Genomic DNA, 144,179 nt, shown 5'->3' with positions numbered 1-144,179 from the left:
GCTGTCCGCCAGCCTCTTCAGTCAGCTCTCTCGAACCTCCGTGTTCAGTTCTCACAGCAGCAGCAGCAGCAGCGGCTGGCAAAGTAGAGCAAGCTCTAGAATTTATCCTCTCGGTTCCAGAGGCCGGAAGTCCAAAACTCCGCATCCATAGGACAGCTGTACCGAGGCTCTCAGGAGGGCTCTCCTCACCGGTGCCTGGCTTCTACACTTGTGGACAATTATTTAGCAGTGTTCCTTGACCTTATACAGCCCTCTTATCTGCCTTTTATCTTTACTGGCCTCTCCCTGTGTGGCCATATTTCTATACTGACTTTCTTTTGTGTGGCTCTGCCCATATTTTCTTAAAACGTATCAGTTCCTAGACTCCTGGTCTACTATCAACTTGTCTCAACTTGATAGTATGAACAAAGACCCTGGTCCCAAATGCCGTCACGTTGCGGGTTGATGTGCGTGTGTCTTCTGGAGGATGCGATTCCGACCCACTCCAAACGCAGCAGAAAGCAGCGCAACTGCAGGAAACTGCCCAGCAATTTTCATGCATGGAGATGAAATTATTTATATCTGAGCTATGAGGAAAAGCAGGGACAGAATGCACAGGAATCCGAGAAGGCCTGTGCCTGCCCCGGGCTCAGGGACAGAGTCCAGACGGGAAGCTGGTTTGTTCTGTCACCAGACTGTCTTGTGCTTTTCCTGGCTGCTCCTTTTGCCCTGCAGTCAGCAGGAGGGAGGGCGGTGCTCGGCCGTGCTCGGAGGAAGGAGGCAGGAGAAGCTCTGCTGGCCATGTGTGCACGAGCCCCGGGTGGTCCCAGCATCGCTCTGGGCTCTGTGAGATGCTGTGGTTGTCAGGACCGCCACTGACCTCATCTTGGAGGCAGCAACTCTGTCTGCCGTGTGGGCATCCTCAGCTGGAAAGACGGGAAGGACAGGAATGTTTCTCAGAAGGAAAAGAGATATTGGAAACATTCCTGGCAAAACATAGCTTTGTCTTTTTTCTGATCCACCAACTGCCCAGTGTGGGAGGGACAGTCTCGCCACCTTAGGACTTCAGAAAGAGGCTGCATGAACCCCAGGACCTTCCTGTACTGACTAGGGCAGAGTGGCTTGACAGACAGAGCTACCCAGAGTTAGTGCCTGAGAACCAAGTCAGCTCTGTGAGACCCACAAACCCTGGCCACGGGTGCCACTTGCCCTCTTCCTATGCCAGGTCACCCTGCCTCTAGAGAAGACAGAGAGGACCCTTTGCTGTTGGCTACTCTGGCCTCCCGTGATGGTTTGGATGAGAGTGGCTCCCATAGGTTCACACTGGAGTGTTCTGTCCTGAGTTGGTGGAACTGTTTCAGAAGGGTTGGGAGGTTTGGCCCTTTTGGAAGAGGTGTGTCATTGAAAATGGGCTTTGGGGCTTCAAAAGCCCACACCATCCCCAGTTAGATCTCTCTGCCTCATTTCATGTCTCAGACTATAAGCGCTCAGCTCCTGCTCTAGCGACACACCTGCCTGCCTGTAGCCATGTTCCCCTGCCACAGTGGTCAGGCACACACACTCTGAAACCTTAAGCCCCAGTGACCCCTTTCCTCTGGAAGTTGCTTTGGTCATAGTGTCTTTCTGCAGCAATAGAAGAGTGAGACACCCCACCTCCCACATCCTGTATCAATTCTCTGTGGTGTTCACTTAAGGAAAAGGCCTTCCTTCAGTCAGTCTCTGAGATTTGGGCATGTAATGTTGGGTGAAATCTTGGATCATTGGCATGGTTCCTTCCTCTTACTACCATAGTGACTGTGTGGTGGTTTGAACTGGAATGACCCCCATAGACGCCCGTGTTTGAATACTTGGTCTGTAGCGAGTGGCACTATTAGAAGGGTGTGGTTTTCCTGGAGTGGGTGTGGCTTTGTTGGAGGAAGTGTGTCACAAGGAGGTGGGCTTTGAGGTCTCAGAAGTTCAAGCCAGTTCTTTTCTTGCCGTCTACAGATCCAGATGTAAAACTGAGTTCTTTCTTCAGTACCATGTCTTCCTGCATGCTGCCATGCTTCCTGTCACAATGGAAGTGGACTAAACCTCCGAAACTGTAAGCCTGCCTAGTTAAATGTTTTCCTTTATAAGAGTTGCCGTGGTCATGGTTTCTCTTCACAGCAATAGAAACCCTAACTAACACAGACTGGCTAAGGAACTTGAGCCAGTGGTGAAGGTATAGTTCCCACTGGCTTTAGTAGTCTGGGGGCATTAACCTGATGTGGGATGCCCTTATATATGCTGTGAATATGTTTTATTACCATTGGTTAATAAAGAAGCCGATTTGATCACTAGCCAAGCAGAATAGAGCCAGGCGGAAAATCCAAGCAAAGATAAAGGGAAAAAGAAGCCGGAGTTTGGGAAACTTAAGCAGAAGCTGGAGAAGCGAGATGTGAAGTAACAAGCCACAAGCCTCGTGGTAAAATATAAACTAATAGAAATGGATTGACATTTCATCCCCTGAAAGTGGACTTACAGGGAGTTGTGAGCTTCCTGATGTGGGCGCTAAGGGCTGAAGTGGGATCTTCCCCAAGAGCAGTAAAAGCTCTTAACCACTGAGCCATCTCTCCAGTCACCCGCTTCTCCAAAAAACTCTTACTAAAGGCTCGTTAAGGGTCTGATCCAAGCAGAAATGACCACACACACACCTGTAATCCCGGGATCTTTAGCCTCGCCCTGGCCTCCTGCTCTCAGGACTGTTCAAGTTTCTGCCTGGACTACAGTATGGAACACAGTTGTCTCTTCCAGAAGAACATGGGCCCATGTTCCACCTTCATTCTTGAGATGCCTCCTCCCTATTTTTCTTTTTTCTTTTCTCACTAAGGTACTTTGGATAGGCCAGTATTTTCTCTCTAGCACGGTCTGTTCTGAAACTTGAGATCCTCTTGCCTCTGCTGTCTGAGTGCTGAGATTACAGGCAAGTGCTATCACACCTGGCACCCCCCTTTCACACTCACCTCTGAAGTACGTCCACACAGCTGGAAAAGGGAGGGGCCAGTGGTTGGTTGCTACCTCTGCCAGGAACACGGGGCCTCTGAAGTCTTCCTGGGCAGCACCCATTTTCCAAGCTGACCCTCCATTGCCGCTTTGAGAAGTCCTCCCCAGTCATTTTCCCTAGCTGTCTCCTCGGATGGATGTCTTTCAGGGACCCTTAGTCTGTAGACTGTGCTGGCTGCTTTGCAGGCCTATCTCCCTGATAGACTGCGGGTTCCTTGAGGCCACAGGCTGCGAGTTCTTTACCTCAGCACACCTAGGGCTTAGCTGTGGATGTTTAATAGGTGGGTCTTGATGGCGTAATGACACACATCTGGAACCCCAGCTCTCAGGAAGCGGGGGAGGAGGATTGGAAATGTGAGGCTAGCCTGGGCTACATATCAAGCCCTTGTCTCAGAAAGCCAAGGGCTGGATTGTGGTTCAGTGGAAGGGCTGTGCTCTTAGCGTGCACAGGGGCTTGGGTTGTTCCAAGAGAGAAAGAGTGGATCCTTGAAGTGCAAACAAGAGAAGCAAGGAAAACCCAGGAAAGAGGAAAAGGGGGAGGGAGTATGTCAGCCAGAATGGACCCTGGGCTGGGCCGGCCAGTCCTGAGACTCATCTCGACCCCACCCCTGAGCACAGCATTACGCTCTGTTTCTGCTCATTCTGGTTCTGCTGTTGGAAATTTTATTATGAGACAGTACACATGCCTCCCTCTGCAAAATCACACGTGGACACTCGGATGAATTTTCAAAGTGGACACACTCATGTGGACAGCACTGTCCTGTGAAAGATGTTCTGAATGGGTCCCCGCATCTGTCTTCAGGCCCTGTGACATATGGGGTAAACACTGTTCAGATGCTCCACCAGTGACGCCCTTGCTCTGTGCTCCTCATACCCCGAATAACACGACACGCGCCTTGTGGAATCTAACATCTCTCGTTTAATGATGTGACCGTGGGAGTCATTCAGCTTGGGAATTATACGTTACTGCTTTGTGGAAGAATTTAAGGTTTTTCTACACATGACCTCTTTGAACCTAAGAAAATGTTTACACAGTTCTGGTACAGGGGTAGATAAAGTGGGTATTCAGATCAAACATTTACTGATAATCAATCACAGAGAGTTTAATGGCCAGCCCAGAACTGGAGCTTATTAGGAAGATTTTTGTTTTGTTTTGCTTGAGCCAGGATCTCTCTGTGTAGTCCTGACTGTCCGGAATCTCCCTATGAAGGTCAAGCTGGCGTTGAACTCACAGAGGTCTGCTGGCCTTGGTCAGTTGGTTAGGTACTTGCAGCCAAGGCTAATGACCTGAGTTCAGTCTCGGGGGCCACAAGACTGAGGGGGAGAACTGACTCCTACGGGTTGTCTTCTGACTACCACGGGGGGAAGGGGGGTTGCTATGTGCGCAGTCTCCTATGCACACACCTTAAATAAATAATTTAGAAAGAATTTGATCCTGGCTGAATATCTGATACCATGGGGCATAGATCGTCTTCAGTGATTTTCCTATTAGTCTCTTGATAGTTTGAAATTTTTAAATTAAGACACTTGATTTATTTAATGTATATGAGTGTTTTGCTCACATGTACATCTCTGTACTACATGTGTGTCCGGGAGCAGGGGGATGATACTGTCAGGGTACATGCAGGGCCATGACCCACTCAGCCCCATCTCCTGGAAAGCCTGCTTGGCTCAGGGGTAAAATATGCATGGAGGGATAGGAGCTAGAGATGTGGCAATGTCCTGTGGCTTCATGGAAGGCCAGCTGTAAAGGCCAGGAAGGGGAGGAGGGCTGGAAGAAACTTAAGAGGGACAGTTGGGGACTGATGGGGCAGGAAGTTTTGGAGGGGTATGGGGAGAGTCAAGAGAGAAGTCTTGAAAGCAGTGGGGTATTTTTTAAGTTTTGTTATCTTGGATCTGAATCCCCTGTCATCATTTCCTCAGGCTAGCATGACAAAATAAGTAAAAATAAAAATAATAAACAAATAAATAAGCAAACCTGAAAATTGTGTGGGAAAAACAAAACAAAACAAAAACCAGAGGCGTATCTTCTAGGGTTCTGGAGACCAGTCTGAATTCGAGGTGTGGTCTAGACCACACACCCCCTCAAATCTTGCCTGCTTTTCCCTGCTTCTGGTGGCTTCTGTATATAGTCCAGAGGCAGGTCCCATCTCATACCCGTGGTCCACCGCAGGACCGCAGAGCATGGGGAGCTACAGGCAACACCCGTGTCCTTTTCCTGTGAAGCACAAAGTCCCTGACGTCGCTGTCAGCCCAGTCTGCCCTCTTTGTTTCCTTTGGCGGCTTATGCTGTGGTGTCAGAACTAATATGCTTGCCGAACCCCAGGTGATTCCCCTGGGTCTTCCTCTAAAGTCTTTACAATTCTAGCACTTAGGATTTTGAGGGATTTGTTGTTTTCTTTTTGACAGTGTTTCAGGTTGGCCTTGAACTCTTAAGTACCAGAGGATGACCTTGAATTCCTGATCTCCTCCTGCCTACCTCTTATGGCTACTTTTTATGTGTACCCAATGTTTTGAGTCTGATAAGCTAAGAAGGGTCCTCAGATGGATACATAAATGACATGTTGGTCACGAGGCAGAGCTCCCTTCCATGCGCCTCCTGGCCCCCTCCCCTACCTGGGTGTCCTGTGGCCCAAGCTCTCTGGGGCTGTTATTTGAAGTGGGAGTGCTCCAAGTGGAAGAGACTTCTCACACACCGCTGGGAGGCGCCCACGGGCCCGCAGTATGGAGACACATTTAGTTAAAGACCACAGTGCGAGAGGCCGGAAGCAGAGGGGTGGGCTCTTCAGGCTCTACAAAGCAGAGCTGCTGGAGCAAGCTGCCCTGGGGATGGAACTTGTGGTCCAGAGAGAGAAATCCCCTTACAGTACAGCTGAGCAAAGCCGTCCCTGTTGCCATGGCCACCACAATCATTATCACCAGCAGCATCAATCCCCACCATCGCAGTGATGGCTAGCACATCTGGCCAAGCACCAGGGGACACAGGAAACAACCTCTCTATGGAGAGTAGCGAGGAAGAGTGGAAATTGTCAGGGCTGCTTTGGGAAATGCAGCTGTGCACGTGCCTTGCCCGCATTCAGCAGCTGCCTTCCTGGGTCACATCCCAGTGACAGTGAGCAGCTGGGTGTATTTAATCCCAGCACTCAGGAAGCAGAGGCAAGTGGATTTCTGTGAGTTCAAGACCAACCTGGTCTATATAGCAAGTCCCAGGCCAGTCAGAGCTACATGGTAAGACCCTGTTTCAACCACCACCACCACCATCAGCACACACACACACACACACACACACACACACTAAAATAAACCAATGTCAGTGAACCCATAAGCTACCTGAACACTTTCAAGAATGTTCACTATAGCTGTGTTTTTAATAGGCAAAATCTGGTGGAAACCCAGCATCCACCTACAACAGAATGAATGTGTCATGGTATATTTGCATCATAGGATGTCATCCAGCCCAACTTCTTCTTTTTTTAACAACGGATTAAGTCAATTTATTAAAATAGTTGACCAATGATTAAGTCCATTTATTAAAGTAGTTGACTTAGGCCTCTGCAATAGTGACTTCAACCTCCACCCCCGGCTCAATACTGGTTCCAGTTTAACAATCTCGGAAGGGCTGTGTAAGTCAATGAGCCAATTGTGGATTCTCATTTGGAAACAATCCCACATCTTGAAACCTTCACCACAAGGTGCTTCTCTTGTATAGTGATTCCTAGGGTCTTGGTGGGCATGCGCACCCCTTCACTTCCAGATTCTTCTCCTTTGCGCCTCTGATCAGGTCGGCACACACCTTCTCCGGCAACTTCACCTTGTGGCTGGTGAGCGTGATTTGAATCCGGTTCCATTCATCTTTTCGGTATCTTTGAAAGCCATGGCTGCGGCATGGCTTCCTGACAGACTTGTTCTGGCGGGAGTGAACAGCTGTGAGTCAGGAGGGGGAGGGGGCTGAAGAGACCTCCGCAGCACACACCACCACACCTTAGAAAGCTTATTTATTTATTTATTATGTATACAATATTCTGTCTGTGTCTGCCTGCAGGCCAGAAGAGGGCACCAGACCTCATTACAGATGATTGTAAACCACCATGTGGTTGCCAGGAATTGAACTCAGGACCTTTGGAAGAGCAGGCAATGCTCTTAACCACTGAGCCATCTCTCTAGCCCCGCTAGCCAACTTCTTGAGCTGTGGGTTTTGACCCTAAATGGGTCACATAACTGAATGTCAGTCTTGGCAATGGAGAAAGCTTTCTGAAGACACAATGGCTAAAAAGTAATTGAAAATCAAAGGAGTGACTGATCTAAGATGTTTCTGATAGTATTTATCCGTGTCACATTGCGTGACTCCGACGTAGACTTTGCTCTGAACACACAACATGCATACTTTGCACATGTATGCCTGAAGGAACGTCAGCTCGGATTTGAGATTGTAGGACCCAGCCATGACAAGCTCAATAGAGGCCTGAGTCTCAGAAGTTTACCCTTAGGCAATACCTGGTCCCCATAAAACCATAAACTGAGACACCCAGGCACCACCCAGAAGTAGACCATCCTAAAGAAATTTCAAACTTTCCAACTGTTGTAGACAGGGTCACCTGCCAGCACACACCCATAGTTTTTCACCAGGACACCCCTAGACAAATGTCAGACAATCAGGGGTCCTAAAACTTAGAAATCCCTCACTTCCACCTTTGCTACTATAAAAACCCAATCCTAACTGAGCTCCGGGCTCTCCGACCACTCCAATACGTTGGACACACGGAGAGTCTGAGTTTGCAGACCTGTGTAAGAAGAAAGGCTCTTTGCTCTGACATACGGGACTGGGTCTCCTGGTTGGTTTTAGGGGAACTCTGTGATCTGGGCATAACAAGATTACTTTATGTTATGGCTGTGTAGACTGTGCTCTGCTCTACGGAAACAAGGGTTTCATTGGGGGAAAACAGACTCAGTATTTCCCTACCGTCATTCCTCAGCATTCAGTATTGTATTGGTGTATCTTTGGCTTCTTTCATGTTTGAATGTTTTGGGTTTAAAATTTGCTATTTGAGGGTTTGGAGAGATGGCTCGGGGGTTAAGAGCACTTGCTCTTGCAGAGGACCCAGTTTTGATTCCCAGGCCCGCCTCCAGCTCTAGGGGATCTGAAACCTTCATCTGACCTCCATGAGTACCAGGTACACATGTGGTACATATGCATATATGCAGGTAAAACACCCATAAAAAAATAAAACTAAGTAAATCTTTAAAAGACATTTAAAAATTAAATGTCTTTTAAAGTCTTACCGGTTGAGGCTGCAGGAGCCATGGCAGGTTTCCAGCAGAGGAGCCAGGAGCCTGCTGTGTGGACACAGACTCTTAGGAGCTAGAGAACAGGGGATCCTTAAGGAGGCAATTAACTCTTGGTGACCAAACAAGAGATGAAGGGTGTAGCTAGATGGGGCATGGCCACAGAGCTGATGAGAAGCAAGTGGGATATATTTTGAAAGTAAAGATAGCTGGGTTGGATGTGGCACATAAAACCACCAACAACAACAACGACGAAAAGAACAAGGGTAGAGCTGATTACGGTAACGCTAAAATCCCAGCACTTGGGGAGGTGAAGGATGAAGATGGCAAGTTTAGGCTATCCTGGGCTACATACTGAGACCTGTAAAAAAAAAAAAAAAGAGGAAGAGAGGAAGTGGGGAGGAAGAGAAGGGAGGGGAATAGGAGGGAGGGCAGGAGAGAGAAGTAAATAGAAACAAACAAAGGAGAAAGAGAAGGAAGGAACGAAGGAACAAAGGAAGGAGGGAGATATTAATGATAGTGGCATTGTGGGTGTTTAGATCTGAGAAACTGAGAGGTTGGAGATGCCGCTTCCGGAGACAGGACAGAGTACTGGAAAAGGTGTGAGGAAGAGGAGGGTGCAGAAGTTTGGGGTCGGACCTGTTAGTCTGAGATGCCTCTTGGATTCCAGGTGGGGACTTTAAGGTGGCAGAGGATCACAGATTGTGTGGAGAAGCCAGGGTCTGGGAGCCTGCCCGTGAACTTGGAGAGCTTTCAGGACGACCCCTGGTCAAGCTCCCTAGGACGTTAGGACTCCAGCAACAGCCTGATGTCCTTTGGGTCAGCCAGCCTCCAAGGTGCAAGATGGTCCTACCAATGCCACCTCCTGGTATCCACACCTCACAGGGTCTCCCATCCCCCACAAACACAGAACAGAACACAGCTGAGCCGTTGCAGAAATGTTGGCTGACGACGACCAAGGAGAGGTCACAGGAGACGTCCTGATTGTCCCTTGCTCTTTGTAAGCATCCTGAAGCAGCTGTGTGCAGGCTGTAAGGGTGGTAGACACCTACCACCAGCTTTCTCCTTGCTGTAAGCAAATACCTGGCCAAAGCAACTTAGGGATGGAAGCCTTGCTTTAGCCCATGGTTGGAGAGAAGGCAAGGCAGCTGGGCTCCATCCGGGGCATCAGGAACTGTGGCAGAACTCGTTACATATATATCTGGGCAGCAGGATGCAGGCCTGCGTTACCACGCCTATCTAGTCTTCTAGTCCTCCCTTGGTACAGATGGCTTTACTGTGACCTCCTGAGAGACCCTGAGTCAGAACCACAGCCACCAGCTAAGCCACTTCCAGATTTCCGGCCCATAGAAACTGTGTGATACAGGAAACTTCGGGTGCTATAATCTGCTAGGGTTGTGGAATAATTTGTTATGCAGTAGTAGATAATGGATACGCTTTCGTTTTCAACGCTAAGGAGGCTGGGAGGCTGAGCTTCTTTGACCTCCTGGTTCCCCATATGGTCACAGGACAGCAGCCTGCCCTGTAGATTCTTTGAATTCAGCTCACCTGGGCGAGGTCTGCTTCCAGCCTCTCACCAAAATGTGCCAACTCTCTTGCAGGTCACGTGCTCCACAGAGGTCAGAGGTCACAAGAGCTACTAGAGTCTCGGGTCTCAATCTGCCCTCCTTCCCACTCCATCCTCGCCTCCCAAAGGCCAGCCCTGATGACCTACAGTTCCAGCAGAAGACGGGAGGACAGCAGTATTACCCTGTTCACACAGCTAACCAGGTCATGTGGAAGCCTGTAAGCAACAAGACAGCCTGAAGTCCTTCAGCTCCGCAAGCCTCGGCAGGCACAAGGAAGAGGTCCGGGGCCGAGGACCACCCAAGAGATTCTCCATCCATGTCGTATCATGGAGTCTGGCCTGAGTCCCAACCGGGAGCCACACCAGGCCTCACTCCGCAGTGGAATGTATCAGAGACCAGGCAGGGTCTAGTGGCTGTGGGTGAGGGCGCGCCATTCAGTAACTACTAGCTGTGTGACCTTATATTGTCATCCTCGCCCATCCAGCCTCAGTCTTCTCAGCGATCAATGGGAGTAGGAAGTATTGTAGAGACGGGCATTGTGGGTAAAATGTCTGCTGTGCAAGCACGAGGACCTGAGTTCAATACCCAGCACTTACAATAAAAACAAACGAACAGGCCAGGTGGTGGTGGTGCACCCCTTTATTCCCAGCCCCAGGAAGGCAGAGGCAGGCGGATCTCTATGAGTTCGAGGCCAGCCTGGTCCATAGAGCGAGTTCTAAGACAGGCTCCATAGCTACGCAGAGAAACACTGTCTCAAACAAACAAACAAATAAAAACAAAACAAAACAAAAAACAACAAATGAACAAACAAAAAAAGCAACAAGACAGGTTGGCCAGGCACGGTGGGACACACCTGAGGTTGACCTAGGCTTCTACATACAAGGAGCCGTAGGTGCGTTCAGGTGAAGGAGAGAAATGATTCTATAGAGTTTTCCGCTGACCTTCACATGTATGTCATGATGCCAGCATGTGCAGACGCACACGCGCCGGGAATGGCAGGCAACCTATGGATCCCTGGCACCAGATGATGTGCGGAAGCTTTGCGCTCTGTACCACCCAGGACGTCGGGTTATTATGCTGTGATGTCATGGCTGCTTGGGGATTGGATGGGGAAACCCCACACTTTCCATAGTCCTCGGTTCCTTTTTGTGAAACCCAGTGACAAAGCCTTATCTATCCTTACTACCCTTTCCAGGGCTGTTGAGAAGACAAAAATAGGAGCTTAAATGAGTAAATGTCTAAGAGACTGTGGTGTAGGAGGCTGACTGATCTGGGCCTTAGGGACCATCAACTCTTTCCATATCTTCAGCTTCTTTGTGAACAGGGATCATTTTCAGATTCCCCAAACCCCTGAATTCCCCAATATGACCAGAGGAAGTTGGGTCTTCAAGTAGGAGGTAAGAAAGTTGCTAGAGAAGTTTCTAGAAGAGTTCCATCCAATTGTTTTCTTTACAATATACATCTGTTTATTTACTGAGCTATGTTTATATATAATTAAGAGTGTCACCCCTTATTATATGCATGTGCACCACCTTTGGGCTGGGCCCCAGGAGGCTAAAGAGTGGCAGGTAGTTAGGAGCTGCCTGTGGAGCTGGGAGCAGAAGCTGGATTCAACAAGTGCTCATCCCGAGTCATCTCGCCAGTCCCGCTCTGCACTTCTCTCATTCCCTGGTTAGCGCCCGGGGAGGTGGAAACAGCCCTTTCTATGCCCCGTCCTAAGCATTTCACAAAGCCCAGTGATCATCTAGGAAGTAGCTACTGTATCTGTGTGAACACCTTGTATGGTTCCAGGTCTCCCAGCAACCTTGCAAAGCAGCTGGTGGTGTCCTCATGTGACTCCCAACAACTCAACCTAAGTGAACGGAGCAGCTAGACCTGGAAGTGGATTCTGTTGGAAGCCAAAGCCCATGGCTTCCGGCATGCAGCATGCTAGAAATCCCACCAGGGCGGAGGCTGCCGGGGACAGGAAGGCCCAGCTAATTTGGAAAACTGACACTGAGGGGTGACCTTCATTCAGCCTTTAGGACTTCCAAAGTCTCCCCACAGGTCATAAGAAGGTATCCCGGACCTCAGCAGGTGTGTGGACGCTTTTCCCTCCTTCCTTCGTGTTAATGATGAACAAACTGGAATTCAAGATGCTAAGGGATTTATTGGGGACTTCGGCTGGCTCCTTCAATACACAACATTCCTTTAGGGAACGCTTGTGTTTTACTGAGAGGCACAGCCTTGTCCTTGATCCGAAGCTAGCCAGGGAGTGTGAATATTCTCCAAGCATCCACTCTGGGCCAGGGATTGCATACATATTATCTTCTAACAACTCCAAGAACCAAATACTTTCATTTTTATTCTCAATGTATGTATGTGTGTGTGCCTTCATGTCTACATGTGTACCAGGTGCATGTGGGTGCCTGAGAAACCCAGAAGAGGGTGTTGGGTCCCCTGGTACTGCCTGATGTGGGTGCTGGAAACTAAACTTAGGCCAGTGCAAGAGCAGCAAGTGCTCTTAACCACTAAGCCATCTTTCTGGACCTTTCATTCCCATTTCTGAGCTGAAGAAATTGAGGTTCAAAGAAGGGAAAAACATTGATCAGACTGAATTTGAACTCAGATCTGCTTAACTCCAGAGTGGGCCAAGCTCCTTTGACACAATGCATTATGGTTTGGGCTGCAGTTGGGCCACTGAGGCAGGTTAAAGTCAGGTCGAAGCTGTCCTGTTCCCCAGTTGGGAACCCAGACCAAACAGGTGTGATTCTCTAGGTGCACACTAAGGAGCACACTTCCTTCCATGAGGCTCAGTTCTCAAGGCACAGAGTAGGAAGGTGTGGTCCCAGAGATGCCTCTGTTTGTGCCTTTAGCTGCAAAGCCGCAAAACTTGGGGACCATCTTACCCACGTGCCCATTCATTGGTGAGTGTCATATGCCATCCCCCTAGACAGGGTCCTGTTCAAACATCTCCCGGGACCACAAACATATTTCCTTAGGTTTTCCTTCCCAGTCTTACTTTTGATTTTGGTTTTGGTTTTTGAGACAAGGTCTCACTATGTAGCCCTGGCTGACCAGGAACTCACTATGTAATCTAGACTGGTCTCAGAGTCACAGAGATCCTCCCACCTCTGCCTCCCAAGTGCTGGGGTTGTAGGAAGAAGTCACCATTGTAATGGCCCGTCCTGTCCCTTTAAGAGACAAGCCTTGCCCACAGGCAGATCTTCCTTTTGCTTCCAGTCTAAGCTTCTTCCTTTCCATCTCTCTCCCAAAGAGGTAGCTGTTGCCATGGCTCCTCTCCTCCCCTCCCTCCCCCCTTCCCCCTCTGTCTGGTTCTCTCTCTCTCTCTCTCTCTCTCTCTCTCTCTCTCTCTCTCCCTCTCCCCTTCCCTTCCATAACCCACTAAATAAATATCCAACCTCACTCTGCATGGCATGTTTATCAGGCTGTCTCTCACCCACTGGGGCTGCCCCATCTTGGTCTCTTACCCATCATGTGGCTCCCTGCCTAGGCTCCCTGCCTAGGACCCTGGTATGGGACAATAGTCTGTATTCTGTCAATTATATTTTAAATAAATGCTGATTAGCCCATAGCCAGGCAGGAAGTATAAGTGGGACAACCAGACAGGAAGTAGAGACAGGTCAATGAGAACAGGAGAATTCTGGGAAGAGGATGCAGTCCTGATCCAGCCACAGAAGAAGCAAGGTGTGACTGCCTCGCTGAAAAAGGTACCGAGACACATGGCTAACATAGACAAGAATAATGGGCCAATATAAGTCATAAGAGTTAATAAGAAGCCTGAGCTAATGGGCCAATCAATTTATAACTAATGTAGACCTCTGTGTGATTTCTTTGAGACTTAATGATTGTGGGAACCACCAGGACAGAAACCCTGACAACAGTGACCCTCATGGCCCATGGGCCACTATGCGGCTCTCTGCATGGGACTTGCTGCTCCTCACGGAGCAGCCTGCTGCCCACTGCTGCCACTTGGGGACCTGCAGCATTTTATTTTTACCATAACAACCATGCCTCTATACAATTGTCATCACACGTTTGATTTTCATGTGTATAATAGACCCCCAAACCTTTTTTATCTATCTGTCTGTTTTGAGACCAGAGTCTCAGGCAACCCAGCATGGCCCTAAGCTTGCTACCCTTCCAGGGTCACTTTGAACTTCTGAGCCTCTGGCCTGTACTTCCTGAAGTCTGAGATTACAGAGGCATGTGTCAGCCCCCACTTCACACAGTGCTGGTGGTCAGTCCCAGGGCTTTGTGCGAGTTAGCTGTCCTGTTTGGTTTTGTGAACTCGACACAAACCTAGCTCTATCTGGGAGGAGGGAATCTTGATTAAGAAAATGCCTCAAATGCCTCCTTAAAATCGACCTGTAGGCAGCAGGTGGTGGCAGTACACACCTAATCCTAGCACTCAGGAGGCAGGGGCAGGCAGATCTCTGTGAGTTTGAGGTCAGCCTGGTCTACAGAGTGAGTTCTGGGACAGCCAGGGCTATCACACAGAGAAGCTCTGTTTAAAAAAGAAAAGAAAAAAGAGATTGGCCTATAGGTAAGTCATTGTCTTTTAATTAATGATTGATGTGGAATTCCCTCCCCCGCTGTGAGCAACGCCATCCTTTAGTAGGTATAAGAAGTAGTCTGAGTAAGCCATGAGGAGCAAGCTGGTAGGCAGCATTCCTTTATACCCTCTGCTTTAGTTCCTGTCTTGAGTCCCTTCACTGACTTCTCTTGATGATGTCTTGAGAGGTATAAGATAGATTGTATCTTTTCTTCCCTGTGGTAGTTTGAACTAGAATGGCCCCTACATAGGCTCATATGTTTGAACACTTGGTTCCCAGTTAGTGGGTGGAACTGTTTGGGAACGATTAGGAGGTGTGGCCTTGTTGGAGAAGGTGTGCCAGTAGGTGTGGACTTTGAGGTTTCAAAAGCCTTGCCACAGTCTCTCTCTCTCTCTCTCTCTCTCTCTCTCTCTCTCTCTCTCTCTCCCTCCAAGTTCTAGGTCAGAGGTAAATCCTCAGCTACTGCTCCATAGCATTCTTGCTGCCATGCTTCCCACCATGATGGGAACCATCATGCTAACCTTCTGGAACGGGAAGCAAGCTCCCAGTTATATGCTTTCTCTTATATGCCTTGGTCATGATGGCTCCTTGCAGCAACAGAACAGTGACTAAGACACTCACCAAGTTACTTTTGGTCACATCAATAGAAACCCTAAGTAAGATACCATCAAAACCATGACCCTGGTATCCTAGGCAATGCTCTCTGGTCCAACAGGCCTAAAACCTAGAGTGCAGTCAACTTCGGCAGCAGTGGTAGCATCTAACACTCAGGCATTCACCCCAACAGCATTTACTGAATCCCAACTGTGCTGTAGATGTCACAGATATGGCTGTGCACAGGAAATGCAGAGAGCCCCGTCCTTCATGGATTTCAAGTTCTGAGGGGTTGTTGTATGTGCATGGGCCCAGGCACCGCGAGAAGCACCTTCCGTGGCTGAACTCATTTGCTCCTCACACAAACTTTCACCTTTATGGCTCTGACACCCAACCTTCAGATGCGATGAGGAGGGAGCGTAATGACCGACGTGTGTTGAGTTGTCTCAGCAGTGGGCGGGGGAGGGGGGCACAGTTCCACGTCACTGCCTTGCAGCTCCGCTCCTCCACAGGAAAAGCCAGGATTCTCTGGCACTGAGAAGAACTTCAGGACAAGTCTCAAGGCTATGAAGAAGCATTGGGAGTTCATTAAGAAAAAGTTTTAGATCTTTCAAAATGACTCACCTGGAAGGGCACTCGCTAGACAAGCCTGATGCTGAAAGGTGAAAGGAGAAAACTGGCCCCACAGAGCTGTACTCTGGCCTCCAAATGCACACTCTACTCCATACACATCACACACACTCATATAGCACACCCTCATCATACATACACACATACACATCACACACCCACACACATACATCATACACACACACATATATATATCACATGTACATACATCACACACACATTGTACAAACACACACATACACATCACACCCACACAATTCATCACACATACATACATCACATATACATATATCACACACATGCATACATACATACATCACACGCATATGCATACATACACATACATCACACATATATCATACCCACATACACACATCACACATATATACATACATCACACGCATACATGCATCACACACATATATATATCACATACACGTATATCACACACACATTATACAAACACACACACATCACACCCACACACATTCATCACACATACATACATCTCATATACGTATATCACACACATATGTATGCATACACATACATTACACATATATCATACCCACATACATACACCACACATACATACACATATACATCACACACATACATGTATCGCACACATTATACATACATACACATCATACCACACACATACACATCACACCCACACACATACATCACGTGCACATGCATCACACACATACATACATCATACACATACATACATCACACACACACATACACACATCAAACATACATACATATCACACACCCACATACTCATCATACACACACATACATCACGCATACACATCACACACACACACTCATACATCACACCCCCATACACACATTGTACACACATCATACATACACACATACACATCACACAAACACATCATACATACACATCACACTTAAACACATCTCTCTCACACACACACTTTTAAGGAAAGCTACCTTAAGTAAGAAAAGACTAGCACAAGTTCAAGCACAGAGCTGGGGGCAGGGAAAGAGGAGCACTTAGGGAAACAATACACACTTACACGTGAGTGCAGACTAGCCACTGCAGGATTTTTGTGGCTTCTACAGACTGTCCCTCCCTCCTCCCTTTTCTGGTAAATGAGGTCATAGAGTGGTCCCTGACGTGTCTGCTGTGATAAGATAAACTATAGGTCACAAAGGTTGCAGAGGAGGAGGATTAAGTCACAAATGCAAATGAAGCTTAGGACCTCACTTGCAAGATTCCCCAAAACTTGCAATTTTACAACTGACCAAAGAGAAGGGCAACGCTTAATCATAATAGCTAGAGTGGTCCATTACTATCTTCATGGTTTTTAATGACTTATTTATTCTTGTTTTACGTACATTGATGTTTTGTTTGCATGTATGTCTGTGTGAGGGTGTCAAATTAGCTGGAGTTACAGACAGTTGTGAGCTGCCATGTGGGTGCTGGGAATTGAACCAGGGTCCTCTGGAAAAGCAGCCAGTGTTCTTAATGGCTGAACCATCTCTCCAGGCCCTATTTTCATGTTCTTATTTGGAATATCTCCATATGAAAGAATATTGTCTCTGTGGGCAATCTTCAGAACACATTTTGTTAATTGTCCTGGAATTCCCAGACTCCTGTATCCCCTTCGTTTTCCAGGTCTCTCTGCCTTTCTTCCTTAGGGCTGCCTCAGACACCGGGACCAACAAGCTGTTTGTATTCCTAATTCTTGCAGCGCAGGGAGGTGAGGAGGCCAGCGACAGGGTCATAGGGTGTGGTCTGAGACCGCTGTGTCACTTCATACTCCATGGGTGGCTCTAGAAAAATAACTGATATTTCCATACTCAGTTAAGTCTGTGATTCTCTAGAACCTGGGAGGAAAGAAGAGGGGAAAGCCAGAGGACTGTCATGGGTCAGGAAGGCCACTATGACTGTGAACTCCTCTTCTTCCTGATGGGGCCCCCGCAAGTACAAGTTCCTGGAACAACCACGTCGCAGTACCCACAAGGATCACTATTTAGGGAATATGTCAGAGGACAATGCTGGAAACACCGCAGGAGGAAGAGGCCAGAGGAGTATTGGTTGAAATTACTATCCGCGGTGTGAAGCCGTGGGATCCGGTACTGAATTCCTACCCGCTGTTGGCAGGGTGTAAAAAAAACAATCCCAATCCGAATACCCCAGGTCTTGGTTTCCCCAGCCCAGATCATCACAGGTCTGAGACCTGAACCAGGACTGAGCTTCCCGGCTGCGGTTCCGGCAGGCCGCCCTGCAGGCTTTTGGCGCCCCCTGCAGGGTGGGAAGCGCCATGCCACACCCCGAGCCTCAGGGACCAGAGAAGGTCCTGGCCCTGCTTGGGGGCAGGATTAAGTCACTAGGAAGAAAGGAAATGAGTCACCACTCTCCGCAGCTGGGGGGCGGCCCGGGGAGAGTGGTGAGGCCACAGGAACTCGGGACAATGGCGGGAAGTGAGAGGAATGTGGGCCCAGGACAACCTCCAACACCCCCTGCGCCGCGGACCAGGGAGGAAAACCTCGGAGGAACGGGGGGGGGGGGGGGGGGGGGAGACAAGACTACGGGAGGCACCAAGGAGTGGTACCAGAACTCCAGCAGGGTGGGCTGGACCTGGGAGGGCGGGACAAAGGCCAGTCCAGGACGTTCATATAACCTTTCCTACGTCCACTGAACTTCCTAAAACTTTAGCTAGACACTCCCAGGGAACACTGGCAGTTAAAACCTAGGTCGTGCTACTACAGCCCTGGGATCTATTTTCCAGAGGGAGTGTGTTCCCTCCATAAACGATGTTAGTAATCCTTGCCTGTGCATTTAGAAGAGTTGACCTTTGGCCTCAAAATAGCTCTGGCCCCATCTGGATTAAGATAGCTAACAGTCCTTGTTGGGCCTGCTGTGATCCCTCTCCCAAGATAAAGTTGAGGCATGCAGTTGGAAAATATGTCCATTCCCTCAGTCCTAAATATTCCTTTGGTAAGTACTTAGCCCTCCATCTTGAAATAATAAGCCAACTCACATTCTGCCTCGGACAAGGAGGCCTCTCCGTGTGTCTCTCTTCCAAGATGTCCACTCTAAGTTGCCCCTCACTCCTCAGGCCTGTTCTGAGACCCCCAGTAGGTTTTCCTTTTCTCTGTTGGTCCCTCTGATCAGCCTCGAGACAGTCACCAGTGGAATGCATGCCCTCTGGTTGACTGGGGAAGTAAGGACCCCACGACCTGGAAATGTTCCACCGGAGAGAGGGGAGCAAGTGTAACGTCCAGGTATGAAAACTTCTAGGTGTGCCCAAATGGCTCCTAGAGTCCTCCTGCCCATTAGGTGAAGGTGGTCGCGGAAGACATTTCAGCCCACAGTATGAGATAAGCCCAAGTGGCTGAGTGAGTCCACCAAAGCTCTCCTAAAAGCTGGTCTGTTAGGGAATTCCCTGAGTACCCCACAGGGCAGGACAGCATTATGGGGTCCCTCAACTCCAGCAGCCTCAGCAGTGGGGGACTTCAAAGTCCTGGGGGAGCAGAGATGCATCTAATCAATCAAGGGAGCCCCTGAGGTTGCCAAGAGTCCCCTCTCTCCAGACGGTCCCTGTGTACACAGTACTCCATACGCATATAGTTACTCATTTTCCTTTGCTGGGCTTCAAAGCCCCTGTCAGAGCTGAGTTCTGCCAACTGGGCACTGGTGCTAGCTGAGAGGGTTCTAGTTTCGAGTGTCAAACCCTGTCACCAGAGCGTATTCCAATCTCCAAACTCCCGTCCTGAACAAATGACCTTCCCTCCCTAAACAACTGGAGGTCAGGAGCTGACGTCAGGCGCGCTCAGGCCCCACCCGCTTCAGGAGGGAAAGCCGCAGGCTTGGCAGAGGGGTGTGTCACTTCAGGAACTTCCTGGAGAACAGCTGGTACTCCACCATTCTATCTGACAACTGTAACTGTCCCTTTTAATGAAAACTAGATTCTCCTGATGTTGTGGGGGTCTGTACTCTGAGAGGTTGCCCTAAGGTGAGCGATGTGCCCCAGGGGGCAGGAATCCCCAGCCACCATGGTTCTCTAACGGGGCTAACTCCTTACTGAGGTAGCCTACCTGTTGAGGCGCTGGTCTAAGCTCAGCCTTCAGCTGCTTTATAGTTTGAGGGAAGGGGTAGTTTAGAATACACCAGATTCTTCCACAACTCAGGTTATATTCCCCTCCTCTAGTTTGGCATAATTGTGCTATTTCCTAAGAAAACCTTATAGACTCTGGTATGAGGTGGGGTGGGATGTTGTGTGGGGTAGGGGTGGGGAGATCCAGTTCCCTCAGAGCCGCCACCCTCTATTGCTCCACAAAGTGAAGCTAGGTATGTAAGGGAGGAGGGTGGTATGTGGGCTCACCCGATCTCCTAAATCGTGGGCCAGAATCAGTCTAAACTGATAAGGGCTGCCGCTAAATCCTTGGGACAAAATGGTCTCCGCCCTTCCCCACTGTTTTTCCCGTCTACAAGCGAGTATGAGGAGGCCTGTGGCAGCCCCTCCCACTTCCAGAGCAGAGGGGAAGAGCAGGAACGTGGTCTGGCAGTCTGGCATGCCCATCAGTGGCTGTTCCGCAAACCTCTTCCTCCCCTTCCCCTCCCCCTCCCTTTGCAGCCTCACTGCCCCGCAGTTTAAACTAACCAATGAGAACACAAGTCACCCTATAAGGAGACAAAGAACCGGAAACAGTATAAAAGGCTCTGTTCTGGGATAACTCACGCTCTGTGGGAAATACCCCAGAGAGATGAGCTAGCACACCATAAACTGCTTCCCACAGATAAGCCATAGCACCCCATCTCTCTAACCAGAAGCCTGCAACCCTCCCGTGTTTTCAGGGCTACTTCCTGGGGCAGAAATCCCTTCCCCTCCCTCCACCGACCCACGGGGATGACTTCCACCTCTAAAGTGATCTCCATGGAATGCTTCAAAGGACACCAGCCACGGTGAAAAGGCAACTCACAGACCAGGAAAAGATACCTTGCAAATCGTTTACCTGGTCAGGCACCAATATCCTGAACACACACAGACTCCTCAGTAATAACGGCAGACTCAAACTACCTGACTCAGAACTTGAACGGACATTTATCCAAGGAAAATCTATAAATGGCCTTTGAGCATAGGCCAAAGGCCTGGGAGATGGCCCCTCTGTACGTGTGTTCTGAACAGGCCTGACAACCAGAATTCGATCCCTAGAGCCCATATGGTGGGAGGAGCGACCAACCCCATGAGCTTGTCCTCTGACCCTGCACGCCACAAGAGCAATTGGAAAGATGTCTAGTCGGTCCGTTCACCAGGGAAATGAGAAACCAAACCACCAGAACTGAGATCTCCTTTCACAGACATTGAGAGAAACAAGAGTTGCTTAAAAAAAGAGAACTGGGGCCGGTGAGACAGCTTGGTGACTTAGAGCACTGGTTTGGTCCTAGCATCCCCATGGCCACCCTCAACTGGTTCAGGAGACCCAGTGCCAGGGAATCAGATGCCTCTTCTGACCTCCCTGGGCACCAGGCACACCCATGGAGAACATACACACCACAAAAAATGAATAAATACCAGGCGGGGGTGGCGCCCACCTTTAGAGGCAGGTGGATCTCTGTGAGTTCGAGGCCAGCCTGGTCTACACAGTGAGTTCCAGGACAGTCAGGGGTGCACAGAAAAACCCTGTCTAGAAAAAAAACAACAATGATAAGAAAATTAATAATTTTTTAAGTAAAAGAAAGTGGAGAATTAAAGCTGGAAGTGATGACACAGAACTAGACATTAAACACTTGGGACATATAAGTTCACGGTCTTCTGATACATAGTGAGTCTGAAGTCAGCTCCGGGCCCTGACTCAAAAAAAAAAAAAAAAAAAAAAAAAAAAAAAGCTGGGGAGGAGGAGCATTTGCTGCTCTTGAGAAGGACCCAGGTTCTCACAGTCATCCAGTTCCAAGGAATCTGAAACCCTCCTCTGACCTCCTTGGGCACCTAGAAAACATGTGGTGTGTGTGTGTGTGTGTGTGTGTGTATTCAGGCAAAACACTTGTGCACATAAACCTAAAAATACTTTCTGAAAGAAGAAAAGTGATTTAAAAGCGTTGGAACTCCTGTGCCTGTGGACAGGGATAGAGCAATGTGGCAGCTAGTGTGGAAAACAGCAGAGGGGTTGTAAGAAGTTCAAGCTGGATCTAATCCCAGCACCTGGGAAGGAGAGGCAGGAGGATGGAGAGTAGAAGGTCATCCTGGACCATCCAGTGGGATGCAGTCCTGAAAAACCAGCATCACCCTCCTTCTCTTCTTCCTCCTCCTCCTCACCACCACCACCACTACCACCACCACCACCACCATCATCAAGTAGGGCTGGAGAGATGGCTCAGCAGTGCTGAGCACTGGCTGCTCTTGCAGAAGACCTGGGCTTGGGGCTCAGTACATGGTGTTTCACAACCACATGGCGCCCTCTTCTGGCCTCTGAGGGCACTGTATGCACATGGTACACATACATGCTTGCAGGCAAGACACTTAATACACATAAAATATACAAAAATAATATTTTTTTAAGAAGCTTACTAAAACTAGGTTTGGAGTCGTCACTTGCCGCTAATACCAGTACTAGAAAGGCCGTGCACAGAGGATCACAAGTTCAAGGCCAGCCTGGGCTAGACAGTAAGTTTGAAGACAGATCTCTGTTCATAAAATCACACATAAAATAGAGAGAGTAGGGTGGAGAGGAAAGAAAGGCAGGCAAGCAATATAGTACTTGAAACTCCCAGTGTGTGTGTGTGTGTGTGTGTGTGTGTGTGTGTGTGTGTGTGTGTGTGTGTACATGCGCACATACATGTATGTGTGTGAGAGAGAGAGAGATGCAGGTGTGGGGGGAGTTGAAGAGATGACTTAGATGTTAAGAGGTTCTGAGCTCAATTCTCAGCAACCACATGGTGGTTCACAACCATCTCTAGTGGGATCTGATACCCTCTTCTGCAGATAGGGCCCTCATATACATAAAATAAGTAAATAAATCTTTAAAAAAAGAAAAACCCAGTGGAGTTCAGGATGACACCCCACAACCAAACAGAACTGTTTCTTCCACAAAGCATGTGGAAAATCCCATTAATTGGAATGAATTAAGATTTATATTTTTCTCAAGAGGGCAGTCACGCCTCACTTATTTCAAATAACCTCCAATGATCCGAAATCAAGAGGGCCCAAAAGGTTCCTGGGAAGCCCAAGACACCCCGATTTCTACTCAGGAGCTCTTCTCTGTCTTCTCTGCTGGTCCATGTCATTCTAAGGAATTTATCTGATCTCCCCAGCTAAGCTAACCAAAGGCTTCAGTAGGACAGGGGCAGCAGCCAGGAAAGGATGCTGCTTTGAGAGACAAGAGAAATTCTGGCCACTGCCAGAGCCGGTACACAGACAGCCCTGTGTGTTGCTCAGCAGAGGCCAGGCCCTCGGATCCTCTCTCCATCACGGTAGAGGAAGGACATGAAAAATGTCTTCATTTTGTTTCCTGTCGCTGTGGAAAACACAGCTTAGGGGACCAGCAAGATGACTCAGTAGGTAAAGGAGCTTGCTGCCAAGCCTGAAGACGTGGGTTCAATCCCTGGGACCTACATGGTAGTAGGAGAGAAAGACTCTCGTCAGCTGCATGGGCTACACCTCTGACCCCCACAGGTATGAGATCCCATGTGCATACTCCCCAAATATATAGACACAAAACAAGTATGTACACACACACACACACACACACACACACACACACACACACACACACTGACTTACAGGAAAAGGGCTACTCCTAGCTCACAGTTCTATCATTTTGGGAAGTCACAGCAACAGGGAGGGACAGGAGGCAGGTGGTGTCATGGTACCCATGGTCAAAAAACAGAGAGGTGTGAACGCCCAGCTCCACCCAGTCCTTGGTCCATTGTACAGTCCGGGTTTCCATTAGGGAACCATTATTGGGTAGAAGAAATGCCAAGCAATAGAACTGATGTCATAAAAGATTTACTAGATTTACCAATAGATTTGTAGCACCGATTTTAAATGTTCTTAATAAAAGCCCGGAGTCAGATATTAAGGGATGAAAGCTGAGAAATCAGAGAAGCAGAGTAGCCAGCCTTTAGAGAGACCTTTTACCTCTACCAAACCCTCAGACTGCAAGGGCGATCTTGTCCTCAGACTGTGTCCTCTGACTGACTGCTTCAGGCTGCAAAGAACTCCTCTCTCCTCCCATCTTATATTCCTCTCTCTGTCCAGCCATGTCATTTCTGTCTCCACCTCCCTAGTGCTGAGATCGCCTTTGTGTGAGCTCTGCTTCTCTTATAGACTGGATCAATTTCATGTAGCTCAGGGTGGCCTTGAACTAACAGAGATCCCTCTGCCTCTGTCTCCAGAGTCCTGGGATTAAAGGTGTGTGCCTGGCATCTCCAGTGGCTTAGCCCTGCACTCTGATCTCCAGGCAAACTTTAGTTTCTAAAACACAAACAAAATATCACCACACAAATTTGCTTAGGAGACATTGAGTCACATAAGTGGAATTTAGCTAAGAGAGCGATGCTTTCAAAATACCCCAAAGAGGGGGCTGGAGAGATGACTCAGAGGTTAAGAGCACTGACTGCTCTTCCAGAGGACCCGGGTTCAATTCCCAGCACCCACATGGCAGATTACAGCTGTCTGAAGATCCAGTTACAGGGGATCTGACACCTTCACACCAATGCACATAAAATAAAGTTAAATAAACCATAAAAATATTTTAAAAAATACCCCAAAGAGAAGTAGCCTGCTAACCAGGCCTGTGAGACACGTGAAACTCACAGGCTAGGATGTGAATGTTTCTTCACCACGATTCACAAGCTGTTAGCCCCATGCCCACATTGGGGAACACGCTTCTAAGGGGCAGCTCAAGGGGGCAGTCTGGGGTCACGACCACTGTCGGGTCCTGACCTACCATAAAGCCTCTAGTTTTCTTCTTGAGAAAAACAGAATTCTGATAGGTGTGCAAGATGACCCAGGTAACTATTTGAAAAAAAAAGAACAACACTGGTGTACTTAAAATAATTCTGGTAAGGTATCTGCTTTTATAAATCTCCCATCTGCCCAAGCTGCTAGACTTGTAGTCTCTTGTCTGTATTTAAATTGTTCAAAGTGTAACCTGGGGCTGGGAACTTAAAGGAATTTAAGGAAGTGTGGAATGCATAAGCATCCGGTATATATAAATTAGTAAAAGCTTCAGTTTGAGGCCAGCTCCTCTTTGAGCAGTAGCCAGAGCCGGACAAGGGCCCTTCAAGAGCCTTTCCTTCATTCAACTCCCTTGTGCTGGAGTGATTGCTCACTGGGAAGATATATTATCTTCTATGCCTGTATGGTTGCTTTCAACGGTTTAAAACTGTTTAAAACAAGTTAGAACAGGGCTCACCCGAGGAGGGAACCCCTCCTGAGAAGTGTTCTGATCGCCTTGATGAATGCTGGAAGATGACCCTAACTGTGGGCCACACCTCCTGGTGACACCACAAATTCAAGGGGGGCTTCAGGAAGACCGTGGTGCCCTTTGCTGTCTTGATCATCTCTTTTGTCCAGGAGCTGATGTTCCCTCTGGCTCCTCTGTTGAGAGCAGAACCAGTGTTTCCAAGCTCTCATGGTGGACTAGGGACCAGCAGCTGTCCAGAAACCTTCCGGAACTACTGAGGCACGCAGCCTTGGTGCCTTGCGACGTGGGTTCCCTTGGAAGACACAGGCTTCTTGGTACATGCGACCAAAATTTCCAGCTTGGTTCCTCCCTTGAGACAGCTGGACCCCACTCCCAGGCAACACCTCAGGGCCAGTTCCAAAGTTTCCAGAAAGGATTTGGTGGCACACACCTTTAATATCAACACTCGGGAGGCAGAGACGGGCGGATCTCTATGAGTTCAAGACTAGCCTGGTCTACAGAGCCAGTTCTGGGACAGCCTGGACTGTTACACAGAGAAAGATTCTCTCAAAACAACAACGAAAATGGCCTCTACGGATGTTCACAGAAGCATTACTCACCATGAGCCCATGGTGGAAGTCATTCAGACATCTTGTCGATGGATGAGTGATGCAATTAATCCTTGAGACAAACAACTTAAAAGCAGGAAGGATTTTCTTTGGTACCAAGGCGTATCTTTCTTCTGGGCATACCATTAGTGGTCTGCTCCCTTCAGACCCAAGCCCTAAAGTTTCTTCCACTTCCCCAAACACTTACACATCTAGGAACCAAACCTTCACAGCAGAGACATTTCATATTTAAGCTCCAATAAAAGGAAGAAACAAATTGTGGCATATCCACACAATGGAATGCTACCCAGCCATAAAAAAGAATAGCCGAAGACTGGGACTCTAGCTCAATAGTAGAGTGCCTGCACAGCATATGTGAAGGTATAGATTCCATCCTCAGCATCTTCCCTCGTTCTCCAAGGAGTGGACCACCCGCATATGCTACAATGTGAACAGACCTTGTGAGTGTTATGCTAAATGAAAGAGACAAAAACATCAAGGGAGAACCTGTGGGTAAAGGCTCCTTGGGTAACGGTGCTCAGTCGGTCAATGCTGCAAAGGTGGAAGAGAGAACCAGCTCCACTGAGTTGTCCTCTGACCTCCACACATGCACCAGGCACACGCACAAGCCACACATCCAACAACACAATAATAATACAACGCTTTAAAGAGACTTTAGAGGACAGTTGTGATACGGTTCCGTTTATAGGAAATGTCCAGAATCGGCAAATCCGTAGAGGCAGAAATCAGACTTACAGATGGGGTGATTGCTGGCAGGGTCTGGGGGCTCCTTTAGCTCCAGTGTGCATTCCTGCTTTAAGCTGCCGCAGGCAAGAGCTGGACAACACTGTGAAGGTTCCAGATGCCACTGAACCGTTCCCTGGAACCGAACTCAGGCCCTCGCAGTCAGTGCTCTGAACCGCCGAATCATCTGTCTGGCCGCTAAAATGGTGTTTATTTTATAGGCCAGGCTTTGTGGTTCCGTTTCACAAGCAGGGTCTGGCTGCATTCTGAATGCAAACACAGAGGCAGGATGGCCTGCACCTTGTTGGGCATGTAAACATCTGTTCTCACGGCACAGGAGATGCTGCTAAGAGTAAAATGGCACCACCTGGCCTGGAGAGATGGCTCAGGGGTTAAAAGTATTGACTGGTCTTCTAGAGGACCTGGGTTGGGTTCCCAGCACCCACACGCTGGCTTACAACCATCTGTAACTCCAGTCTCAGGGGCTTAACACCCTCTTCTGACCTCCTTAACTATCAGGAATGTTTGTGGTACACAGACAGACATACAGGCAAAACACTTATACGCATTAAATAAACAAATAAATAAGAAAAATTTAAAGCCGGGCAGTGGTGGTGTACACCTTGAATCCCAGCCTGTGGGAGGCAGAGGTGGGTGAAACTCTGAGTTCAAGGATGTAGGTAGGCAGGAAGTACCTCAGGATGTGTGCTTGCCCCCGAATGGACAAAAGCAGGAAGTGTGTAGCCTTGTGGATTTTGCCTTTATAAGCGTCTGACTAATTTGGTGCCATATTCTGGGAATCCCAGGTATGGACCTGGCCAGTGTCCGTCATTCTGGCCAGTATTTCATAAAACCTGCTTCAAATTTGCCTAAAAATCTGTGGTAGTAATCTTATTCTTGCTTGGTGGGATTCACACTATCCCCCAACACACACACCATCACACACACACACACACCCCACACATCGTCCCCTCCTCACATTCACAAAGAGTAAACATTTTTATGTAATTAAGATCAGAATAAAAGAATCTGTGCTTGCCTTTACCAACTGTCAAGGAAAACTGGGATGGCGTGGCAAGTTGCCACCAATGGAGCCACCATCACTTGCGCGTTTGTTTGCTTGTTTGTTTGTTTTGGCGTTTAACAAATTCTGACACTGTGAAAGTCGCATGTGTCTAAATTTCTAACAGCACAGTCACCCATAAGCCTTTCAATCTGTTTCTGGCCACTGGGGGGCAGTGCCGCACGGAGACTCACTTCCAGCCACCCTGAAACAGGCCCCTTTCTCCTCCGCCCCACATGAATCCAGCTGGGCAGATCTGGAAGGCCTCTGTCCCAGGAGAATGCGGAGAAGCTCTCGAGTCACCATGGACGCTGGCTCTGACCCCACTGCTGCCCCCGGAGCTTGGCAGGTTGCACTGGAAAAACTGGGTCAGGCATGTGGCCTAGTTTGCTGGTTCGCAGCACAGGCCAGGGATGAACTCGAGAGTGCGAAGGGTGGCTCAGTTTGCTCCCTGGCTCATTCAAGTGACAGATGTCTGAGGAGTCCCTACTAAGTGCCAGGACTTAGTGAGTGAGGGTGAGGGGACATACAGTCAATTTCGAATGAACTTCCAAAGCGCAGGTCACACGAGTTCACTGTGTGTCATCTCAGGATACCCGGTTGGGCTGCCTGGGCAAATCACCAAGTCAACAGCCTCTCGCTCACATCTGCCGTCTGACTGCCCGGTGTGGAAGGCTGGTCTTGGCACAGCAGCGATAATCCATTCTTGTCCAGCTGAATCCCAAATTCTTTAACTCGCTGGGACAGCGCTTTCCTAACAGAAGGTTATTTAAGCAGAAAGGGAGTTTTACTTAGGGACCAGTACAGGCAAGAACTTTCAAGTCTGCCGGACAGACAGGTGAGCAAGTACACATCCCACCAGCTGATGGAAGAAATGATAGCTCCTGCTTTCTGAAGCTAGGGAGGGCCAGGCGGGTTTAAAAGAAGGAAGAACGTGAAGAGCTTTTCCAGACTAGGAATTTAAAAAGTATTGGGTGTGATAGCTAATCTTGGTTGTCAACTTGACTACATCCGGAATCAACTGAACCCCAAGTAACTGGGCATGCATGCCTGTGAGGGGTTTTCTTGATCAATCACTTGAGGTGAACAAACACACCCTAAATCTGGGCCACACCTTTTGGGTGGCAGCCCACTTAAGAGGACATGGAAGAAGGAAGTGTTTGCTTTTTGCCTGCTTATCCTCAACCTCAGTGGCAAGCTTGTCTACCCTGTCGCTGAGGCTTTCCTTGGTACTAGGACCCGCTCCTTCGGGATTCCGATACTGACAGAAGACGGCAGCTCCTTAGGAGTATTTTAGGACTCCAGAACCAGGTTGGGACTCCAAGATGTGCAGCCTCCTTGACAAATAGGATTCTTGGCCTTCCCATAGTGAGATTGTCATTGCTGGACTATCCAGAACACAGCCTGCTAGTCTCTCTAATAAATCACATATAGCCGGGGTGGGGGTGATGCACACCTCTAATCCCAACACTTGAGAGGCAGAGGCACTTGCATCTCTGAATTCAAGGTCAACCTGGTCTACAGAGTGAATCCCAGGACAGCCAGGCTACACAGAGAAACCTTGTCTCAAACGATCAAACACACACACTCTTATATATATCCATATATAATAAATCATGTGTATATTCATTCTTCCAGTTGTGCTTCTTTGGAGACCCTGACTGACACACTGAATGTTGTTTGTGTGTGTGTGTATGATGTGTGTGAGCATGTGTGTCACAGCGCTCAGACGGAGGTCAGAGAAAAACTTGGCTGAGGCCATTCTCTCCTCCCACCTTCACACAAAATCTGGGGCTGGAACTCAAGCCGTCAGGTTAGAGGGGCAGTCATCTCTGCTAAGTCAGTCTCCTCCTTCCTGATGACCAGATTTGCTCAAGTCTGGGGGTTGTCATGGAGACTGTAAGTTATCCTGGTAATGGTGAATAGGAAACAAGGATGCGTAACCATGAGCTGGGTACCAAAACAGCTGGCTGGGGGCCTTTTGTCTTGTCTGAATGGAAATCCCCAAAGCACAAATGACAGCCTTTCTTGGGGATGGCAGTTCTGGGTCCTTGAGAGTACTGTGGGATGAACTAACACACTTGGAGGCTTATGGCTCCAAACTCTAGAGGGTAGAGCCTTATCACTCCTCCTGCCTCTATGACCTGGGTGCTGAATACAGGTATATGTCATGTGCCTACCTGGGAATTAAACCTGGGGGTTGTGCATGTAGGCAAACACTCAACCAACTAAGCTACAACTGCAGCCCAGCCTTGGTTCTTAGTATTAGTTTGAAATAAAAGTAATTGCAGGCTTTTTTGTTTTTTGGTTTTTGTTTTTAGTAGTAAATCTAAATATAGCCCTTTTGTTGTTTTTAATTGAGCTATACATTTTTCTCCACTCCTTTCCCTTTCTCCCCTCTCCCTTTTATCTTCTCCCAGGGCCCCCATGCTCCCGATTTACTCAGGAGATCTTGTCTTTTTCACCTTCCTATGTAGAACTATGTATGTCTCTCTCTCAGGGTCCTTTTTGTTGTCTAGTTTCTCTGGGGTTGTGGTCTGTAGGCTGGTTTTTCTTTGCTTTATGTCTAATATTCACTTATGAGTGAATGAATATTGTATTTGCCTTTCTGGGTTTGGGTTACCTCGCTCAATATGTTTTTTCTAGATCCATCCATTTGCCTGAAATTTTCAAGATGTCATAATTTTTTACATCTGTGTAGTACTCCATTGTGTAAATATACCACATTTTCTTTATCCATTCTATGATTAAGAGCCATCTAGGTTGTTTCCGGGTTCTTGCTATTACAAATAATGCTGCTATGAACACAGTTGAGCACGTGTCCTTGTGGTATGATTGAACGTGTTTTGGGTATATACTTAACAGCAGTATTGCTGGGTCTTGAGGTAGATTGTTCCCTAATTTTGTGAGAAATTGCCCTACTAATTTCTCAAAAAAAATCAGGAAATAATCTACCTATTTTTTTTTTTTTGAGACAGGTTTTCTCTGTGTAATAGTCCTGACTGTCCTGGAACTCTGTAGCCAGGCTGGCCTCAAATTCACAGAGATTCACCTGCCTCTGCCTCTGATTAAAGGTGTGCACCACCACTGCCCAGCATAATTGCAGGTTTTATATTATTGAATATCACTGCTTGATAGGCATCCTCAATAAATGAAATTATGTTCATACATTTTAGTGAGATCTCTCAATTTATGTTTCTTTTTTAATATTTATTTATTATGTATATAATATTCTGTCTGCGTGTATGCCTGCAGGCCAGAAGAGGGCACCAGACCTCACAACAGATGGTTGTGAGCCACCCTGTGGTTGCCGGGAATTGAACTCAGGACCTTTGGAAGAGCAGGCAATGCTGTTAATCACTGAGCCATCTCTCCAGCCCCTCAATTTATGTTTCTTAATGACTCCCTACCTGCTGTTTTCTTATATTTATTTTATGCTATTAAATGATGCAAACTTGCCTTATTGGAGTTCAGAATGAGTGTAAAGCATAGAGCTGGCTCCCAGCATCAGCACCGCCTTTGGTCCCGGAACTGCTGCTGGACAGGCAGTGATGACTGGAGTAGACTTTCAGAGATGAGAGACTTGAAGATGAGGGCTGTAGTGGCCAGCAGCTGCAGGTTGACAACGTCCAACTGAGAGCAAGCCTCAAAGCTGATCTTATAGCTGCAGAAGAAGTTTCCAAAGAGCATCGTGGACCAATCAAAGATGGTTCAGCATTGAAAGCACACTGGAACGGTGAAAAAAACTCACAGGGGGTGAAGGACCTTGTGAGCTGACTGAAGATGTTAAGAATCTTCCTTTCAGCTTGCATCTTCTCTCCCTCCCTTCTCCTCCCCTTCTTTCTCTTCTCCTCATTTACTTATCTGGACTGAAGAGATGACAACAGCTAAGACCGCAGCCGCACTTGCAGAGTGTAGGCAGACGTGGGCTCAGTTCCCAGCACCCACGCAGCCGCACTTGCAGTGTGTAGGCAGACGTGGGCTCAGTTCCCAGCACCCACGCAGCCGCACTTGCAGTGTGTAGGCAGACGTGGGCTCAGTTCCCAGCACCCACGCAGCCGCACTTGCAGTGTGTAGGCAGACGTGGGCTCAGTTCCCAGCACCCACGCAGCCGCACTTGCAGTGTGTAGGCAGACGTGGGCTCAGTTCCCAGCACCCACGCAGCCGCACTTGCAGTGTGTAGGCAGACGTGGGCTCAGTTCCCAGCACCCACGCAGCCGCACTTGCAGTGTGTAGGCAGACGTGGGCTCAGTTCCCAGCACCCACGCAGCCGCACTTGCAGTGTGTAGGCAGACGTGGGCTCAGTTCCCAGCACCCATGCAGCAGCTCCCAACTCCAGTCCTAGAGCATCCCACGCACTCTTCCGGTCTCCTTGGGCACCGGAAATGCACATGGTATCCAGACACACATCCAGACAAAACGCTCATATAAGTAAAGCAAGTAATTTTTAAAAGATGTATTTATTTTTATTTTATGCATGGAACTGTCTGAATATAGGTGTGTACACCCCATGTCTGCCTGTTGCATGAGGAGACCAGAGTAGAGCGTCAGGTCCCTGGGACTAGAGTTGTAGATTCTAGGGTTCTGGGAAGTGAGTCCAAGTCCTCTGCAAGAGCAGCTGGTGCTTAGAGCTGAGCCATCTCTCACTCCTTGTCCTCTCTTATATTAAGCAACAATGAACTATCTGTAAGTCCAATTATAACATTAAAGTGGGTTGTATACATCCATGCCGGGAGCAGTGACACACCTGTGATCCCAGCACTAGGGAGGCAGAGGCTGGCAGACCTCGGTGAAGTCAAGGTCAGCTTGGTCTGCCTAGTGAGTTCCCTAACAGGTCCCAGACAACTGACTCCATGGTGGGAGTACCATTCGAATCATTAAACTCAGAACAAAGACAGCACCACCTGCCAAAAACGAAAACAAAGACCTGATCCATCAACGTCTGTAGTCCTGGGAAAGTCTCTAAACGTACTAACCTTGACTTTTTGGCTTCTATAGTTCCACTTCTGGCTGACTGCTCTTGAGAACTGAACTATGTCAACCCAGGATGTGTTTTTTTGTACTTAAAAACTCACCTGAGAAAGGCTCAGGGCTACACTGGGTTCCGGAACACTCAGTGTAGCTGCTGGCCAGCTAATGAAGACTTTCTATTGGCTTAAACCCATATCTGAGTAGTCTCCTGTAGTAGAAACTTCATAAGTTCCAGGACAGCACAGAGAGACCCTATGAAACAAACAAAAAAATGAAACCTCCTTAAACAAACACAAACAAGCAGCACCATGACCACCTTGATGTACAGACAGAGAGAACAGGAAAGCACTTCAAAGCAAAACTTGAATCAAATACAAGACCCATCTTATCTTGCTCACTGTCTGATGGTCTAACCCTCTATAGCTTCCTGAGCCCCGAGGGACTTTGTATCTGAGAGTCGGTGCAGCAGAGGCCCCTGAACACCCACTGCCAGCAGCCACATGGTCATCCCAGAGAAACTAATCACTCTATAACAATAGCGCAGGGAGCTTCAATAGCTAAGCCTTTGCCTCCTCCACGTGGTCACCAGACCTCTTGTAAACAAGCCAATGGCCACTTCTTGAAGCATCTCGACTGCCTGGCATGAGGAAAAGGCTCCTACAAGCGTCTAGGTGCAGGAAGTGCTTTCCAAGGATTCAACAAATCCCAAAGCACACGTTTTTTTACCCTCCAGGTATAAACATTTATTTACCATTGGCAAAAACCACGTTGGTTGCAATGACTCCTATTTTGATAAGTAAAGACGTGAGCCTACTTATGATTCGTAGTCTGAAATCATGCTTTGTGTGTGTGTGTGTATGCGTGCGTGAGAGCATTGTGTGTGTGTGTGTGTGTCTGTGCCAACCAATTAACTGTTGCCGCTCTGGGGTGGTCTAGCATCCACACGCTCTGCTCTTTGGCATTGGCCTCTTTCTGAAAGTCCCACGATTGAGCCTGCCGCATCCTCCTCTCCCACTCCTCGACTCCTGTGCAGCTGCATCCACTCTCTACCCACGGGCTTTGCCATCTCCACCCACGATCATGGATAGGCAAGAAAAGACGTCTGGGGACAGCTCAGGAGGGCATCTCCAACTGGTCGGCAGAGCCTGAAGTTCTAGAAGGCTCTCGGGCATTCTCTGGTAACGTGCTGCTTCTGTTGTGTAGGAAGCAGGGGTGAGGTCATGGGAAATTGGAATGTAATCAGTTTCATGGGTTTTGGTTCTCTTTGTGACAGACTGGAAAATGCAGCTGGGGGTGGGGTGTGAATGGCACAGCCTGGGTGTTTAGCCACGGGGAGTGTGTGGGCCACAAATGTTGTCGCTGCTTGCTGGCACTAGTCCCAGCTCTGTTTCCTGGGGTTCGTTCTTTCTTTTTTAATATTTGTGTTTGCTCATGCACTTATTTTTGTGTGAGTGTGTGTGATGGGTGTTTGTGTGAGTACAGGTCTGTGAATGTCGCAGAGTGTCTGTGCTGGTCAGAGGACAACCTTGGGTGTTGGTCCTCTCCTGCCCCTTGTTGGAGGCCGGTGCCTGGTGTTTGCCAAGGTGCTGCATATTCCAAGCTGGCTGGCCCTCAAGCCTCCAGCAGACTCCTGTCTCCATCTCCCTCTCACCCCAGGAGCGTTGTGATTACAGACAGGCACCATTGTTGCAGCTTTAATGTGGGCTCTAAGATCCAACTCAGGTCACCAGTCCTGTGTGGCCTAAGCAATCTCTTTGAATTTTTTTTTCTTCTTAGAGACAGAGTTTTGCTTGGTAGCCCAAGATGGCTTTGACCTCATGTTTCACTCCCCAAGTGCTAGGGTTATAGGTGTGAGCCACCAAGCTCATATCAAGGCCAGCCACCGTGAAGTATAGGTACAGCCCTCCTACCTGTCAATCACAATCCATTTGCTAGCCACAAGCTTTTCTCTGAAACACTATGGGAGCGTTCTTATTCCTTTGGACTTGCTTGAACAGTCTCTTCTTCAAGGTGGGGTGTAGCTGCCCACAAACCTCTTAAAATTCATCCAAGTGACTAGAGAGACGGCTCAGCAGTTAAGAGCACTGGCTGCCCTTACAGATATCCAGAGTTTAATTCCCAATACCTACATGGCTGCTTACAATGTCTCTAACTCCTGTCCTAGGGCCTCCAATGTCTTCTTCTGGTCTCTTTGGGCACCAAACAGGTATACGGTACACAGACATCCATATAGACAAAACACCCATACGCATTAAATAAGTAAATTTCATCTAGTATTGCTTAGGTGAAGTCACATGGGCATGAAGCAAGGTCTCCTGAAGTCAGAGGTGTGTCTTGAACGGCTATCATGACGATGTCCCTTGTGACCCGAGTACGGCTCTGTGCACAGTTCCCCTTCTCAAGGCCACCAAGTACAGTGGCAGCATCTATGGGCTTGCCTACAGCACAGCAGACGAACGTCAAAGGGCACTTGCAGGAGACTAAACAAGACCGGAGACGCAGCTGGATTGACAGAGTGTTTGCCTAGTACACAAAAGCCCTGGTTTCAGTGCCCAGGGTTGCATAAAACAGGTATGCTGGTGCACTCCCGTAAGATCCCAGCACTCTGGAGGTAGCAGCACGTCGTCCTCAGCTACACAGCAAGCTCAAGGCAAGCCTGGTGTATGTGAGACCCCCCCCCCCAATACAGAGAGGTGGTGGGGAGGGCTTTGTGGACACTGCTGCCTCCTATAGCTTTTAGCTGCATCCCTAGCCGACCCCGCTGTGCTCCTCAACATTGCTCCTGTGAACTGTTCGCAGACAAAATTGCAAAGACAACAGAAAATGCCTGTGCTCTGAACATTGGCCAGAGAGGATTTGGTTAGAAAGGTCCCCTCTTTACTTCATGACTCACAGGCCAGAGTGATGACTTCCCAGGCCATGACACTGGTGGTCAACATGAACTCGTTATGGTGAGACATTTGCTGTTGATAACTTCATCCTGAAGAATCATCTCGGCACCTTGTCCACGCAAATGCCGGACCAAACACGGATGGGTTCCAGTTTTTCGTCTTACTGCTAAGCCTGAGTAACTGGTTGGATGGCAATCATGTGGTCTCTGGGAAGGCAATGGAAGGCGTGAGCATCATGGAAGCCAGGGAGCAATTTGGGCCCAGGAATGACAGGACTAGCAAGTTAGGTACCACTGCTGGTTGTGGACAGCTCTAATACACCACTGTTGACTATGGACAGCTCTAATGCATGACTGCCGGCCATGGACAGCTCTAATGCACCGCTGCTGACTATGAACAGCTCTAATGCACCACTGCTGATCATGGACAGCTCTAATGCACCGCTGCTGACCATGGACAGCTCTATTACTTTCGACTCTACTGCATCTTAGCTATTGGACCATTCCTTCTGTAGCTCAGGAGAGAACCCTCCACCCCAGCTGCTCAAAGCATCTTTGTTTGCTCACAAAGACTGGAGTTCCTTTGATGTCTCATTTTTCTCATTCCCCTCCACGTCTAGCTGGATCGAGGAGTAAGTTTATGATTATAAATAAAAACTGAATAAGAAAAAAGGCCATGGAGAGATGGTTCAGCAGGTAAAGGGGCCTGCACCAAAGTCAGACACCCTGAGTTCCGTTCTGAGGTAGGAGAGAACCCAGCTCTTTCAAGTAGTCCCCTGACTGCCACACATGTGCTATGGCATACATGAGGTGCCCCCATATATCAAAATGTAGTGAAAAATATTTTCAAAAGAAAAAAAAAGACTTAACAAAGCTTGACAAATATTCTCAGTGATACTCAGCACAGTGTTCAGCAGTATTTAACAGTGAGTAACCCCTACCCCAGTGGCCTGGGAAGAGTTGAATCCCTTTAATCTGTCTCACTTATAAAACAGGAGGGTAACCAGAAGTCAAGATGGTGGCCTCGTTGATTTGAACTGGCCTGGTTCTGCCTGGCCTGATACTCTTGGGGTTTTTTTTTACAGTAGCATACCACTGTGAAACAAGAAGATATCCCAGTGCACAAACTAGGGGTGTCAACTCGGGGCTCAGAGCTCAAGGCTTAGGGGTAGAATGAGAAAGTGGGGATTCCTGACAAAGCTACTGGTGGTCTGACTGGTTCCCACCAGATGGCTTCATCCTTCCTCACTCCCTAGTCTGCGATTCGGGGCCAGGCTCTGTCTGCGTCCCTGTTCCTTAACTTCAGTCTGGAGTGGACATTTCTTTTTCTCTCCCAAATTCTCAGTCTTTTCCAAGAAAAAGTACACTTTTATCACCTGGTGCAAAAGTAGGATGAACTTCAGGGTTTCAGAAAATCTAGAAGCAAACAGATCAGGTCTGTTGAGCTGGAGGTGGGGGAACAGACGGTGTTTGGAGAGACCTGGAGGAATGGGGGAAGGGATGGAATGGCCTGAGTGCCTGACGGAAGGTTGGTTGCAAGATTCATTGGTGTGGGACAATTGGTCTGTATTCTGTCAATCATATTATAAATAAATGCTGATTGGCCAGTAGCCAGGCAGGAAGTATAGGCAGGACAACCAGACAGGAAGTAAAGGCAGGTCAATGAGAACAGGAGAATTTTGGGAGGAAGGAAGTAGATTGTACAGTCCTGATGACCACAGAAGAAATAAGATGTGACTGCCTCGCTGAATAAAGTACTGAGTCACATGGCTAACACAGACAAGAATAATGGGCTAATAATGGGCTATATAAGCTATAAGAGTTAATAAGAAGTCTGAGGTAATGGGCCAATCAGTTTATAACTAATGTAGACCTCTGTGTGATTTCTTTGGGACTTAACGATTGCGGTAACTGGGCAGGACAGAAACCCTCGAACAACAACTCATGACCCTGTCTTTCCCTCTAGGTGTCTCCTTCTTTTCCATCCCTTTTCACTCCAGTCCCACCCCCTCCAGTCCCACCCCTCCAGCCCCACCCTCTCCAGTCCCACCCTCCAGCCCCACCCCCTCCATTCCCCACCCCTCACCATCCCCACCCCCTCCAATCCCACCCCTCTCCAGGCCCACCCCTCCAGTCCCACCCCCTCCAGTCCTCTCCCTCTACCCCACTGAGGTTGGACCTTATGGGTATTTTAGTGTCCTGTCCTGTCTCAGCCTGCACTCCCATCTAGCTGCTCCCTCATCCGCCCCACCTGCTCAAACCTGGGCCTGAGGCTAACCTCCTCCAGTTGTGGTCAAGGACTGTTACCCTCAGCTCCCAACCACAGCCTGTCAGAACTGTACCTCGTTGCTATGGCCCCTGATGTTAGGACTCAGAGTTCTGCTCAGGAAGGATCAAATACCCAGCCCTAATTACTAAATATTTTTTTTAAAAAAAGCATCTGTTAAAACAGTGTATGTTTATTTTAAAAGGCTTAGGAGGAAGCAGGCTGTATGGTGGAGGATAGGGGCGAGGCCCAGTTCAGAAGGCCTGGGCTCTGGAAAGTCTGGAGAGGCTGTGCAGGGTCCAGATGGACTGGGCCCAAAGCTGGGGGAAGTTTAAAGAGGCCCAGTATGGGTCTGATTTGCATCTGAAGGGACAGAGTGGCCAAAGGCTGGTGGGGACAGCATTAGCAGGAGAGGAGCCAGGAGATTATATCTAACGGAGAGCTTGGGCACAAAATGCACACTCGTTTTCCTCTGGGAAAGAATCAGAGTTCTACCTCTGTAGTTAAGAGGAGGCCTCCCTGGCCTGGGACATAGCTCAGCTGTAGATTACTTGGAAGCTTAGAAGATGCCCTGAGGGAATTGGTGGAAGCAGGATAGATTCTCCTTCAACAAGGACTCACCTTAAAAGGAGAGAAAAGCACACCGAAGCTTCCAGGAGGAAACAGGACCAAGGCCCTAGCAGCCAGCTCCTTCTGGCGGGGACTCTTGGTTTGACCTCGCTGGCTGGTTTGGTTCCTCCTACAATGGATGCAGCCCTGTGGCCATAGCCCAAGGATCTGAGAGGCATCCCTGTAGCTGCTCTCTCTCCTCTGGCATGCCTCTGCCAAGAGTAGGTACCCCCATTAGGATGTAAGAAGGGGATTGGACTGATGGAGCTGCAGAGATGCACCCCAAAGCCTGCTTCATGTGAGAAGCTCTTTGACTACTTTTAAACATAGAGGGGAGACTTCAAGTCTGGCTACTAGGGCATCTATGGAAGATTTACCCAGCACAGATATGTCAGAATTCTCTCTCTCTCCCCCCCCTTTCTTGAAACAAACATTTTTTTAAAATATTTATTTATTATGTATACAGTGTTCTGCCTGCATGACAGAAGGGGGCACCAGATCTCATTACACACAGTTGTGAGCCACCATATGGTTGCTGGGAATTGAACTCAGGACCTTTGGAAGAGCAGCCAGTGATCTTAAGTTCTGAGCCATCTCTCCAGCCCCCAGAATTATTTAACTACACTGTCAGGTCTCAAAGTTCCTTTCTTTTAGCTGTTACTCAAGGTCATCTTGTGCACCTGGCAGAATTATGTTCCTGATAAGAGCACAGGAGACTTAGTGACAGATCAGAACTTCGTGGCAGTTGTGACCTTGCACTGCCCCCTTGAACTGCCCCTTAGCTGCACATTCTTTGATGCGGAGGATGGGTCTAAGGGCTGATTGTAAGTCAGGATTGTTGTCTCTTGTTAAGGGAATGAGTCTAAGTATCAATTTTTCCAATAAACGTGAGCAGAAATGTTCTCAGCAACCCCAAACTTAAATTACCTACAGAGTTCTTTTTCTCTGCCAGTTCTTTCTTGGTTGTTTGGTTTTTTGTTGTTTTGTTTGTTTGTTTTTTGAGACAGAATCTCTCTCTCTCTCTCTCTCTCTCTCTCTCTCTCTCTCTCCCTCCCTCTCCCTCTCCATCTCTTCTCTGTAGTCCTAGTTGTCCAGGAATCCCTCTGTAGATCAGACAGACTGGCCTTGAACTCTCAGAGACCCACCTGCCCCTGACTTCCAAGTGCTGGGATTAAAGGTGTGCGCGCCACCAGGGCCCTGGCCTTTCTCACAGTTCTAAGTTAGTACACACTACTTATCATCCAGTTGTATGGGAGGCAAGTCTGCAAGCTCAATCAGCTTCGAGGAATAGTATTTCTTAAATTTGTTAGTAAATCCTTTACAGCGTTGTTTACTAGTTCAAGTTTCTCCTGCATAAATCAGATTGAGTGTAGGGATGAGTGAGCAGTGTTGGAACCAAAGGATGAGCAATATGCCCAGAAGCCCAGGTTAGAGCTGCTGGCAACAGGGCACAGGATCCAGGCCAGGCCCAGGGCACAGGATCCAGGCCAGGCCCCTTTGTGTTTAAGAGACCCTCTAAGTCCTCAACTTGCCTCAAGAAGTTGGTTGAGCTGGGTGGTGGTAGCACACGCCTTTAATCCCAGCACCTGGGAGGCAGAGGCAGGCAGATCTCTGTGAGTTCGAGGTCAGCCTGGTCTACAAGAGCTAGTTCCAGGACAGGCTCCAAAGCTACAGAGAAACCCTGTCTCGAAAAAACCAAAACCAACCAACCCAATCAACCAAAAAATATTGATTCTTGCGAAACTTCCACCCCTTGGGCCGACAGCCTGCCAAGCCGGGACAGGATTGGCTGAGGGGGAAGCCTGCTGACTCCAGTCCTTGGGTGACAAAAACAAGGAGCCAGGCGGGCTTTCTGCGCACTTCTCTGCATCCCTTACACCTGCCCAACCCGTCATCCGGCACTGACAAGATGTCCAAAGTGAGTGTGGCTGTTCCTGACGCCACCAGCATTTGTTTCTGAGGAACATACAAAATAAGTCATGAAACATCTGCTTAATAACCAATCCCTCACAGAGATTCACCTGCTTCTGCCTCCTGAGTGCTGGGATTGCAAACATGCACCACCAAGCCCAGTTTATGTGATGCTGTAGATGGAGCCCAGAACTTCACACACACACACACACACACACACACACACACACACACACACACACACACATAAATGTAAAGGAGATTTTTGAGACAGGGTCTCATTTAGATCATGGCAGCCTCAGCTTGCCTCCACCTCCCAAGGGCAGGGCACACTCACATTCAGTGCCACATCTGGCCTCTGGGAGGAGAATCAAAGTCTAACTTTTCATCAAAGAAGTGTGGCAAGGGGCTGGAGAGATGGCTCAGTGGTTAAAAGCATTGCCTGCTCTTACAAAGGTCCTGAGTTCAATTCCCAGCAACCACATGGTGGCTCACAACCATCTATAATGAGGTCTGGTGCCCTCTTCTGGCCTTCAGGCATACACACAGAAAGAATATTGTATACACAATAAAATAAAAAAAAAGTGTGGCAAGAATGACTGAGCTTTGCTACTGTCTTGTTCTGGCTTTGTCCCTTTCCATCAGCAGCATCCATGAGCTGACACAGAGAACTCACGTCCAGTACAATCCAGCCTCGAGGACTCTGGTCCAGATCGCCCGAACCAGTGAGGCCAATCTTGCTGGTACAGGAGGTTCCTGTGGCCTGGTCAGGTGTTGATTTTCCACAGGAGAGCTGCGAGGCCAGTTCACTTCTCACCTTCAGCCCAGCCCTGCTGAATCCTGCTACAGCCTGCTAGAGTTGAATTTGTCACATGGGCAATAAAAATGATTTGTTTGCAGGAGACCTGTGTACCCAAGGACAGCAGTGTGTGTGTGTGTGTGTGTGTGTGTGTGTGTGTGTGTGTGGTGGGGAGGACTAACTGACTTCCGGTGTAATTTTCCTTGGCACTGAGCAAAGGGCAGGGCACAATAGTCATTCTGTGTTTATTTCAATTGCCTCGTTATAGTCAGGGTCATTCCTTGTCTGTTTTTTTTTTTTTCCACAATCCAGTGAAAAGGGTAGGGTATATTGGGAAAAGGTTAGCCTGACATCATGGTTGGCCTCCCTGGGAAAGGTGGGGGTCAGGGAAGCGGGCGATTGGCAAAAGCATAGGCAGGAGATTGACTTGTTTTCTTTCCAGCATCCATTTTGGGCCTCAAGATCATCAGATCATCTCCATCTAGAAGAGGAAGTTAGTGTCTGAACTCACACAGCTATAAAAGGATAATTTCGGGCTGGAGAGATGGCTCAGAGGTTAAGAGCATTGCCTGCTCTTCCAAAGGTCATGAGTTCAATTCCCAGCAACCACATGGGGGCTCACAACCATCTGTAATGAGGTCTGGTGTCCTCTTCTGGCCTGCAGGCATACACACAGACAGAATATTGTATACATAATAAACAAATAAATATTAAAAAAAAAGGATAATTTCCCAGAACTGCCGAAGGCACTGAGAAGTGAAGAGAGCCTGTGGTGGTCCATGTTCTACAGACATCGGGACCAAATGTCAGGGAGCTGCCAGGACCCAACACTGCAGAAAGGGAATGAGAGCCGGCGTCAGCCGTGTGGCAGACACTATTACATCACTAAGCAGCCAAGCTAGCAATCACACGAGTCTTCTTCAGGGTAGTGGCCTCAATCACCACATCTGCAACAGCCTCTGGGCAGCAGTTCTGGGGCGAGGAACACAGCCAAACCGCTATATGCACACCCTCCTGCTGGGGGCTAGATGGGACCAAGTCCAGGCGGCGTGGCTCTTGCCAGGCATTGAGCGGTGCGACCCAGTTGAGGGAGCTGCTTTCTTCCCAAGCTTAGTGAGTGGACCCTGGGCCTCTCATCCAAACCCTGCAGCTCGGCTTATGTCCATGTCGGCTCACCTCATCAAGCCTTGGCACCAACAACCAATCCTTGTGACCCGAATGCCAGGTGCCAACAGCTCCCGTGGGAAAGCTGAAGAATCTCCTCAGGTGTAAGGAATTTGCCTTCTAAACAGGGAATCAACATCTAAGAATGATTAACTTATTCGAAACAGGGCTTTATTGGAAAGTCCAAGGAGCGAGGGAAGAAAAGAGCTCTCAAGAATTCAGGCAAGTTTGCAATGATCTGGGGTAGCTTATCTGGGACCACCAAAGAGACCTTTAGCTCATTGGCTATCCTGAGAGCTGGGCCCAACTAAAATGATGGAAACCAAACCAGGCTGAGAGGAACTAGAAGAGGTGGGGACCACCTCTGACTTGTGGGCTTCCTTTCTGCCTGGAGACCCCTGAAACACAGAAGGCCCACAGGAGTTGACTGATTCTCTGCCCAGCTCCACCAATATCATCCAGAAGAAAACTTGAACCCCTTGCAGAGGCAGGTATCACTGGGTGTAGAACCGACTTTCATGTCACCGCGACCAAAGTTCCCGACAGAACCAACTTAAGGGACAAATATTCTGCCTCACTTGGTCCAACAGGCAGAGAAGGCATGGCAGTTCACACAGTGGCAGATTAGGAAGTAGAGAGAGCTAGATCAGAAGCAGGGGTAAGGCATAACCTTCAACCCCCCACCCCGCAGCATTCAGTGACCTGATCTAAACTGGCAGCTCCTACCTCCAAGAGTCTACAGCCTTTAAAACAACCTCCAGGCATTCAAAACAAGCCTGTGGCGGAATTCTCAGATGCGAACCCTGGTGGTGGCGATGCTCAGAAGTGGCCAGCTTTGGGCTTTAGCAGAGCGTATGAGTTGGCTCATAGGAGGCACACCTGCTGGCGCATTTGCTCTGTCGTTACAAAGCTCACAGACTGGGTGACTTAGACGCCATGAACATTTCTCACAGCTTTATGGGGTACAAGTCAGATCCGGGAGCCAGCATAGTTGGGGGTAAAGGCCCCACTCACCGCCCTTTCTCATATCTTAATAGGATGAACATGTCTCTCTAGAGTCACTTTTATAAGGGCACAATTCCCATTATAAGGGCTCCCATCCTCATGACCTGAGCCACTTTCCCAAGTCCCGATTCCCTAATATCATCCCATTAGGATGAACAGTTCAACATGTGAATGGGCTGGTGGTCGACGGCCGCTTCCTAACATACAGTACCTGTTCTTTTCCTAATTACCTAGGGGGAGACTGAGAACCACACAACTTTCTGGTTTCCCTTTTGTGTTTAGGGCCCTGTGGATCCCAGCTAACATTCGCCTCTGTCCTGGCTCTATTTTCTATCCTCTTCCTCGGGCATCACTGAATCCATCACCCTTACTCTTGTGTAAGATGGATTCCCCTGCCGCCTGCAGGGCTGAGGGGGACAATCCTTAGTCGCTGCTGCACTAGAACATTGCACTGTAAACCTATCAGGATGGCAACTTCTGGCCCACAGATCATTTTCTAGTTTACCCTTTATTTCACAGGGGGAGAAATTCATTTTGTGTGTGTGGCCACGGGAGAGAAATTGGGTGTCTTCTTTGAGAGTTCTCCACTGCACTCCATCAGACAGGGTCCCTAACCGATTCGGGTAGACGGGTTGGCCTGTGAACTCTGGGAATCTGCCTGACTCCCCAGAGCTGGGATCACTAACTCATGGGCCAGGCACTCGGTTTTTCACATGGGTGCTGGGGATCCGAGCTCAGATCCTCACACTTGCACACAAAGCATTTTACTGAGCCCCAAAGTTTGTTTTCTTTCTTCCCTTTTTCCCTGGCGGTGCCAGCCCCGCTGGAAAAAACATGGTTTCTCTGTCTATCCCCTGCCATGCTCCCAGTCACCCAAGAGCATGGCATTCACTAAATGTGGGCATTTTTGAATCAGTCTAATCTGGTTTGATTGGAGTTTTTTGCGCTGGTGGAGTGGCTCGGTTAGGAAATCGTCCTAACACCCTCTGATGGCCTCCATGGTTTCTGCCATGAGACAATGTTTAACTTCTCATGCTTTTTCTTTTCTTATCCTTGAGGTCGGCTGACAGCCAAGTCCACTGCCTAGACTAAGAATCCGGCTAGTTTCCTCCAGTCCACTGTAGGTCTTGCTGCCCTTAGGGCAGCGCAGACCAGCCCAATCCAACTTTATCTCAATCACAAGCAGGCAGGAATTTCAAGGATCATAAACTGAGGGTTTGCCAACCTAAGATCAGGTTACTGGCCTTAAAGCGGTATCCATCATTAAGATAGCATGAGACACTCTCCTGCATTCACACCCACCCTTACAGTGGGAAAGCAGCTGGGAGGTAGGAATAGGAGGATCTTGGGAAGTTATGGGCCACCCAGGGGAGCTACACAGCAAGACACTGTCTCAAAACACAAGAAAAGCCAGACAATCAAATCTGTCAATAATCTCTTAACAGCTTTCCAAATGGCATGGCTGAAGCAAGGAATATACAAGGGGGAAAAAAACCCCACCTCAATTTAAAATCAGTTAGAATCTGACCCAAGAGCGAGCCCAACCACCTTTTATCCTTCCTCCCTTTTTTGGTCATGTACAACCACCATCCTGTCACTACCCGCTTCCTCTAAGACAAAAAGGAAGCGGAAGCTCAGGCATGTTTGCATTTGTCTTATATTCTGTGTGTCCCTTTCCTAAGGCACCGAAGTTGCAAACAACTGGGGCCATCTCAAACAGTGTGGACCATACAATTAAGTATCTTTACCTGACTAGTATTTGATGTGGTTAGAGAAAATAATCATGTGAAGATTAAGTATAATCTTTAAAAGCTTATTTTTATGTATTTAAACTTAAAAAACCAACACAAGAGGTTAAAGGTGCTTTTGCTTCTTGTGTAATATAGATGCCACTTGAGAAATTACTTGGATTCTTTCCTGGCTTTCATAACCACTTCTGTATACTTCAACGTAGCCAAGTGAAGGCATTCCAAATATTCTCAGTGAGATGGCCGTACGCTGGGATCATGCATGGCTAATGGAGTGTGGTATGCCTCCTCTGAGGACCCAGACTGCCAGTCTCTATCATTTAACCAAGCAGCTTTACCTTGAGCCCATCAGTTTCTTGAAAAGATATTCTTTAGCTCGAAGCTGTTTTCTTTTGTCCTACAGTTTTGGTGTTTCTAAATAAGTACAACTTCTAAACAAGCCCAGAACATAAGGGTATGCATGTGTTCATGAATCAATGCCTTCCTGTCACATGGTTTTTTCCTCATTGTTTCTGCCTTGGGTGCTTGTGGGCCACCATTAACCTTCCAGTACAGCTAGACAAAACTATTACACAATGCAACACACGGAAGAGACATTTTTTGCAACGTATTATTTTTATGTCTTTTAATTAAAAAACTCAAGATATAAAACAAGCTTTTTACATAATGCATACATTCTCAACATCTGCAGATGAGATAAATAACAGAAGGCAAAAGCAGACATATTGTATTGCTTCTCTTTGGTAAGTCACCAATATCATTCTCTGCAAAAAACAGAATATGTGTTTGTTTTTTTAAAAAACAACCCATGTCTTAAAACAACTGTCCCTTAGTATTAACAAAATATTCAGCAATAATGCAGTGGGTCTATCATTTCAAATTGACAAGAACGGATAATACTTTATTCTCTGAGGGTTAAGTAGCTGCTTTCCAAAATTAAGGCCTACAGAGAAAACAACTTTTTTCTAGCTACCTTTGTACTGGCTTTTTAAAAACGTCACATTCAAACTCCCTGACACAATTCTTGTAGACTCTTTTTGTTACACAAAAACTCTCTCGTCAGTCTGACACCACCCATCCTGACTGATCCCATTTCCTACGAGGCGATTCTACTTTAATTCAGCATCATCTGAACTCAGTGTCCCAATAAAAAACACCAAAAATTCCATTGAATTTGTTCCAACAAACAGCACATATATACACCGTGGCTCTACTGGAGCAATATATACAGGTCAGGACTGAGAGTTAGAAATCTAGAACGGCCCATTCAATACATAGCAGCTTGTATCTAAATATATACAGGTATGTATATGTTTTCACAGTTAATCTTTAAAAAAAATTATATGATATGTTCAGAAGTATTTCTATGGTCTATAAATAATACTTTAAAAGTTCAACTAACAAAAGAAGAGTCAATCAAATTAAATAATCTTCCGAGCCTCTAGAACAAACGCTTAAGTTGGTAAAGCTCGAGGTGCTGTCTTGTGAAGAGTGTCCGTCAGGCCCCACCAGGACAGGCAGTCTTCCTTCTAAACCCGGTAGGAGAGAAACTCCAAAACTTTGGAAGGAACCGGAAGTTTCTGGACTTCTTGGGTGGGCATCACTCTTCGGATTGACATGCGACAAAGATGCTGAAGGCTAGGGACTTGCCTTGGAGTGGCCCAAAAATAAACACTTCCATCATGTGTTCTTAAGAGAGAAAAAAACAAAAAAAACAAAGCATGGTCACCCAACTTACACATATTTCATGTCCTACAGCTAGCTCTGTCAGAACCACAATCTCACTTTAAATCCGGTAAGAAGTAACCAGGACAAGGCAGCAACAGGATTATAGCTTGTCTAGGAAATTTGCAGGAGTTTGTGTTAAGAAACAAGAGATCACACCTTCTTCTGGCCCCCACGGGTACTACATGCACATGGTACACAAACATGCAAGCATAATACCCATACACATAAACAAAAAACAAATCTTCAAAAGAAAAAGAAACAAGAAAGACGTACTTACCCAGCAGCTAAAACACTGCCATCGGTAGAAAAGGCACAACAGAGACCATTGCTCAAAGGGGCAACCTGTACTGGACAATCCTCATCAATTCTCCAGAACCTCACCATCCTGGAAGGGAAACAAGTCATGGAGTTGAAAGTCAGAAAGCAGTGCTTTTGTGCTGAGTCACACAGCAGAAACACACAAATCACTTGAGACCACGGTGACTTTGGTTGAGACAGGCTACTACTATGTAACCCAGGTCGGCATCACACTCCCGATCTTCCTGCCTTTACTTCCCAAGAGCTGTGATTATAGGGTCTCCATCCAGCTAATAGTAAGTTTTTGTTGTTTGAATACGATCTCATTACATAACCCAAACTGGAATCCTCCTGCTTCAGTCTCCTAAAGTGCCGAAATCACAGGCATGAGCCTCCACATCCAACTAGCTCAGTGATACTAGTATGCTTTATATACTATTTTATATTTTATATACTATTTGGTAATTTGGATGAACTCCACAAGGCATGACTTTGTAATCTCAGTGTTTGAACCTATGATGTTCACAACTGGAAGCTTTCTCATTTTCTTACAGATAAAATAACATAATCTGCTTTATTCTTTTCTACCTTTGCCTAATCTCAAAAGCACTGGCTACCAATTTTACAGATGTGTGCCACCATAGTCAGCAATGCAAAAAGCAAGGTGTTGTCTAGAGACATTAAAATCCAGCTAAAGGATGGGTATAGTGGTCCACATCAAATTCCTAGCAATCACGAGGCAAGGGTAGAAAGATCTTAAGTTCAAGACCAACCCAGCCTACATACCAAGACCATTTTAAATACAAACAAAAAAGCCAGGCCCCCACAAAAACCTGAACCTCACTAAAGAAAGGTGTTAAGACTTAAAACATGCTTTCATTAAGAATGAAAAGAAACCTTTAAAAGGTATGAGTAAAGTCAAAACGATACTCCCAACACTCACTTATCGTCAGCAAGGCTTGCAACATGCAGTCCATCATGACTGAAAGACACAGCTCGTACCCATCGGTCATTTGCTCCTCCAGCAAATATTGGAGTAGGCGGGGGAAACAGGTGCCTGGGGTCAGAGACATATTTTCAGTGGGTTTCAGAATCAATTCAAGAAACAAAATGGCCTTGGCATCGAGTTCATTGACCTTTCAATAAGATTTAAAGTGGGCCTCAGATGATACAACTAAGATGGGGGAAAGTTGTTACAGCCGAGCTAAACGTTAAACAGGAAGCCAGGGGCACAGGAACTGTGCTTCCCAGCTATAACTGCCAGCAAAAGAAAGGGCTTTTGAAAGAATTGTTCACCATCTTTTTCATAACATTTAAGTCCAACTTCTGTTTAACAATTTTCCCCAGGCATGAAACTCTAGTATATTACCATTTCTACAGAATCAGACACTTAATACAAAGACCCACCTAATAGCAGCCATATTTATCTAAAGCTTTGCACTATTCAAGTGCTCACATAACTTTTTTATGAGACTGCTAATTTTACATTGCTAGGGATTCTAACTGTACTCACCCGAATTCCATCAGAATGTCCCCATTGTGTGGATCCCAGACATACACACGAGTATCGTAAGATGCAGTAGCTAGCAAAGCTCCATCAGGAGAAAAGTCACAAGCTACAACATCATGGTGATGCCCTTCTAGTCTCCTTATCATGGTGTATGTATCCATATTCCAAAGGAAAACCTGCAATAATAAAAAGGCAAATGTTATAGCTTCATTTAGACACACAGAGGACAAAGGGGCATATCTTAGACTACAACTGCTACTTTAATATCACATTGAATTAATTACAAATTATGAGTAATTTAAAGAATATGCTCAGTGTCGTAGATTAAAAATCAGTCTTTAAGTTAATTAAAGCAGACATGCAAATTTCTATTTCAAATGTTTCTGTTAAATGTTAATTTAAAAAATAGGCCTAAAGGGAAAATAAAGGCAATGCAATTTAACCACTGAAATTCATTTATTCCAAAAACTAATTAACTAAAATATATGGTAATAAATAGGGTTAAGTATTACAAACCCCTTTCTCTTTTTTTCCAGAAACTACCAATTTTAAAAATATATACAGACAGAAAATGTAATGTTAGCAAATTGTTACTCCATTGGCATCTCCCTTTGAGATAATCACTTGTTTACAATAGGCTTGGGTCACCACCGAGAGCCTAGGAAGAGAAACAGATACTGCAAGAAAAGAGAATTTTCATAGCCAAATGTAATTTTGTTGGCAAACAACAAAGATGTTAAACTACATTACAAAGGAAAATGCTATTTTATGAAAATAATGTAATTACAATGTTTTTTTTGGTAATCAGCAGTCCTATTTTTCCAAACTGACTATAATCATTAGTCATTTTCAGCATAAAAGATAAATTACTTAAAAATAAGCTTACATACAGTCTAAACTGTGCAGAAGGTTCTTTTGCTGTTTTTTTTTTCTTTTTTTGCTTTGAGGCAGTGTCTCACCAAGATGCCCAGGCTGTCCTTGAACTGGGATCTACTTGCCTCAGGCTCCTGAGAAGCTCTAGCCAGGATTCTAATGCTTACTGCAGTCTGCTAGATTAAGCTTGGAGGTTTACAGCAAGCCTAGTGAGACAGCTTGCCTCCTCTTGCTACTTCCTTTCTGCACACATTATTTCCAAAGGGAAATAAATATAATAATAACTGGGTCAATGATTTAAGGTACTGCCAGCATCTTAAGAAATTCTAAAAAGCAGAGGAAGCACTCAAAAACCAATTTCTTTACATTAAATTGGGTTTACTTGTCAGACTCAATTCCATCAACTGGAAAATCAATTTATTCACGAGTCTGGATTTTACTGTGGGGAAAATTATTTTTTTAAAGGAAAAAAAAAAAGAAAAAGAAAAGAAAAGAAAGAAAAGCAGAAAAGTGGACATCGACCAGCACCTGTGTACGTACAGTACACCTTGCAGCCGAATGCAAGGTTACTTCATCCTATGGTAAAGGTCGCCCCCAGCCCGGTAGCCAGAGATGCCACTCTTTCTGCCCAGCTAACACCATTGTGCGCCTGTGTGCGAGTGGTGCCAGCATAACCTCAATCACACCAATATTGCTGCCACCACCTGTGACAGGAAAAGCAAGAAGCATATGGAAAACACACAGCCTAAAATAGCAACGTCAACATCTAGCTTGTTTTATGATTTAAAAAAAACGAACTAAGCTATTTGCTCTAAACTTCTAACATTCACAACTATCATTTTAACATACTTCTTGGCAAAATAAAATGTGTTTCATCTAGCCACAACCCCCACCCCCATTAGTGCAGAGTGCTGTGATCATTACACATTCTGGAGATCAGCCAGTTTCATACTCAATGCTATTGCTGAGGGACTCAGAGCTAGTAAACTGACAGCTCACTGACCGCACAGCCCCCAGTCACTACTTAAGCTGCCAATAGCAAGCAAGCTGTAAAACAATGTGCAGCTTCATCTACGATCCACTCTAGCACATAAATGATTGCTAATTTTATTATGTTTTTAAATTACTTTTTTTTCAGTTAAATGTCCAGGATCAGCTGGGACTCAACTTAAACAAAACAGCAAACTGGACAAAACAAAAACAAAGAAAATAATTAGCAAGGAAATATCTTAACATATGGACTAGATCTTGTCTATATCACATAAGCTTTCCTAGATCTCACAAAAAACTAACTAACCTTCATCTTATAAATATCTCTAAAAGCAATTCAATTTCTCAATTCACAAATAACTAATTTTCTACATGCAAATTTTTTCCATCATGAAATAAAGCATTAAGATATTCATGACACCGAGCACAGACTTAATAGGTTACTTAGATTCAAAATGATTAAGCATACATTATCATCCACTTCACAACACGTGAACAAGAACTTTGACACATACTGCTTTACTGGCTCCAACTGAACACAGCATGGAAGAGTCGGGAGAGAATGCACAGCTGTACACCCAGTTCTGATGTCCCCGCAACACTTTCATCATGTTTCCTGAACAAAAGAAACATCCGGTCAGGAGAATGAATTTCAAATCAGTAACACCGACATGATGTAGTCTACAGTTATCATAAACTTTTATAGCTGAAAAAAATACAGATGCAGGTAGATACAGAGCCCTTCAATATCTGCCACCTGCCCACCCGCCCACCCGTCCACTCTCCCTCCCTCCCTCCCTCCTTCCTTCCAAGGCAAGGTCTCTCTATGTTGCCCTGACTGGCCTTAAACTCTCAGAGAGTAGTATCTGTTGCTTGATAAAGTTACATGGGATGGGAAACACTACTCAGAGTCAAGAGCGCACTCTGAGGTTGGTACCCAGCATCCTAACTGGGTAGCTCAAACTGCCTGCAACTCAAATCCAGGATATCTAATGCCCCTGGCCTCCTCAGGCACCCATACATATCCCCACAAGACCCACATGAATAAACATGACCACAAATAATACATCACATAATGTAAAAGCCAGGCATGCTAATCTATGTCTTTAATCTCAGCACTTAGGAGACAGAGGCAGGTATTGTAGCCTGATATACGCTCATTTGTGTTTCTCTCCAACAAGATAAAACTTTGTAAACATCAAGATACCATGTTTCAGAAAAAACAAAAAACAAAAAACAAAAAACTGAGTTCACCAACATACTTTTCTGTGAGATTAGAGGGGAAAAAAATCTTACTTTTTTAATAAAAGAATTTATGATCTATGCCTACCACCATTTAACCATGTTATAAATCCTGGTTTGTAAATTCGGCCACAATATAAATTTTATTAGATGACTGAATTTGTTGCTTAAACTCTTAAAATTTTTTTATTTTAAAATTTCATTTATTTAGTGCATGTTAAGTGTTTTGGCTGCATGTCTATGAACTATATGCACGCAGTGTTCACAGAGGCCAAAATATGTTGGATCCCTTGGAAATAGAGTTATGGATCTGTGGTTGGTTTCTGAGTATTGTCAAGATGGTTTATTATTGTAACTGCTTGTTTAATCTGTATTTTTGTTTCCCAAATATTAAACAAAAAAAGACACCTTGGCCATCAAGCCATTGGTTTGTTTTTCTAATACAGTATCAGGCTAAGTAGCCAAGTTTGGCCTAGAGCTCTCAATTTTCCTGCCTCGCCCACTAGCGGTGTGTTACAGGTGTGTTGCAGGGTGGGGCAATCCTGTGATCACTCTCAGTAGTCACATCAAGTCAGGTGTGTGACACATGCTTTAATTGCAGCACTCAGGAGATAGGCAGGTGGATCTGTGAGGCCAGTCTGGTCTACATAGAGATTTCTAGACTAGCCAGGACTATATAGAGACCCTGCCCCAAACCCCCAAAAAGGAAACAAAATCACCCCATTCTCTTACACAGGTGGAACCAAGAAAAGACATACATACCATCATCTTTGAGGTCCCACACGCGAAGAGTTTTGTCTCTTGAAGCTGATACAAGGATTAAGCTCCCATCTGGAGCAAAAGTTAAGTCTCTGACCACTTCAACATGGTCTACCAAATTAAGGAGGAGCTTTCCTAAAGGTGATTGAAAGGAGAAGAGACAAGATCAGTATTTATCTTCTATTTTTGTAGTTTTATTACCGTAAAGAACGAACAGAGACAATCTTGGGTACCCCTAGTTCTATGAAGTAAATTATTTCACTTACTAATTACTGGCTATTGTTACTTGTGAAAATTCACTACTTAGGTTTTTAAGTAATTTCCTTCCAAGATAACAAGCCCTGCATTTACTACATAAATGGAAAAGGAACTACTGAAATACAAGCACAGCCTTGATCAAATTAGCACCAAGAAAGCCCTGTAGCACTGTCTATTCTAAGTGTTTGTGCAGCATGACTTCACTGTGTCTCAGGACAACCTGAGACAGTTCTGAGACAGTTCAGAACCCCTGGCGCCAGTTCTCTGTCCACCGTGGACCAACTCAGGCTGTCAGGCTCGGCAGCAAGCACCTGTTGAACCTCCCCAGCCCCAGTATGACTTTAAAACAAAATCAAAATGTCAACTTTTCTCTTTGTTTATTTCCTTGGCCTTGGACTATCAAATGCCCCACAAAATAAAACCTCACAAATTACTGTAAGTTTTGTTTTAGGGTAACCACAGATTTTCACCCTGAGCACCCCCCTCACCCTTGGTGGAGAGGTTGAACTATGCAGTTCATGCTGCCTTCAATTTGCTATATATACCAGGCTCACCACGGAGCCTTTTCAGTGCTGGGAGCACAACTGTGTATCACCACACTCGGTCTGAACACTTCTCTTTTAGTTTTTGAGACAGGGTCTCTCTATATAGCCCTAGCTGACCTAGAATTCATCATGTAGACTAGACTGGTCTCGAACTAACAGATTGGCCTGTTTCTGCCTCCTGAGTGTTGGGATAAAAGGGGTATACCATGACACCCCACCTCAAACACTTAATTGTTCAAAGAATTTAACATATCTTTGAAGACAGGGTTTCTCATTTTTCTTTTTCTTTTGTTTTTAATTGATTTGAATTTATTTCATGTGCATTGGTGTGAAGGGTGTCAGATCTCCTAAAACTGGAGTTACAGACAGCTGTGAGCTGCCATGTGGGTGCTGGGAATCGAACCCGGGTCCTCTGGAAGAATAACCAGTGCTCTCAACCACTGAGCCATTTCTTCAGCCCGGTTTCTCATTTTTCTGTGTAGCCTTAGTCATCCTGGAACTCTCTCTGTAAACCAGGCTGGCCTTGAACTCAACGATCCACCTGCCTCTGCCTCCTAAATATTGGGATTAAGGTCATACGCTAACACACATGGAAAAGAATTCAAATTTCCAACCCTTAGATATTGGATAAGGAGGTTAGATATTATTAAAATTAGAAATGGGCTAAGGCAGTGGTGGTGCACGCCTTTAATCCCAGTACTTGGGAGGCAGAGGTGGATCTCTATGAGTTTGAGACCAGCCTTGTCTACAAGAGCTCCAGGACAGGCTCCAAAGCTACATACAGAAAAACCTTGTACTGAAAAACCAAAACCACCACCAATAACAACAACAACAACAAACTGGGAGGTGTGACAGCCGGCTGCAATCCTAGCACTCAGGATGTGCAGGCAAGAGGAGCAGAGTTAAGGTCATTCTTCACTACACAGCAGGTTTAAGACTTGCATGGGATACAAAAAAACTGATTTCCCTCAAAATCCTCAAAGCAGTCACTGAAAAAGCATGTACAACATTTTGCTGAGTCATAAACTAAATTATTAGTTTATAAATACAACCCATACATGTTTTGCATACTTTTATCAAGTATGAACTCTATATTATTCTCCTAAATTAAAACTATGAACTAAGACTTAGGATAATTATAAAGACACAACCAATCCCACTTCTCTATCATCACAGATCCCAGTGACTATTATAAAATAATCAGATTCACTTTTGAAATTATGAATCCATACCTGTATATACATCCCAGATTTTGATGCGACCATTGTTTAATCCCGTGGCAAGGAGTAGCTGATCCTGTCCAAATCGGAAGCGATGCCATTCTATATTAACACAACGGCTCTGTTTTTCTGGAACTGAAGACCCAAAAGCAAGACTCCAGACTATGTCTCCACAGTCTATAATGTGTTCACGAGGCTTATTTTTCTGACCACCATTACTATTTTCTCTTGTCAATTTTAGACAGCTTGAATTGGCAACATTCTTGGAACCATGTAAAAGACTGAGGGGAAAAGATTGAAAATTAATTCTTTATATTATACTTCTATAAACACTAATTGTTAACACTTGTTAAATAGTTTCAACAAAACTGTAACACTTATTTGTACAGATGGGAAAACTGGCACCTGAAATATGAGGCCAGACAAGCTCAGCTCATGAAAACTGTTAGCAATAGAGAAAATTTTCAATAAGAAAGCAACATATTGCCAGCTGGTGTTGGTGCACACCTTTAATCCCAGCACTCGGGAGGCAGAGACAGGTTTACCTCTGAGTTCGAGGCCAGCCTGGTATACAAGAGCAAGCTCCAGGACAAGCTTTCAAAGCTACAGAGAAACCCTGTCTCGAGTGTCCCGCCCCCTGCCCAAAAATAGATTTTAAAGCCAATCTGGGCCACATAGCAGGACGATCTTACTAATGAAAAGCCTGTTTATACACTAACTACTGTTAACCAATAAAATGCATGAAATCCAAAGTGAATGGAAAAAACTTCACCTAACAAAGATTGTTTGATCTGACACAACAGGACAGACATACACACTAATGTGAGGCACAACCTGTCTTTTCTTACAGATACACTTAACAGGAGAAAGGGGTGTAGGTTAGTTGGTGAAGTATTGGCTCTAGCATATGAAGCCTAAGGGTTTAGTGGGGGAGGGGTGGGAGCATAAATGTCTGAGAAAACTATTAAAACACTCTACAATGTACAAATAAAGTCCAGACCTTTACTTTACTCCAGGTCTATACCATGAGGTCATCTGCCACCACACCCACTCAGAGAATTTTTTTTCCCCTTCTTTTTAGAGACAGGGTCTTTCTATTATGTAGCTCTGGCTGTCCCAGAACTCACTGTGTAGACCAGGCTGGCCTTGAACTCAAGAGATCTACTGTCTCCACCTCTCAAGTGCTGGGACTAAAGGATGCACCACTATGAATGGCTCAGGCATTTCTTTACAGAAACCTCGAATGCACGGCTTCAAACAACAAATGTAACATTCTATAAAAGAAAACTTAAATATTTTATTACCCAACACTGACAGACAAGAGTAAACTCTACAAACACAAAGGAAGAAGCCTTACAAGTTCTTAAGGCACTGGGACCACGGGACAAGCTTCACTATGCGATATCCTTGGGACCATGCAAAGTAGGAACCATCTGGAGCAAAAGCCACAGTCCAGTTCTCACCACCACATTTCTTGTCAAAAGGAGCTGACGGAGCTAAAAGTTCCCCTACAGTACGTGATCTCACTGAAACAAAAACAAAAACAGGATATTATATATACCAATAGTAGATGTGAGATGGCCCCATGTTACTTTGGAATTTGTTGAGGGTTTTCTCCTTTTCTCTTAGAGTTCAGCGGGCTTTCCACAGAACTTTAGAGATTAGCTGTCATAAAGTGGTTTTCCAATACAAGACTAAGGATAGCAGCAGTATGGTGGGCACACCTATCCATCATCAACACTTAGGAAGGAGGCCGAGGAGTTCTAGGCAAGTCAGAGTCACATGAGACCTTGTCATAAGCTGAGAGTGGGATGACTTGGTGTTGAGACCAGCCTGGATTATACAGGCAGACCTGAACAAAGTGGAAGGGGAATTGAAGTTTTATGAACCCTTATGCTCAGTTGTCGCTCTTGCTAGCAACAAGAAGCCCTGGTTTCGATCTTCTTCGCAGCACAAACCACTAAACAGGATTGGAATTTCAAGGTCACACTCAGCTACTTGGTCAGCTCAAAGCCAGACCAGGTTACCAAAAAAAAAGAAAGAAAGAGAAAAAGGCAAAACACTCATACACACAAAGCAGCAAAAATAAACAAAGATCAAACAAACAAATGACAACGAAAACGGCTCAGTAGGTACACACACCTGCTGCCAAGCCTGACCACGTGAGTCCCAGACCTACACGGGACAAGGGAAAAACCCATGCTCACAATTTGTTCTCTGACCACCACATGAAATAACTGATATTGAAAAGGGCAGAGGGAAGGCTAGAGAGATGGCTCCGAGGTTAAGAGCACTGGTCGCCCTCCAGAGGTTCTGAGTTCAATTCCCAGCAACCACAGGGTGGCTCATAACCATCTAGAACGAATCTGGTGGCCTGCAGGCATACATGAAGGCAGAACTCTGCATACATAATAAATAAATCTTCAAAAAAAGAAAATAAAAGGCAGAGGGAGAGCTGGAGCTATAGCTCAATAGTAGAATGCTTGTCTAGAAAGCATTACACCCTGGTATGGGGGCAGGGAGATGACACCGTTGTGCTGTGTGCTTCATCAGTTAACACCTAGCATGACAAGTGTTCAATTAACTTTTACTTAGCAAATAGGAAAGAACAAGTATGTTCCTGGCCCAACTTGATACATTAACAAATGAGCATAGTTTAAAACCCCAAAAAGAAGCCTGATATCCATTTTCTACATTTATTCTGAAATGTTTCTTCTTGTATGAAAATAACCATGAATTTTCACTAAAGAGAAATAGAACTACTTTGCTTAAACAATCCCCCCCCCCTCACCATTTTTGGTTTTTCAAGACAGGGTTTCTTTGTGAAACAGTCCTGGTTGTCCTGGAACTCGCTTTAAGGATCAGGTTGGTTTCAAACTCAGAGATCCGCCTGCCTCTGCTAGGATTGAAGGCGTGCACCATCGCCGCCCAGCCATTTTTTTCCTTTTTAATAACTCAAAACCTGCTGAGCAGTGGTGTCATATACCTTTAATCCCAGTAATCAGGAGGCAGAGGCAAATTTGAGGCTGGTCTGGCCTACAGAGCCCAGGGTTACACAGAGAAACCTTGCCCGGAAACAAAACAAAATAATATTTTGAAATCTTCCTTCTAACCTGTCTACCTGTTCAGTCCTGACTCTGATCTGAGAACCTAATTAACAATTTTGTTCTTGTGACACACACGTGATATCTGCACTGGTGTCTTTTTCAGCTATGTTTTTAGTTCTTCCAGTCGTCCTTACATTACAAAAAGTCGAGTCCATTTTCTATCTTTTCCCACCTTAATTAGTTCCACCACATTTTCCTGGATAGATCCAGTTAGTAGTGACCCTCAGAAAAGTGGTGCCCAGAACTCTACCCTGCACTTTCCCGTGTGGACTTGTCTTTTTTTTTTTTTTTTTTGAATTTGAGACAGGGTTTCTCTGTAGTTTTTGGTGCCTGCCCTGGAGCTAGCTCTTGTAGACCAGGCTGGCCTTGAACTCACAGAGATCCGCCTTGAACTCACAGAGATCCGCCTGCTTCTGCCTCCCAAGTGCTGGGATTAAAGGCGTGCGCGCCACCACCGCCCAGCCTGTGTGGACTTGTCAAAGTGATAGATCACCCTCATCCTCACTTACTCAAAAGTCAGCAACACAACATAAGCTCTCACTCATTCAGCTGGCAGTCAGACTAGCAGGTGAGCCTGACACCTGCAGAACGGTTTCTCCATGTATAAACTTCAGAAAGAGCACAGTTACAGCCTTCCTGCATTTTTTCAAGCATAAACTATCACACGGTCATTTCATTGGGGTTGTCTTTTATCTTCCCAGCCTCCCTTAAAAACTGGGATTCCAGCCAGGCAGTGGTGGTATACGCCTTTAATCCCAGCACTCAGGAGGCAGAGGCAGGATTCGAGTTCGAGGCCAGCCTGATCTACAGAGTGAGTTCCTGGACAAGTCAAGGCCACACAGCAAAATCCTGTCTGAACAAAAAAACTGGGATTCCTGTTAAATTTCCATCTATTAGCCAAAATTTATGAATATTAGTAGAAGGGACCTTGTTCACCAATAAGGGAAGTTTTAAAATTCTACTAAAAAAAAAAAAAAGGAAATGGAAGTATCAATTTAAAAGAGAAAACCCCCAGGTTAATCAAGTAGAATACTATATTTCTCCCACAAGATTTTTCAAATCTGTATTTTAAGGAAAACAAAAACAAAAACTCTGGCCACAATCACTTTTATCCACTTCTTTATAAAGTGTTAATAAGGGATAGGGACGTGGGATGGTGAAACATCATGAAACAATAAGCTAACTCAGCCTCAAATGCAAGAAATTCTAATACTATTACAAAAACTGTAAAACAAATGGTACACAGTCAGTGATTTCCTAATTGCCTTCGTGCTTTCTGGTTGGTTAATAAATACACCAAATGATTTTTATACTTTAATCAGCTGTTTTAAATACTCAAGTACTGACTAGCAAAATATTATCAACCTAGAGTAAGGTTTACACTGAAGTGCTACTATCATAAAAATGTATGATCTCCTGACTCCACCTCAGCACACAGGGCCTGAAATACACCATGCTGCCTGCACAGTATTACATCATGAGTCACTGCTAAACCAGGCTAACCAGATTTCAGTTCTTCACATTCCTTCCCCCAATTTCATAACCAGAAAGGAAGTGGGACAGCACCTTCTTAGAGCAGGCAGTAGTTCAAGGCAGCTATGTCCCTGTCCTAGAATCCTTTCACCATTCATGAGTCCTGCCTCCACTTTCAGCATGTACAGGAAAATCCTAACTTGACAACAATTAACACTAGGGGTGGGGGTGGTTTATTCATAAACATCAAGCTATACGCAGAGATAAATAAATGCCTAACCTTGTCTCCAAGTGACACTTCAAATACAAAGAAATAAAAAAACTGGCTTACAAAAGTCCAAATTTGAAGACATTTGGCACTTAGCTTTTTATATTATATCCTAGAAATAAGAAGATATAAAAGTGAAAAACTCCTAAATAATAAGCAGTTATTTAATGAATGGTCCTACCCTAGCAGGTATTCCAAGAAGCACTATTTATTCCCTTAGAAAGAGGGCAAGAAAGTTTTCAAAATACAGCTAAATGTACAATGTTATGGTATATAGAGGAGGAAAAACCATTTGTCAGATCACAAGAACTAGAGGGCAGGAGACACAGTTCCGTGGCAGTGTTTGCCTAGGATCCAGAAGGTCCTGAGTTCAAACCCTACCACTACCACTACTAAATTCCTTTTAAAGATCTGAGTTCAGCCAGGCGCCTGTGGCAAAGGCAGGTGGATCTCTGTGAGTTCAAGGCCACCCTGGCCTACAAGAGCTAGTTCCAGGACAGGCTCCAAAGTTACAGAGAAACCCTGTCTCGAAAAACAAAAAACAAACAAAAAAACAAAACAAAACAAAAAAAAGATCTGAGTTCAAAACACTTAGTTCTAAAACACAATTAAAAGGCAGAAATTTTATGTTTTCTGTGACCTTAACATGGCTATAAAACTAATATTAAAGTCACTGGCTAATCAGCCACTCAGCTTCACCCCAAGAGAACAGCCCCTCCCCCAGTTCTATTACAGGCTATTTATGTATAGAAATGCATTCACTTCAGCTTCTCACACTTCCTAGAAATGCCTCACACACTTCAAGAGCAGGAAAATGCAAAGGCTCTAGGCTCAGTGACCACTACCCTTCTTTTTTCTTTTCAACTGGATTTCACTTTGTAGCCTTGGCTGCTGGAACTACCTGCCTCTGCCTCGAGTGCTGGGCTAACTTTAAAAAAGAAAAAGTGTGTGGGGGGGAGTAATGCCAGCGTCCTCTGAATTCACTTAATCTCATTCCAAGGCCTCAAAGGTAGCTCCTTGGAGAGGACTGAAATAACGCTAAGTGCTTTAAATGGGCCACTGGGCAGGTCTGGCCCACACCCTTCCACTCCCCATTGTCCTGTCTTCAGTCTGGCACGTGACAGGGCTAGCCCTTTCATCCCTATACCACAGCCCTCTTCTGTCACTCCACCTAGCCGCACTGCTCCTCCCGCGGAAAGAGCTAAGATGTTCCTTCTTGGAACTCTTCACTTTCATGATGCCACCCTCTAAAACATAAAACTCTTTCCACGCGGCTGGCACCTCTTCAGGTTCCTTTCTCCTTCGAGTGCCTGACTGACGGGCGGGAGCGGGTCCTACTGCACCTCAAGACACAAAAGTTCGCTTCTTTTCCATCACACACTTAAGAGATCCTAAGATAAGCCACTTAGCCCATGCTAGCAACCCTCCCGGTTTACTCCACACCCAAGCCCTAAGCCGAGAGAAGCCCAGGATCTCGGACCCGCACCGAGCTGTGATGGTGACACTGGGGTACGCGGAGCGGTGAGTGTCCAGCCCGGCCTCACGGGAACTCAGAAGACCAGCTCTGAGACCCGGGTCCATTCACTCCCGGCCGACGCCCATCGTGGGGCCGCTTCCTCCCGCCAATCGGCGCCGATCCTCGCCTCTCCCCGCTTCTCCTGGGCCTCGGCATCGGACCCCCGCTTCTCAAGGGCCTTGGCAAAGGATTTCCCGCTGCACCCCCAACCCCCGCTTCTCCCCGGGCCCCGGCGCCAGCCCCTCCGCAGCCTGCCCTCCGTTCCCGCGCTCCCTCTCCATCCTGGGCCTCACCGATCTCTTTCTCGTTGACCCTCGGGGAAAAGCTGGCCATCTATGGGGCACCGTCTGATTCCGGGAACCCGATTCGGACGCGGCGACAGAGAAGGGACTCGGTGGGGGCTAAGGGGCGTGACGCGGGCTCGGTCCTTCCCGGTTGCAGGGACCGAATCGAGAGCGCAGGCGGCCACTGCGGACTGCCCGGGGAAAATCACTGGCAGACCTGGGACCGAGTCACCGGGTCACACTCAGACAAAAGAGCCGGCGCGCCTTCCACTCACAGACCCACAGAGGGGACCGACACCTCCGCAGTCAAACCAGACACTGAGACAAGATGGCGGGCGTCACCGATAATATCCTGGAGGCGGGGTGTGGTACGTGACGTCAGATAAACAGGCCCCACCTCTCGACGGAAGGGACGTGATCATCTGGGCCCACATAGTGGCGTAAGCCCTCCTCCATCTGCAATTGCAGGCTGTTTCGAAGTCGAAGGCCCTTTGCAAAGGACAAGCAGAAGCTTGTATGCCGCATATGACCGTACCGAAAATAGCCAAATAGACGTTTCAGGTGCTTCACTCCGTTTAGCTACGTCCCTGGCTCCTCGGTGATGGGGAAGTGGAGGTTGCATTGTTGAAAGTGATAACGATGATCGCATGATGATGCTTCGTTTCTCACGACAGTGAGCCAACTGCTTTTAGAAAAGACTCAGTTGTTGAGGGCGGAGTCCCACGGTAGTGGGGCCTCCTGAGACCTCACTAAGTCTGCTTCTGTTCACACTGATCCCTAAAGTCAGACCTTCTGAAAAATTGGTCAATATCACCTCCACATCAGAATTTGCCCTTCTGTGGAAGTCTGGGTCTCTAGGAGGCAGCTAGCTATCCTCATCAGAGAGGACAATTGTGTGTGAGTGCCCCACATGCCAATTTGAGTACCATCTACAGATGATGTAATTCATTTTAGTGGTTCTCGTGGGGACTCCTTCATGGCTTGGATTTTCTCAGATACTTTTGGAAGAGTATCTAGCCGAACTCTTGAAGAGTTGCCGAGCTGAACTCTTCAGATCTCAAATGACAACGCATAGTGTATGTCCCTTGTCCCTTTGCCCGAAGAAGGAATTCTTCAAATCATAAAATGATTAATAGACATAAACCATCCCCCCTCTTTAAAAAAATATTTGGATACTTTCTGACAACATATTTATCAAGGACTTCATTCAAGGCAATCATCCTCACTGCTGAACAGAGTTGAAGGGAAGAAATGTGTATGGAACATGAGAACATAATTTCCTCTTAACTTTGTAGTATACTCATTATTTATTTGTTTATGTGTTGTGTGTACGAGATATGTGCATGCCTTTGCCCGAGTGTTCACGTGTTTAAGTGTTTCTGTGTGAATGCAGGCTCTGGCATGCCATAGAATGCGCGTGGAGGCCAGAGGACGTCCCAGGATGCAGGTTCTTACCTTCCACCTTTTCTGAGACACGGTCTCATGATTCAGTGCTGTGTACACCAGGCTGCTGTCCCTGTAGTTTCTGTATTCTCCTGCTCCTGACTCCTACCTTTCTGTAGGAGTGAAGGCATGACAGAGGGGTCGTCTGTAGTCTAGTACCTTCTGCCTTCACCTGGATTCTGAGAATTCGAACCCAGTTTCTCAGGTTTTGTTTTTGTTTTTTTGGTTTTTTTTGTTTTTTGGGTTTTTTTTTTTTTGACAAACATTTTAACCTCTGGCTCTCTTCCTAGCTTAATTTTTTTTTTTGAGTGTTCATAAAAAGACAGATGGGATGTTTCACAAATTTGCCAGGCCTAGAGGGAGGGTACAGTTCAATTGGTGGAGTGTTTGTCTAGCATACAGGAACAATGGACTCCATCCCTAGCACCTCATAAGCCTAGTGTGATGGTACATGCCTAAACACCCAGCACTTGGGAAGAGGAGAAAAGAAGAATCAAGAATGTAAGGCCACTTCTGCTACAATGTCGCAAGTATGGAGCCACACTGGTCCACGAGATGAGGCTGCCCTGGCTCCATGAGATGAGGCTGCCCTGACTCCATGAGATCTTTATCTTCAAAGAATCTGGAAAACTCCAGGAATTTGTGAGTCATCCTTGTATAGAAACCAGACTTTTTTTTTCCCCCACTTTTTGAGACAGGGTTTCTCTGTGTAGCCCTGGGTGTTCTAGAACTCACTCTATAGAGCAGGCTGGCTTCAGATTCACCAAGATATGTTTGCCTCTGCCTCCTGAGTTCTGCGATTAAAGGCTCCATCAGTACAAATTCATTCATGTGAATCTCATTCTGGATATTCAGAAACATTGCTTTGTGTAGCTGTATCCTGTGTTGGTGATTTTTTGACAGTTTAACACAAAACTACAGTCATCTGGAAACAGGGAACCTCACCTGAGGTGTGGCCTCCGTCAGATTTGGCCTTGGGACGTGTCCATGGGTATTGTCTTGATTAATGATTGATGTGAGAAGGCCCAGCCCACTGTGGGCAGTGCCACTTCTGGGCAGGTGATTTTAAGTTTTATAAGGGGAAAAAGGCCCCAAGCAAGTCAGTGTGTAGCAGTCCTCCATGGTTTCTACTTGGGTTTCTGTCTCCAGGTCCCTGCTCAGAGTTCCTGTGAGTCTTTCTCCACAATGGACTCTAACTTGAAAGCTAAACAAACTCTTTCCCCCTTGAGCTGCTTTTGGTCAGTGTTTTAGCACAGCATCAGAGAAGCAATCAAGAGATGTAGTTAGGCCCTTATTGGCCATCTACAATTCTGAGATCGTCGGCAGATGCCAGCACACACGACAAAGGCTGACTGCTGTGCCCCTCATAAACAAGGTGGGTGCATTCCCCTGATGTCATGAATATAAGCAGGTCAAAGCTGTTGTTCCTCTTTGTTCACTAAAATTTAGAAGGGAGTTGCTGTCAGCATATGTATCCATGGGCTAGTCCTTCATCCTCATAGTCTTCAAATACCTTCTAGAATAACTTCCAGAGGGAAAACAAGTCAGGTGGTGGTGGTACGCACCTTTAATCCCAACACTCGGGAGGCAGAGGCACGCAGATCTCTGTGGGTTCAAGGCCAGCCTGGTCTATAAGAGCTAGTTCCAGGACAGGCACCAAAGCTACAAGAGAAACTTGTCTCAAAAAAAACCAACCAAACAAACAAACAAAAAACAAAAAAAACAAACAAAAAAAAAACAAAGCAAGGGGCTGGAGAGATGGTTCAGTGATTAAGAGCATTGCCTGCTTTTCCAAAGGTCCTGAGTTCAATTGTTCAATTCCCGGCAACCACATGGTGGTTCACAACCATCTGTAATGAGGTCTGGTGCCTTCTTCTGGCCTGCAGACATACACACAGACAGAATATTGTATACAAAATAAATAAATAAATAAATAAATAACCAAAGCAAAGCAAAACAAAAACAAAGAGGGTCTCAGTTGTAGAGGGTCGGTCCCTGGCTGGTAGGCTCCATGCATGTAGGCCAAAATGTCATGGCAACAGGAGCCTGGGATGGAAGAGGTTTATCACCTCCCTGTGAGCGGGAAGCAGAGTGAGAAGATAGGAAGCCCAAGAAGGACCTTTAGAGGTGCTCCTCCACTGACCTGCTTCCTCCAAATAGGCCTCCCCTTCTCAGGTTTCCACAGCCTCCCAAAATAGTACCAATAGGTGGGAAGCAAGTCTGCAACACAGGAGTCTGTGGGGGACATTTCAGATCCAAACCACGACAACTTAGGTAAGTCTCTGAAGTTTCAGACAAACCACTGAAAATAGGTTCAAAACTGGACCAAAGTGCTAGAGATTCTACCTTTTTCTTTTTTTTTTCCTTTTTTTTCCTTTTCTTTTCTTTTTTTTTTTTTTGAGACAGTTTTTTTTCTGTAGCTTTGGAGCCTTTCCTGGAACTTGCTATTCTAGACTAGGCTGGCCTTGAATTCACAGAGTTCGACCTGCCTCTGTCTCCTGAGTGCTGGGCTTAAAGGTGTGCGCCACCACTGCCCAGTGAGAGATTCTATCTTGATGACAAAAAAAAAAGGAATGTATCTATTTCCTGCAACTATGAGGATGTGATATTAAAGCAGCAACTAGAGTTAAGATGTAATAAGTAGTTAATGGACCAATCAGTTTATAACTAATGGAGACCTCTGTGTATTTCTTTGGGACTGAACAGCTGCAGGACCAGGGGACAGAAACCCCTGTCAACAAATGGGGTACCAACATGGGACTGACAAAATCCACTTAAAAAACCTGAGAGAGTTTGGGAAATTAGACAGAAAAGAATGGAATTAAACATGGCAGTATTGGCATAAGAATAGACAGGAGGACCAATGGAACTGAATAGAAGACCCGGATGTCAATCCACACATCTTCAAACACCTGATCTTTGACAAAGAAGCAAAAAATATCAAATGGAAAAAAGAAAGCATATTTAACAAGTGGTGCTGGCATAATTGGATATCAACATGTAGAAAAATGAAAATAGACCCATATCTATCACCATGCACAAACCTCAAGTCCAAATGGATCAAAGACCTCAACATAAAGCCAGCCAAACTGAACCTTATAGAAGAGAAAGTGGGAAGTATCCTTGAATGCACTGGCACAGGGAACCACTTCCTAAGTAGAACCCCAGCAGCACAGACACTGAGAGAAACAATTAATAAATGAGACCTCCTGATACTGAAAAGCTTCTGTAAAGCAAAGGACACAGTCAACAAGACCAAACAACAGCCTACAGAATGGGAAAAGATCTTCACTAACCCCACATCAGACAGAGGTCTGATCTCCAAAATATACAAGGAACTCAAGAAATTGGACACCAAAGATCACATAATCCAATAAAAAAAAAAATGGAGTACAGACCTAAACAGACAACTCTCAACAGAGGAATCTAAAATGGCTGAAAGACGCTTAAGGAAATGCTCAACATCCTTAGTCATCAGAGAAATGCAAATCAAAACAACTATGAGATTCCATCTTACATCTGTAAGAATGGCCAAGATCAAAAACACTGATGACAACTTATGCTGGAGAGGTTGTGGGGAAAAGGGAACACTCCTGCATTGCTGGTGGGAATGCAAGCTGGTACAACCCCTTTGGATGTCAGTGTGGTGACTTCTCAGAAAATTAGGAAACAACTTTCCTCAAGACCCAGTAATACCACTTTTGGGTATCTATCCAAAGGATGCTCAATCGTGCCACAAGGACATGTCCTCAACTATGTTCATAGCAGCTTTGTTTGTCATAGCCAGAACCTGGAAACAACCTAAATGCCCCTCGATTGAAGAATGGATAAGGGAAATGTGGTACATTTACACAATGGAGTACTACACAGCAGAAAAAAAATAACAACAGCTTGAATTTTGCAGGAAAATGGATGGAACTAGAAAACATTATTTTGAGTGAGGTAACCCAGACACAGAAAGACAATTATCACATGTACTCACTCATAAGTGTTTTTTAAACATAAAGCAAAGAAAGCCAGCCTACAAACCACAATCCCAAAGAACTTAGACAACAATGCAGACACTAAGAGAGACTTACATAGATCTAGTCTACATGGGAAGTAGAAAGTAGAAAAAGACAAGATCTCCTGAGTAAATTGGGAGCGTGCAGACCTTGGGAGAAGGTTGAAGGGGGGAGGGGAGAGGTAGGGGGGAGAGCAGAGAAAAAATGTAGGGCTCAATAAATATCAATAAAAAATACATTTCTAGAAAAATAAAATTAAAAAAAGAATTAAGCATGGCTTCTTGGTAGCAGCAAATTTTTGGGTTTGCTCTGTTTGCTAGAGGCAAATGCATCTCATTTGAGAGGCTTCCTGACTCAGCTTTAGCTGCAGAAACTTTGCAGCCCTTTTAAGAGGCTCTGCCACGAAACAAATGAATAGTCTATAGCATGTTTCTCGGTGGTGACAGGTGCGACGCGCATCCTGACCAGCAGGAATGAACGCCACTAAAAACGAGAATTCCTTCCCTGGTCACGTCTTTATTCGGAGCATTCCATTGAGGAAAATTGGGGGAAGGGAAGATAGAGCAGGGACAAGAGAAAGCTTAGAGAGAGGAAGTAGAGCCCAGAGGCAGCTGCTTTTAAACGGTGGAGAGGCTTGAACGCTGTCCTGATTGGTTAATGCCATTCTGCTGGTCTGAGCATGTGCAAGCAAGGGTGCAGGCAAGGGTGCTCAGCCCCACGTGGCTAAGCCAGGTATGGACTTGTATACCTCCAAACTGCAGGACCACCTGTGCCTCCAGGTGGCTTCCTACAGACAGGGACCTTTAAATGCCATAGAGTTGTGGCAATAAACGTGGCTCTAGCCAGTACCTGTACCATGAGGCTGGAATCTCAGAAAGCTAAGGAATGGACTGGATCCAGCCTTCAAAGCCACTGCTTTAATCCTAGCAAATTAAAGACTCATGTGGTCAGAAAGAGAGATACAGTAAAGATAGTTTCAGATGAAAAAAGCCTCTAAACAGTTTACAATGTGTTTAAAAATATATGTAGGTTTTGGAGAGAAAAGAAAAAGGATAGATTTCTTAAAAGAAATTGTACACCTTTAATCCCAGCACTTGGGAGGCAGAGGCAGGTGGATCTCTGGGTTCAAGGACAACCTCGTCTACAGAGTGAATTCCAGGATAGCCAAAGAGACACAGTGAAACCCTGTCTCAAAAAGCCAAAAATTAAAAGTAAAAATAAAAGAAATAGAATTTAAAGTAAAGCCACGTGAGGATGGATAATATACAGAGAGTCTGGATACTGTATGTTATTATGTTGTCTTTGAATTGCTTGATGGCTGAGGAAGGAGCAACAACTGCTAAACGACATTTGAACATAAATGCTGCTGGATTAATAAACATAGATATTTTGTAAATGCCTTGACTTCAAAATTGAAGTCAAAAGATATGTTACTTTGGAGAAGAGGTTCTGCTTTTGTTTCCACAGGAAATGAGAAGCTATGGATTCATTCTGGGCTAAGAAGAATAAGGTTTGATCAAGGAAGACTCCCCTGAGAAATCTCTGATAGGAGCAGATGGCCTGGATGTCTGAGTTCTACATCCAGAACAGCCTCAAGACTGCTGGCTGAGATGATCAAGCCTCACAGAATACTCTGATTAGGACTTGATCGTATTTTTAAATTTCCTTAGGTCCCCATAAGATTATCAGCGCCCCTAATCAGCAGGAAGTAGCCAGGAAAACTACGCCCACATTCCTCCAAAAATGGACTATGGATATTTGTCTTTGTTTAGAGTGTTGGTTACAATTTGTATGGATAATGGTCAGAAAGAAAGCTAAACAAGGAAAATTGGATTCAGAGTTCTTGTTTTGGAAAAAAAAAGAGGGGGTGAGTGCTGTGGGACAATGGTAAGTGCCCTGTCAATTATATTTTAATAAAATGTTAGTTGGCCAGTAGCCAGGCAGGAAGTATAGGCAGTGTGACAGTGACCAGGGAGGAAGTAGAGGCAGGACAACAAGAATTCTGTGAAGAGGGAAGTTGCAGTCTGCAGTCATTATCCAGACACAGAGCAAGCAAGATATGACTGCCTCGTTGAAAAAGGTACCAAACCACGTGGCTAAACATAGACAAAAATAATGGGCCAATTTAAGATTAGTTAATAAGAAGACTGAGCTAATGGGTCAATCAGTTTATAACTAAAAAAGAAAGGAAGAAAGAAAGAAAGAAAGAAAGAAAGAAAGAAAGAAAGAAGAGAGGAGAAAAAAGAAAAGAAAAGAAAAAAAGAAAAAGGCAGCAACTAGCTAAGACTAAGATAAAAGGTAATTGTCAGGGTGGTGGGTGGTGGCGCACACCTTTAATCCAGCACTCAGGAGACCAAGGGAGGTCGATTTCTGTGAGTTCAAGAGCACCCTGGTCTACCTAGTGAATTCCAGACTTGCCAAGGCTACATAGCGAGAGCCAGACTCAAGAAAGAAAAAGAGGAGAAGAGAGTGCTAATTGATTGTACAACTGTCACTTACAGCCCCACTCACCACCACGATTGCATACAGACATGCACACATACACACACATACACACACACACACACACACACACACACACACACACATTGAGCAAACACAGCTCTGAAATGTGTTATTTCCTATCACGACTCAATCTCAAAAATGAATAAGATTGCCATGATTTTTTTTTTTTTTTGGACTCTGTACTCTCCACCACCAGCTTGGAAAACATTTATTGATGCGACATTCTGTGAGAGTGTGTGTGCATAGATTTGCAAATTAGTTAAGCCCAGTGAACTACTCAAATTTGACAACTGCTTACCCGTCCTGAGTGGTGGGGTTAGAGGCCTAAGGACCACACTTTGTTGATTTGTATAGTGTAGAGTAGCAGTTCTCAGCATGTGGGTCATGACCATCAGAAAACACACATGTTTACATTATGATTCATAACAGTAACAAAATTACAGTTATAGAGTAGCGGCAAACATACTTTCATGTTTGGGGGTCACCGCATTTGTTAAAGGGTCACAGCATTAGGAAGGCTGGAACCACTGTTGTAGAGGATAAAAGAAATGCTTGGTTTTCCTTTTCGACCTCTCTGCTGTCGTTACTATAGCCCCTACAAGTTACTCCTTAGCTAAACCCAAGATTTTCTCTAAAATTATCCAGGGTTTGGAGCATGGAGAGATGGCTCTGTGGTTAAGAGTGCTTGCTGCTCTCTCAGAGGACCCAAGTTCAGTTCCCATCACTTGGATCAGACAGCTCACAAATGCCTGCATCTCCAGGACCAGGGGATCTGACCCCTCTTCTGGCCTCCCTAGGTACTGCACTCGTGTATATGCCCCCACAACACACACAAACACACATAATTTTCTTAAGTATCTAGGGTTTGGATTCTGGCCTGGGTGTTTTAAGTTAGGAGAATTGCAGTATTAAGCCTGAGATTCTAGATTAAAGAGAATACAATTTTCAATCGGACAGTTTGGGTGCATGCTTTTAATCCCAGCACTTGGGAGGCAGAGGCAGGCAGATCTCTGTGAGTTCGAGGCCAGCTTGATCTACAAGAGATAGTTCCAGGACAGGCTCCAAAGCTACAGAGAAACCTGGTCGCGAACCCGCCCTCCCCCCAAAAAAGAGAGAATACAATTTTCTGGTGATTCAGCTGGGCAGATAGAATTTAAATGCATAATTACATGCACCAATGAATGCTAATGGGCACAGTGGCTCAGGCCTTTAATCCCAGCACTTGAAAGACTGAGGCAGGGAACTCTCTGTAAATTTGAGGTCATCCTGATCTACATAGCAAGTTCCAGAGTAGCCAGGAATATACAGTCAGACGTTTTCTCAATAAATAAATTAATTCACCTCTCAGAGGCATAGCATCAAACTCATAGTGAGAACGGACATTAGAGATTATATACTGTGATACTGTTTTATAAACACTGTCCTCATCATCTGTAAAATGGGAATTGCTTCCTTGTATGATCAAAGAAGAGAATTGTTTTCTCTATACATATTTATTTAAAAAAATTAATACATTTTAGCCAGACAGTGGAGGTGCAGACCTTTAATCCCAGGAGGGGTTAGCTCGGGAAGCAGAGGCAGGTGGATCTCTGAGTTCAAGGCTAGCCTAGTCTACAGAGCAAGTTCCAGGACAACGAGGGTTACACACAGAAACCTTGTCTTGAAAAACCTAAAAAAGACAGCTGGGAAGAGGACTCAGCGGTTGAGAGCACTTAGAGGACCCAGGTTCAATTCCCAGCACCCACATGACAGTTCAGTTACAGCTGTCTGTAACTCCAGTTCCAAGGGATATGGTACCCTCACACAGACATACAGGTGGGCACATAAAATGAATCTTTAAAATAAAAATAATTATTATATTTTATTCTGTCTCTCTCTCTCTCTCTCTCTCTCTCTCTCTCTCTCTCTGTGTGTGTGTGTGTGTGTGACAAGGACCTTACCTACTGAGCCATCTTGTTAGCTCTACAGATTTATTTTATGTGCATATGCTTTAGTATGTTTATTGTACCAGGTACACTTGGAGGCACGAAGAAGGAGTTGAATCCCCTGGAACTCGAGTTTCAGGTGGTTGTGAACTGGGAACTGATCTGGTCCTCTGCAAGAGCAGCAAAGGCCCTTAACCTGGAGCCATCTCTCCCGCCCGTCAATGTCATTCTGCAGTTGTTTCCGACCCACAAGGCACACTTCACATTCGGGGACATGCTGTCCTGTGGAGAGACTGTCTTTACTGAAGACGTGTGTAGCTCTGAGCTGTCCTCCGTGTGTAACACGTAATTAGACGCGTAAGTCAACCCTTATCTAACCTCGGATTTTAGGGGCCTGGATTGTTATTTCTTCATTGCAGTGAAACAAGCCTAATTCCAGAAAGGTTTGGAGGATCATTACCACACAGTACATTAGTGACTAAACAAGGGCAAGGAAGCTGCTAGGGGCTACTATTCCTTCCCCTGCTGGGAGGAGAGGAATTTTTGAGAGTCAGTTCCACACGTCAGCAAAGGGTTAAGAGGAACAGGCTTCACTTCCATCCACCCATTAAAGGCACCTCCATTCCTCAGATTAGAAGCTGCCTCCTAGAGGTACCTTGATTCAAACGCTTCTAGTAAGAAGCAGAGCCAGGATCCAGACCCCCATGTTCAGTTTCTGAATTCCTTGCTTCAGTTACACCATAAAACGAAGCCCTTGAGAGCTGGGTTATTCTGTCATCAGAGAGAAATGTGATCCTGGTAAAGATCTAAGGATGCTGGCCATGGTCTTGTCTGTTTATTGTCGTTTACCAGTCCACCCCCCCCCACAAATACAAATCTATTGATTTTTCACGTACACTGGTAAATTTAAAGACTTTAGGTAGTAAAAGGCAAGCTGAATATCTTAGAGTTAGATCTACAGCTCAGTGGTGCAATGCTTGCCTATCATCTCAAAACCCTGGGCTCCATTTCCAGCCCAGAAAAGGAGAAGAAGGAGCTGCTGGAACCCTCTTTTCTACCAAGGTTTTACATTAAAACTAGTGTGGATGGAGAGTGCTTGCCTAGCAAACATGAAGCCCTGGGTTCGATCCCCAGCTCCACACACATAAACCAGTTGTGATGGTACTTGCCAGGAATCCCAGCACTCATAGGTAGAAGCAGGAAGATAGAAGTTCCTGGTCCTCCTCTGCTGTCTGTTGACTTCCAGGCCAGCCTGTGCTACATGAAAATGTTAACCCTACCAAGCAAGAATAAATAAGACCACTACCACAATTTTGAGCCAAATTTGAAGCTTTAATTAAATATTGCCCAAGATGATAGACTCTGGCCAGGTCCATCTCTGAGAAAATGGTGATGAATCACGTTTGGCAGAGGCTTATAAAGGCAAACTCCTAAGTATTTCTCACCAGGTCCAAACAGGGGCAAGCATACATCCTAATGTATTTCCTATCTATGGACCTCCTGCCAAGATGGGCTCAAGCACACCCCAGGCAGTTGGCCAAACAAACTTATTTAAGGGAGGGTAAACACGTGACCTATTATCTTATATAAATAGCCTCCAGCATTTCAGGAAGTGTCTGTCTTTGGGCAAGGGATTTACAAGTTACAGGCATTTTTGTTTTATGGATCTCCTAGGCACAGTAATGAAAATTTAAAACATAGCCGGTGTGGTTGCACATGCCTTTAATCCCAGCACTTGGGAGGCATAGGCAGGCAGATCTTTGTGAGTCTGAGGCCAGACTGATCTTCAAAATGAGTTCCAGGACAGCCAAAGACACAGAGAAACCCTGTCTCAAAAAAACAAAAACAAAACAACAACAACAAAATCTTAAAACACAAGGTTGGCTCTCACAAAACCCTGTCTCAAAAACAACTAAAAGCAAAGCAAGCTAAAACAACAACAACAACAACAACAACAACAACAACAAAAACTAGTGGTTATCAGCCACTACAGAGACTCTGATTTTATTGATATCCAATTTGCTTGTTTGTTTGTTTGTTTGTTTGTTTGTTTTTTAAATGGGGTTTTACTGCATAGCCCTGGGTAACCCGAAATTCTCTATGTAGCCCAGGCTGGCTGGGAATTCACAGAGATCTGCCTACTTCTGCCTCTAGGTCTGTAACCCAAGCTACTGATAGACTAAGGCAGGAGGATCCCAAATTTAAGACCCCCAACAGAGTGAGCTCAAGGCTAGCCTGAAGCATTTAGTGAGAGGGTTGGAGATGTTTTGGTAGTGTTTGCTTAGCACGGGCAGTGCAGGGTCCTAGGTTGGATCCCTGTAACTGGGTCAGAAAGTCAAGGTTACCCTCGGCTCTACAGGAGATCAAGACCACTCTGGTTTCCTATGAAGTCAAGAACAAACAGTTAAGTGAACTGGTGAGTAACCAAATGAAGCTGTGTAGCGGGAGCCCAGTGGGACAGAGCTGGGATCACATCACTGGGAAGGAGCCATAGCCTGAAAAAAGCGCAGCCTTGGATTGAGGGCGACAAAGGCAGTGGAAAAGTCTCCAACCTCAAGGGTGGAATTTAGATTTCTCTTCCTAACAATTCAGCTGCTGTTCTAATCTTAGAAATGCTTAGTAGGGGAAAAGAACTCTAGAAAATGCTTATATGCCTAAGAGGAAAAATAATATATGAAGACAATATTATATTATGATATTTTTCATTTACTCCACAGCCTTATTGGGTTCACTAGGCTGCATTTGGTGGGGCAGTGCGTAGTCCGATTGGTAAAGTACCTATTTAGCACACGTGAAGTCCTAGTTTCAATGCTCAGCACAAAACTGAGCACAGTACATGTTAGGGAAACACTTTGCTAACATCCTTAGCCTGTGTTTTGTTGTTTGTTTTAATATTTAATATTTGTGTGTGCTCGCGTGCTCTATGCACATGCCACAGCGCATGAGTGGAAGCCAGAAGACAACTGTGCAGTTGGTTTTCTCCTCCCACCATGGGGGTCCCAGGCTTGAGCTCGGGTCACCAGGCTTCTCAGAAAGCACCTTTACCGAATGTGCCCATGATTTTTTTTTTTTTTTTTTGGCAATTCTTATACAATTCTCCAAATTGATGGTTTGCCAGTTCTATGCGCTCTTCGCCTCTTCGGTAAGTTATTTTGTTTCAACAGCTTCTCAGAACTGGATTCATTTTAGCAGCGTGGTTATAGATAAGAGAGGTGGCAGAGAGGGTTGTTAAGATTTCTTTTTCTTTGTAGCAAATGAGTCTTAAAGAAGATACCATTTTTTCATCTTTTTAATCCCAGTATTTGGGAGTCAGAGGCAGGCAGGGCTCTCAGAGGTCAGCCTGGTCTACAGATCAAGTTCCATGACATCCAAGACTACACAGAGAAAACTGTTGGGTGGAAAACTCCATTCCAAGGTCCCTACCCTGGGAGTGGCTGCAGTTCAGACTCCACCTCCGAGAAAGCCCACCAAAAGGTGACACCCCTCCCCAAGAAGGGTCAAGAAAGTCTGCCAAACAGTAATACCTCCCCAGGGAAGGTCAAGATCACTCCTACAGACTATTTAAACTGCCCTCCCAGAGAATGAACACCTGGTCTCCCGGTTCCCCGTGGTCTCCCCTTTTCCCTCTTTCCCTGTCTGTGTCCCCCACCCCCGACCCCCCACACCGGGAACCACCCAGGAGTGCTGGCAGTCATTAAACATGGGTATCTTTTAATTCAGTCTGATTTGGTTTGATTTGGTCTGACTGGGATTATTGGAAACGCCCTTCTCGCCTTCTCACTTGTGAACTCCTACAGGCTAAGATTCTCTCTGTGAGTTCAACTTTTTTAAGTACATGCCTCTAGGGTCTGGGACCTGTACAGTTTTGGGGATGTCCTGTTGGAGACACAGTCCGTGCCAGGTGGTGGCGCAAGCGGCAAGGCAGGCCTCACTGAGGTGGGATTGAGTGGATAATGACGTCTGCCCACGCATTTCTCATGACCCCCTGTTTTTGACTCAAGAGTCTTGTCACGGTGGATGCATTGTGACAGGCTTGAGTCCCAAGATTTGGCGTACACTTGTAAGATGGGCTTTTGTAATTCAAGGCCTGATCTCTAAATGCCCTTGGGCTGCCTTTTATAAAAATCCTTTTAAATTGGGGATAATACCTAACATAAAAACAAACAAGGCTCCAAAAGCCCAGGGTTTCTGAATGCTGTGCTCCCGCCCTCAATCCCCTCCTTGCTTGGACTCTCTACAATGGATCCACACACCCCCCTCCCCGCACGCCTTCCACTCTAAAACTGGATGGGTATTCCATCCTTTGTTTCTCCACTCTGCTAATCCGGTCCATAATGGGACCACCTATGTGCTTCCCTGGCTTCCACCACCTACCTACACTGGGATTTTAAGTTAGTCAGCTGACTGCTACCTGGAAGTGTAAGCTGAAATAAACCCTTTCCTCCCAAAGTTTCTTTGGTCATGGTGTTTCACCACAGCAACAGTGACCCTAACTAGGATCGTATTCCAGACTGACCTTAAACTCTTGACAATCTTCCTGCCTCAGCCTTCTGAGTGCTGGGATTACAGGTGTGAATTACTATGTCCAATGCCCCCCTCTCCCCGCTTTCTTTGAGACAGTTTTATGTGGTTCAGAATCATTATTAACTCTCTCTAGCCAAGGACGGCTTTGAATCTCTGATCCTTGAGCCTCAACTGCCCAAGAGCTACTAGTGCTCCAGGTGTGACCACCAAGACTGGTTTATGTGGTGCCTAGGAATACACTGCAACTGAACTACATCTCCATGCCAGGATTTTTATTCTGTTTTGTTTTTAAATCAGTTTTAGCCAGATGTGTTAGCAAAGGCCTTTACTTCCAGCACTCAGCAGGAAGAAGCAAGTGATCTCTGTGAGTTCAAGGCCAGCCTGATATACAGAGTGAATCCCAGGTATGTCAGGGCTACATAGTAAGACCCTGTCTCAAAAAACCAATTAAGCAAAAAAATGTATTTTGTGTATATGAATATTTTGCTTTCATGTGTGTCTTTGCACCATGTGTATGCTGGTGCCATTGAAGGCCAAAAGAGGGCATTAGATGCCCTGGATCTGGAATTACAGATTGCTGTGACCCACCACGTGGGTGCTGGTAATTAACGGGTGCTAGCTCTTAACCAATCCAACTCTCCAGACCCACAAGCTAGCACTGAAAAGCTAAGTTTAGCAAGTCATGACTCCCCTTCTTCTGGCCTCCATAGCCACTGAATACACACACATGATCAATAGCCATGATCCATAGCCACTCCATAGCCACACACATGATCAATCTCTCTCTCTTACACACATACACACACACAGACACACACACACACACACAAATGAACTTAAAAATATTTTAAAGGAAAAGGGGGTGGGCCATCGTAGCACACACTTTTAATCCCAACACTCAGGAGGCAGAAGTAGACGAATCTCTATGAGACCAGCTTGATCTACATACACATATCCAGTTCTAGGCCAGCTTCATAGTGACACTTTGGGGAGAGAGAGAGAGAGAGAGAGAGAGAGAAAGGAGATAAACATCATCCAAAAGCAGTTTTCCAACACAAATTTTGCTGAGACCAGAAAACTTTAACAGAAAGTTTCTAAAGAAACTTCCAAAAGTTCTACAGAAATCAATAAGTGTTTCTAAATTCTGCTGTGTTTGTGGAGATAGAATGAAATTAGGATAGCTGATGTAGACTCCTGTGGGACAACCCTCTGGGTCCTAAGGCCTGATGAGCTTGGCCTCTCGTGAGGAACCCTAAGGAAAGAGTCTGAGTAAAACCCAAGTCTCTGTAGGCCATGTCTTCCCATCACAGTGTGGGATCTGTTCCATGCGACGGACTGACCCCATGTTTGGAGCAAACCTGATCATCCGGGGTGGGGGGGAAAGGGGCTATAATTAGAGTTGAGGGTCTAGGAAGAAGGGACAAAGCCTACATATGACAGTAGATGACACTCAGTCTGGAGGGCAGTTATCCACGTAGTAGGGTCTCCCAGGACAGTAGGAGAATGAAGCCCCTGAATAGGATGGGCAGGAGGTCCACTAAGGCCCATAACCTGCAGGCCATGCCAGGGTATCACACAGGCAGTCAGCAGACAGCAGGCACACTGTGAAGGCTTCCGGAGAGAGGCTGGCAAAGCAACAGAATGGACGTGGTTATTTGAATGGAGACAGGATTAATTAAAGCCCGCCCAAGTCCTGTTCTCTTTGGCCTAGGATCCTGCTGGCCCTGGAACTGGAGGTGGAGCCAGGAGGCAGAGTGTTGCAATCAACTGATTAGATTTGTAGCTCCACAGGGCCTATTTGATGTAAGAGCTTATTTGGTCAGAAATTAAATCTCTGCTGACTCCCAAACAGCAGAGAGTCTCCTGGTGCCCCAGATCTCCTAATAGGGATGTATAAAAGCCCCATATGGTCTGCCTTCACCCACAGAGACCTGGGGTTGCTATGTCTGGGTTAGGAAATAGCTTTTACAACCACCCCAATGTTTCTGTGCCCCACCTTTTATTGCTGTTGTTGTGGGTAGGGGTAGTATGTGTGTTGGTAAGGGGACGTTGGCATGCCAGAGGTAAAAGGACCACTTTATGGAGTCAGTTCTCTTTCCACCTTTACCTGGGATCACATTCAGGTTGCCAGGCTTGCTCCCCAAACGCTTTACCCTCTGAACCATCTTACCCCTACTCATTCTGTTATCATTTATAACACTTGGGTGAACTGATGCCGGTCCCATGAGGGACAGCAGTCCCACAAGAGACAGTGGTGGGTCACCTGAGGCCTTGGCGGGTCCCCTTGGTGGGGCTGCGTGGGAGACAGACAGATAGATCATGCAGAGAGAGGTGGGGTATAGAGTTTATTTAGTGGGTTATGGAGGAGTAAGAGAAAGGAAAAAAGAGGGAAGAGAAGAGGAGAAAGGGAGAAGAGAGGCAGCTTCTGCCTCTCCAGAAGGGAAGAGGGAGAGGGGGAGAGAGAGAGAGAGAGAGAGAGAGAGAGAGAGGAGGTGGGAGATCTGCATGCCTTAGTGGAAGGGGGGGGGGGTTGGGAGTGGGCGGAGCTTGTCTCTTAAAGGGACAGGGTATATAGGTGACGGACCAGGCCAGCAGATTACAACACATCCCACCTGCCCTTCCACACGCATGTCGAGGATCACAGTGGGTCCAGCCTTTTTTCTTGGCTGCTCAATGAGTTTACAAACAATATGGTTAACGTCTGAGAGGACTGAAGAGGGCCTGGAACATAACTGAAGACAGGGAATAACTCATCAGAAGGATACTAGATAAATGTCTAGTTTATTTTTTCCAGTACTGGGAATCCAATACAGAGCCTTCCTTGTACCTGCCAGGCAAGAGTTCTCCCATGAAACCACTCTCCCAGTCAAACTTTGCTTCTAAACTATTGAGGTCAAACCATAGCGCCACATCACTTAAAAATGGTAAGAATTCAAGGCATTTTTCCAGTCCTGTTTTAAAAGCTGCATATTGGTTTTTCTCCTTTGGAGCCCCTCCCTTTCCCTTATAATCCATGTTCCTTCTGCTTAAAAAAAAATCTACTCAGGGGACTGGAAAGATGACTCAGTGGTTAAGAATACAGCACTGCTCTTCCAGAGGACCTGGGTTTGATTCTCAGCACCCACATGGCAATTCACAACCATCTATAACTCCAGTCCCAGAGGGTCAAATGTCCTCTTCTTAGTTCCATGGGAACCACATGCATGTACAGACAAACATGCAAACAAAGTAATTCTAAAAAAATCTGTTTAGGGCATTAAAAATACTTTAAAAATTATTGTGTGTGTGTGTGTGTGTGTGTGTTGTATGTTTGGGTGAACTCACTGCAGTCATGGAGAGGCCAGGACACTGAGTGTCCTCATTTGCCACTGTCTGCCTTAAAGCCTTAAGACAGGGTCTCTCATTTAACAGAAGCCTGCTATGACTAAGCTGACCGGCCAGGGAGCTGGGGTTAAAAGGCTCACACACATCCATGCCCAGCCTCTTACACAGTTGATAGGAATTTGACCCCAGGTTTTTCCGTTCATTGAATAAGAGCTCTTACACACTGAGGTTTACTGCGGGAGAGGGTTATGCCAAGGAGCCCCACCACGGGAGAGAGCCCACACAGTCAAGACACTGACATGCCATGCAGACAGTGCTCCAGTGGAGAGGTTTTACCGAGTGGGGGAGGGAAGGGAGAGAGGGGAGAGAGAAAAACAGAGAGCTAGAGAGAAAGATGTGTGTGTGTGTGTGTGTGTGTGTGTGTGTGTGTGTGTAGAGAGAGAGAGAGAGAGAGGAGGGCGGTGCAGAGAGAGGCAGAGAGCAAGAGAAAGAGATGGGTGGGAGAGAAGACAAGGAAGAAAGCAGGCAGGGTAGCACCTTTTAAAGGGAAGGGCACAGCTCATGTGCACAGAGACCACATAGCAGGCCAGGATAGTGCCTGAGTACTGGTAAGCACATGTGTGTTGGGGTGGCATACTCTGCCAGATCTCCAGGGGCGGGCCAGGTGTCTGAATGTCAACAGAACCATCATCACAATTCCTAAAAATACTTACAAAAAAGTAAAAACAGGACTGGATATGAAGGTCCATGATTTCAATCCCAGCCCTCCAAGGTAGAAGCAAAGGCAGGTAGATCTCTGAGTTTCAGGCCAGCCAGAAATACCTAGGCAGAACCTGTTTCATAAAATACACATGCTGGGGGACTGGAGAGATGGCTCACTAGTTAAGAGCACTGGCTGCTCTTCCAGAAGTCCTGAGTTCAATTCCCAGCAACCACATGGTGGATCACAACCATCTGTAATAGATCTGGTGCTTTCTTCTGGTCTTCAGGCAGAACATTGTATACATAACAAATAAATTATAAATTAATAATAAAAACACCAAAATTGATTAAAGGGGACTAGCCTGCTTGGGCATTCCCAGCAGGCAAGAAGGCCGGCCCAGGTCCTTGGGCCCGGGTTGGCGGGAGGACAGCCAGGGACCTGCTGTGGGCCCCCTCATTTTAAGGAAATAACAGGCAGAAAATTGGGAGAATTAAAGAAGCAGAATGGTTCATATGCCATGGAAAGACACATAAAGGAAAAAAGTAGACAGAGAGGGTTGGGCAGATGTTGGAGGCCAGCTTGCCACCTGGGACCATGGTGATAGTAATGAGGAGAAGATTGAAGAGGGAGGTCTGCTTGCCACTCGGAGCCATGGCGATGTCTGGATCAGGCTGGTACCAATGGCCATGTGCGGGTCTCTGGTCTTACAGCAGCCAGGATTTGTGTTGATATCCATGGCTCCTTTTGCTGTCAAGAGTCATACTGACTCCAGTGGGCTGGGCAGCCTCCTGAGGCCGAGTTCAGGCCCACGAGCCATGCTGCCACTGGGACCTTATTGATCTGGGTAGCCTTTGCTGTCATCTGGAGCCTTAGTGACAGCCAGTAGCCTTTAAGTTACCCGCCCACTTGAGCGTGGCCTCTTATACTAGAAATGTCTATGCAAAGCACGCTTCTGCTTCTGGCCTCTCTTTTCTGGCTGCAGGTTGCTGTCCCCCGTTCCAGCAGAGGACTGTGATCTGTGAGTCTACCCCTAAATAAATAATCCTCTGTTATATTCAATTCTGAGCTAGTGTGGGATTTCTTTTAAGCGTCCTTCTTCATCTGGCACCCCACATGGATTCGGACTCCACAGCTACCTGATAGATGGCCTGGAGGCCTAACCATTCCACAGCCCAGAAAGTCTTCCAACCCTGCCTGTGTGGCTTGTTTTTACTTAAGTGGATTTTTGTAAAACCCCCACCACAGCGGAGCTAACTGCATGTGACAACTTGAAAATTTCCCAAGCTTCCAAACATCCCCTTCCCCACTGCTGTGTTCCTTGTGGTGGTGCCTTCTGTCCTTCTCTAAGTCCAAGCATGCTGTTAAAAGAAAGATTCAGAGTTTTTGTCTCATGTCAAGAGCTGTCTGTATGGAACAGAAACAAGAAAGAATTTAGGAAAAAAAATTTACTTTTCTTCCTATCTATTTTTGTCTCTATCATTATATGTCTATATAAATAATGTTGAAGTTTTCCACAATGAATAATGAATTTTCCTGCAGTAATCTTTGAAGTTTCCGGGAAGAAGATGGGGACCCACAACAACTCCACCTGGTTGATATGACGTCATGATGCTGATAGTGCTACTATAAGACCTGTTTTGGGTACCAGCTGCTCAAGATGTTTCCAACTTGGTTAGCTGAAATGGTGCACTTTTTTTTACAACGTTCTGGCCAGAACTCCAAATAGGAACCTCAGAAAAACCCTACCGAATACTAAGAGACTATTTGCAATTATACCAGATAGTGATCTTGGAACTTAACCATCATCTTACTTTCACAGGATCCCATAGAAATAACATCGCCCCCATGATAGCTGGAAGTAATTCTGGAAGACAATGTCCCCTCTTCCAACAAAGTTTGTCCTCAGGGTTAGGGACATCAGTTAGGGGTTGATTATAATTGGTATATGGTTGGGGTTTAGAGGGGAAATTATGTGGGTTCAGGGATCTCTTTAGAAAAAAAAAAGGGGGGATTGGATGGGATAATAGATTAGTATGAGCTGGGTGGTGGTGGTGCATGCCTTTAATCCCAGCACTCGGGAGGCAGGGGCAGGCAGATCTTTGTGAGTTCGAGACCAGTCTGGTCTACAAGAGCTAGTTCCAGGACAGGCTCCAAAGCTACAGAGAAACCCTGTCTCGAAAAAAAAAAATAGATTAATGTGAACTTACTCACACTAATAATAATAGTGAGTAATAAAGTGAATACTTGTGAGCTATTATTTATAGGCAATTTACATTGGTATAGATTCTTGTATATTGATACAAACTTAAATTATATTGGATATGTTCCTATTTTCATCTACAATAATTGTATATTTAGGCAAAGTTATTTTGTCATATTGTATGCATGCATGCTTCTACCTCTGCTTAAAACATTTTTGTATATTGATACAATTTTAGGATATATTTATCATATTGCAATGTACATTTCTACCTCTAATCAAGAAACTTATACATTGTTTACATTTTGAGGTCATTGTCCTCATTTGTTGCACAGTTGTTTATTGTATAATTTTTTTAAAAACAAATTTATTTACTTTTCTGTATGAGTGCTCTGCATGTGCACCTGCATGCCGGAAGAGGGCATCAGATCTTGTTGTAGATGGTCATGAGCCAGCATGTAGGTGCTGGGAATTGAACTCAGGACCTCTGAAAGGACAGTCAGTGCTCTTAACCACTGAGCCATCTCTCCAGCCCCTATTGAATAATATTCTAATATGAAGTCTTAGTCTTTTAGTTATATAGGTATTAAGAATTATAGATCGATAGTCATCTCTGTTTATCATACTTACAGTTAGACTAATCAGGTTCTTTAGATACATAGAGATTGTATTCTGCATAGATAGGTGATCTTCAACCACTTCAAAGAGCTGTAGAATATGGCATTTTAATAACTTAGGGTTCTGTTGAAGTAAGAAAGACACGATTGCTCCTGGCAGCACCGATATATTCCCAAGAGACTGTTGAGCACCAAAGACACTCCACTTGGAGCTTGTTTTCTTCTTGGCAAAATTGGCCTTTGGGCAAGGAATTGCCCATGGATCAACCACTGACAAAATGCACGATTTCCAGACAGGGACAAGCAGGATACAAGAAAAAAAGACTGTCAAATCTTGCCAAGACAGGGAGGACAGTTTTGAAAAATTTCTTGCCTCTGAAAATGGTCTGTCAGTTACACTAGGCCTTAGCCATAGTTGGTTGCTCCAACATTGAAAATGAGACTTCAGGTGATTTCCCAGGTAGCCAGCCATCTCTGTCATTTGTTGCACATTTTGGAAATTGTTTGATTCACTTTCTGCTTACTCAAGTAATATTATTTCCCTTCTCGGATCTTCCATGGAATTGAAGACTAGATAGTTATAGTTACTTTCTCTCATGATTTGGCCAAGTTATTTATAATACAAGACTTAAACTTATTAGGATAGAATAATTATTGAAACATTTATCACATGTTTCTTGCTTGATATATTTTTTCTTATTGTATATAATTTTGTATTAGGCTTAGAACTCTCTTATTTAAACAAAAGGAGGATGTGTTGTGGGAATTCCTACCACCAAGAGTCTTTAAGTTATCCACCTACTTGGGCGTAGCCTCTTATACTATTTATGCCGATGTAAAGTGCATGTCCGGCTGCAGGATTTAGTTGCTATTCCCAGTTCCAGCAGAGGACTGTGATCTGTGAGTCTACCCCTAAATAAATAATCCTCTATTATACTCAGTTCTGAGCTATTTCTTTTAACCGTCCTTCTTCACAGATTTAGGCTTCTGCCAAGGACTATGTCTGGGTCTGTGATCCTATCATAGCTGAGATCAATGTTGAGTTGATGGCCATGTCCCCATGGTGCTATCAAAGGCCACACGAAGCCTGAGGTCTAGGCTGCATCCTGTGGCCTTGTTGGTATCCAGGGTCATACCGATCTGCGTGCCCAGAGCTACCACTCAGAACAAGGAAGTGGACCAGGCTAAGCTGCTTCCTGAGGCCATGTCTGGGTCTGTGGCCCAGCTGCAGCTGGGGTCTGCGCTGAACTTGACACAGGTTGCCCCTTCGGCCCATCCAGAGGCCTGGAATCTGGGTCACAGCCTGCAGCCTGGGTGGAGTCAAGGGGCCATGCAACAGCAGGGGCCATACAGATAAGGGAGGCCTGTACTACCAAGCAAGGCCAGGGTGTCATCTGACCCAGACTGCTGACAAGAGCTATGTCTGGGTCCATGGCCCCACTGCAGCCAAGGTCTGGACTGACATGTGTGGTTTTGGTTACCACCGAATGTCATGAAGAAGCCTGGGGTCAAACCAGCCACCTGAGTCTGGATGGGTGTCTGAAGACCAGGAGGCACCCCTGTGTGAGTGGCTTGCGCTGCTACTCAATGACATGACAACATCTGGGAGGGCCACATCAGGGTTCACGGCCCCTCTGCAGCCAGGGTCTGTGCTGATATCCGATGCTCCTGTTGCCACAGAAGGCTGTGCAGACACCAAGGATCAAGGACCAAATTAGTGTCTTGGGGCCATGCCACTGCTAGGGGAAATGGTGATGTCCAGACCGAGCAGCTACTAACGACCATATAGGGGTCCAGGGTCCTACAGTGACTGGGGTCTGACCTGAGGTCTGGGTCCTGTATTGACACTAATGGTCACATAGAGGCCCAGGCTGCAATCTGAGACCTTGATGGTGTCCAGTGACCACACGACTGCTGGAACCATCCCCACCTGGGTGGTCATTCTTTTCACCCAGATCCAGGATGTCATCCGGGCCTAACTGCTGCCAAGGGCCATTTCTGGGTCCATGGTCCAGCCACAGCTGGGACCTGTGTTGGTGTCCGTGGCCAGTGTCATCTCAGGAGGCCTTAGGAATCATACGAGATGAAATCAGAGGGCTATACTGAACCTGTCCAGCCCTTCACTGCCCTGGGAAAGCTGGCCTTTCCCCTTACTGGCCACTGCAGCAAGAGGGCTGGCCCCTGCATTCTGGAGAGAGGGCTCCCACCACTCACCACAGGTGAGAATGAACCTACCCTGAGCATGCCCTCTAGTTTAACCCATCTCCATTTATGTGTATTGCCACTTGACTGTGGCTTACTGGCATGAGTCTAACCAGCATCTGTCTCGGAGAGGAGAGCCATGGCGTCTGCCTGACTCTGCTTTCTTTCTCCCAGCATTTGGTTCGGTCTACTCCACTTATCTACATTCTGCCCTATCAAAAAGCCAAGACAGTTTCTTTATTTGACCAATGAAATCAACACATAGAAAGAAGACCCTCCTACACCAGGCATGTATGTAGGGGAGCTGACTCCACCAAAGCACTGAGGCAGGTGGCCCCAATGGCTCCATCTGACCTGCCTGGCTAACACCCAGGCCCACAACTGGGCCTTGAGTTGATCCATACTAGCGGCTATCCCATCTGGGTTCTACTGGAGCACATGAAGGTACTGATCCTGTAGAACGATACCCATAAGATCTCCAAGACACAGGATACCCCAGAAGAGCTCTGATGAGGATCCAGTGGGGATGGTGTACCAAAAACCAGGGGCCTTGAACCAGACCAAGAACTCACTGCAATGAACAGTTACCAGTCCAGCTGATGGGACAAAGGGGTATACTAATGATGCCCTGAAGCCTCCAATGCCATCAGGATGGATAGAGAGGTATGGAGAGTCAGGAGAGCAGGAGAAAAAGAGATTTTTCTGCTTCTGGTGTGGTTTTTGTTCTGTTGAGGTTTATTAGGGAGTTTTTGTTTTGTTTTTTATTTGTTTGTTTTGTTTGTTTTGTTCTTGCTTTTGCTTGTTTGCTTGCTTGCTTACTTTGTTTCGTTTTCTTTCATGTGGGGTATGTGAAAAGGATGAGGGGGATATGAGGGAACCAGGAGGTGAATAGAACTAGGGTGCATGATATGAAGCCCCCAAAGATTCAATAGAGAAGTTAAAAAAAGTACACATGCTAACACAAGAGCACACACACACACACACCCCTCTTTAATCCTACCTCTCAAAAGGGAGAGGCAGATGGATCTCTGTGTAGACCAGGTTATAAAGAGTTCCAGACCACCCACTATTAACAGAGCTAAATAGTAAGATATTCCCCACCCCCACAACTACACACACACACACACACACACACACACACACACACACCCCTTAAGGGTTCTCTTGCTGTGATGAAACACCATGACCAAAAGTAGGCTGGGGAAGAAAGAGCTTATTTTGCTCTCGATTCCATATCATCATCAAAAGCAGTAAGGGCAGGATGCTGGGCGCAGGAACTGACGCAGCCGACACGGAGGAGAGCTGTTTACAGCTGCTTTCTTTCAGGACTACCAGCCCAGGCAGAGCATCACCCACAAGGGGCTGGGCCCGCTCCCATCAATCACTAAGACAGCCTGATCTTATGGAGGCATTTTCTTAGCTGAGGTACCTGCCTCTCAGATGCCTTTAACTTATATCAAGTTGACATAAAACTATACAGCATTATATAGTCCTTGTTTTGACAAATGAGGCCCTGTTGTACCTGCCTCAGTACAGTTTTGCTGTGATCTCAGGATCTCACTATGTAGCTCTGGCTGGTTGTCCTGGAACTCTATAGACCAGACTGGCCTTGAACTCACAGAGATGAGAGTAAAGATGTGTGCCACTATGCCCCGGTATAGTGGCTGTTTTTAAAGCTTTTGTTTAGGACTAAGCTCTGAGATTACCCTCTCCTTCTTAGATCTGTAGACTTTCACCTCTACTTCCCTAACCATCCTGGATCATTTTCCTCTATTAACTGACTGTCAACTAGTGCCCTAAATTGATGGTTTCTGTAAATCACTGCTAAATACAATAATGTACCTGAATCTCACAAGCATCAAGCTTAGCTGTAAGAGCCAGACACAGAACCCATACTGTATAACATATAACAATTTTAGACGAACCCAGATAACTAACCTGCCGCACCAGGAAGCAGACCCAGGGGTTCTTGAATTTGAGTCAGGGAGTTGACTAACAGTAGCAGAATGTAACTTTGAGGAATAATTAAAATAGCTTACAATGGGGATAAAGCAGTTCATAGTACTTGTTGCTCTTCCTCGGGACCTGAGTTCAGTTCCCAGCACCCCTGTTAGGCAACTCACAACTAACTGTAGCTCTGGCTCTAAGAGATCCAACACCCTCTTCAGGCCTCTGAGGGTAACTCACATGCACACTATCCCTTACACAGACACATACACATAAATAAAAATAAACTCTTTAAAACAGTCCACATTAGCCATCTGGAGATGGCTCAGCCTGCGCCAAGTCTAATGACCTAGGTTGAATCCCTAACACACAAGTTGAAAGGATAAGATCAACCCCTGCTAGTTGTCTTCTGTCCTTACATGCACACCATGATGATGCTCACACACACACACACACACACACACACACATTCATGCATGCAATGCGCACACACACATAATGCCCACTGTGGTGCGACACTCCTATGTATACTCCTAATCCCAGCATTCAAAATGCTAAAACAGGAGGACTGCAAATTCAGGGTCGGCTTGGACTCTTGACTGAGTTCCACTTCAGCTTTGGCTATAGAATCTCAAAAACAAAACAAAACAAAACAAAAACAAACGAAACAAACTGTCTCCAATTGAGCTGATTGAGGTTTCATAGCAAGCCTCTTTCGTTATGGACATCCCTGAGACTTGGCACTCATGGCCAGTGCTGTGGGACTCCTTCCATCTGCCACAGCTGGCTGGTCATGGGACCTAGGCCAGGCCTTCCCTGCCCTAAATTTTCATAAAAGAACATAGAAGAGCTAACCAATCTCTTGTGGTGACCTCATTGGCTGTGAAGACTGGGGCTGCCAGGAAGCAGGTTTGTCTCCCAGAACACTCAACATGAGTGTTGTTGGGAAGTGCTGCTCCACAGAACGGAGTGGGTGTGGACTATAGAGTAATCACTCCAATCCACGAAGCCAAACTGTCCATTAGTTTTGCTGTCCCTGAGAAATTCCAGGAACAGGACTTGATCTAAGCGGCTTAACAGTGCCAGCAAGGGTGTGAACAGAAGAGGGAGACTCCACAGCCAGAGGAATAAACTCAGGCATGCCATCCATAGCACAATTTCTGAATGGTCTTAATAATAAAAACCTAGAGTCAGTCAGATATTGGGGTAAAAGCTGAAAGATCAGGGAAGTAAAGGAACCAGCACTAGAGGGATCTTTTACCTCTACCGAATCCTAAGACCAAAGTGGACAAGATCCTGTCTTCACAAATCCTCAGACTGAATACAATGAGCTTCTTCTTTTTTTCAGACAAAGTATTTTCTCTTTAGTCTTCATTTAAAACTTACACAGAGTTACAAAAGTCATAATTAAAATCTGTGTCCCAAATACTAGAAAGACTGACAGCATTCCCTTTCTTGGAGGACGGAATAAATCACCATGAACTAGTCTCCAGTCAAATTCTTCTGGGCACCCTCTTAAACCAATGAGTGTGGGTATGAGGCATAGCCTCCAAAATATAGTCCCATCTAGATGCCCACCTGATGCTTTCCAGTTTCTTAAAACCAATAGAGTAAGAATAGGCAATTTTGATCTCCCCAGATACCTTGTTACTCACATCCATGGGGGGGGTCCATAGCAGTCTGGTTTATCTATATGGGTATGTTTGATGCTTTTTGGTTCAAGTTTAGCAGCTACTAATCTTGCTCCCATGGACCCAGTTTCAACATGATAATATATTTTGATGTCAACATGATTGGAGATGTAGAAAGTATCTCTTTGACTGAATTCTGAACTAGTAACACAAGCATCTTTTGCATGGCCTTCAGCTGTAATGTAGCAGCCAAAAGGAAACTCAGGAGTAGAGACCCTCTAATCACCACCGAAGTCATGACACCACGTTACAGGCATATTATCCACAACCCAGTGATGCTGATAGTTCAGTAGCACACTTTTTTTTCAAGAAGTCCAGCTTTTGTTTGTCTTCAGCCTTCTCTGTATGGTACGTTTTCGTGCAAACGATCTTACAGGCTTCCGACTTATTAAATGTGAACTTATATGGTGAAGGTTCAATTCTTTCTTCAAATAGTACCTGATTTTCAGATGGATGTTTGCTTTCCGGCGCTTAGCAAAAATCAAACGCTGTATATTCATAAAGAAGAAAAGATTTCACGGAGTCAAGCCGACCAACAAACAAGCTCTATCTCAGCCTTGCACTCGTCGCTCTTCTCTTGCGTGAAGAAGTCCACTGGCGCCAGGTCGGGCAGATAGAAGGCGCTGCCCGGTTGCGGCCCTGGGACCTTCCCCAGCAGGAGCAGCGACAGCAGCATCAATCGTGGTCCTCGCGGCGGCCACGTACACAGCCTAGCGCTCGTGTCAGCGGCTGTCAGAGGAGGGCAGCTGAGCCGAGGGAACCAGGAGGCACTAGAGATCATCTTAAGGTCCGAGCACTGAGGAGGTCTGCAATGGCTAGTTCCGATTGGCTAAGAGACACCAGGCACGGGGGAAAGAAAGCGGAAACGGACCTCGAAGGAGCATGCGCGACTGTTTCCTGGCGGGGCAGTAACTCTGGCTGCGAGTAACTCTGATGGAGCCGGTGTGCCAAGAGGAAAGAGGAGAAGAAAGAAGGGCTGGACAGATAGTTCAGTGGTTAAGAGCACTAACTGTTCTATCAGAGGACTTGAACTCAGATTCTAGCACCCACATGGGCAGCTCATAGGACCACCATACAGCTCCAGGAAATCTGACACTAGCTGATCTAGAGCTCACTGCGGAAACCAGGCTGGCCCTAAGTTTTAGCTGTCCTCCTGCTTCTGCCTCCTGAGTGCTGAGTTCACAGGCCTGCACAATGTGCTTGGTTCAGGGAACGCTTTTTGTTTGTTTGTTTTTCTTTTTTCTCTCTTTATTTCTTCTTTCTTTCTTTTTTGCTATTGATTTTTTTTTTATTGATAAGGTCTCATGTAGTCCCTGATGATTGATCCCCAAAAGACATGTTTTGGGGGTGCATTGTATGAAATTCCCAAATATTTAATAAAAATTTTATGATGGGAAAAAGAAAAGCTTCTTGAGATGCATTCCCATCCCAGGCTAGGGCGCTGGGGATATGGCTCCGTGGTATGCGTGCTCCATCTGCAAGCATCAGATCCCCAGCATGGAAATCCGGGCATAGCTTAAAGCACCTCTCATTCCGGCATCTAGAAGGCAGAAACAGCAGATTTGACTCCCAGGCCAGCAGGCCTGATGGAAAAGGTGCACTTCTGATTCAGTGCGGCACTCTGGCTCAGGGAAATAAGGTGGGGTGTGATAAAGGAAACTGATCTCTGAACGTCCTCCTCTACATACGGGTGTGCACACCTGCACACTCTCATGCATGCGGCACACACAGAGAGACACATGCACAGAGACAGACACACAGACATGAGAAACAGTCTTTTCTATCAAAGATGAGTAGTCTGCCAAAGGGCAGTATTCTATAAACTTTCCCTGTCTGTGCCAGGTGGTGGTGACTCACACTTTTAATCCCAGCTCTCAGGAGGCACAGGCAGGTGGATCTCTGTGAGTTCGAGTCAGCCTGGTCTACAGAGCGAGTTCCAAGACAGGCTCCAAAGCCACACAGAGAAATTCTGTCTCAGAAAACAAAACAAAACAAAACAAAAACAAAAAACAAAAGCTCCCCCCCCCCACTGTGGAAAATCCCTTTGCCCAACCCGTAGATGCCAGACATTCCTAGGCTATCACACCCCTCCCCTTCACAGCCACAATCAGCTAATTACATCAGACTGTGAGGCCGAGCTTGCCTATGAAGTGATTCAGTCACCACTCTGCATTCTAAAATAAGCCGAGTGAGCAGTTGATCGCTGGGTTTGGGTCACTGTGCACACTTTTGCAAAAGGAAACTGCCTTGAATTACTTTTGCTTTGTTTGTGTCTCTTTGTGCAACACCGAAATATTCTTTCAAAGCACTGCTACTCCAGTCAGGCCTGGTGGTGCACGCCTTTAATTCCAGCACTCAGGAGGCAGAGGCAGGCGGGTCTCTGTGAGTTAAAAGTCAGTCTGGTCTATAGAACAAGTTCTAGGACAGCTACATAGAAAGAGACCCCTTCTCAACAAACAAACAAACCCAAACCAACCTACTACCACTAGCAACAAAACCCCAAATAAATAAAACTGTCACCCCATCCAGAGGGTTTCTCTGATGAGAAGATTTTTTTCTTTTTCTTTTTTTCGTTTTTCAGGTAGTCTCACGTAGCCCAGGCTGGCCTCCAACTCACTATGTAGCCAAGGATGCCCTTTGACTCCTGATGCTCCTACACTCACCTCCCAAGTGTTGGGACGACAGACATATACTGTCATGCTTGGTTAATGTGAAGAATTTGGGCTCTTTGCTGATAAATGCAAGTTTATCTTCTCTTGTTCTGTTAGAGAAATCTGAACATTTCCCAAAACTAACACACAGCGGAGAATTTTTTCTGCCATGGTGTTCTCAGGAAGCAAGCAACGCTTTGTATTTCCTAGCAGACCCCTCAAAGGTCACAAGGACAGGGAATGTTTGTAAAAACATCTTATGTGCTTCTGTTCCCAGCCCACAGATCTCCTGGGAACACCAGACTCCAATAAATAAAATAATCCAAGCTGTGGTAGAAGCAGCAGGACTTTTTAGATAGGCTGCATCGCAGCCCAGACATTGCCTCCGGACCAAGGCACTGGTTGCCAGTTTTTGTTTTTGTTTTTTAATTGAAGTTTATTATCTCGGGGACTGGAGAGATGGCTCAGCAATTAAGAGCACTCTCTGCTCTTCCAGAGGTCCTCAGTGCAATTCTCAGCACCCAAATGGCAACTAACCATCTGATGCCCTCTTCTGGCCTGCAGGCATACATGCAGACAAGGCACCTGCACACATTTTAAAAACAAAGTCTTTGTTTGTTTGTTTGTTTTTTGTTTTTCAAGACTGGTTTTCTCTGGTTTTCAAGACAGTCCTGACTCTGTAGACCAGGTTGGTCTCAAACTCACAAAGATCCACCTGCCATTGCCTCTTTGTGGGAATTGCTACCCCGAGTTATATTTCCCTGCCCCCATTCGAGGTGCTTATCTGCAAAGAATCATAACTTCCCTCTGCTCCTGGAGTTGGATGAGGAAGTTTGAGTGCACGTGATTATTCCTTGATCCCTGCTGGGGTCAGGTGACAGTCCCTACTGGGGACAGGTGAAGGTGAAGTGCTGTGATCAGTCCTTGACCCCTACTGGGGTCAGGTGAGAGTTCCTCCTTGGGTCAGGTGACAGTCCCTTCGCAGCCCCCTCCCCATTTGGTGCCATGGTATAAAAGCTAGCCCCAGCAGAACAATAAAGGAGCTGCTGTTTCACCTCAACCTCGTGCTCTGTGGATTTCATTCAACCTGGACACCCTCCGCCGAGACTCGTGGTTCCAGACCGTGCTGGCGCGGTACCTCTTGAGTGCTGGAATTAAAAGTGTGTACCCAGCTTTAAAAAAAAAAAATTTTAAAACAAAATTGTGTGTATGTGTATCTGTGTGTGTATGTGTGTGCATTTGCTTTTCTTTTGCTATGATAAACACCAATACTAAAAGCAACTTGGGGAGAGTGTTTATTTCCTCTCATACTTCCCCGTAACAGTCCATCACTGAGGGAAGTCCAGGCTAAAGATTCATTATAGGAACCTGGAGGCAGGAACTGATGCAGAGGCCATGGAGAGGTGCTGCTTACTGGCTTACTCCTTATGGCTTGCTCAACCTGCTTTCTTATACATCCCAGGACCACCTACCCAGGAGTAGCACTGCCCACAGCAAGTTGACCTTCACACACAAACTATGGCATATACATATGCATCCCAAAAAATAAATGTTCAATTCCAGCACTTATGAGGCAGAGGCAGGTGATCTCTGTGAGTTCCAGGACAGCCAAGGCTACATGGAGAGACCCCATCTCAAAAACCAAACAAACAAACAAACAAAAAAAAAACCCAAAAAAAAACCCAAGCAAGTAAACACACAGAAAAAGTAAATATGGTCTGGAGAAGTAAATACGGGCTGGAGAGATGGCTCAGTGGTTAAGAGCACTTGTTGTTCTTCCAGAGGACCCAGGTTCAGTTCCCAGCACCCGCGTCAGGTAACTCACAACCTCTTCAGCTCCGTGAAAACCAACATCTTCTTTTGACTTCTGCAGATACCCACACATATTGTGAGACCAAAACAGGAGAAATGAACCTCGCAGGTTAGGGGTTCTATTTGCGGTTAAGAATAAGTTCCTGTTTGTCCTGTGTTTGTTTGACCCATCTGCACCAGTTGTGTGCTTGATCACGTGAGCAGGAAATACATCAGGATAGATGCTTGCCCCTGATTGGACCTGATGGAAAATGCGGTGAATTATAGGTTTTGTCTTTTGAAACCTCTGCAAAGTGTGACTTGAGGCTATTTCCTAGGAACCTGGGTGTGGCCCTGGCTAGAGAGACAGACCATTGCCCATCCACCTGGCCAGATATTTAATTAAAGTTTGCTTCAAAGTTGGCTTTAAACTGTGGTAATCTTATTCTCCACCGGTGGCGTTAACAACATGTAGTACACACACACATAAAACTAAAACCCAAAATTAATAAATTTAATGAAAATTTGTTTAGAGTTGTTCAAGGCCAGGCAAGGTAACTGTTAGTAGAGAGTCTCAACAGTAAGGAATTCATCTACGACCCCAGCTCTGGGGAGGTGGAGGCAGGATCAGAGGTTCAAGGTCATCCTTAGCTACAGAGGGACTTCAAGGACAACCTGGGCTATCAGGGATAGCAAACAACAATTTTTTTCATGAGGTTCATTTCAACCTCTCAGTGCCACGAGAGGCTGCCTTCCAAAGAAATCAGAGTAGGGCCAAAGATGGGGCTCTCTCTAGAGCTGGTGATCATAGTAACAGGCTTGACAGTCCCAGGAACTGGAGCCCCAAGTTAGCTACTGTAGACAGAGAGAAAGCTGGGCCAGATCCATCACAAAACACCTAAACCCCAGCCTCCGCCCATCAACTCTGAGCCCTGGAGCACTTCCTCTTTCCCTTAGTCTAAGACTCCAAAAAGTATTCCAATGAAGACCAGAGGGAAAGTATTAGGGCAGCGTCTAGTTATAAGATCCCAGGATCTTCACTTCAGTCTTGCCAGGGACATGTAAGAACTTTAGCTGAGCCCCAAGAAGAAAACCATAGAAGAAATGAGAAAAGATTTTGTCTGTATCAGAGAAGAAAGCAGCACTAAGGGAAACCCTAGTGAGCAATGCAGGGGACTGGAGTGTGAAGTCATGGGGAGGGAGCCATGCACTGGACTGGAGTGTGAAACCCCGGGGAGCCATGCACTGGACTGGAGTGTGCCAGGAGGAAAAGGCACGCTTTCTGAGCCAAGCATGTGAAACCCCGGGGAGCCATGCAGTGGACTGGAGTGTGCCAGGAGGAAAAGGGACGCTTCCTGAGCCAAGCATGTAATTTCTGGCCGTTAGGAAGACAGCGGCAGATCATGACTAATTTTGAAGATGGTCTGCAGAGCAAAACAGTAACAGAGATGAGCAGTTAAGGATTGGCAGAGACTGGAGCAGGCCATAGGGGATGGGACCACCTGGGGAGGGTCCCGGGAGAGAAAGAACTAGAAGGCTAAAAGAAAAAAAAATCTGGGAACAATGAGTGGATGTCAGGGTGCACTCCTTTGATCTCAGCCCTAGGGAGGCAAAGGCAGGTGGATCTCTGTGAGTTTGAGGCTAGCCTGGGCTACATAGCAAGTCCCGGCGTTAGACAGAGAGATCTTGTCTCAAAAAGAAAAAAAGAAAGGAAGAGAGAAAAGAAAGATGGGGGAGAAAGTAGGCCCTGGGGAGAGAAAAAGTAAACATGAAGAAATGAAAGAAAAGAACTTTAACTAGGCCAGGCGGTGGTGGCACATGCCTTTAACCCCAGCACTCAGTAGGCAGAGGCAGGTGGATCTCTGAGTTCGAGGCCAGCCTGGTCTACAGAACGAGTTCCAGGACAGACTCCATAGCTACTGAGTAAACCTTGTCTTGAAAAAAAAAAACCAAAAAAACAAAAAAGATCTTTAACCAGGCATGGTGGTATATACCTGAAATCTAACATTTGGGAGGTTGAGGCAGGAGAATTGTGAGTTTGAGACCAGCCTGGGTTTCATAGTGAAGCCCTGTGAAGAAAGAAACAAGAAGAGACTTAGAAGAGTGAGTAGCGCACCCTCTCCTCTCAGAGCATGTTATTTTTTGTTATTTTTCTTTTCCTTCTACTTTTTTTTTTTTTGAGACAGGTTCTCTCTATGTAGCCCTAACTGTGCTGGAACACACTGTGTAGACAAGGCTGGCCTCAAACTCTCAGAAAGCCTCTGCCTCCCGAGTGCTGGGTGGGACTAAGGGTGTGCGCCATCATACACACAGCAGTTATTTCTAAAGATTTTTAAAAATTATAGTGGCTTTAGGTTTATTTATTTTGTATGAAAGTTTTGCCTGTATATACGTAAGTGCGCCATGTATGGGCCTGGTGCCCGAGTCTGAAGCGGGTGTCAGATCCCCTGGAACTGAAGTCACAGATGCTTTTATTTTGCTTTTGTTTTTGAGGCAGGATCTCATGTAGCTAGGGCTGAACTTAAACTTCTGATCCTCCCGCCTCCATCTTCCAAATTCTGGCATTGTAGGGGTGTACCACCATGCCTGACTATGTATCTTACTTATTTTTATTAAAATCTGAGCATAGTTGATTCAGGTGGCACATGCCTGTAATAATTAAGGAAAAAATGACAAAAATCCGGTTTCTTAGTCACGGTAGCCACATCAGGTGCTCACTGTTCCCTGCGGCTGGTGGCCGCCATATTGAAGAGCTGGGATAGGAGATATGCAGCATCACAGGAAATGCTTTGAGGATGGCTCTGGTCCAAGAGAGCCTTGTCTGGAACTCTGTTAGTGCGATTTGAAACAAAGGCTGCTTGTTCCCAGGGCAGCTACATCTGACCAGATGCAGGCACTCTAACATGCCGCTTCCTGACAGAGCATGGGGAATTCCTTTCTGACACACACCTCCTGCACTCGGGAGATGGGCCTCTGTTGGCTGTTTCATCCGGACTCTTTGGGAACAAGGGTGAGAACTGGTTTCTGGTGTTTGTACGGTTTTGGTCTGAGTGTTTTCAGACAGGATCTTTTGTAGCCCAGCTGCCACCAACTCTTATATTTAGTTACTTAGCTAGCTTGTGGGGATGGGATAGAAAAGCTGTGAGCTTCACCCCGCAGTCCTGCTGGTACTCTATGCAGCTTAGACCAACCTCAAACTCAAAGCAGTATTTGGCCTCAGTCTCCTGAGCGTTTGGATTGTAGACTGGAGCCACTCCTCCCTCAAATTCTGTATAACTGAGATGACTTGGAACTCTTGATCTTCCTGCCTCCTAAGGTACTAAGTGCTGAGCAAGAAACCATGGGTTTGCCCCAAGCTGGGTCGGCCTCCACACCGCCACCCTCTTCCCCTCCCCAACTTGTTTGGCATTGTTTTGAGACAGTTTCATCTGTAGCCCACCGTGGCTTCAGAGTCATGGTAAACCTTCTGCCTCAGACTCAAAATGTTGAGCTCACAGGCATGAGCTGTTTTCAATGTTTTAATCCAGTCTACTTGAAGATCTTTAGAATTAGTTGACAGGCTTGCTTTCTGGGACTTGAGTATTTGCTTAGACCCATGCTACCCCTTCTCAAACACATTAGTTACTTCTTCAGAATTTCAATAAGGTTATTTCCTGTTTACACATATATTTACATATTGCATTAGCAAAACTCAGAAAGCTTCATAGCCAACAGAGGAGCCCCTAAGTCCTTGATGAGGCATTTTTGCTAGTAAATTAACCACGTCTGGAAACGTTTTACTGCAGAATATTAAGTGAAGAGCTGTTCCATCGCTGTGGGAGGGTCAGCGGCTTGCCTGGGGAAAAGCCTGCCTGCCGGCACTGTGCTCCCACACACCTAGGGTGGCAGGCAGGTCAAGCCCAGCAGGGACAGATATCACATCCAGCTGGCAGCTGGCCTAAAGTGTCCAGGAAAGCTGCCACTGGCTTCCCTCTGGCTTCCCAGAGGACAAGAGTCCTGGGACATTGGGATGTGTTTTGGCACTTGATGACTACAGAAGGGCACCTGTTTGACACCCAACAGTCAGCTTTGGACGTCATTGATTTCGTTATTCATTACAAGTCTGTAGACTCGAGGCAAAATGGGAAGACATACCGCTGTGTAAACAGTCCGTCTCTGGGGCTCCTCCCTCTGGCCAGCACCAATCCTCTTTTGGGTGCTATCCCCACCCCTCCTCCCAGGTATCTGGACCTTTTTGATGATCTTTTGCAGGAAGTTGAATTGTTCATAGCTTGTTTATGATCCTGCTAATGGGTTGGTCAATATGGACCTTGAGAACCAAGGAGACAACCTAATTGTAAATCTGAAGCCGTCAGGCCTACACACACACACACACACACACACACACACACACACACACACACTTGAAACCCACTTCTGGCTTACACAGAGAGAGAGAAAAAAAATAAAAAAAGAAAAGTTTATCTTAGTTTTTTTTCTTTTTTTCTTTCTTTCTTCCTTTTAATTTTTTTAGGGGGGGAGTAGTTGAGATAGGTTTTCTCTGTGTAGCCATGGCTGTCCTGGATCTCACTCTGTAGACCAGGTTGGCCTTGAACTCACAGAAATCTGTCTGTGTCTGCCTCCCAAGTGGTGGGAGGTGGGATTAAAGGGGTGCACCACCACCACCTGGCCTTAGTTGGGGTTTTTATTGCTGTGAATAGATGCTTTGACCGTTGTAGCAGGCTTTTTCTTTTGGGGCCACCAACCAGCTCCTAAATCATGACACAGACTCCTTATTAGTTATGGATGCTCAGCCTTATCTTAGCTTCAGTTTAATCTGTTCCTCTTTTTCTACACCTTTGTTTCATGGCTTTTTACCTTCCTTTCTGTATATCTTACTTTCCTGCTGTCTCCTTGTCTGGCTGGTGGCTGCCTATGATTGCCTGGCTTCTAGCCCCGGGTATGGTCCTCTCTCCCTTGATCTCTCCTCCTCCTTCTCGCTCCTCTCTAGAGTCCTCCTCCTATATGTTCTCTGTTCCCATCAGTGCCACCTATTCCTCTCCTGCACAGCTATTGGCCATTCAACTTCTTATTAGACCTATCAGGTGCCTTAGGTAGGCAAGGTAGAACAAATGCAAGACATCTTTACATCATTAACAAAGGCAGCAGAAACAAAGGTAACTCACTCTAACATAGTTTAGGTAATATTCCAACTGAAAGACCTGGATAAATCCAGATCCCCCTAACAGGAAAATAGAGCCAAAAATCTAGCAGGAAGAGAAGAATCAGAAATCTAGGATTAGCCAGTTCCAGGGTTCCAGGAACTAGCTCAAGATAAAGGTAGATTGTAATCTTGAGAGACAGAGAGATTCCCCCTAGTAATTATCACTCCCTAGTAATTATCACTGGAATAGGAATTAGCTGATTACGACCTTGAGAATGATCTTGAGAGGCAGGGAGTTGCTCCTTTGTAATCATCACTGGAATTTTCGGAATTTTCTGTGACACCCTCCCTGCCCCCCTTTCGGATTACTGGGCTGTGTGGTTTCTTCCTATAAAAACTACTTCTCCCGGTCACTCGAGGTCGAACTCTTCCCCTGCGTGGGTTATGAGTCTCGGTCCCAGTGTACTTGTCCCCGTCTTGTCGTCTTGTCATTAAACCTCGTGTGATTGCAGCAAGGACGGTCTCTCGTGAGTTACTGGGGGGTTCGCATCTTCCCGAGGCTCGAGTGAGAGTCTCCCCAAATCGGGGGTCTTTCACAACCAAATGTAACACATTTTGCCTAGTTAAAATAATATTCACCAACAGACCATGGTATCTCTTACAAGGAGACATTTAATTAGGGCTGGCTTACAGTTTAAAGGTTTAGTCCAAATGTTTATCATCATGGTGGGAAGCATGACAGCATACGTTCAGACATGGTACTGGAGTAGTCAAGCGTTCTACATGCAGATCATCAGGCAGTAGAAAAGAGAGTGAGACACTGGGCCTGGCTTGAGCATCTTACACCTCAAAAGCCACCCCCAGGGGCTGGAGAGATGGCTCAGTGGTTAAGAGCACTGACTCTTCTTCCAGAGGACCCGGGTTCAATTCCCAGCATCCACATGGCAGCTCACAACTGTCTGAAGATCCAGTTGAAGGGGATCTGACACCTTCACACCAATGCACATTAAATAAAGTTAAATAAACCATTAAAAAAAAAGCCACCCCCAACAATACACTTCCTCCAACGAGGCCATACCTCCTAATAGTACCACTCCCTGTGAAATTTTTACTGCCTGATAAGCCTCTCCACTTATGCAATAATCCAAATCAGACCAAATCAAACTAAATTAGAAAAAGTCCAGGTTTAATGCATGCCAGCGCTCCCAGATGGCCTTCCAGTTCCAAAAGAGGAGATGGGAAGGAAGACCAAAAAACCATGGAGAGGGGAAAGGAGAACCAGAAAGACCACGTGTTCATTCTCTGGGGGACAGTTTAAATAGCCTGTGGGAGTGGCCTTGACCCTCTCTGGGGAGTGGGTCACTGTTTGGTGGGCTTTCTCGGAGGTGGAGTCTGGACTGAGGTAACTCCCAGGGGAGGGGGCTTGAAATGGAACTTTCCACCCAGACATTCCAAAATGGGGAAGCCCTACCCAAACTTTCCAGACTCTGGATATAGGGGTGTCAGCAACTGGGGTGATGCTTCCAACCAAGCATCCCCTATAGGCCTGTGGGGGCCCTTTTTATTCAAACCACTATGAAGTTCATGGTTCATTCTTGGTTACATAGCAAGTTCAAGGTCCACTGGGCTGTATGAGATCAAAATGAAAGGGAGAAAGAAAGGGAATGGGGTAAGCTGTCGGGACTGAGACTGACCTACAGAAACTTACTAATTCACTGAAACCCACTAGTAAAGAAAGGCACAGTATGCACACACTGTACAAGCCTCAGGAACTTTACCCATGTCTCTTCCGTATTCTTATTGTTCTCCACAAACAGCATCTTTTGCCTGAAGCTGACTTATGATTCCCAATTGTTCCTTATATCATTGTCTGTTTTTAATTAATTTATTTAATATGTATAGGTGTTTTGGCTGCATGTATGCATGCATGTATGTATGTATGTATGCATGCCATGTGTATGCCTGGTGCTCACAGAGGCCAGAAGAGAGAGTATCTGGTCCCATAGAAATGGAGTTACAGACATTTGTGAACTGCCTTCTAGGTGCTTAAAACCCAAATGTAACTTCAGTTGCGGGGGATTTCACTCCCTCTTGTGGCCTGTATGGGCACTGTACACATGAAGTACATATACATGTAGGCAAACACTCACACACACACATACACACACACACACACACACACACACACACACACACACACACACCCCTAAAGATAAATAAAATAAATAAATCTGAGACCGGAGAGACGGTTCAGTGGCTAAGAGCCCTTGCTTCTCTTCCAGAGAACTCAGGTTTGATCTTCAGAATCCATATGGTTGTGGCCAGCCATCTGTAACTCCAGTTTTAGAGGATCCAACATCTTCTGAACCTCTGAGGACACCAGGCACAGGCATGCATGCAGGCAAAACACCTGTGCACATAAAAATTAATTAATTAATTAATATCATGGTTTATTTGGGGATTAAGTCCATTAAACCTTTCAGGGCCCAGAAAGATTTGCTCTGGCAGGCGAAACCTGGGTTACTGGATCTGAGGGTAAACGGAATAAATCTACTCATATGCATTACCACTACCTGTTGTGGTGAGAGCCTGCAAGTACTATACAGATCTACTGGACTAACCACGGGAAGTGGAAACATACACTCCACTTGGACTGGCCTGTTTTTGCAGAGCTATGGGCACACTTGTCCTTTGGATAAGTCACTGTCAGTTCTGTAAAAATCTTGTGAAATCATGGCATTTCCCCCTTCTATAGTCTCCCAGCAGTGTATAAGCCTGAATTTTCCTGTAGGGCCACTGGATACCTCCCCCACATCATGAAGTCATGGTGTGAAAAGGGTTCAGTCAAGTCCTTGTTCTCACAGCCAAAATCTATATAAAAAATAGTCCCCCACAAACTTTTGATTCGCAGTGGTTACTGGTAAGAAAGGACCTCAAACAGGAGGCAATATGTCTGCTCTAACAGCAGACTCAGGACGGCGTAATCTATGGTCTTCTGCTCTGACTTAACAGACTACTAATATTCAGTATTTACCCTTTACCTTGGTTGCTTTCAACTCTCATAGGATTATACATAGTCCAGGAAATTAACCATTTATACAGGAAAAAGGCCTGAATCACTAAAACTAGCTTCAGAGAGAAAAATTCTCACTTGGGTACCCTGCTGGAGTCAAAAGCAGGGTCCCCAGAAAAGATTCCTTTTAACTCAACCAGCTAAATGCTAAAGCAAATCAAGTCCGCGGGTTAGTAAAGCTACCAGGCTGTGTTTCCAGCCACAGGGGAACTCTAAGCCACGCCCCTCTGAGACTTCAGGCGCCTCCTTGCCAGATCCACCAGTTTCTTGTTACTGTGAAAATGCATGCTTGATATGATTGTTACCACCTATGGGATTGTTAACTTGTCTGTATGCCTGTATAGACTGAAAGCTTTGTGGAGATCACCCCCTTTTTTCTGCCTGATGCCCCTATGCCCTCTTTTCACCCTATGGCCTTACCGTTATGTCTGATGCTTTGCCCTTATACCTTGTGCCCTTCTGCTTCTTCTCCTTTTCCCTTCTTTCATCCCCCCCCCATAAAGATATACGCAGGAAAAATGTACCTAAGCCAGTCAGTTTGTTCTACTCCTCAGATCCCGTTCCCAGCCCCAGAGAGTGCTGAGGCTGGTGTTCAGTAGCCCCTGATAATGTTCTTTATTCCTTTGCACAAAGAAGCATAAGGAGTGGTTTCCACGAGGTTTCTAGATTTACAAGCATAGCTGGAAAATTCCATAGACAAAGACAATGATAATACACAACTTAAAATCACAAAAAGGGCAGGTAGAATCTGATAAAGCAGCGCCCTTGAACAGGAGACAACACCCAGGAAAGAGTCTGCGCCCAAGGAAATACCTGACATTCCAAACGATTAGATAAAGTTACTAAACTCCCTGAACCCGGACTTCACCCACACCCAGACCTGTCTGTCTGGTAAGGGCAGGCATGCTACCTTGCTGTCTTCTTTAGGAATTTCTCTGTGGTCTGTTAGCAGGTGATTTTGTGGGGTTGACTTGATGTAAATTTGACTGTTAGGACAAAGAGTGGATGTTATCGCTTTAAGGCCTCCTGGTGTGGGGAATGGACAGGTCATCCCCTTGCCCATGCAGGAGAAGTTACACTGCTGAGGTGTTTTGGGAATGAATTCCATTTTGCAGGGAGAACCAGGGCCTCACAAGGTTTCCACAGATATGACAGCGACTTGTTCGCTTCACAAGTATTCGTGCAGCGCTGCGAAACAGGTTACCTCCTGTGTACGTGGACTCACACATTTCCCGTGGATCTGTCTATTGGTCTGTCAACTATTCATTTACTGTATAGTCTTGTGGGCTCCAATAAATTAAAAATAAATCTTTTAAAAAAGATAACAACAAACTAAACAAAATTAAAATAATGCCTCCACTAGAACAAATAGAGAATTCTTAAAATAAGCAATAAAAAGACAAATAATTAAGCTGAGAAGTGACGATATATCCCTTAATCCCAGCACGCAGGAGGCAGAGGCAAGCAGATCTCTGTGAGTTCGAGGCCAGCCTGGTCTATAAGAGCTAGTTCCAGGATGGGTTCCAAAGCTACAAAGAAACCTTGTCTTGAAAAACAAAAACAAACAAACAAACAAAAAGTGCGGCAGGTCCCCGAGTGGTGGCAGTGGTCATCAAACTTGAGACCAGGCAGGCCACAATGGCAACCAGTCCCAGGCAGGGAGCCTGGAGTGGCCCACGGGCCGTGAGGGTCAGTGGGTCCTAGGCAGGAAGCACCAAGGCAGGTGAGAGACCAAGACCAAGCAGCCAGTTCCACAAGGAGCTGCAGCCCTGGTGGGTGAGAGACAGATGGATAGGCACACACCATGCAGAGTAAGTGGGTATTTATTTAGTGGGTTATGGAAGGGAAAGGAGAGAAGAGGGAAGAGCAGAGAAAGAGGCAGAGAGAGAGAGAAATGGAGGGGGAGAAGGGAGAGAGGCAGAAGCTGCCTCTTTGAGAGAGGCTCAGACTGAAAGTAGATCTATCTGCCTCAGCAGTGGATGGGGGACGGGAGAAGGGGTGGGGCTTGTCTCTTAAAGGGACAGGACAGACCATTACACACAGTGAGTTCCAGGACAGCCAGGGCTACACAGAGAAATCCTGTCTGGAAAAATTGGAAAAGAAAAATAATTAAAAGTAGTCAAAGACTTTAAATTCACATTTTCCCCAAGAAGAAATATAAATTTCCAATACACTGACAAAAGGATGCTAAAGTTGTGTGTCAAGAGGAGCCTGCAAATAAAAACTTCTGTGAAGGGCTAGAAAAGTGGCTCTGAGATTAAAAGTACTTGCTCTTGCAGAGCACCCCATTTTGGTTCTCAGCACCCACATGGTAGCTCACGACCATTGATAACCTCAGTTCCTGGGGATCTGATATCTTCTCTTGGCCTCTATGGGCACCAGGCATACTTATGGTACACAGACATACATACAGCTAAAACATGCATACACTTAAAATAAATTAATATAAGTTTTTTTATAATTCAAGGGGATACCACCTCATAGACACGAAGATGGCTACAACCAAGTGTTTATGGGGATATAGAGAAACCAGAACCTTATAGATACTGGGAGGGGTGCAGTTCAGGCACAACACCTTGGGAAAGTATCTGGCAGGTTTTTACAAAGGTGTAATTTAAGAACATTTGCTACTCTTACAGAGAACCCCGATTCTGTTCCCAGCACCCACGAGGTATATTACATACAACTGTATGTAATTCCAGTTCCAGTAGAGCCAATACACTCTTCTTGCCTTCACAGGCTACAACGTGTACCATGTAAACATACAAATCTGTAAGTAAAACAGTGGTATACATTTTTTTTTAAAAAAAAAAAGATCTTGTGGCTAACCTCAGCTTGTTATGCTCAGCCTAGGACAACCCCAAAAGACTTTCAGGGAGACCAACTCACTGAAATGTAAAAGCAAGGTTTATTGCGTGTACAATACAAGCTGGCAGGGACCTCATCAAAACAACTAGTGTAGCAGCAGCAGGAGGCGGTACCCTATCCTTTTAGAGGTCATTATTTAAAGGTGAAAAATTACAATAGCAGCTTGTGTGCTGGCAGGTGATCCTATCTACAACAGTTGGAACATTACAAATTTCCTTTGGATGGTCCTTTCCTGGGTGGTGCCTGGGTGGTCTCAGTTTGTATTGCCTCAGGGCAAACTACTGAGACTCAGGCCTCTATTGAGCTTGTCATGGCTGGATCCTACACAGCTAAATACTGTTGTCCTGTTGTCGGATAATTTGATTGCACTCTGACACTCCCAAGACTGCCAATAAAGTCTATTTTGAATTAGAGGGCAGAGTTATCTACTAGCCAACCAAAATTAACCATAGAGAGTTTGGAAGACACACAGAGAGAAACAAGAAGTAGTAGGGGGGATGTGGGAAGATTCTCGGCCCTTTTGAATTGAGGAAGGAGAGAGAGAAAGAGAGGGGTCACTGGTGGCTTCTCCGCTGTTTCTCTGATCACTCAGGTTCTTACCCTGATATCTGACTCCCAAGTTCTTTTTTAATAGTTTATTTAACTTTTATGTGCATGGGTGTGAAGATGTCAGATCTCAGGGACCTGGAGTTACAGACAGTTGTGATCTGCCTTGTGAGTGCTAGGAATTGAAACTCCGGTCCTTTGGAAGAGAAACCAGTGTTCTTAACTGCTAAGCTATCTCTCTAGCTCCCAAATCCCAAGTTTTTATTGATAAAGAAAAATTAGACAAATGCTTCAAAATAATAATTTTGAAGCCTGATAAAGCTATATAATGGGGGGGGGTGTAAATAAGTAGAAATAGCCCAGATATCTGTCAGCTAATGAAAAGAGAAAATTTGGTATGTCAATGTAATGCAATATTATTGGATCATAAAAGGGAACGAAAAACAGAAACATTGGTGAGTCATGAATGATGCACTGTGTTAAGTGAAGTGAAACACAAGCCAAGACCACATGTTGTATGACTAAATTCACAGGAAACATGCAGAATAGGGGAACCATAGAGATCAATAAAAGTGCTTGTCAAGAGCTGAAAAGACGAAGGGGGTGGAATGTCTGCTATCCCCAAAGCCTGCTGCTTCCTCGATGTTAACAAAGAGAAAACACGAGTTTTCTGGCTGAGTGAATTCAAATCTCACGGGGAAGATAAATGAACTAACATCGAGGAAACAGCAGGCCTTGGGCCTGACATTTCTCCAACTAGGTCAACATCCGAGAAGGCAAACAGAGCAGGTTGGTCTGACAGCTGGTCCAGCGAGGCCGCATCAGGTTGTGGGAAGCCAGCAGCAAGGGCACCACAGCCCGAGTCTCCTGACACTGCCTGTCATCCGGATGTGTGGTTTCCCTTTCTCCGAATTCAGGAGATGAGGTTAGCAAGAACCTAGATAGAACCTGGGACTCAGGGCCTAAGAGGCTACCATAAGTGAATATATTCCTCCCCCTCCCCACCCAATCTCTCTTAACACAGCACTCAATGACCCCCCACTTCCTCCCTAGACATATTTAGACTTGATTTCTCAGTTTCACTCCCTGTGTTGCAATGTCCCCAACATGTGACTTACGTTTATCAACTCTCACCCTGTGAAGGTGGAGACAGTGGAATGCTACCTCCTACATTGCCTTCCTCGGTGACAACACTGGTACACGTCAGGGCTAGACCTACCTTCCCTTGTCCCTGTCTAGACATCTTCTCCTGTGTACTGCACTTGGACCCATGCTTCTTGGTCCCAGAGCCAATAGGTGAAAGATGTTTGTCTTCTTGGTTTTGGTCACTTAGCATTTGAACTCTCCATTTTAAAAATATTTAGAGGTGCCCCCCCACACTATATATATATATATATATATATATATATATATATATATATATATATATATATATATAGTTTTTTATTGGAAGGAATTTTTTAAAATTTACTTTTATTTTATGTGCATTAATGTTTTACCTTCAGGTCTGTCTGTGTGAGAGTGTTAGATCTTGAAGTTACAGATAGTTGTAAGCAACATGTGGCTGCTGGGATTTGAGCCCATGACCTCCTCAGTACCCTTAACCACTGAACCATATCTCTCTAGCCCCTGGACTAACATTTTTTTTTTTAGGAAAACTAACAATATTCAATTTTTACTTTTTCAGACTTCTCTTTCCAAAAGAGTCTGGGCATGGGATTCAGGCTGAGCCAACAGAGGTACCTGTATCACACTGAGTGGGACATGGGGGCTCTCACAAATATCCCCTGGGAAGTGAAGGAGATCTTTACATACAGAGCAGGCAAGCTGGTTGGAGCACACACAGGTTTCGTTGCAGATGAGCTCCCACAGGGCCTTTGTCCCGTCCCTGACTTTGAACCCCACTCAGACTTCATGATGGTCTGTTGAGCAGCCTGTTTATCCTTGAGTTCATTGCCTGCCGAATTCACACTGTGTCTGTGGCTTGAAACTAGGAACCAGGACGGGTCTGCTGCCGCTGAGCCACTGCCTTGGTTCTCGGAGGTCCGCACTGGGAATAAGTTGATGCCAATAGGTCGAAGCATTCGTGAGAAAGCTCAGGTGCTCATGGCTATTGCAGGCTGCTCCTCTGGGCTTGGGAAGGTGACCTGAGATATGCGAGCCCCGAGAAGGATGTGCTTTTAGTCTTTGCTTCAAACCCACCTCAGCACCCGTGGGTTTAGCCATGTCACCCCCCCACCCCCCAAGAGCTCAGTTGTCACTTGGTCTAGGAGACTCCAGGTCTGAAGAAGCCACGCTTTCCACATCATTGATGGTTCTAGCCAGAATCTCTGCTTGCTGCTCCAGTTTAATGGAGTGTGTTGTTTGTCTTTCCAATAACAATGTGACTATAATTCAAACAAGAAGGCTTGATGGTCTGTTCATTTTATTGCACTTGTCTGTCTGGATTTCCAAGCATGGTCTCAAATGTGTTCTGGCTTCAGAAGTCCAGGAACCAGAACTCTGCATTAGAAGGAATGAGGTGTGTATGATGTGCAAGATTTGCAGAGGGCCTGGGCTTTGGGAAGGATTCTCCTTAGGGTCGACTTGCTCTTTACTCATGCTTCTAGGGTCAAGCAGCTAACTGTGGATTGGGATCTACTCACTAGCTATCCTCTGTGCACATCACACACACATACACACACACACATACACACACATACACACATACACAAACATACACGCATACACACATACACATACACACACACATAAATAGAAATCTTAAAAACTGACAAGTAGGATCTCCTGTGACCCAGGTTGCCTTTAAACTTGCTACGAACTCAAGGTTGGCCTTGAACTCTTGATCCTCCTGTGTCTTTCTCATACAAGCTGGGATAATACCATGCCTAGAATTTCTTTAATAGAAAAGAAGAAGCGAGCTTTATAGTGAGTGATATAGCTATGGATTTATCCAATTCTGTATTTGGGAACATTCTGAGTTCTCCATCTGGGTTGGAGAAGCCACCTCACTTCTCTCTAATCTGGGAAGACCTCGAGGAGGTCTTCCGGCAGATGAGAAGGGTCCTAAGGAAGAGATACTATAAGCAAAGGGAGCACATGAATGAAGGTGTTGGAGGCCTGCGTGTTCCCTGTGTGGAAATGTAAGAGGAGGGGGTGAAGTGGTGGTCAGGTCATTTGCAGCTACTCCTAGTCATTTACAGTACTCTGGTGGCTCGGCTGGCTTTGGAACTGTTGGAAGGATTATCAGCTCTGAGTGGACTGATCCTTTGTGTAAGGGAGCCATACCTGACAACATGGGGGGTGGTGCATAGCCACCTACTGGAACAGGCTCTGCTGAGGTGGAACTCGCTGACCTACAGGCTGCTGATATTAATGAGGTGGATGGAATGGTTTAGGACTTCAGTAACAAGGTCAAGTATTTCTGAAGAAAGCCTGGGCTTCTGCAGATTCAAGGAACATAAGAAAACCAGTCCTGAATGTCAGAATTTTTTTTTTAGACAGGGTTTCTCTGTGTAGCTTTGGACCCTATCCTAGAAACTGCTTTATAGACCAAGCTGGCCTCCAACTCACAGAGATCCTCCTGCCTCTGCCTCCCAAGTGCTGGGATTGAAGGCTTGTGCAACCACCACCTGGCAGAATTTTTTAATAACAATAAATTCCCTGGCTACATTGGCTTGTTGGTTTCTATTTGCCAAGAAGTCTCACTTTCTCTTGAAAGCAAGCCATTGGCACACACAGGTTCTTTTATTCCGATCTTAATTGCTAGCATTAACTCTTGGATCACACATTCACACATTACACCTATAACACAATAATTACAAATATGTATATATGTGACTTTCAGAGTGGTCACAATAGCTAGGTGTGGTGGTGTATGTCCTTAATACTAGTGCTGGAGAGGCAGGGACAGGCACATCTCTGTGAGTTTGAGACTACTCTGGTCTACATAGCAAGTTTTAGGCCAGCCTGGCTACATAATAAGACCCAGTTTAAAAACAAACAAAAAACCCAAAACCTGAAGGCCATGACAGAGTTCAGGAGTTCAAAAGGCCTTATTTGGTGTGGGAGGGTCTTCTATCTATGTGTTGCTTTCATTGGTCAAATAAAGACACTGCCTCAGCGTTTTGATAGAACAGAATTTAGATAGGTGGAGTAGACAGAACAGAATGCTGGGAGAAAGAAAACAGAGTCAGGCAGACACCATGGCTCTTCTCTCTGAGACGGACGCTGGTTAGACTCATGCTGGTAAGCCACAGTCAAGTGGTGATATAGATTATTAGAAATGGGTTGAATCAATATGTGAGAGCTAGCCAATAAGAGGCTAGAACTAATAGGCTAGGCAGTGTTTAAATGAATGCAATTTGTGTGTTGTTAATTTGGGGTATAGCTAGCCAGGTGGCTGGGAGTCAGGCGGTGGGCTCCGTCGCTCCTTTTACAACACTTATTGCCTACAGAGGCAGTGGGTGCATCCAGATGCAGTCTCCGCAGTGGTTAGATTAGATGGGAATAGTCCAGGGGAGGAATTTTGGAGGCACCAGCACAGAGCCAAGCTCTAGGGTATAAGGTTGCACTGAGCTTCCTGGTTGAGCCAGGCTGAGGAGATGAAGTGAGGAGCCATGGAAGTCATGAGGACAAGGTACAGAACTGGTTCTAGATGGACAAACTGCTGGGCAGACAGAGTGATAAATAGGACATATTGCTAGAGGGGATTACGCTGGGCTGAAGCCTCTGAGATAGTTGGAGGTTCTCTGCCATGTGAGGTGACTTGATGACATGTGAGCTGGGGCTGTGGCCATCATGTCCTCCTCCTCATGGAGCCTAGATGAGGGTGCTGTGCCCTTTGTTGGTAAGCTCTCTGGCCTGGTTTTCCCAATAAGATTTTAATATGTTTATACAGGTCCAATTTATTGTGGTAGGTTTATAGGATGGTGTCATTTCTCCTTTTGGGAACAAGTTATTTGCTAGTCTGCCTCGTGTTTGCTGAGCAGGTGGGAATGTCCATGTGCACAATGAGGTACAGACTATCCTGCTCTGCAATTGCTCTCCAAATGAAGTCAAATGCTGTGTGTAGAATGGAGACACCCAGGGGTGTTGACAGAGGTTTCTGTCCCACCTGGTCTTGCAGCTGTTCAGTCCCAAAGGAACACAGAGAGACCTACATTTATTATAAGCTGGTTGGTCTATTAGCTTAGACTTTTTTATTAACTAACTCTTACATCATACATTAACCCATTATTCTTGTCTGTGTTAGCCACGTGACTTGGTACCTTTTGTCAGTAAGGCATTCTCATCTTGATTCCTCTGTGTCTGGGTAATGACAGCAGACTGATCCTTAACTTGTCCCAGAGTTCTAATTGATGGCAGAAGGTACAAAATAATCCCACACTAGTTCAGAGTTACATACAATAAAGGGTTATTTATGTAGGGGAGACTCACAGTTCACTGTCCTAGTTCACAGTCTTCTACATGAACAAGGAACAGGAGCACAGTCTAGCAGCTAGAAGTGAGAGCTGGAAGCAAGAGAGTGAGTGCAGGCTTTCCAGCTGCATTTATAGTATAAGAGACCACACCCAAGTAGGTTAGTTGTCTTAAAGGCTATTGGCTAAAGGAGCTTCAGCAGCACCTCCCCCTTTTGTTTAAGTAAGAGAGTTCCAAACCCAATACAAAACTATGTACACTAGGAACAGATATCAAGTATAAAGTTAGAATTACAACCAGCATAAACAATATTAAGCAAGGAACATATCCTAATGTTTTAACAAGCATTCTACTCTAAGGAGTCTAAGTCCTGTATTGAAAATGGCTTGGCTAGGTCATAAGAGGACAGTAACTATGACTAACTAATCTTCAACCCCATCAAAGGCATGAGAAGGGAGATAATATTACTTGAGTAGGCTGGAAGTGCAACCAAGCAGCTTCCAAGGTGTGCAGATGACAGAGACAACTGGATGCCTGGGAATCACTCAAAGTCTCATTTGCAATGTTGAAGCAACCAACTTTGGCTAAGGCCTAGAGTAACTGACAGACCATTTTCAAAGGCAGGAAAATTTTCAGAACCTCCTTACCCTGTCTTGGCATGATTTGATAGTCTTTTTTCTTGTATCCTGCTTATCCAGTCTGGACATTGTGCACTTTGTCAGTGGTTGAGGCAGGGGCAGCTCCTTGCCCAAAGGCCAGTTGTGCCAAGAAGAAAACAAACTCCAGGTGGAGTGTCTTTGGTGCTCCATACTCTTTTGGGAATATATTGGTGCTGCCAGGAGCAATTGTGTCTCATGTCAACAGAACCCTAAGTTATTTAAATGCCATGTTCTACAAATCTTTGAAGTGGTTGAAGATTACCTATCTATGCACAATACAGTCTCTATGTATCTAAAAAACCTAATTAGTCTGACTAAAAGTATAACAAACACGAATGACTATTGACCTATAATACTTAATACCTATATAACTTAAAGATTAAGACTTCATATCAGAATATCAAACAATCTTTAAACAACTATGCAGTAAAGGAAGACAATGACCTCAAAATGTAAACAATATATAAATATCTTGACCAGGGGTAGAAATATATAATGCAATATGATAAATATATCTTAAAATTGTATCAATATACAAAATATCTTAAATAGAGGTAGAAACATGCATGCATACAATATGATAAAATAAATTTGCATAGGTGTACAAATATTGTAAACACAAATAGGTGTGTTGGACCCTGGAGTCCAATCACCGAGGAGGAGTCACCCCAAGAGACCACTCTCACACCATAGTTGATGTAAAAACATGAGGTTTTAATTAATTCTGTTGCAATAGGGTCTTTCAGCATTCGAGAAGCCAGAAAGACCACAAATAGCTGGTATAGGCTAATTTTAAAACAAAAAGCCGCAGAAACAAGGGGGAGGATGGAATTGTTTTCCAACTATTGGGACTGGCTGATTCAAAGGGTTATTACCAATAATTGACTGGAGAGTGGTTGCCAGACCAGGTGAAGTAAGAGGAAACATTTGAGGGTACTTTGACCTCTCCCCAGGGACTGAGTCAAAACATTGGGAACTGAGTCAACATCTTAAGGGTTATCTTGCCCCAATTTTAATAATTAAGTTCTATCTGGAGAACATTCATGAAGACTAATTAATTCAGAGACTTTTTCCACATAAGTTTGTAATTTTTTACTTGGTTTATGTGGTTAAAAAAAAGGTCTATTCTAAGATAATGTCTTCCCTTTGCATTAAAATTGTAGGGGAAATTCTAGAAGGCAATATGACTAGAATACAATTAAGATTAGGATTCACTCTATCTACATGTGCCTCCTGTAATTTCCCTAATAACCATCAATTCTTTTTCTGCTTCAGCTATTAATTCCCTGGGAGTATTTAAGTCTTTGTCACCATCTAAAGTTTTGTTTCTTTTTCTGCTTCAGCTGTTAATTCCCTGGGACTATTTAAGTCTTTGTCACCATCTAAAGTTTTGTTTAAATGAACTATTAGATCAGGTGTTATCCCAACAGCCAGTCGTAGACTGGAAATATCTCCTAACAATCTTTGGAAGTCAATAAGAGTTCACAATCGGTCTCTCCTAATTTGTGTCTTTTATGTTCTAATTTTCTGTAAACCTATTTTGTAACCTAGGTAATTGACAGAATCTCCTCTATGTATTTTTTCAGAAGCAATTTGTAATCCCCATTTAGGCAAAATTTTCTTTACTTCTTTAAACATTCTTTCTAAAGTATCTGCATTTGAGTCAGATAACAAAATTTTATCCATGTAATGGAAAATTATAGACTTAGAAAATTGCTTGCATATTATTTCCAATGGTGGACTCACAAAGTATGGCACAGGGTGGGGGCTATTGAGCATTGCCTGTGGGAGAATGGTCCATTGGTATCTCTTAGAAGGCTGAGAATTATTGTAAGTAAGCACTGTAAAGGCAAATTTTTCTCTATCCTTTTTTTGTAAAGGTATAGTGAAGAAACAATCCTTTAAAACAATAACTATAAGAGGCCATCCTTTTGGTAACAGAGAAGACAGAGGAACTCCACAAAGTAGAGTACTCATAGGTTGAATAACCTTGTTGACAGCTCTTAGATCTGTCACCATTCTCCATTTTCCAGATTTTTTTTAACAGCAAATACAGAAGAATTCCAAGGTCTGGTTGATTCTTCAATATGGCCAGCATCTAGTTGTTCCTGTACCAGCTGTTCTAAAGCTTGCAGTTTGTTTTCTGTTAAAGGCCATTGATTAACCCATATGGGTTTCAGTTAACTATTTTAAAGGCAAGGCCATTAGTACCTCTGAAGACTTGCTAGTTCCTTTGTGTTCTTGTATAGGCTGAATGATTGGTGACCTTTGTTTATAATATCTTATAATATCCTTTCCAGAAACATGAGTTTTTGGGACTTCAGGAATATTAACCTGGGTATTCCATTGCTGCTTTAGGCCATGACCCCATAAATTCACTGCAATATTGCTACATATGGTCTCAGCCTTCCTTTCTGTCCTTCTGACCCTATGCATTCAACCCACCTCATGCTTTGTTTCACTTGAGATAGGGTTCCAATTCCTAGGAGTTGAATAGTTGTCTCTTGAAGAGGCCAATCTGGATGCCAAGATTCTGGAGTAATGATACTCATGTCTGCACCTGTGTCTAGTAATCCCTCAATTACAATGTCATTTATACATACTCTTAGCTTTGGTCTTTGATCATTTACAGAAGTCTGCCAAAATATCTGTTTTTTATTTCCTACTAGAGATTTTGATTCATCCTCCATGTCTATTCCATCATCCAGAACAGTATGGTTTTTTACAGTAGGCACTAAATTGTTTAATTTTCCTGGTGAGACATGTTCTCCACAGTGACTTGGAATGACTGGACCTTATTTGACATTGGGGCCTGTAAGAAGCCTCCCATGAATTTCCCGGTGGCACCAGCTTGCCTTGTCTGTCTCTGGTTGACCTACATTCATTAATCCAATGTTGGCCTTTGCCACACCTCCTACATATACCCGAAGACTGCATTCTCCTATTCTTACCATCCCTAGAGGAGACATTATTCTAGGAATTCCTTGTCTACAGTCCCTTCTTAGATGTCATATTCTTCCACAATTAAAACATTTATCATTTTGGTGTCTCCTTGCACCATTGGAAATCGCTTCTCCTTCCCAAGCTTCAGTACTATAGTAAAATGTTTCATCATTCATTGTATGCAAGATCCATTCATCTAAGGGTGCTGATCTAACCTTTAAAGGCCCAAGGATCTTCTTACATTCTAAGTTGGCATTTTCAAAAGTCAAGGATTCGATTAATACATGTCTAGCTTCAGGGTCTATCACTCCTACTTGTACAGCTTTAGTTAACCTTTGTAAGAAGTCACTAAAGTGTTCTCTCTGGCCCTGTTTAACCCTAATATATGACTCAGTCCTCTTTTCTAGTTTCTGAATCCTGTTCAAAGCATTTAAAGCTACTGTGCTATATAGGGAAAAGGTGTATTTGTCATAACAAGTCTGTTCCTGAGGATCAGAGTAATGACCCTCATCAAGAATTTGATCTTTCAAGTCTTAAATCCTTTTGCTTTCTCCTGTTGCTCTAAAATTTTTGTCTCTTCTCTCCAATAACACTTCCAAAGCAGCTGAGGTCCATTTTCTAGAACTGCTGAGATTAATCGAAGCCAATTGTGTGGAGTAGCTTTAGTGCTTGAAGCCCATGTTTTCACCATTTCCCTGACAAATGGTGAATGTAGCCCACAATAAACTATTGCTAGTTTTATTTCTTTTAGATCGCTCATATGTATTGGTTCCCATGAATATTCTTTTTTGTTTGTTTGTTTTTTGTTTTTTGTTTTTTGTTTTTCAAGACAGGGTTTCTCTGTAGCTTTTGGAGCCTGTCCTGGAACTAGCTCTTGCAGACCAGGCTAGCCTCAGACTCACAGAGACCCACCTGTCTGTGGTGCTGGGATTAAAAGCATGTGCCTCCACTGCTCGGCTCCATGCATATTCTTTGACTACCTTAGGGTACTTTGTGCCAAATGATCTTTTCAAGGAAATTCAACTGGATATGCAGTTGAAATTCTGTGTAAGTCATCCCAGGGACTAGCATGTACTGATGAGGCAAAATCCTGTCCTTGTACCTTTGTGCCTGCTCATCAGTTTCAATAAATTCCTCAATATTTTCAAATCTTTTTACTACTGCTTATTTTTAAGTCTGAATTTCCTGTCCAATGTTCTGTTCTTATGTCCTTATTGAGGATTCCAAAGTATGAAACCTGTCCAGTAAAGACAATGTTTTGCCTTTATATCCTTGGACATAATTTTGACTGTGTGCATACTACCTTCCTGGAGAGATATCTTATCCATTAATCTATCATAACTTTTCACCAGATTCCAATAGTTAAATTGAACAGCACAGATTCTTTCTGATAATTTTGTCAAATTGGTGCTCTATCTCTCTCCATAGTATTGAACCATTTTTTTTTAAATGATATAATATTGAAAACTAAGCTAATTCCTAGAATCAAATAAAGGGATGTAGAAGGAAAATCGCATAAGCCTATCAGAATACCTTCCAAAGTATAAGCAAAATAATTATTGAACTCCTGGATGTTATCAATCATTTTTTGTAGTTTTTCAGATCTTACCTGTCATAAGGCAATTACAATGAATTGGAGTAGGTGTAATAATAGTTATTGGCCAGCAGGTGTTGCAGTTGCAGTCACATTACTTGTGTCAAAGAGACACAAGTAACAACAAATAACACATGTTGTTTACTTAGGTACTGAAAAATATGCTTTGTTTATTAAATTAAGAGCAGTTATTAAGGTGATCAAAGATTCTGAGCATTGTGGCCCAGAAAAAAAGAGAAAACCCAAAGTTTTCTATCAGTGCAGGTTGTGGACTGTGTGCACCATGGGAATTGCGGGCAGCAGTGCATGGTCTGGTGTGTAGCGCACAGAGAGACAGCGTGTGGATTGTGAGCCGGGGAGTGCTGAGCAGCAGCCTACTGCATCTTAGGACCAGCTTGAGCCGTGGGCAGGAGAGGCAGTGCCCAATGCGCCACACAGCTGGCAGACTGATCATAAGAACTGTGGACTGGTCCCCATGTTTGGGCACCAGATGATGGCAGAAGATACAAAATAATCCCACACGAGTTCAGAAATACATATAATAAAGGGTTATTTATTTAGAGGAGAGTTACAGATCACTGTCTTAGATAGCAGTCCTCTAAACAAACAGGAACAGAGTCTAGCAGCCGGAAGTGAGAGCCAAAAGGAAGAGAGCAAGCGCAGGCTTTACAGCTGCATTTATTGTATAAGAGACCATGCCCAAGTAGGCTGGTATCTTAAAGGCTATTGGCCAAAGGAGCTCCTGCAACATCTCCTGTTCTCATTGCCCCACCTATACTTCCTGCCTGCCTACTGGCCAATCAGTGTTTTATTAAAACAATACAAGTGACAAATCTTTACAGGGTACAAGACCATTGTCCCACAGTACAGGGGCTGGAGAGATAGCTCTGCACTTGAAAACACTGGTTGTTCTTGCAGAGCACCTGGGTTCATTTCTGACACCCAATGCCTTCTGACTTCTGCATGTACCAGGCATGACCATGATGCACAGACATACATACAGGCAAAAAAAAATCATACATGTAAAATAAAAATAAACAAATCTTAAAAAAAAACAAGAGTTATAATAATCTTAAAAGAACAGTCACCCAGGACAAAGTACAAAGTATAGCTTGAAAGCCACTACTTCACATAGTCCTGTGTCCCGCGCTACCGTCTCGCCAGCAAGAACTACGCGGTACACATAGGATACTTCTGCAGTAAAGCTTTAATGCCCCTTGGGAGAGCGGGCATCAGCCAACATGGCGGAGACCCAGATAAGATGGAACCCATCCCTTATATAGGAAATAGACCCTGCTTTGGACGTGTCACTCTTGGATTGGTCAATTGTCCATAATCCCAGGTGAATGCCTCGGGAGTAGTGGAAAAATACCAACACGTGTGAGCTTTCTAGCTCACACGTGTGAGCTTTCTAGCTCACCTGGCGGTGCAGCGCCATCTATGGTGGAGAGTGTGGTTGCGGCCTTCTACATCTCCCCCTAATTTTACTTCTTAGCAGAAAGGCAACTCCCTCAAAAGGTAAAGATAGAGGTCGCACTTCCCAAAATGAAAACATTAAAATGGGCTTACACGGAATCTGTCCCTAGGCTCATGACACCTGGAACCTATCCGGCCTGCCCTCTGCCAATTTTCTGGGAAAGGGAATATACGGCAGGAAACCCTATGCAGAACGACTTATCTCTCAGAGAGGGCCATTCTCTGTGCGATGCTTTTCAGCTCGACAACCTTTAGGGCTAGCTAAGCCAAGCATTCCACCCTGTGCAATGGACCACAGTCCTAGGGGTGCAGGAGCTGGTTGGCTTAAACCTTACTGCTTTAACATAGATAACCACATATCAGTAGAGGCTCCCTGTTCCAGGGCAGCCAGCGCTGTGCAAAAACCATTTTGTCCCTAAGACTTTGGGATTTGAGTCAGCAGACCATCCAGAGGAGAAACACTATTCCATAGCATAGGATTGTTCCAAAACATTTCCACCCCCACCCATTCTTTGAAGTAGGGGATGAAGGACACAATCCAGGACTGGAATTCTTTGGCCAGGCTTATGTCCACTCGCGTGGAGTTGATTGTCATGATGGACCGTCTCAAGGAGGACAGCAAATCATCAAAATTCTTCTGCAAGATACAAAGACAATTCTCGGGACAAGTTAGCCACTTTTATAAAGTTCTCATATGCTACACTGGTCACACATAAGGCTGGAGTTTTCCATTCATAGCCCAATTGGGCAAGTTGCCATAAGCTATCCACCTGTTCTTAGAACCATTATTCCACCTCTAATAGATGTATCTATGGTAGCCTGCTGATCCAGGGCTGTAGCCACTGTGGTAGATAACTGATTGAGGGTCTTTGTTTTTCATGATATAGGCTGTGCTGCCATTTAAAAAATGTATAATGAACAGAGCATCGGGGGCAGTTCCTTTATTATTCCCCCCTTTTTTTATTTAAATAGATATTTATCCAATTTTTAATTTGAATAACCATGGCATTTTGTAACCTGTCTTGAAGATACCCATAGTGTTTAGCAGAAATAACTGACAGGATAAGGGAAACTGATAGCAAGCAATAACTGACAAATCAAGGGGAAATCCAGCAGCGTAGCAATGGCACAGCAACAACAACACTGCAATAACTGACAGACCAAGGGCAGGAGCTGGACCATCCCTCAGGAACCCGCCAGCTCCGCAGCAATTAGGCCAGACAGCTCCCTAGCAGAGGCTTTGTCCTCAGGCCTTTGGACAGATGAATCCATAGCATGAATAGTAGCATTCCTAGAAAAAAAAACATAAACAAACTCTTCTCCCAAAATAACATTTAAGAGTATTAAAAAACTCAGTGTAAAAATTTAGCATAGTCAGTACTGGAAGTAGGCTGGTCTTGAACTTAGAGATCTACAGGTCTCTGTTTGTTGATATTAGATTTAAGATTTATTGGCTCCCGTATTTTTTGCCAGTACGGTGGCCTCGGGCTCCAGAGTCCGCCCGCCATCCAAGGGCTGTGCGCGGCCCTGGGCCTGCTCATTGCGCGGATCCCCATGTCCCGGGCCAGGAAGTGGTGGCTCCACCCCCAGGCGCCCCTGCCTTCCCTGTGGGGCCAACCCAGTCCTCTGCGGCTGTGTTGGTGGGGGAGTGTGGTGGGAGCCGACACTCAGACCGAGGCGGCACAGGCCGGCAATATCTCAAGGTCCGCGCCAGAGCCGCTGCAGCTCAAGGGGCCGATGGGAGAGGCGGCGACCAGGACCGCTTTCCTACTAGCAAACTCTCAACACCTGTGCCACAGCAAAAGCGGCTGTAAACTCTCACAGATCCAGCCAACGACCCAATCACCCCAAAATCCAAGGGCCCTTCGCATCCATCTCCCTGCGGATCCTGAAACACCAGACAAGCCAAGCGCATACACAGCAATCTTTCAGGAGGACTTGAGTTCTTAAAAACTTAAGTCGCACTATGTAGATGTAATACGGTACTGCCTGTTTACTGCATCTAAACCTTAATTGCGCTTTTATTATGATAATTACGACCAGCCCTGCCTGAAGTCAGCATCGTTTAGCGTAGCCAAATGGAACCAAGCCATTTTACCCTCAGAGACCCTCACAGTTTTAGGTACATTGTAAGCCTTTTGGCCCGGCTGCCTGTGGCACCGCTGTGACATCCTCCAGGCCAGGCACCAACCGAGCCGCACCAATTGAGCCGGCGCAACGTGCTCCCCACCATAGCCATAGAGCAAAGCTCCGTTCCAGCTGCCCTCCAGCCCCAGCTGCACCCATTCCGAGCCCAAACCGGTGCACGGAGCAAAGCGGAACTCAGAGAAGCAGGTTTGCAGATCTGCGATCACTGAAAGGACCTCATTTAATCTTTTAGGGAATTTGGGCGTCGTTTAGTCTCTTTGGCTGTTTCCTGCTGTTATTGGGCCGTTGCATTCTTAGGGGTATACACTACAACATTTCAGGAGGTCTCGGTGATTCAAACCACATGGATCTCAAGTACACCCTTAGGCTCTCCTTTTCTGTGGAGACGAAAACAGAACCTCTTTCCCAAAACATCATATCCTTAGCAGTTTCTAAGTTTAAATATCTTTCTCCTATCCAGTACACAAAAGACAGCACACATAACATAACATAAAGCTTCTGACCTTGTAAATCAGCCTTCTCCCCCATTTTTACTTTTTTAAAATCACTGGGGGGTTCTTTTTAACTTATTTTCTTTTCTGTCTCCCCCATTCTTTACCGGAGGGTCATTTTTTAACTTATCTGGGTGCGCGCATAACCTCCCACTGCTGCTCAGTTTCTGATATGCTCTCTGGACTTTAGAGCGTACCTCTCTAAGCATGCATGCCTGCAGTTCTGAATCCTCCTTGTGTCCGAGGGGTCTCCGGCGGTGCAAAGTTCTTCTTCTTCTTCTTCCCGGGTTTCGGCACCAGATGTCCCGCGCTACCGTCTCGCCAGCAAGAACTACGCGGTACACATAGGATACTTCTGCAGTAAAGCTTTAATGCCCCTTGGGAGAGCGGGCATCAGCCAACATGGCGGAGACCCAGATAAGATGGAACCCATCCCTTATATAGGAAATAGACCCTGCTTTGGACGTGTCACTCTTGGATTGGTCAATTGTCCATAATCCCAGGTGAATGCCTCGGGAGTAGTGGAAAAATACCAACACGTGTGAGCTTTCTAGCTCACCTGGCGGTGCAGCGCCATCTATGGTGGAGAGTGTGGTTGCGGCCTTCTACAGTCCTGAGTAACGGAAGAAAGCATAGCCTCCTCTCAGCAAAGCCTTTTTCTCCTGTGCATGCCTTGCAAGTGACCGAACACACCTCTGAAATCTCAGAGATTCAGAATTCCTGAGATACTCTGGAGGATTCCATTTGTTCTGAAACCCGACATGGAAGGGGCTTGTACCTTCGGGAAGGACACAACAAAACACTAGAGGGCACAAGATAAATGCTGCCATTCGGACCAGAGACTTCATATGTAGCCTAGACTGGACTCAGACTTGCTGTGGCCCTCCTACTTCTGCCCCAAGTCCTGGGATGACTATCAATGGTGTGTCTGTAGGTTGGTTGCTTCCAGGTTCTTGGTCTCTTGTCCAAAGAATTGGGAACGAGTCCCACAGACTTGCAAAAGAAGCAAGATGATTTTATTTTGAGCAAGCAGAGAGTGCAGGCTATGGAGGAACGACAAGATTGACAGCAGGTCTCAGGAATGAGCAGACTCAGGGACAGAAGGCTCCAGCCTGGGGTCTCTTTTTTAAGAGGGTTAAACCAAAGGTAGTTTGGGTGGTTCTCTGTATTGGTTAATAGATTAGGTGATAAGCTTGAATAAAACTGTCTAGACTTGGTTGTTACCAGGGGTCAGGATACTTACACTATTGGACAGGAATAGGAATACATACAGTCTCAGGCAGGTAGGCGTGCAGGAGGTTCGGGATTACAGTGTGCATCATTTGAAGATGTATACACAGCATGTCCAAGTGACGGAAGTAGGCTGCCAAATACATTATTATGGTTGATGTATGTGGTGATTTGAATAAGAAATATCTCCCACAGGCTCGCGTATTTGAACAGTAGGTCTCTAGCTGATGGTGCTGTTTGGGGAAGTTACGGAACCTTTCGGAGGTGGAACATAGCTGGAGGAAGTACATCACCAGGAGTAGGCTTTGAGAGCTTATAGTCTCGCCCCACTTCCTCTTTCATTCTGTTTCCTGTGCGGAAATGAAGACCTATTAAGCCAGCTTCTTGCTCCTGCCATTGTGCCATGCCTCCCCCCACCACAAGGGGCTCAATCGCCAAAGAAAGCACTTTCTTCCTTATACTGCTGCTCTTGGTTGCGGAATTGTATCACAACAGAAAAGTAACACTTGCCTGTCTCGGGGTCACAGGTGTGCTCCACCATGTCACCCCATAGGTGCCCTTTCTGACTTCACATATAGACTAGTTTACCTCTTCCTCCCTGAGGCCAAAGTGTTCCCATTCTCCCTCCTCTCTCTCCTCTCTTTCTTCCTGCCCCACCCCCCCCCTGTGTGTGTGTGTGTGTGTGTGTGTGTGTGTGTGTGTGTGGTGCAGAGGATGGAACCAAGGGCCTTGCACATCATAGACTTGACATTTGGTCAGGACCAGAGCCAGTCCTGCTAGACCAAAGGCACAGCCTGGGAATTCTAATGAGGAGGTTCCGGGCATGCCCTGAGGTTTGTTTTTCTGAAGTGTTTCACAGGACTTATGAGATGGCACAAAACACTTTCATCACTATCTCCAAACCTCTCAAGGTGCCCAATAGGCCCATTGTCATCCTGTCTGTCAGTCAAGCTCTGGGACCAGGATGTCAACTGGGAAATGGCGTTTTCTTCTCCTCCACCTTATTCATACATAGGATGCTGCTCCTCTGGGGGACGACCCCTGAGCCCCTGCTGCGGCTGTCTTTGGGGAGAAGGGTGGGAGGTGAAGGAGTTGTTCTACACGCCTGGAAAAACAGCAGGAAAGTTGCAGTCAGTGTTTTCAGGTATGGCCTAGTTTTTCAGGACAGAGAGACAACAACACTTAGGGGACACAGGAAGAGAAAGGAGCCCTTCTCACCAACAGAGAAGAATCCCAGCCATCAGCTTTTGCCCCTAAGGAACAGAGATAATGTTCCTTTCATGCTTAGATACTTTATGCTGCAGTAGTGACGAACCAGGCTTGTGAACTGATAGTACGTGGCCTTAGCTAGGACCTCATTTGGTTTCCAGACAGTTCTGGGCGTCACAAACAGGGCTATGAACTTTGCATACAACAACCATATTCTTGGACCTACACAGGTACGCCTTACCTATCATGATCCTGTTAGGGACCCTGGCAACCCCCTGTGATCTCATGAGGCATCTTAGCAATCCTTCGAAGATAACGGCTTCAAAACCCACCATAATGGTCTAGATGACAGTTGTGAAGACAATAAAGTGTCCTCTCTTGGAGCGGGTCACACCTGTGCTTTACCTCTCTTAACTCTCATGCTTAACATATGTTAAAATTGTCTCTTAATAAACACCAACTTAGGGGTTGGAGAGATGGTTCAGCTTTTTCTGAGGTCCTGAGTTTAATTCCCAGCAACTGTTTGGAGGCTTAGAACCACCTGCAATGAGATCTGGTGCCTTCTTCTGGCCTGCAGGCATGCATGCAGGCAGAACACGGTATACATAATAGATAAATACCAACTCAGCTTTACACTGAGTGTGAAGTTAATGAATCCATTTGGAGTGTATGTGTGCCGGCATCTGAGTGCCGAGGTGCAGGTGTGGGAGATGGTTCTTGCCTGCCACCTGGTGGGATCTGGGGACAGTACTCAGGCCAGGCTTGCTGGCCTGCCTCTAAGATCCAGGGAAACTCTTTTGTTTGCATTGAAGCTAAGGGCTCTGATTTGAGGCTCCCTATTTTCATAAGGAAACTCGGCCTCTATGAACAACAGTCTAGTGCCGTGTCTCTATCCCCGCCTGCTCCCGACATGCTTCAGCTTCTTGGCCATTTCTGAAACACTTCCAGTCAGGACCCCACAACCTGAAACCATAAGCAGACAGGAGACAGATGAATCAGAAGGGAAGGTCCCTCCTCAGCCCCACCCAAATCCCTGTTACTCCCCTCATCCAAAGGAGATCTGTCCCCCACCCCAAGACACCTGGGGCTGGTGTTTGAGGGAGGAGATGAAGGAGCCATCATCTGCTCACCACCTGTCAGTGCCATGGTAGGGTTGGCAGAGCAAAGCTTCATCTCCCAGCTGAAGTGAGATCCGGGCTGGCACTGGTATTTGCCGTTAGCTAGGTCATGTAAGCCTCATGGGCAATGCTCTCCTGGCTCAGCATGGCATGGGGTGGGAGGTGGGGGGGAGAGTAGTGGCAGTTGTCTTGGGAGTCTTCCTGATCACCCTCTTTATTTTCCCAACCCACTTTTGTTTAGTGCTGGGGCTGGAATCTCAGGTGTTGGAGTACATAAGCTGCCCCCACGTTACAACCCCGTGCTCATCCAAAACAACCTTCTTTAGGGGGTCTCGAGGCCATCCCAGGGCGTGCTGACTGGTCTCAGGGGAAAAGACACAGCTTCTGGAGTGTTCTAAGGAAAATTATCAATGTTAGAAAAGAGAGAGGCACGCTGAGATAAATGGCTGTTTCAGGTCGGCAAGAAGGGTCCCAGTTGGGACTCCGGCTGGGGGAATGGGCAAAGGTTGTCTGAGCAGGTCTTGGAATCCTCCCCCCCACACACACACATACACATCAACCCACAGGGACATTTACTCTGGTTGAGTAAAGCAGAGAGACAAGGGTGAAATTCCTGGGTTAAAGTATAAAGTGTTTCCAGCCCTTCTTCCCCAGAGCCTGCCTTGTCTCTCCACTCATGTGGGAAGAAGGAGCGAGGCTGGCCGGTCTTCTGGAACCACCCACATTGCATGGTTAGGTCCCTGGAACAGTGACGAGTGTGGGGACAGCTTTACCCCAGGCCCCGCATCTGAACCCTGCAGTCCGTCCACAGTCCAGTGGATTGCTCATTCAGTACCCGATTAACAGAACTGAGACAGGGACTTCATTCTAGTGGAGCAGACGAGGATACATTACCAAGCGAGGGGCAGGAACATAAGAAGGAAAGGGAGAGAGAGAGGTGAGCTCTTGCAGGGAGAAACTCAAGAATGGGGTTGCTGGTGCGCAGAGCCTTGCACACCAACAGATTTACGAACAGAGCCTGGTATCTGGGGAAACTGAATTCAACATGCACCAGCATGCATGCATGCCTGCACACACACACACATGCATGCACACACACACACACACACACACACACATTGGCAGTCACAAGTGCTACGTTTGGAGAAAGTCGGCACCATGTACTAGCAACCACAGTTAATGCTATTGCCCAGTTCTCAGATGCAGAACCTGCTGCTCCGCACACCAGGCCGCTGGTCCTGGCACCCAGAGCCAGGCCAGAAGAAAAAGTGTGGCTAGCCTTCTGGAAGACACTTGTGCAGCAGGAATTAGGCCTTTAAAGGGAAGCAGGAAGTTTCTCTTTGAATCAACTCTTCCTTCCACTTTCTTGTCACTGGAGTAGCGGTCAGTTGAAGGAAAAGAAGGAAGTGTCTGTTTTATTTTACTTTATTTTTTTTCTAGACTTTTGAAGGCTTTTAGGTTATGTGGATTATGTAGTCTAGGCTGACTCGGTGATGATCCTCACGCCTCAGCATCCCGAGTGCTAAGATTCCAGGGATGATCCTCGCGCCTCAGCATCCGAGTGCTAAGATTCCAGGGATATGCTACCACACCCAGCTGCCATCTTTTTCACCTTAGGCTTTGCATGTGCATCTTGGGAGATCCCTAAGAAACAGACTGTGGCAGGTCTTGTCTCTGCCCTGTCCTTGCTGAACTTTCATCCCTGTCAGGCCTGGAGATGGATGCCACCTCAGAAGCGGGTGTCCGGGTCACTCACTGCCTCTCTGGCTAACAGTGTACACATTTGTTTTTGGAAGCCCTGCGTGACCCAGCTTCTCTCTCCTGCAGGCTCTTTTTGCTCTCCTCACAACCTAGGCCACCCTGTGTGGTAGAGCGCAAACCTCATCCTGGAGGAGCATGTCACAGCAGGGGACAGACACAGCAGTGACTGTCAAGTTGACATAAACCTAGCCAGTACAAGTGTCTAGACAAAGGGTACTCAGAGGTCAAAGGTGAATCCCTGAGATGAAGAACAGTCTTCTAGGGAGCAGGCAACTCAGAACAAGGTCAGTCACCGAGTGAGGCTGGACCACCAACAGGCCTCTCAGCCATGTCAGGGAACTGTCACCTGCAATGGCTGGGGAAGCAGCAGAAGCATGGAATCTAGTCTAGAACGTCCCCTTTAAATGCATTAGAAAAAAAGGTTAAAAAAAAAATCGGGTAGTGGTGGCACACGCCTTTAATCCCAGCACTCAGGGAGGCAGAGACAGGTAGATTTCTGTAATTTCAAGGCCAGCCTGGTCTATAGAGTGAGTTCCAGGAAAGTCAGAGGTACACAGAGAAACCAAGTCTCAAAAAAACAAAAAGAAAAAGAGCTTGGTGGTTGGTGCATTGTTACAAAGTTGCAATCTCAGCACATGGGAGGCAGAAACAGGAGAGTTGTTGAGAATTCAAGGCCAACTTGAACTGCACAGTGAGACCCTGACCCAGAAAGAGAACAAGAGGCATGGTGATTCTCACCCCAGTGCTCGGAAGAACCTCAGTGCTTCACAAGGGAATGCACACGAAGTGGGAGCATCTCAGAAAGGTGGCTTCTCTGTTTGTGAGACGGCTGCATCAGAACCCAAGCTGGACTAGCCACATGTTGGTCTGGCCAACACTTAAGTCAAATGGTGACTGCGTCACGCCCATTGGTGGGAACTCTGATGAGATTAGCACAAAACAGAGATGAAAGGGAACAGTTCAAGAAAAATGAGTCTTTTCTGTGACTTTGAGACTATCCTGGTCTACATAGCAAGTTCCAGGATACAGAGAGATCCTGTCTACTAAACAAGCAAACAGCCAAAGTCCCTTTTTATACCTGTTTCACTAAAAGCATCCATCTCTTTTGCCAGCAAGATGGCTCAGCAAGTGCAGGTGCCTGCTGCCAAGCCTGATGCCCTCAGCTGATTCTCAGGATTGAACTTCTAATCCTCTCAAGTACTGAAATTACAGGCATCAGCCATAAAATCTGGTTTATCCTGTACCCGTTTTTTTAAAAATAAGATTTCTTAATTTATGTATGTGGATGTTTTACCCATATGTGTGTTTGTGTACAACATTCATGCCTAGTGCCCACAAAGGTCGGAAGAGAGGGTCACATTCCCTAGAATTGGAGTTTTAGATGGTCGTGAGCCACCATGTGGGTGCTAAGTATCAAACCCAATCCTCCAAGCCATCTCTCCAATCTTAATAGTAAAACAATTTCCCTTTCTGTGCCTGTGCCATTACTAGTAATGTGTGTGTGTGTGTGTGTGTGTGTGTGTGTGTGTGTGTGTACATACATACATACATATATTTAGAGAGGAGGGAACAGGGGTTTTCCCTGTAGCTCTAGTTGGCATGATATTTGATATGAATAACCTTAAATGTATAGCAATCTCCTGTCTCGGCCCTCAGAGTATTGGGATTCCAAGCATCAACATCATATAACCTGTCAAATCATTTTTCATGAAAATTGGAGAAAGAGAGAGAGAAATATTAGTTCTATCCCAGAAGAGTTTTGATGAGGTATTTTAAAAAAGAAAAAAAGTAAATCAGGAGCTAAAACGATGGCTCAGAGGTTAAGAGCATTTGGTCATACAGAGGACCTGAGTTCAGTTCCCAGCACCTACAAGCTGGCTCACCTGTAAATACAGTCCCATGGGATCCAACACCCTCTTCAGACCTACTATACATGTGTGGTACACATACACATCAGTCAGACACACACAGATGAAATAAATAAATAAACCAGGCAGTGGTGGCACACCTTTAATCCCAGTACTCGGGAGGCAGAGGCAGGTGGATCTCTGTGAGTTTGCAGCCAGCCTGGTCTACAGAGAGAGTTCCAGGACAGGCACCAAAGTTACACAGAGAAACCCTGTCTCGAAAAACCAAAATAGATAGATAAATAAATATTTTTAAATAAAGTAAATTAGTAAGCAGAGAAGCATTCAGCGATCCTTTGTTGAAAAGAGAGTTTGGTTGGCACAGCAGTGTACACCTTTCTTGAAAAAGCATACAGACAGAGTTGCTCTGTTTTACTTTGTTTGTTTGAGACATGGTTTCTCTCCGCAGTCTTAACTGTCCTAGCAGTCTCTTAGTAGATCCGGTTGGCTTCAAAGTCACTGAGATTTGCCTGCCTCTGCCTCCCCGGTGCTGGGATTAAAGGTGTGCGCCGCCACCACATGGCTGAGAGAGTTTTAATCCCAGCACTGAGCCAGGAAGATCACCAGAACCCCCAGACCTCTTTCTCTCCACTGGGAGAGCCGGTCTTCAACACAAACCCATCCAAACAGCCTGACAGACGAGACTTTGCTGGAGCACATCTCTATGTTTACATCCACCCTGGGCAGAAAACCACCCTCCATATCGCGTCCTCCCGGGCAATTTCCTTTGTCCATCACGGGAGGGAGGTTTTACATTTGACAAATAAGGCAAAAAGCACACTAAGCAAAGTGACCAGGGAAAACAGCCCCAAAACACTGCAAACCAGGAAGACCTGTTGACCTGAGCTTTAAGGATCTTCTCCTGACCTCTTCTGGCAATGTTTGGTATTGCAGTGTCTGGGTAGTTTTTCAAAGCAACCAGCAAAATAAGAATTTTATTTATTCATTTACTTTTTTTCTTAGAGAGGGTCTCATGTCACCCAGGCTGTCCTTGAACTCACTATGTAGCCAAGGATGGCATCAAATTGCTGGTCCTCTCCTCTCCTCTCAGTCTCCTGAGATTGCAGGCTTGTGCCACCGTGCATGACTTGGCATGGTACTAGGGATCAAACCCTGCATACTAGTAAGTAAGCTACCAACTAAGCTAACCCTAGGCTCAAGAATTGTAGAGTTGAAGTTTGTGGAGCATCTAGTCTAAATCCCTCCTTCTAGGGGTGAAAATAGCACAGTCCAGGGTGTGTATTTCATGGTCCTAGAGATTGAAGTCTTGCATGTGCTGGTGCTTGGCCACTGAGTCCCTAATTCAGTGTGCTTGTGGAACTCATCCAAAGTCACTCCATCAGTTATACAGGGACAACAAGTTCATGACCAGTCCCTAAAAATGTGTGACTGGTAGTGGACCCAGATTTGCAGATGGCGATTGTCCCGTTAGGGTGAGCAGGCTGACTTTAGGTCGTCTGTGGAGAATCATCATCCAACAGCTGAGCTGGGGCTAGCCAGTGTGAACACTATCCCGCGTGTGACGGTGAGCACCACAAGCAAACCAAAACCCACTAACATAGGAAATGTGGTGATCCAGGATTAGAGTTGGTGCCTGAGGGTGTAGCTAAGTCTTGGGTTACAAACACACACATGTACACAAACACACACGCATGCATACACACACACAGGAAAGGAAGGAAAGGAGGAAGAGGGCGCTGGCTAAATGTCCTAGTGGTTAAAGGGCTTGCTGTACCTCCTGCACTTCAAGAGGATCCAATTGCCTATAACTCCAACTTCAGGGGAGCTAACGCCCTCTTCTGGCCTCATATGGCACCTGCACAGATGTAGCATACACACACACACACACACACACACTCAAATGAAGAAAATAATTTTAACTCTTAGCCAGAGCACCTCCATAGCAGTTTACAGCTGTTTCTAACTCCAGACCCAGGGGTTCTGACACTCTTCTGACCTCTGCAAACACTGCATGCATGTATGCATGTGGTGCACAGACATACACACAGATAAAATACCCATACTCATTAAAAAAAAAAAACCTCTTGTGCAGTTTTGTCTACGCAGTGAGTTCCAGGCCAGCCAAAGCTACATAGTTGTTAGGCAGGCAGTAAAAACGTGTTGTATAGTCCTGATGACCTGAGTTTGATCCTCAGAACCCATGCAAAGGCTGAAGATAAGAACTGGCTTCATAAAGTTGTCCTCTGACTTCCACAGGTGTGCAGTTGCAGTGTGTGCTCCCCTCCACATCTCTCTCTCTCTCTCTCTCTCTCTCTCACACACACACACACACACACACACAATATTAAATAAATAAGAATTTAAAGTTAAAGTTTAAATTTTTTTATCATGGTCATGGTTATTATTTTTGTTAACTCCTATGCCTTGATCATCTATCTTTTCATTATTGTTTAATGATATACCACGTAAGATAATAGGACTGCGATCCAGAGAATTCATGTTCATAAAATTTCTTCGGTTTTCTTGATATAGAGTCTCACATAGCCCGCTGGCCTCAAACTGGACCAGTACTGAGGATGACCTGAACTCCTGAGCCTCCTGCCTCCACCTCCTAAATTCTGAGGTTACAGGTGTGTGCCGCTTCATTCATCAAAGCTTTCCTTCAGCTGTAGTTGTGAATCTTCTCTTTCTAGTAAGAAATGCTGACACATTCTTGTAACGCCGGCAGCGGTGCTGCCAGCAGGAGAAGCAAGAGTTCAAGGTCATCCACAGCTGTACAGAAGTTTAACACTGGCTGCGTGAGACCTTGTCTAAACAAATAGATAAAATAAGATGAAAAAGCCGGGCAGTGGTGGTGCACGCCTTTAATCCCAGCCCTCAGGAGGCAGAGGCAGGTGGATCTCTGTGAGTCTGAGGCCAGCCTGGTCTACAAGAGCTAGTTCTAGGATAGCTAGGGCTACACAGAGAAATCTTGTCTCAAAACAAACAAACAAACAAACAAACAAAAACAACCCAGAAAAACTTCACTGATATTCAATATTCTCCACCCTCCTGTTTAATTTTTAAATCTTTTTTTGAGACAAGTTTTTCTTATGTAGCTATGACTGGCTTGAGACTGGATTCGTAGACCAGACTGGCCTCAAGCTCACAGCAATTCTACTGTCTTTGCCTCTTCCCTGGTTCTGGGTATGTGGTCAGCTGATCACAACCCCCTGTTGTCTGGGAAATATGCATGTGATCCCAGTTTATAAAGATCTGAAAATTAGGCATAAAACTCAAATACTGATAATAAATCATAAAGAAATGTATTCTAAATTCTTCAATGCACATATAATATTTTTGTTTTTTGTTTGTTTGTTTGTTTTTTGAGCCAGGGTTTCTTTGTATAACTTTGGTGCCTGTCCTGAAACTAGCTCTGTAGACCAGGGTGGCCTTGAACTCACAGAGATCTGCCTTCCTCTGCCTCCTGAGTGCTGGGATTAAAGGCATGCACCACCACCACTTGGCTGGTGCACATATAATCTTACCATTTATTAGAGACCAAAGCAAATTTGCGTACTAATGAAATGGATATGTTTACTTTTTAAAGGTTTGGTGCGGGAGAATTATCTGTATTCTGTCAATCGTATTTTAATAAAACGCTGATTGGCCAGGCAGGCAGTATAGGCAGGAAAGCCAGACAGGAAGTAGAGGTGGAGCAAAGAGACTGGGAGTATTCTAGGAAGCTTCCTCTGCGACTCCTGCACAGACCACCGAAGAGGCAGCATGTCAGCTGTCACGCTGAGAAAGGTACCAAGCCATATGGCTAACGTAGATAAGGATAATGGGGTAATAAGTGTCATAAGAACTAATAAGTAGCCTGACCTAATGGTCCAATCAGCTTTATAACTTATAGAGATCTCTGTGTGATTGATTTTCTCTTTGGGATTTGCCGGTTGTGGGGTACCAGGTGGGACGGAAACCCCAACAAGCCGGCCCCCTCATACTACAAAGGTTTTTCTCTTATTTTTGCATAAACAGTCAAGTCTTAGCTGACCATATGGTATTGTAGCGTATAGAATATCTTCAGAGTTTTTCATTTGATTGATGTGTGTGCATGCATGTAGGAAAGAATGCTCACTGCATGTGGAAGCCAGAGGGTTGTGACTGGATGGTCTTAATTGATCTCTATCTTATTTGATTGCTTATTTGTTTTCTCATTTTTATAATTTGACATCCAGCAGTTATTTCTCATGCTCATTGACTGTCTATAAATTTTAAAATTTATTTTTACTTGCATGTGTGTGCCTGCTTGTATGTGCACTGTGTGCTTGCTGTCACCTTGGAAGGTGCCAGATCCCCTGGAACCAGAGTTCTACCCAATGCGGATGCTGGGAGCTGAACCAGAGTCCTCTGCAAGATCAGCAAGTGCTCTTAACCACTGAGTCATCTCTCCAGCCTGTCTGTAGATTTCTGAGCACAGTAATAGGGATATATGTCACAAACGTGGAGAGCTTGTTTGGTGGCTCCTCATCCTCGTTGTGTTTTGTAGACAAGCACCCCATTCGTTTGGTTCAGACAGCTTTAGTGAGCCTAGTGTCAGTGCCCACATCTGGAGTCCCCAGCTCCTTTAAGCTTATATTCTGGGCCTCCTTGAGTGCCCCGGGGTAGTGACGAAGGTGTGTGTATTCTGGGTTACCTCCTTGTTGAGACAGAACTATAATTCTTTCCACTGTCACATCTTTGCAGGAACCATTCCTCCAGGGTCCAGTTAGAAATCTCTACCTTACTTGGCAGAAGGCTTCTAAGTGAATCTGGAGCTGGCCTTTCAGCTGGTCTGACTGACCCGGGAGCTCCCAGGATCTTCCTATGTTCTTTGCCACAGTGCTGGGGGCTACAGACACCCACTGTCTCACCCAGCTCTTTGCACGGTGCTAGCGCACATGATGTCAATAGTCGTACTTTGCCATGTGCCTCAGCCATTGTCATCTGACCCTCCACCAGAAGCCAAAGCTGTGAACCCTTCAAGCCAGTACCTCAAGCCTCCAAAACCAAGTGGTAAATAAATCTTTGTAAGTTAATGTCTCAGGGGTTTAGCTTTGTAATTCTCTGGTTCTTGTTTGTCTATTTATTTATTCTTTGACTGGTGTTACAGAGCCTCAGGCATGCCATGAAAGGGCTCTACCACTGAGCAACATCTCGGATCCCTATTGCAGGTGTTCTGTTATAGCAAAGGAATGACTAATGTGCCCCCTAGTGGAGGATTTTCTGGTTCTAGGATCCATCCACCCTTTCTTTAACTTTTTTGAGGGGCAGGATGGGGGTGGAGCTTGGCAGTCACACTTTAAATCTCAGCACCCAGGAGGCAGAAGCAGGTGGGTCTCTGAGTTTGAGGCCAGCCTGCTCTATAAGGTACATTCCGGGCCAGTCAGGGATACACAGAAACCTGCCTCAAAATTTTTCCTTAAAACTTCATTTATTCAATTTATGTGTGTGTGTGTGTGTGTGTGTGTGTGAGAGAGAGAGAGACAGAGACAGAGACAGAGACAGAGAGAGAGAGAGAGTGTTGTTGTCAGACATCTGTGGGAACTTGTTTTCTATACCATTCGGGTCCTGAGGACGGCTCAGAGCCACTCCACTGCTTGTTCTGTGTCGTTTAATTACAGTTACTTATTTATTTGTGTGTGCAGACACGCATGTGCCCATGTGTGTGCCACAGTATATGTGTAGCAATCAGAGAACAACTATTAGGTATAGGTTCTTCCCGGCTACCTTCAGGGACCTGGGAATTGAACTCAGGTCTTCGGGCATGTGCACAACTGCCTCTAACTGCTGGACCACAGGCATAGCTTTACTTTTGTATTTATTTAATTTTAAAAAATTTAAAGGGTGTCCAAGGAGCTCTCCCTGAGCAATCCACAGACCAGGCCCAGATCTATCCAGCAGGGGAGCTTTCCACCAGAAGACCAAACATCCGAGAAGATGCTGCCAGTCACAATTCAAGGACCACCCTGAAGAATGTCGCTCACTGGAAATCCATGTTTGAAATGGGTTAGAAAATTTACTAAGTAGTGTCTGATCAGCATTCCTCCCTAATCTTGACAGCTGGCCTCATCCAGTGGGACACTGGCCTGGGAATGAGACCCCAAAACGTTTCCCTGGAATTGCAAGAGACCTACTGTTTGACCTGTTGGGTTATAGAGCCAAGAGGGTATGAGTTTGTCATTCCCAGTGTTCCAGTCTCTAACAAAAGCCTCACTGTGGAAGAACAGGAGGCCAGGGAGGCATGTGTGCGTGCATCTGTGTGTGTGTGTGTGTGTGTGTGTGTGTATGGGTGTGCATGCATATGCGTGTCCTGGCTCCAGTTTTCAGTGTTTCCGAGGTCCTTGCCATTCTCCTGGGCCTGCATCTCTTGGTTCACTTGCTGCTTTCCCCAGCATCTTCCAGCACTGCCCAACTCTATGTATTCCAGGCTGCCTGTGCACTCCTGATCCTCCTGCCTCCACCTCCTCAGTGTTAGAATTGCAGGCTTGTGCTGCCATGTTCCTTTGTTTGTACCACACCCAGCTTCGCCTCATTTCAAACTTGAGAAGTAAGACAAATCTCTAAGAATCTAGAAAAGTGTAATCACTAGTTTATTGTACTGATTAAGTCACTGAAGTGTCTCATACACAATAAGCAACATAGTCTTCACACATACATGTTTATAAAAACTGAACATGGGCAAGGCCTCAAAGAAATGCTCAATTAATTTTAAAAAGTGACTTGGCCAGGCCACCCACCTGGGAGGTGCTAGGATAGAAGCCTGACGCAGGCTTCCAGCTCTTTATATTTTCCGATAATTTAATATTTTTTAGGACAAGTCAACAGTAATTCCTTTCCTAGTACTGGTCCCAAAGATAAGTACTTTAACTTGGTGGTAAAAGGAGCCACTGTTGGGCTGGAGAAAAGGCTCAGGGGTTAAGGGTACTGTCTGTTCTTCCAGAGGACCTAGGTTCAAATCCCAGCAACTACATGGTGGCTCAAAAACCATCTATAATGAGATCTGGCGCCCTCTTCTAGGGCTACATGTAGACAGAACACTGTATACATAATAAATAAATAAATCTTAAAAAAAAAGGAGCCACTGTCTCAAAACGGAGAACAGTATCAGTATTCAACTGAAAATAAATCAATGAGCAAATGAACTCATGAAATGAGAGACTGTGATAGTCTGAATTAGAAATATCCTCCACAGCTCAGCTATTTGAGTACTTGGTGCCCAGTTGGTGGCAATCGTTGGTGAGACTTTGGAGGAGTGGCCATGTTGAAGAAAGTATGTCATTGGAGGCAGACGTTGAGGATTTAAAGACCCTCATTATCTTCAGCCTGCTGTCTGTTTCATGCCTTAGGTTTAAGATGCGAGCCCTTGGCTTCTGCTCCAGATGCCATGCCTGCCACTGCAGGTCTGCTGCACCCTTATCTGCTGGGACCGTAAAACTCCTCCCTCCCGTAAGCCAAAGAGACTCTTCCCTCTGTAAGCTGCTTCTGGACATGGTTCTGTATCACGGGAACAGAGGAGTCGCCTAGGACAGAGACACAGAGACTCACCATGGCTTATGCGCAAAGGTCCAGTCTTCGAGAATGTGCCCAAGACAAGGTTGTGGGAGACAGCTATTTCTTTCCAAAGTATGTGGTATGACTGAGCAGCCATTAGAAACCATTAGAGGAAGCATTAAGACAAAGGTAGACATGTGACCAAACTGCAGGAGAACTTCCCCAGGGTGACAGGAGGTCAATGGGGAACGGAGACTAGAGGGCCCTAATGGCCTTCACTTATTCTCCCTCAAAACCTTTTAAAGCATCTGTCATGGTGACCAGCCCCAGAATAATGCACATTTAATTCAGCTTGTAATGCAGGGCAATCAATAACATCGTGACACAGACAGTTTATCACGCGTCATCCAAAGTTTAACACAGAAATAAATTAGTAATAAACACAAACCAAGCACTTAGGAATTCAAGGTTTCATCTTTCCCCACAAATCAAAATGCTTCTTAAAGCTTATTAAATATTTCACGATAAAATAAAGTGGTTTTTGTTTTGCTTTCTTTTTAAATCCAGGATGGAATGGATTGGAAAATTCCTCTTTTAAAAAAGTGTAATGGCTTTGGTTTTAATAGTACTTTACAGTTCATAAGCTGTCTTCCCATCTTATCCTGTCTTCATTCCCCTCTTCAGACTCTTGACAACTAGGACAAGTGAATGAGCTAGCAGAGGAGGACCCTGAACCATAAGGAGAACTGTGAGCCTGACACTTGGTCTAGGATGGGATGAGTCCAGAGAGGGACTGGTTCTGATGGCGAAGGTGGGGAGAGAGAGACAGAATGACTATGTGGAATCCTTCACGGGGGGTCAGGCTTATCCGGACTTGGTTGGTAAGGATGTCACCATGCTTCACTGGGGTTGGTTGGTAAGGATGTCACCATGCTTCACTGGGGTTGGTTGGTAAGGATGTCACCATGCTTCACTGGGGTTGGTTGGTAAGGATGTCACCGTGCTTCACTGGGGTTGGTTGGTAAGGATGTCACCATGCTTCACTGGGGTTGGTTGGTAAGGATGTCACCGTGCTTCACTGGGGTTGGTTGGTAAGGATGTCACCGTGCTTCACTGGGGTTGTTTGTTTGTTTGTTTATTGTAGGTTTTTGGAGACTTTAAGTAGAGACTGTCAATCACATCTCTTGGTGACTGGAGAGATGACTTAGTGGTTAAGAACACTTGCTTCTCTTGCAGAGGACCGACTTCAGTTCCAAGCACCCATGTGGTTACTCACAACGATCTGCTATTCCAGTTCCAAGGGATCTGGAACTCTCTTCTGACCTCTGTGGGGACAAACACACAAGCATGCATGCAGGCAAAACATTAAAACAAAACAAAACAAAAAACCCATATCCCTTAGATGGCATATGTCTCCATTAAGGAACTGCTCTTATCTATTCAGTGATGGACTTTATACCCCACCCTCATTCCACTTACATAAAACTCAAAACCGGCCAAGCTCTTCCCTAGCTACTGGGGTGGAGGAAGATAGGTCCCTCCTCCTCCCCACGCCCATAAAGCTTTGCTTTTGCCTTTATAAGTTATTTACTTGGCAAAAATTCATTTTGGGACACGTACTTAGGATGTGTATAGCTTTCTGTAGGTTATATACATTATTAAATTATTATACCTCAAAAAATTCTGCTGGAAGCTGACCAGGGTGGTGTGTGCCTGCCATCGAAGCAGCTTGTGAGGCCAAAGCAGGATGATCACTTGGAGCCAAGAGTTCAAAATATCTTCAGGCAGCATAGCAAGACTCCAGCCCCCTTGCTTTTTAATTTTTTATTTATGTACTATGTACATGGGTGTTTTGTCTGCGTGTGCATCTACACATCAGAAGAGGGCATCGGATCCCATGGAGCTATAGCTATAGATGGCTGTGAGCCACCACATGGGTGTGGGAATTGAACTCAGGACCTCTGAAAGAGTAGCCAGTGCTCTTAACTGCTGATCCATCTCTCCAGTCCCAAGACCCCATCTCTCTCTCTCTCTCTCTCTCTCTCTCTCTCTCTCGCTCTCTCTCTCTCTCCTTCCTTCCTTCCTTTTCTTTCCTTTTTTGTTTTGCTTTTGCTTTTCGAAGACAGGGTTTCTCTGTATAACAGTCCTGGCTGTCCCAGAACTCACTCTGTAGACCAGGCTGGCCTTGAATTTACAGAGAACCATCTACTTCTGCCTCCCAAGTGCTGGGATTAAAGTCGTGTGCCACCACCACCACCCAGCAAGGCCCCATCTCTTTAAAGGTAAACATCCTGCTGGAATTTTGAACAGAATTATACAATTTATGAGTTAACTGAGAAAGAGCTGAGAACTGGCACCTTAGGACTGTCATCTTCCATTGTTTCCCTGGCACGTGACTCAAGGGAGACAGAGAAATACAGACAGGGAGACAGAGACACAGAAAGAGACAGACAGAGATTGAGAGACAGAGAAAGAGAATAAATTAACACAAAAGGAATTTTCTCCCTGTCCCTTCTTCCTCTACAGGGACTCACTCAGCACCTCCTTTTTCTGAGGTTCCCCCACATTGATTCTCTTTACCTGTGTTCAGACAGCGACCTCTGACCAAAGTGAACTGGGACCAGAAGCTGAGGAAGTAGACGAGGAAGGAGAAGAATCAGGTTGACAATCGTGTGTGAATCTGAATGAGAACTTCTGGGGGGCGGGGGAGAGACTGTTGTTGATTTAGAGTTCTGGTCCTCCCCTAGCATTAGGTCCTGAGTCTGCCATTCTGGATGGACGTACTCACTGCTCCAGCATCCCTGACAAGTGAATGCCTGAGAGGCAGCGTAGAGAGGGTAAGCGTCTTAGTCACTGTTCTACTGCTATGGGGAAATACCACGACCACAGCAGTTTATATTTTTGGTTGTGAGCCTAGCCTTTAATGGCTGAGCCATCTCTCCAGCCCCCAAGGCAGTTTATAAAGGAAGCATGTAACTGGGGGCTTGCTTGCAGTCTACGATCACCATGGTGGAGCGTATGGAGCGGGCAGGCAGACTAGGTAAGTGCTCTACCACTAGGGCTACATCCCCAGCTCAATACTGACGGAGACATTATAGGAGACATTGCACTATGCTAACTGATCAACACTGGTTCCCTCGTTATATCCTTATGACCACTTTGGAGATTGTTCTCATTGTGTCGGTCTTTTTTGTTGTTAGTTTGTTTGTGTTTGTTTTGTTTTTTGAGACAAGTTTTCTCTGTGTAGCCCTGGCTGTTTTAGAACTCTCTTTGTAGACCAGGCTAGCCTGGAACTCACAGAGATTTGCCTGCCTCTGCCTCCCAAGTGCTGGATTAAAGACAGCCACACTCAGCCTCATTATACCCATCTTACAAACGAGAAACCAAGGGATGGGAGAGATGGATCAATAGTTAAGAGCACTGGCTGTTCTTCCCGAGGACCTGGGTTCAGTTCCCAGCACTCACACGGCAGCGCATAACTGACTGTAACTCTACCTGCAGCAGATCTGACACCCTCACACAGACATGTATGCAGGTAAAATAACAATACACATAAAACAAAAATCATTAAAAAAATAAAAGAAACCAAAGTAGAAGCCAACACCATAAGGAAAACAGCAACAACAACAAAATAAACCTAATGTGATAATTAACTCCCAGACGACCTCATTTTTCTAACTAGGTAGCATTCCTGCCTACATCCAGCCTCCTCCCACTAGAGTGTTGTAGAAATGAGAGTATGGGTAGAGACAGGGACATCTGGGGGAGTCCAGAGAGCATGTGACAAGGCCGAGGACATCTGGGGGGAGTCCAGAGAGGATGTGACAAGGCTGTGCTGGGCCACGTGGGGAGAGGGGGAGGAGAAGATAAAGGGGAGAGAGAGACACTGGGTGCAGCAGCCACAGAGGCCACAGGTATAAAAAGGGTGAGGAACCAAAATGTCTGGATTACATAGGGAAGGACAAGCCCAGCCACTGGGCTGGAGAGTTCAGGGTAAGGGGTGGGATATGCCAGCCAGGAGGGCCCTATAGCACGTAGGGATTGAGGGATGCAGGGAGAACCTGGCAGTCAGGTCTGCTTTGATGTGTGAAATAGGCACCTCTGCCATTTGTCCCAGGGTTGAGCCCTAACAGAAATGACACTGGACTTGTCAGGCATGGGTCACAAAACACACTACAATCTTCTCTTTCTCTAATGTCCTGCTCTCTGGGAAGTCAGCTGCCATATTGTGAATATCACTTAAGCACTCCTTGGAGAGGATCATGGGAGGCAACTGAGGCCTTTTACCAACCATCATGCGACTGTGCCAGAATGTCATCTTCAGATAACCGCAGCCCTGGCTGGCATCTCCAACCCATGAGAGGTGCCGAGCTAAAACCAATCTCCTCACCTCCTGAGTTCCTGACTGGCCTGAGTTGTGTGAGGCAGTGAATGAAGTGCTTCTTGCGGCTCTAGGCTGTTTTGGAGCCATTTATCGTGAAGCATCGCATGAGTAAGACATAATAAAGCTGTCATCACTATTGTTATAAACACTTCCTGATTTTAGCTGAAGTCCGCTGTCTTGTCATGTCCGCCCTCTCTTCCACTTCCGTCTTTCCAAAGCCGCATGGAAAGAACAGTCTCTCTTCCCCATGGTCAAAACCGTGACAGTTTGGATGTAACTCATTCAACTCATTTGATACTGCTGAAGAACAACCACACCACCAGACACCGGGGAAGATGAACAGGATGCTTGCTCAGCTACTCCCTCAAAACACTGCCCCTTGTCCCAGGTGCTGTCCTGCTTGGGGGCGGGCGGGGGGAGTGGGGCTGGGTCTGCAGAGAGGTGAAGAAAGGCTTCTGGAAGAGGGGAGGGTGCTGAGGCCGCAGGGGACAGATAGGAGTTCACTAGGGTGACATGAAGCAGAGGGCTTCTAGGTACAAGCCCACTCTAACTCAAGCCCTTCTGCGGTCCGTGCTCTCTCTTCTCCAACTTTTCCTTTCCTTCTAATACTGAGGTTTGAACCTGGGGCCTTGCATAAGCTAGGTAGCTACTCCCTGGCCTCTTTTTCCACCGTTATATTGAGATAAGGTCTCACCAAGTAGCCTCAGGCTAGCCTCGGACTTTTGATCTCCCAAGTGTGCACCGCTACACGCGACAAACTACACCCGGCTTCTCTAACTCCGGACTGCTCGTCCTCACCACCTCCTCCTCCCCCTTCTTCGTAGCTGTCCTCGGAATACACCCTTTCCTGTCACATGACGGGCCTTCAGACAGAGCCAGCCCTCCAGGGTGGTCTGACCGCTGCTGAGGCAGAACCAGTCCGCACCCTTCTTTTTCTGGATGCTCGGCTTGGTCCAGGCCTGCCCGAGGCTGTTGGCACCCACATCCTCCAGCTGACTCACGCAGGTCCCCCTGGCATCTGGGCTGCTAAGCTCCTTTTCGCATGCGTTCCTGCACAGCCACATCTCCCCCGGCTTTTTACTCCTGATGGTTTTTTTTTTTTTTCCAAAAATTCCCGGGGTGCCCTGAAGTTCAATCATTTGTTGCGTGCAGGCTGCTACACTGAGCTCCAGGCTGTTGGCAGGGGCCACGTGGAAGCATTGCATGCCTCCAAACAAACAAGCAAATAAATAAGAAATAAACCCCACTTTTGAACAGGCCGTGGAAACAGAAAGCCTCTTGTCTTTCGAAGGCCATTGTGGTTAGGGGTGATTCAGACTTGTGGCAGCTCCCGCCCGCCCTCAGTATCTCCGGGGCCAGTCTGGGGTCTGAAGACGCCTTCTATGAAGCAAGGGCCGGGGTGCCTGCTGGACGCTTCAGGGGAGTTGAGTGCAGAGGAAGGAAATGGGAAGAGGATGTTTGTCCCTCTGCTCCCACCTTCCCCTTCAGAGAGAATCAGGCCATTGTCTAGGTGCACCGCTTGGCTTGTTTACCTTCTCAGACTCCAGTTCCAAGCAAGATTTCACTCTGCTCTCCTTCTGCGGAAAAATGACCACAGGAAGAGGCTGAGCTGCCCTTGCCAAATGTCCAGGCTCTGATCTCCTGTCCCACTTCTCTGCTTCCCCTGTCACTGGCTCTCAGCAGAAAGTGTAGAAGGCAAGCTTCCCTGGGTCCCATCAAAGGCAGCGTGGAGTCATTTACCCATCGGTTCATTTATGAATGTATCCATTCACTCAACTAGCATTTGTTGAGAACCTGCTGTGTGCCAGCATTGTTTTAGACCCTGGTGATCCAAATAGGAAAGACACAACCTTTGACTTGGAGAGGTCACAGTTCTGGGAGGAAGCCTGGCGGGGTGAGAGGCTGGACAACCTGGGACTCGGCCAGGAGAGGAATCTTAAAGGCTTCCCAGGAAAGGCACCTTGATTTTCAGGGTAAAATAAAAGTTAGCCACAGGAAATAATTATTATGGGTTTTTGTTGTTGTTGTTGTTTGGTTGGTTGGTTTTTGGTTGTTTTTTGTTTTGTTTTGTTTTGTTTTTCGAGACAGGGTTTCTCTTTGTAAGAGTCCTAGCTGTACTGGAACTAGCTCTTGTAGATCAGTCTGGTCTTGAACTCACAGAGTTCCGCCTGCCTCTGCCTCCTGAGTGCTGGGATTAAAGGCGTGTGCCACCACTGCCCCGGCTAATTATTATATTATTAAGCATCTTCAGCATAGCGAGCACTGTGATAAAATTTTACATGTGGATTATTTCATCTGAATCCTCCACGCTAAGAAGGAGGGAGGCACTGTAATTACCCCAGCTTCCCAAATGAGGAAAGCACGGTTTACAAAGGTCCACTGGCTTATGGCTTCTAACTGTGACAAAGAGCAGAAGTGAGAGTTGGAGTCAGAGTTTCCGGATTCTAGCACCTGTTCTCTTACTCAGGGCTGCCTCAGGCTGCTGTGCAGGTTACACACCGCACACTCCAGGGATGGCCCTTCTCTTGACGATGTATTTTGCATGTGTATATGCACCGGGAAAGAAAAGTCCTCCTTTACAAACATATGAGCAAAGGACTGTATCAGGAACCAACTGAGAAATGCAGCTATGCCAGTGGCCGAACCCTCCTAAGAGAGGCAACTCCGCACCTGCAGTGGTTGTTTAGCCTTGTGCTGCTTGCTGATAGCCCGAGGCAAGCTCTCAGCCAGGTGTGTGTGTGTGTCCCTTTTGAACTGTCCTAGTACATAAAAAAAAAAAAAAGGCCCCAGGTCTCTGGTCAACAATGTGACTCAGGCTGAGGATAAACACAAGGTAGCAGGTGAGTGTCTGGAGGCTAGGGGAACAGAAATGCCTTCCAGGCAGGAAGTGCCCATGCTACACTGTGACAAAGACAGTTTCCCTATGAAGAATCAAAAGACCACCCTAACGGGAAGAGGCACTTCCACAACTCATGCAACCAGCTGGGCATCCCTCACACAACTGAAATGCCAGCTCTACCGCGGTGCGGAAACAAGGATCTCCGGGGCTTACTAGCTTCCAGATTAGGGAAAACCCCTGGTTCAGGGAGCGATTCTGTCTCAGAATAGGTCACAGGACACCTAAAGTATGCTCTTCTGGCCCCCATACATGTGTGGGGCATACACACATGCACAGCCATACAATCACGCGCGTGCGCGCACACACACACACACATACTAACAAAATCTTCTAAAAGAGATGTGGGGCTGGTGAGGTGATTCTGTGGTTAAAAGGGCTTGCAGCAAGAGTCTGAGGACCTGACCAGCCCTGGAACCCGGAAAAATGAAGAGGCTCACATCTGTCGCCCCAGAACTCCACTGACAAGATGGATGGTGGAGACAGGAGACTGGGCAGGGAGCTCAGGGGCCAGCTAGCCTGGAATATGCAGATTGACAGAAATGAGAAGATCAGAAAAGCAAAACTTGAACCCCAATATCTATCTCTGTTTTTTATTATTATTCATGCTACACAATACCCTCCCAGAGGAGGGGAAAAAGAAAAAATATTTGTCTGAGTGTGGTTATACATGCCTATGATCCTGGCATTGGAGTTGGAGGCCATTTTAGGCCTACATAGGGTATTCTAGGCCAACCTGGGTAAGTAGAAAGTCTCTGTCTCCAGAAGAAGAAGAGGAAGAGGAAGAAGAAGAAGAAGAAGAAGAAGAAGAAGAAGAAGAAGAAGAAGAAGAAGAAGAAGAAGAAGAAGAAGAAGAAGAAGAAAAGAAGAAGAAGAAAATTCTTTGCCACTGGTTCTGGACACACATACTCAGGTAAGGACAGTCCATCTTAGAACCTGGACGTTTCAATGCACAGCTGAGAGGTGTGGGGGAGGGGGCTCCAGGGTTCTGGTTAGGAAGCCCTCCTCAATGTTTCTCAGAAGATGTCACCTTCTACAATGAAAATGAATGGGGCTTTTCAATTATGGTAAATGACGCGTTATGAACTCGTTAACATGCTCCTGGGCTTTCTCTAATATCAGCAAGGGAACTAACACCCAAGCAGTGACGGCGATTCAATGGCTGTAGCAGGCCAGAGTGAACTCACCCCTGTCGGGACAGGCGTTGGTCAATGCTAACATCAATGGCTACCTAGCGTCCAAACCCTCTGTCTGTCTGGAGGGACTTCCCACGGGGTTAGTCTCAGCAAGCCTCCCCTCCCACTGGGGAAGCAGAAAGGCCTACAGACAAACTTTTTCCCCTAATGGGTCCTTAGGCAGAGCAAAGGCCAATGGCAGGTTGGCCAGTCACATGCTCTTGACCTAGAGTCTAGGAAGCAGTTGACTAAAAAGGTGACTGCTTTGCATTCTGCTCCTTGGACTTCGGTATCTTTACTTGATGTTGTTTTCGTGGTCATGGTGGCACATTTCAGTATATTGTCCCTCCCTCCCCTCCTCCTTCCTCTCCCGTGCCGCTCTTTTTTCTATATTCTGACGAAACACAGGCTTTGCACACGCTAGGCAGGTTCTCTGCCAAGGAACTCCATTCTCGGCTCTTACAATACGTTGCCTAAAATGAATAAACAAACAAACGAATCAATCAATCAGTCCAGCCTCCGCTCAGGCCAGCCTCCTCCCACAGATAACAACAGGCACCCTACAAAGACTGCCAGCACCCTAACTAACAGATATCCTGGGACTGAGATTTCTTACCTGGGAAGTGAGTTAACATCAAGAGGGCTTTGACAACACACATCCTGCTCCTCTCCCCTTCCCTTACTCCTGCCAGGGAATCAAAAGGCCTGGCTCTTGATGTGCAACTTCAGAAAGCAGTAAGAACAGACCCACATTCAGCCCCACAGCCTCAGATTTCTCTCCTTGGAGAGCCCGCCATGCTCTTGTCTCTTTGTCTGTCCATGGTGTTAATAACTTTTCTAATAAGCCCCTTACTTCCTAGTACCACATCTCGGTGCCCTAATGAATCTCTGCCATTCGAAACATTCCAGTAATGAGGATCAAATGTGATCATGGCCGTGAAGGATTTCACACAGCACCTGGTGAGGCTATAAGCATGAAAACTGTTGCTCTAGTCAGGAACCAAACTTACACCATGGCATTGTAGGAATGCTAAATCTTTCTTAATTTACATTTTCTTTCTTTAACTCCTTTTTTAAAAGATGATTTTGTTCTTTGAGACAAAGTTTCATATAACTGTTCTGACCTTGAACTCCTATGTAGCTGAGGTAGGCCTTGAACGCCTGATCCTCTTGTTGTCTGCTGAGATTCTAGGTGTGCTTACCACATTCAGTGTGATTTTTAACATCAAGGAGCTTGATATCCTGTAAGTCTGATTCATTCTCACTAGTTCTTTCCAAAATTCCAATAGACATGTAATATCTTATTGAAAGGATTCTAGAAATCAGAGTGTTCAGCCTGTGATGCTCACAGGCATTAACTCAGATACTCTCAGGCCCCTGTCATGAGCTATGGTTTTTACAATGCAGATTTCAGTGCTCCCTAGTAGAAAAACAGGCTGTGTCTGGAAGAAACATTCTTTAAGGGAGCGAAGTTACATTCACAGTCTAGAAGTATCTCATATCTATCCTTGCTGCATCAAACTGGCTTCTGCAAGGAAATCTATTTCCTGGCTCTGTGGTTTCTGGGTAAGTAAATTTACTGTAAATGTGGTTAGGTTATTGTGAATCGTTTTCCAGACTCTGGAATTCCATGAGAAATTGTTTCTAAACTTGCAAAGATGGAAACCATATGCAGCACCGATATCTGACCCACAAAGACAACAACCAGCCCTAAACTATGCACATTCAAGCACATGACTCGAAATCTGTGTGTGTGTGATGTATATGTCTGTGAACACATGTACATGTGCATGCAAAAGCCGGATGTCAACACTGGGTGTATTCCTCCAGCACTTTCAATTTATGTTTTCAGATAAAACCTTTCACTAAACTGGGCACTCACTTATTTGACTAGACTGGTTAGCCAGCAAGCCCCAGGGTTCCTCCTGACGCTGCCTCCCCAGTGCTGGGATTGTAAGTGTGCCCTACTGTGACTGTTTTTTGTTTGTTTGTTTGTTTGTTTATAGATCCTGGTGATCAAACTCAGGTTCTCATGATTATGTGGCAAGTACTTTATCCACAGAGCCATCTCCCCGGTCACATTTTTTTTTTAACTTTTAAAATTACACTTATTTATTATTTGCAGATTTGAGGTGTGTGAAGGTTAGAAAACATCCTGCAGGAATCCATTCTTCCCTTCCATCATGTAGGTCCTGGGGATTGAACCCAGGTGGTCAGACTTGGAAGCAAGTGCCTTTACCTGCCAAGTCGTCTCCCTAG

The 144,179-nt window shown here is 45.8% G+C and overlaps 1 protein-coding gene and 1 pseudogene across 3 annotated transcripts; both read right to left on the bottom strand.

The window, feature by feature from the left end:
- Window positions 1-45,415: 45,415 nt before the first annotated feature.
- Window positions 45,416-61,205, bottom strand: Wsb1 (WD repeat and SOCS box containing 1). Of its 3 annotated transcripts, XM_085695466.2 has the most exons (9): window positions 60,885-61,205; window positions 55,585-55,753; window positions 54,240-54,508; window positions 52,208-52,339; window positions 50,719-50,819; window positions 48,344-48,516; window positions 47,774-47,887; window positions 46,811-46,918; window positions 45,416-46,494 (listed from the first exon to the last, which is right to left on the bottom strand). In XM_085695466.2, the coding sequence occupies exons 1-9, from the start codon at window positions 60,922-60,924 to the stop codon at window positions 46,335-46,337; spliced, it is 1,266 nt and encodes a 421-aa protein (XP_085551592.2). In that variant the 5' UTR covers window positions 60,925-61,205; the 3' UTR covers window positions 45,416-46,334. The 3 variants fall into 3 exon arrangements, with proteins under 3 accessions (XP_085551592.2, XP_085551593.1, XP_085551594.1); XM_085695467.2 differs by lacking the exons at window positions 52,208-52,339; window positions 54,240-54,508; window positions 55,585-55,753; window positions 60,885-61,205 and adding an exon at window positions 49,742-49,917; XM_085695468.2 differs by lacking the exons at window positions 52,208-52,339; window positions 54,240-54,508; window positions 55,585-55,753; window positions 60,885-61,205 and adding an exon at window positions 49,754-49,917.
- Window positions 61,206-85,036: 23,831 nt separating this feature from the next.
- On the bottom strand, window positions 85,037-89,033 carry LOC146893163 (transmembrane 9 superfamily member 2 pseudogene; annotated as a pseudogene).
- Window positions 89,034-144,179: the final 55,146 nt, after the last annotated feature.

The sequence above is a fragment of the Myodes glareolus genome, chromosome 9 (assembly GCF_982192425.1).
Source record: "Myodes glareolus chromosome 9, mMyoGla1.1, whole genome shotgun sequence".
NCBI classification, from domain to species: Eukaryota; Metazoa; Chordata; class Mammalia; order Rodentia; family Cricetidae; genus Myodes; species Myodes glareolus.
Note: the sequence above shows the minus strand (reverse complement) of the source record. Positions and strands in the feature narration are given on the sequence as shown.

What these genes read in the sequence shown, in the direction of transcription:
- Wsb1 (XM_085695466.2), bottom strand. Translation starts at nt 60,924, where the DNA reads ATGGCCAGCTTTTCCCCGAGGGTCAACGAGAAAGAGATCG. An exon ending in TCCCAGTGCCTTAAGAACTT is followed by an intron (nt 54,509 to 55,584) that starts GTAAGGCTTCTT and finishes TTTTCCCCTCAG; the next exon opens with TCTTTTACATGGTTCCAAGA. An exon ending in GTGGGACCTCAAAGATGATG is followed by an intron (nt 50,820 to 52,207) that starts GTATGTATGTCT and finishes TCTTTTGTTCAG; the next exon opens with GAAACATGATGAAAGTGTTG.